General features: G+C 45.5%; 4 protein-coding genes across 10 annotated transcripts; 1 reads left to right on the top strand and 3 right to left on the bottom strand.

The window, feature by feature from the left end:
• Positions 1-7,460: 7,460 nt before the first annotated feature.
• LOC133347801 (uncharacterized) lies at positions 7,461-33,158 on the bottom strand. Its single transcript, XM_061560423.1, has 10 exons — positions 33,005-33,158; positions 28,332-28,923; positions 23,567-27,361; positions 22,643-22,924; positions 19,683-19,759; positions 17,767-18,046; positions 15,113-15,256; positions 12,849-12,938; positions 11,743-11,852; positions 7,461-11,508 (listed from the first exon to the last, which is right to left on the bottom strand). The coding sequence occupies exons 2-10, from the start codon at positions 28,771-28,773 to the stop codon at positions 11,344-11,346; spliced, it is 5,385 nt and encodes a 1,794-aa protein (XP_061416407.1). The 5' UTR covers positions 28,774-28,923; positions 33,005-33,158; the 3' UTR covers positions 7,461-11,343.
• A 13,441-nt stretch (positions 33,159-46,599) lies between these two features.
• On the top strand, positions 46,600-59,900 carry RAD1 (RAD1 checkpoint DNA exonuclease). Of its 2 annotated transcripts, none has more exons than XM_061560422.1 (8): positions 46,600-46,698; positions 48,772-48,949; positions 51,800-51,950; positions 54,696-54,807; positions 55,762-55,959; positions 57,281-57,379; positions 57,885-58,005; positions 59,076-59,900. In XM_061560422.1, the coding sequence occupies exons 2-8, from the start codon at positions 48,776-48,778 to the stop codon at positions 59,163-59,165; spliced, it is 945 nt and encodes a 314-aa protein (XP_061416406.1). In that variant the 5' UTR covers positions 46,600-46,698; positions 48,772-48,775; the 3' UTR covers positions 59,166-59,900. The 2 variants fall into 2 exon arrangements, with proteins under 2 accessions (XP_061416406.1, XP_061416405.1); XM_061560421.1 differs by lacking the exon at positions 46,600-46,698 and adding an exon at positions 46,710-46,820.
• A 1,711-nt stretch (positions 59,901-61,611) lies between these two features.
• On the bottom strand, positions 61,612-109,332 carry LOC133347799 (gamma-sarcoglycan-like). Of its 3 annotated transcripts, XM_061560419.1 has the most exons (10): positions 109,068-109,332; positions 104,943-105,138; positions 103,090-103,218; positions 76,894-77,085; positions 74,208-74,309; positions 73,517-73,604; positions 72,382-72,501; positions 67,980-68,052; positions 67,420-67,543; positions 61,612-66,313 (listed from the first exon to the last, which is right to left on the bottom strand). In XM_061560419.1, exons 4-10 carry the CDS (start codon positions 77,083-77,085, stop codon positions 66,128-66,130), a joined length of 885 nt encoding a protein of 294 aa, XP_061416403.1. In that variant the 5' UTR covers positions 103,090-103,218; positions 104,943-105,138; positions 109,068-109,332; the 3' UTR covers positions 61,612-66,127. The 3 variants fall into 3 exon arrangements, with proteins under 3 accessions (XP_061416403.1, XP_061416402.1, XP_061416404.1); XM_061560418.1 differs by lacking the exon at positions 104,943-105,138; XM_061560420.1 differs by lacking the exons at positions 103,090-103,218; positions 104,943-105,138; positions 109,068-109,332 and adding an exon at positions 84,685-84,804.
• A 10,001-nt stretch (positions 109,333-119,333) lies between these two features.
• CLN3 (CLN3 lysosomal/endosomal transmembrane protein, battenin) lies at positions 119,334-141,279 on the bottom strand. Of its 4 annotated transcripts, none has more exons than XM_061560414.1 (17): positions 141,081-141,279; positions 138,612-138,659; positions 138,465-138,512; positions 137,319-137,352; positions 136,995-137,139; positions 136,311-136,376; positions 134,242-134,321; positions 133,101-133,186; positions 131,137-131,209; positions 128,348-128,491; positions 126,450-126,598; positions 125,091-125,140; positions 124,380-124,448; positions 123,473-123,528; positions 121,764-121,857; positions 120,535-120,675; positions 119,334-120,129 (listed from the first exon to the last, which is right to left on the bottom strand). In XM_061560414.1, exons 1-17 carry the CDS (start codon positions 141,115-141,117, stop codon positions 120,013-120,015), a joined length of 1,437 nt encoding a protein of 478 aa, XP_061416398.1. In that variant the 5' UTR covers positions 141,118-141,279; the 3' UTR covers positions 119,334-120,012. The 4 variants fall into 4 exon arrangements, with proteins under 4 accessions (XP_061416398.1, XP_061416399.1, XP_061416401.1 ...); XM_061560415.1 differs by having other exon boundaries at positions 138,621-138,659; XM_061560417.1 differs by lacking the exon at positions 138,465-138,512.
• Positions 141,280-141,890: the final 611 nt, after the last annotated feature.

The following is a 141,890-nucleotide window of genomic DNA, read 5'->3' as shown; positions in this document are numbered from 1 at the left end:
TTTCGTAACTGCAGGAATTATTATTTGGTTCTTTCGGTTAAGTCACATCTAAAGATAAAATAATAAATTAAATATTAATTCCTGCAGTCACGAAAGTTCTAAAATTAAGATTGAACCACTTCTATGGGGAAGTTTTAAGCTTATCTTTTTTCTTTCTCTCTGGCTACTTGTTCTCTCTGCCTGTGTCCTCTCTTTGGAATTTTCACACTTAAATTCTAACTTAGCAATCTTTGAAATACGTAATCAACCAGGCTATGCGTTAATTGTGTGTTGACCGACCCTCTGTGTTGTATTACATTACATTTCGATATTTTACTAGGTTATTTAATTTTAGTGTGTCCTTCTGATTTTCAGGCTTGCTTGCCGTGCCATCGCACTTGCAGCATCACGTTTGTTGTCCACTCATTGATATGCTATTTTTTTCTCTAACCCCCTCCCTCTCTCTGCCTCCGCCCCCCTCTGTCTATTTAAGGCCACCCCACAGAGACGATCACCCCTCTCTGTTACCTGTGTTGCTCTCTCTATGTATCTTGGTGATATCTGTCTACTAATATGTCTTTCTATAGTTTTCTGGTTAGATTTTATGTCGCTATGTCATTATACCTGATGATGATTGCTTGTGTTGCAATCGAAACGTCGCAATATGCTATTATTTAATTTATTATTTTATCTTTAGACGTGACTTTACCGAAAGAACCAAATAATAATAACAACACTTACATGTTTGTTATAGTGACGGTGCTCGTACCGAGCCTAGAGGGAGGCCATTGTTCATGCAGCATGCTGGTAATGCGTATGCTGATAGCTATAGATGACTGGGTGGATGGTTTCATCTCAGAATCAGAGCAAGAGATGTAAATTATGCTGGGTTTAAACCGAGTGATCTCAGCAATACTGGCTCAATTTCTTTGACATGGTCATTGTGAATCACCTGAGCCACACACAGTCAGCCAAACATGGCTTTAATTCATTCGGGTTTTCAGAAAATATGGTTTCTGAAAATAGTCATTGTGAACCCGTGAGCATCTCAGCCACTCAAGGGTCTGCATGGGGCGCCGCTGGGTCGAGATATTAACCACCTCACCTGGTATACAAGAGGCCATGGGTTTGACCCTTAACCCTGACGCCTGTATGTTTGAAGTTTGCATGTTCTCCCGGAGCAGGTGGACTGGAATTTTCTCTGGGTCCTCCAGTTTTTCCCTCCACATTTAGAAACATGATATTCAGAGCATTTGACTGCTATACATTTTCACGTAAGCCACTTTGTTGAGCTATCGTTTGTGGCTAGGTCGCTTCTGTAAATGAGATAAATAGCTCGGTGGTCCTGGTAAAATAAACAATAATGTAACAGCTTAAGTCTATTTCTGTGGCCGTGATGTTGCTACCAGAGGGAGTTGCGTTTTCTGCATTCAGGTATATGCCTGAATACTCCAGACCTGTCTGACTACTTGTCAAAAAAAAGTTTCCCCAAATATCAGCCTCACCGTCGCAATGCTTATCTGCACTTCAAGGCGTTTATGTGCTAAGCACTGTGTTTTTATAAAGGTCAGTGCTTTAATCTAGAGCAGCATCTGTGATAAACATTCTTTTAGATACATGACATGTGGGTAGGGAGGAGGCGTATGATTAGCCCAAAACAAACAAACAAAGATACCCCATATAGCCTTTCACAAACTGTGAGGTCAAGTGCTGTTAGAGATCGCCTATAAAGGCCGGCACGGCACACGAGGGGGGTGGGCTGGACAGCACCGCGCCCGGCCGCCTTTGTCTCCCTAGTGACGATGTTTATGCATTGCATTATTTGCTCATTTGAGGCTGAGCCGACCTAGGGGAGGGCTCAGGAACGGTGCAGATAATCGCCACCACCGGTGTTGGTGGCCGCGAGCGGGAATCGAACTCAGGTCGCCGGGTTCGGAGCGCAGCGTAGCGCTAACCTCTGCACTACCACTCCACACAGTCACACACAGACACACCGAATGTTGACACTCTTACACACATCCAAAGCTCCCCTCGTTTAACCATACAGATGATTGAGGAACGTGCTGTTAGCGAGCACGTCTAAAGAAGATCTTCAAGGTGCACGAAGGAGTGGTGTGGTCACCGCCATACCCCTTTGTCTCCCCAGATATTATTTTGGTTTTTGCTTTTAAAATGGATATTTCTTCAGCTCTGGACAGATCATAATCATCAGCAAGGTTACCACGGCCGTCGTCATCATCACCACCATCGTCAACCAGACCGCTGCAATACGTTCATCAACAATAGGAACATTACAATCATCTAATTCTAGATTTGAAGCTTTCGTGACTGCAAGGATTCATACTCTTAGTTTTTTCGGTAAAGTCACGTGGGTAAAAAATGAAATTATAATTAATAAAAGTAATAATAGAAATAATATAAATATTAATTTTAATTTTTTACCCACGTGACTTTACCGAAAAAACTAAGAGTATGATTCCAATCATCGTTCATGAATTCATGGCCAAGTCGACCTAGGGGAGACCTAGGCGGCCTGGGTTGGGTAGCACAGTGCGTGGGAACCGCGCTGCTCTGCTGCTGCTCAACGAGCACCAACATCGTGCACGTGACACGCCGCTCAGAGGCACGTGGCACGCCGCTCAGACGCACGTGACTTCAAAGCAGAGGCACACAGATGTCCCACCTGTCACTGAACGTTCAGTTTTTTTCACTTAAAATCCAAAACATTGGCTTTTCTTACAAAAACAAAATCAATAGAATTTTTGTCATATATATATAACACTGTACTTCCCCCAGACACACCAAAAATGATTGAATGCTCAAGAAATCCGGACTGGAGACGATTTTGGGAACTGGAATAGGATGTGTTTTTAAATGAGCTTTTGCAGCAAGCAACAGTGGCAGCAGCGATGGCATTATTATTATCATCACAAGAAGCACAATCGTATTCATGGGCAGACAGAGTATGAACGTTAGTGCATGTGTCATCAAAACCAGGATGATCGTCATTAACACATCCACCATCATCAAAATCAATCATACCACAACATCATCATCCATCCGCAGCAATGATTAATACGAATAGGTTCTACACTTTCTGGCAATAAAACAGGTGTAACGATGTTCAAACACCAAATAGATTATACCTTTTGCAAGGATTTACACTATGAGACCTCCTTTACCAGTGGCAAAATATAGTAGTAGGTTTTTACCCTTTCAACTGGTACAAAACTGACACCTTTATACAAGGGATCGTGTTTGCAATAACCACAACACAAGCAGTCAAAATGCAAACAAAAAGAAACAACTCTGATAATAATAATGATATGCACTGTCCTTGAAGTTGATTTGGTCCACACCCGAGACAGCTTTTCTTAGAGCCTAGTCTCCATTGGTTTTGAACCAGATGACGGATTGGTCTACACTAGAGACAGCCTTTTGGCGTCATCTGGCCCAACACCAATGGAGACTAGGCTCTAAGAAAAGCTGTCTCGGGTGTGGACCAATCAACTTCATGGACAGTGCATATCATTATCATTATCAGAGTTGTTTATTTTTGTTTGCATTTTGACTGCTTGTGTTCTGGTTATTGCAAACATGATGCCTTGTATAAAGGTGTCAGTTTGTGTACCAGTTGAAAGGGTAAAAACCTACTACTATATTTTTGCAAGGAATCACGTCTGCATTAACCAAGCACAGTACTTGAGGTGAACATGCAAAGAAACATGTTCTGAAAATATATGCATTGTCTTTGAAACGGATTGGTATACACCAGAGACAACCTTCTTCATGGCCTAGTCTCACCAGCATCAGACCAGAGAATGCCACAAAGCGAACAGCACAAAGGCAAGAGACTATCAGATCATTTATAGCTCGGGTGAGCAAAACAAAAGCAGTGATTTAGTTGATGCTTCGGTTAAAATCAAGAGGCGGACCTGAAAACTTCCCAAGGGGTTTTCTCCCACAGATTTCAAGCTGTTTTTTTTTGCAGGCCCTACATTAATAAACAAAAAATCATTCAAAGTATAATTTACGGCCACTGGTGGACTTGTATATGAAATGACAAAACTAATCACACTCCTCGTCAACAAAACCGTGGCCTTAAAATTACAAAAAAAATACCATCGGCGATATTTTGGGCAACGACCCTTCACAGCACGTGATGTTCCCAAAACGCCACCAATCTTTTTTTCAATGTAACATTGTTGTTGTTGACGAGTGTCTCGAGTTGTTGTTGTTGTTGTTGTTAATTGTGCTTGCATACCACTAACAGCACAGCAGGATCACCACGTAATCTCCAGACATATAAAGGCAAAGTTGTGATTTTGTGTCTGTTCAAAATGTTTAGCGTACTTCCCGACATGCAACAAACTTGACATTTGCCATGTGGGTACTTTCCAGACTGTACACCATGCAACAATTCTAAAAATAGACTTTTGTATTTCTTTTGGGGGGGGGGGGCTCAATAATGCATTTCTTTGTCGCACGGCAAGTGAGCTGTGACGTCATATCTGTCACGTGACCCGTGGAAGCGTAACGCATTGTCGTGTAGCGGGTAGCGCGCTGCGCTACGAACCCGGCGACCCGAGTTCGATTCCCGCTCACGGCCACCACCGGTGACGATTCTTTTAACCGGTCCTGGGCCTCCCCTAGGTCGACTCAGCCTCAAACGAGTAACTGGTGTGGTGTGTGAACATCGCCACTGGGGGTGAATCGAAGTCCCGGGTGAAGCTGGGGTAGTAAAGTTGGTGTTACATAAAATAACTACAGTAAGTTAAATATAACAGCTGCGTCATAAAACCATCACTGAAAGGAATGCACTGATCTGCACAGAATCCTCATTGTCCGACTCTTAAGTGCTAGGCAGTGCCTATTGTGCTGGAAGAGCAGCTAAAGGGATGGTGCACACCTACAGACTCATCGTGTCCCACGCACAATACCACACACGCATATAGGTGCGTCTCACTTAACGAGTGTTCTTTCTACGAAAATTCGCTAGATTAAGCCATTTTAATTTAGACTAATTTGTTCTCAAAACGAGCAAAATGTTCGCTTAGCGAGACCGGTCGATGGAATGCGTCACGTGGCGGCCAGGAGCAGCATGGCGGCCCGCAGCTGTTTGCCAGCTGTGCCCACGTGTTTCGTTGTGTGGGGGAGGGAGGGGGGCCTCTTGGTGGCACTGTCATGGGTCGGTGGGTGGCAGTGCTAATTAATTTCAAAAGCTGAGGACAGAAAGTGTCACTCCATCGTTCATCCCCGCATCGTGGCTGTGAACCCAGCAACCCTGGTTTTTTTTTGTTATTTCATGTCACGGCTAACATCAGTGACGAGTGAAATTTGAACCAGCGATCCATGCTGCTACCTCCGCCCACTAACATTTACCCTTCAAACAATATAAATGCCAGGCACCTGCAAGCAATGTGGTTCTTCGTGTGTGTGGTGAGTGTTACATTTTATTTGTATTACTTTATTTTAAAATAAAATAATGGGTATGTATCACGTAAATACAATGTTCAAGAGTGGAACATTGTGGGGCTGAAACATAGCTCAGCTTTTAACATGGGAGTCAATGAAAACACGATAATCGTTTAACGAGTTTTCGCTGACCGAGAAATTTTCACGGAACGTATCTCGCTTGTTAAGCGAGAATCGCCTGTATTGAGAACAAAATCTTTACAGGCTTTTGGAGCAAGTGCTGTCACCAATCACATGAAGGCCTGCACAGGGTGGGTGGCCAGCATTTCGGCCGGCCACCTTTGTATTCCCATGATGTTTACACACCACACAAGTGAGTCATTTAAGGCTGAGTCAACCTAGGGGATGCCCACGACTAGATAAGATAATCGTCACTGGTGTTGCAATCTCCAGATTTGTAGCGCACCGTGCTAACCACTGCACCACATCTCCCCATGAGAACACATTCATTATGGATATTATCGGTCAACTCACCCAACATATACTGCACAGTTCTCACAAACTGAAAAAAACCCAAATCATACGTCTTACGTTGAGACGTAACCCACCAGGTAGTCATTGAAGGTGAACTGGTTCGAGATTTGGGATTCCACGTTCAAGGGGATCAAGTGTTATATTGCCTCGGTGTCCCGATACTCACAGAGTCTGACCTGGTGTGCAACAGTACCACTATTGCCCAGTTCCTCGACGAGACTGAATCCCTCACTCATCAGATTTCCACGCGAGTCTAAATCCCACTCTATCCTAGATGCACTCATTTGAATCCGACAAACACTATGACTCACACACTAGCCTGAATCGCTTCGCATAGACCCAATCTCACACCAACAAGCCTCGTCTGAAGTCCAAATTCGTTGAGATCCAACACGTCTATAATTCCGTGTGAATCCTTAACGAGTGTGAAATATAACACTCGAATCTTTCGCTAGTCTCTACAATAGTAATACGGGCAGTCCTCCGACTTATGAGTGGGTTCAGTTCCCGAGACCCGTTCGTATATAGAATAGTTCAGAGTCAGAACACAATAATGTTCTGTATTTAAATGCACATGTGTTACGGTTCTACAGAAATGGGAATCCTTGTTAAACTCATAAGAAATGTGTACATTTGCATGTAATACATCCTATACAGTATAGTAAATAAAACATTCAATAAACCGATTTTTTTTTCACTTACCATGAGTCCTGATACCGGCTTGCTTGTTGGAAGGGGTGTAATGAGTCCCCAAAATGTAACACATACTCGAAGGCAGGCGCGCACGCACATACACAATGACAACGATCCCCCGTGTAGGCTTAAGAGACTGTTGGGGCAAGTGCTGTCAATGAACAGTGCCTATGAAGGCCGGCACGGCACACGAGGGGGTGGGTGGACAGCACCACGCGCGGCCGCTTTTGAACTTCCCCATTGGCGATGTTTACACACCGCATTGGGTACTCATTCAAGGCTGAATCGACCTAGGTGAGGCCCAGGACCCAATAGGATAAGCATCACTGGTGTTGGTCGTGAGCGGAAATCAAACTCGGGTGGCCAAGTTCGTAGGCGCCCGACACACATAAAAAACAAAGACTCCCTGTATAGGCTTAACAGACTGTTGGGGCAAGTGCTGTTAGCGAGCACACACACACTCACTTTCACACACATGCGCACGCACATGCGCACACATATACACACACTCACTCTGAGCGAGATCCTGGGGCTAATTACATCTCGCGGAGGATCGCCCCGTTGAACAAAATATTGTCGCGGTTCGGTTCGCAAGCGCGAGTTCGCAACTCGGATGGTTAATAGAAAATGTATGATGGAAGCTCGTTCGTAAGTGCGGATGTTCGTAAGTGCGGATGTTCGTAAGTCGGGTGTTCATAAGTCGGGGACTGCTGTGATCTGAATCCCGCACGAGCCAACGAGTCGCACGTTTTCCTTTCAGCGCCATTTTACACACACACAAAACAAAATGGCGTTTTCACATTCATCAGGCCCACAGAACCACGACACAAATCTTTCAATATGATTACGGAAATTTATTGCATTATCCCTGCCATTCAAATATTGTAAACACGTGAAAAGTGACGCTTTACTTCCAATTTTAAACACGACTCAGCAAATACAGCCGAAATAAAATCTAAACTGCGCGTACAAAAAACATTCACTGCTTCCAAGCCACCTGTCTTGGCGTGTATACTGCTAATAAATATTGCTACTGTGCTTACACACGTTCAAACAGAGCTCGATCAGTGACACATATCTTGCACAGCATTGACGGGTGCAGTTTAGAAACGCAGGGAGTGGGATTCACACCCTGACAAAGCAGCCAGAGCATATGATATCCCTTTGGCGAGTCGCCCCAATGTTGGTGACGGAGACATTGGTGCTTTGACTCGAAAACGAAATTAACATTTGTCGCGATGTCATTTTTAGCCCATTCATCTTGACACTTCTATTCGGTTTGTTACGATTCAATTCCCACAGCGAGTCGATGCATTTTCACAATTCGGCAAGACATTTTAATTCACGAATTGATAATTTTTTCCCTCGGTTCTACCATTTTTACGTCCGTTTTGTTTGAATTATAAGCCAAAATCCAACGTGAGCATAACATCAGCCGATAGTAATACATTCTCACATGCACAATGCGATGCCTGTTTTGAGCTTAAAACATTCTTTTGATAGTTGAGTTGATGCATCTTTACGTGCAATTTTTTTACATTTCCGTTAAACTTTGTAAGAAAGTCACTTGGCAAATATATCCATTCTAAGAGCTTATGTTATTGAGATGTTGTTTTGTGTATATGGTTTCAAAGCTGCTCTAAACCAACTGAAGATAAAACAAAAACAAATTTAAGATATGGATTTTAAACGTTGTACATTCGTGACTGGATTGATATTGACAAGCCTGCTCAACAAGAATAACCTTATTAATCTCATCCCAGGACTTGAATCACAATCTCAGTGGTGTTTGGTGCAGTGCTCTGGCATGGCCCTGAGATGTGAACTCTTGGTTGTAACATGTTCACCCTCTCGCCTGTGATACAGGAGGCCGTGGTTTCGATCCCCGACCCTGACGCCTGGGTTTTTCTCTGGGTCCTCCGGTTTTTCCCCTCCCAGTTTAGAAAAATGCATTTAGAACATTTGTCTGATATAAATGTCCACATAAGCCACTTCGTTGAGCTATCATATGTGACCAGGTCAGTTCTAAACATCTGCTACTCTATGTAGCTCAGAGGGCTTTACATGGTAAAATAAAAAATAAAATTAAAAAAAATTAGAGTCACTTCAACTCTAGGTATATTCAGATGACATGCACTCATTTGAATCCAACAAACACTATGACTCACACACTAGCCTGAATCGCTTAGCATAGACCCAATCTCACACCAACAAGCCTAGTGTCTGAAGTCCAAATTCGTTGAAATCCAACACGTCTAATTCCGTGTGAACCCTTAACGAGTGTGAAATATAACACTCGAATCTTTCACTAGTCTCACTCTCACAATGTGAAACATGGTTTCACATTGTGAGAATTTAAGAGTTGGTTGCTGTATCACTGCACAATGGCCAACTGCAGACATTGGTTTCAGCATCACAGTTTTGAGATTCACCTGGAATATGGGTTTCAGGCTCAGAATCTCAATACTCAGCTCTATAAAACTGGGTTTCAGAATTCACTCGACTGAGGTTGGTCTCCAGGAGGCGAGGCTTCAGAATTGTGACACCCAATTTCAGTTTCAATATCTTGACATTTCATAGCGTTTCAAATCTATGACTGAGACTTGGTGTGTCGAAGACTAGGTTTTTTTGAGTCTCAATTCTATACTACGAATTTGAAACCGAGTCAATTTGGACTGAAATTGTATTCACAAAGTCGCCCCAAGTTTCCTCAATTTTAAAACCATCTCCCTATAGCAGTGCTGAGAGATGACAGAGAAATCATTATAACACATCATCAGCAAGCGAAATCAAATTCGTAGCTTCTCCAACATTTCCAAATTTTATCGACAGAAAAAAATAGAGAATGTGTATCATTCCTGATTTCATAATACAATGTTTTTCATTTTGTTTCTAAGGATGTTCAATGCCACTTACCCCTACCCAGATGCCTATACTTCGAAATGGAACAGTCTGATGTGACGTCACCCATGTCTGTGCAGCAAACACGAGCCCTTTTATCTCAAATGTAATCAAAATTCATTTCGTAAACGATGCAGGCATGGAAGCGCGACCGACCAGACTGTTCACACGATTTGCAATAACCATCTGGGCCTTCTATAGCCACCGTAGTGACACGGATATCACTCTGGCCATGAGTGTGGGAGATTAAATGATACACTAAGTGGCCACGAATTTTAAAAGCCCAGCGCCTACCCTGTGCATAGATGTTTTTTTAAATTAGCATATATGGTGCATAGTTCATTTATTATTTTTTTTTCTGATATCTCAACAGGAAAGACTAAGTCATCAGATTTGTTTTTCAAGAAGGGACGTGTGGCCAATTCCCTTCTGACGAGAAACTCGTCCTTGCCTCGTTCTTTACTCCAATTTGTGCCCCGATTTTCCAGGCACAACCCTTCACGGTTAGCCTGCCATTTGCAGATTTTCACAGTTTTATTGAACAGCTGTATATCGTCCTAAGATCGTGTTGTATCATTGCTGTAATAATAATGAGTTGTCGTGATAGACGCGTATCCTGCTAAATGCAGGCTTGTAAAGTAAGCTGTGATGTTACTGTTTGATGAGCTTTTTCATAACATCAATGTGTACGGGGATCCTTTTTTAAAAAGTAATTAGAATATTGCTGAGCACCCATTGTATTTGGATACAAGCATTGCTTGGGATATAATAACTTCACCGCACCCTTGCCAGCCCGTGCGTTGGGAGGATTCAGCGTTACGCGCGCTGGTATCATCACGTTGCCTCTCAGCCCGACCGGCCAACGTCAACACGGCGAAGCTGTAAGCGTGGATTAAGGGACACTGAAATTACGCCTCAACATTGGTTTTAAAGATAAATCAAAGGGGAAGCCATCTAGCAATGAAGGATTCTAGCAATTAAATGTCAGTCATTCTTCCAGAAGATGTTAGTTCCCATTGCTTTGTATTCGATGTTATTTTCTCATATTTATTAGGCAAAATGTTGTTAATCTGGAAAGATGACAAATTTCTCGTAATGTTCTCGTCCAGAGAAACAATTTTTTACATATTTTTTTTTGTCCGATGGACCGACTGGGACATACAGAACGTGACAGACAATTGCGGATTTTATATATATATTGGTACTCCTACTTTTCAAGACGTTATGTTTTTGTTTCAATTATTTTGTTTGCTTTGGCCTTTAAGACTCTCCCACACATAGTGACTGGAATTCCAGCAAGTAAACTTTGGAAATTCGCATCTGTTTTCAAGAAGGCAGACTTCTGAGATTATAGGACATTCATTGAGGACCCAGCCTCCATAAACTGAGAGTGCCGTTCCCAATTATTTTAGTATTCTGCGTTGGATTACCTGAGAATCCTGCTCAATGTTAACTGATACTTGTCATACAATTGTGAATGCTGGCCTACATGGGTGTACAGCTAAACTCCTGATTGGTAATACGTCTCACTTACAATTATCAAGAATCCTAAAGCTCTATTGAATGAAAACCCTGGCCTTGGTTGTTGTTGTCTCGACCAAGAATTAGCCAATAAACTTGAGAGGCTTCAGGAATGCTTAGACACGATAGATTTTTTTTTAAAGGAAATTGATACTAATCTTGAGATTCGGCTTTTTTTTATGTATTTCAGGATCAGTGTTTAAGACTGTTTTGACCGTCTAATGAGAAGGCTCAGGTTTCAGGATCAATATCTTCAGACTCAGGATTGGGACAGAAAGAACGAGGCTGGGATTCAAGGGGTCACTGCTCCTCCAGATGCCTGTAGGAGTCAGAGTAGGAACTTCCTAGTTGTGTCTTCACAGAATAATTGTGTGTGTTGGCTGTGAGCCGTTGGAAGGCCCCCTCCAAGGCATGTGCAACCGCCTTGCCTGCCCGCGACGCTGCATTTCCAACCTTGGAATCCTTCTAAATGCGCGAGCATTCGGTGAAGAAACACAAAAGGAACAACCACAGAACATGATCACGTTAATTCCTGAATTAATCTAAGAGCTTAATTATCAGCATCATGGCAAGAGATGAAAACAAATTCGGTGAACGACTCTTGCCGGCAACAGTGCTCCAGTCTAGATGGATAGACCAACAGACAGGCGAAAGTCAATGTATTAATGGCGATGGAGATGCCGGATTTGCTGGTCTCACCTGAACGGTGTAGGTCCCATGCCGACCGATTAGGAAGCGGGATAAAAATATGATGCCGAGCAGAGCGGCGGGAACCAGAACGCAGAGGCTGATGACCAGAGCCCGCCAGTCTGCACCAGAAAGGACACAAGAACATCAGTGAGCAATACGAAGATGGGGAGGAATGTAAGATTACCACCATTTTGTGTTAAATTTGGAGTGCACTGAGCAGCTTGTAGCGTATTCCATCATCAATAACACAGTCATCAGTGAGCGTTAAAGCAACGAAGCACAATATATCCCGTGATAGTTTATTTCTTTCTGATTGGCCAATGATGTGCATGGTAAAGCTTCCATCCCAGGTGCCCACGAGGAGCAATCAGAATTCACCAAATTTAGCCGACCAAATTTGGTTTACAATGGGCATTGCTGTCGCAATCATTGCCCAATTGCAATTTGCGTCAACAATTGCCCTGACGCTACCCTCGTGTAATTACACTGAGGGCTGCGTGCGTGCACTGTAATGACCTGTGACCACCGCTTGCTGCTGAATGGTGTTGTGTTATTTCACTATTATTTTAAGTGCTTGTAACAGAGCGTACATTTGTGTGAGTGAACAATTGTGCACGCATGCAATTGTGCCTAGACGTGGATAACCAGGTGAGCCCATTTGTGATTGTGTTTGCAAGCGCATGGTAATGTCTGTGCAAACTCGTGTTTACGTTGATGCGGCTAAACTGTGCTACAATAACAATCACCTGTGCTCAATGCCGGTGCCAAGTAGTATCTTAACTTGCACTGGGCCACCACTAGGTCAACTCAGACTTAAAGGAGTACGTACCAGAACTGGTGTGAACATTGATAGAGAGGAGACACATTTGGTTGAGCGTGGTTATGACCAACCACTTTTGTGCGACGTGCAGGCCATACTGGATGCTCACTAATAGCATTCATGCCAACAACCTAAGAGCTCAAATTTGGGATGTTTAAATAATGTCTGGAATGTTGTGTATAGATGTATGCTTCATGGTGTTTGTGACGTATTAGCTTGTGTATGTAATGGTGTGTGTCTGTGTGTATGTGTGGTGCGTGTGTGACGTGCGTATGTGGATTTCAGGATCACTTACTCCACTCTGCAGGAGGTGTTGATGGTGAGGTGGTTGAACTTGATAGAGGTATGGTGGTTGAGAGAGGTGTGCCTGTGTTTACCAATATGCCTGAAAACATGATAGATGAAAACACTTCTTAATACAAATCACATCATAATATTACTAATTCATCGATTACTCATAAGTTAAATATATATACTAAATGACCTCAACTATGGCAGCAATAGAAATGTCATACAAACGTGTGATAGAAAGAGCCCTCAATTAATCTAAAACAGAAAACGTATCACACTATCAGACTTCAAAAAAGAGCCTTCCTTTAAACGAGAATTGTCTCATCTGATACAAAAATGAAAACACCGCCACTTTATAATTGTGCACTCATTGCGCTGGTACATAGAATGCAACATTGCAAACACATAAAAACGATGTACGAAAAAACGATTTCTTGACCAATCTCATGCAGAAATGAACACTTTTAGCCCTTCGAGAACATCTATAGATTTTTTTTTTCACCAGCAGAAATTCTAAAACACACGCAACTCCACGCACCCTCTAAATAGGGCGTTTGTCATGGTTGTGTGATGCTTGCTTTTGTTCACCTCCGTAATCCTTCCCAACCATTTCGGACCCTTTCACCACAATGCTCTATTCTTGCAGGGATCAGTGACGAGAGACTCCTGCCCTCAGCACAATCTGCGGGTTGTGAGCGTGGCTGGTTTTCGTGACCTATTTGCCTGTGCTTTGCTGAAACCCAGGTGACAGCCCATGGACGTGTTTGAGCCCCTTTGGCTCACACCGTCACGATGTGAGCATATTTTATTGTTGTGGCAATAAATGTTTTATTTTAGCAGGTAAGGCCCACTGAGCTACAGCTCTTTTTCAGAAGCGGTCTGGGTCACAAAAGTCAGCTCAACGTTGCGTATTTTCATGCGGAAATTTATAGCAGCCAAATACTACGACATTAACAGAGACATACGGCATCCTCCCTCAAATGACAATGATCGAGAGAACTAAACATCCGTTTCGGACGACAGACAATGGGTTTTTAAAAATTACTCTTGCTATGTGAGTGCATGTGTCGGAATGTACCGGTGCAATTGAATTTGTGGAGTAAACTATGGGTTATATATTGTATCTTTGGGGTATGCGTGGGTGTGTTAGCATACATATTGTGTGAATTAAGTGTAAATTAGCAAACAGCTTATCCTGCTTTCAATTAGTTTGAGCATCACACTCCTTGGGAGGAAAATTACTTGATTCAATCTTGATTTGAAGCTTTCGTGACTACTTGATTCACTGATGATAGAGATATTTGTATATATTTAAGTGCAAGAATTTGAGCTGACCTTAAGCTATAAATAAAACCATTAAACCTGTAGGCCATGCGTTTAATAAGCCCACATTTAAAAACTAATTGCGGTATTGAAATTGTTCTTTTTACAACAATAATCTCAACTTGCTTTCTATTTTAGAACTTCACTAGGCTGTACCTCACTCACTAATTCCTGTTGTGTTTTGCATGACGATATTACAATTAATAAACGTATTTTTACCCTTTTACATATTGCTTGGCTTAAGAACGGAATTGCATCTGATAACTTCTGTTCCTGCCGCTTGGTTTAACCTTCACCGTGTGTCAAATTTCAATCAGAATAGGAGCCATTTGTGTGAGGTTGACGTGCTTGGCTATCGGTGCCCGTGTAGGCAAGTGCCTGCGTGTGGTGCAGCAGCCTAACAGCTGCCCCTGAAAACAATCTGCACCTGCTGCTGTGTGGAGCAGCTATGGCCGAATGCATGTTGCACTTCTTTCGCACCGTACATAGTCAACCATGCTCATCGGAGGTTGAGGAGGAGGGGCGACAAACCCAACAAGTATACACGTGACATTTCGATTTAAAGCTTTCGTGACTGCAGGGATTCATCTTCTTGGTTCTTTCGGTAAAGTCACGTAGAAGGGAAGTGATAAAATAATAAAAATAAAACATAATAAAATAATTCTCACGACGTTGCGGCCACAACGCTCCAAGCTTGGTAGTGTGTTTCATTCTTCACCTAAGTACGGCTGCTTGCGTTGTGGCCGAAACGTCGCGAGAATTATTTTATTATTTGTATTATTTTATTACTTCCCTTCTACGTGACTTTACCGAAAGAACCAAGAAGATAAAACATACATAATAAAATACTACGTGTTATTTCCACCATGTAAAGTCACTTTTAAGTCTTTCAAATTTGGGCTTCCTAGAACGCACGTGTGTTGTGCGTTATGTGCGTCTCCTTACATTCTGTGCCCTTCTTTGCGCCGTCTGTGGTGTTGTACCCGGCCCAGCAGTTGCACGTGAACAAGCCGGCGCCGATGGGAATGCAATCGGCGTGCGGGTCGCAGTCGTTGCCGTCCACGGTGTAATTTGCGCACGGGTTAAAGTCTGCGTGGACACACACACGCACACAACATTCCCCACACACGTTTTACACACGTACACACTGCACACATACACTATACACGTATTGACGATGCTGCCCATGGTGTTAGAATTGGCACATTGGGCTTGCGACCCCGGAGGTCGCTGTTGCGATCTCCAGGTGCGGCAGTTGAAGCCGGGCGAGTTTATTAAATCCCCTCCCCAGACCTCTGCGGTAGTATTAATGGGCACAGTTCACCAGTTCGCGTGTGTAGGGGGGTTCAAAATGTGGGTAATGCCACCCTGGGGCGCAACTGTGGGGGTAGGCAGCGTGATGCGACGCCTAGGGGCCCAGTCAGCCACAAGGGGGCCCCCGAAAGTGAAACGTGTTAAGAAAAAACATTAAAAAAAACATTTATTCACAACAAACAAAAAAATTACCTGCCGTTTACCATGAACCAAGCCCAATGAACGCATCTGGCGATCATGTCAATAGAACAGCATTAAGTTGCGCGACCCACCTTTGAGTTAATCCTCGACCGATGGGGCTGGCATGGAAGCAGGCGGCAGGATAGCTTAATTGTGAGCATTGTACCCTTAATAAAACATTAATTAAAACTGTCACTTTAGTTACTGTCTTCCTCTAAACCCAATACACGGTGCAACCAACATAACGTACCTAGTCATAGTCTACATTGTATTGTACACGGGTTATCTTGCACAGCGCCCCCCGTTCAAATAGGCAGCTGCGCCGCTGGATGTGATCAAGAAATTTCACGGCTGCACCTTTATCACATTCTGCCCCCCCCACCCCCCCACATAGCCTGGGTTATCCCCAGTGCTCATGTTGACACACTGCACCAGGTTCACACATTCAAGGCCAAGTCGACCCAGGAGCGGTCCAGATACTCGCCACTGACATTGGTCGCGTGAGCGGGAATCGAACTCGAGTTTGCCGGATTCGTAGCGCTGACCACGGCACCACCGCTCCCCACATATTGACGCACGCGCACCTCCGATACGCACGGTTGGCTACGTGCGGTGCAAAATAAGTTCAACATACACCTACAAAGACAAAGATCCCCCGTATAACCTCAACTAACTGTTGGGGCAAGTGCTATTAGTGACCACCAACAAAGACAAAGATCCCCCTTATAGCCTTAGCAGACTATTGGGGCAAGTGCTATTAGTGATCACCAACAAAGACAAAGATCCCCCATATAGCCTTAACTAACTGTTGAGGCAAGTGCTATTATAGTGACCACCTACAAAGACAAAGATCCCCCGTATAACTTAGCAGACTGTTGGGGCAAGTGCTATTAGTGACCACCTACAAAGACAAAGATCCCCCGTATAGCCTTAGCAGACTGTTGGGGCAAGTGCTATTAGTGACCACCAACAAAGACAAAGATCCCCCGTATAGCCTTAGCAGACTGTTGGGGCAAGTGCTATTAGTGACCACCAACAAAGACAAAGATCCCCCATATAACCTTAGCAGACTGTTGGGGCAAGTGCTATTAGTGACCACCAACAAAGACAAAGATCCCCCGTATAGCCTTAACTAACTGTTGGGGCAAGTGCTATTAGTGACCACAAACAAAGACAAAGATCCCCCGTATAGCCTCAACTAACTGTTGGGGCAAGTGCTATTAGTGACCACCAACAAAGACAAAGATCCCCCGTATAGCCTTAACTAACTGTTGGGGCAAGTGCTATTAGTGACCACAAACAAAGACAAAGATCCCCCATATAGCCTTAACTGTTGGGGCAAGTGCTATTATAGTGACCACCTACAAAGACAAAGATCCCCCGTATAGCCTTAACAGACTGTTGGGGCAAGTGCTATTATAGTGACCACCTACAAAGACAAAGATCCCCCATATAGCCTTAACTAACTGTTGAGGCAAGTGCTATTATAGTGACCACCTACAAAGACAAAGATCCCCCGTATAGCCTTAACAGACTGTTGGGGCAAGTCCTATTAGTGACCACCTACAAAGACAAAGATCCCCCGTATAGCCTTAACTAACTGTTGGGGCAAGTGCTATTAGTGACCACCAACAAAGACAAAGATCCCCCGTATAGCCTTAACAGATTGTTGGGGCGAGTGCTGTGAACGACACATTTGGCTACTTTGTCCTCCTGTGTTTGACCTCGCAAGACCTCCCCTTCCCCGCGTACCCCCCCGACCCCGTGCCCATGCCTCCTCCTTCCCTTCTTTAGCCGTGTTCCTCAACTCGTACCTAGAGCCTGTGCATGCATTTAGATGCTCTTTGTGAATTGCTGCTGCTGCTGCTGCTGTTGTTGTTGTTACCCAGGAACGCGTCCTGCATATTGTGAATGGTTTAACCAATGCCATTCATGGGCGGCATGTGAGTAACGTGTAGTACACAGATACAATCCAAGCACGTGATACCACGGCAGTCAAAGAAGCCAACCCGGGGCTCGTGTCTTGGTCAGCTCCAAAAAAAAAATCAAGTCTGATGACAAAACCGTGCGCAATTGACGGCAGTTTTGTGCCATGGGCCACTCACCTGCCACTTTCACGTCCACGAAGCTGTAGTCTGTGCTTTCGTTCGAGATGGACTGCATCACTTGGTCGAGCACGGGCGAGCTCAGGTTGAGGGCTGAGTCCGTTGCCATGCGGACGTTAAACTCGCCGACGTTCAGCAGAGTGGCGCGTGCGTCCCGGGCGCGCGGGGAGCCGACGTCGCGGGCTACGCGACGGGCCACGGCGTTGAACCTGTCCACTTGCAGCGTGAAGTTCACGTCGCCTCTCATGTTCAAGAACTTGGCGCGCATGCGTTTGTAAAGCTGTAACGTGGGGGGGTGGGGGGGGAGGCATATACAGGCGCTCGGCTCAGAATCTACGTTGTGAGCTGTGACCATTTCGACATTAGCAGCAATAAAGCCAACAGTTGTTTCCACCCGCTTAAGAATAATAATGATAACGTGTGTTTGTTATACAGCCGTGTCATGCAACTGCATCACGCGCAATGCTGCGCCATTCGCAATCTACGGAGGTGCATAAATGGAGATGTTTTCAGCCATGGAAGAAGTGTTTTACGTGTTGTCCTTCCCCCGCACCTCCGACTAGTTCAGTTGGCTACGTACGGTGCTTGTGGTTGTGGTTCCAAGAAGTTCAGCATAACATTGATTTACTTTCTACGTGACTTTAGCGAAAGAACCAAAGAGTAAGTTCAACATACATACATACAAACTGGAGAACCGAGTGAACATACAGGAGGGACAGATGGTATTGGCCCACGCTCGCTGGAGTGCCCTTTTCCTGGAGGTTTTCGAAATAATTTGCAATCCTTTTTGCGTGCGTAGCCACCACGGCCGACTTAACTCGAACTGATGGAAATGACGGGGGGATTTTTGAAGCAGCGTTTGACGAAGTCCTATTCCTCAACATCCAACGCCATTTACCCGTTTACCTTCTGTCATATTACAAATCGGTTTTTAAAAGCTACGCCCCCCTAATGCTTTCCAAACACGTCTTTTGTGACGCAGAGGGTACAAATTCAATGTAAGATACGTGCAGTGGTTGTGTGTGAGGCACGTGGAGCAATAATCGGGCGTGCGCAGTGTGCAACGACTCAATTTGAATTTGAATGGTGGTAAACAAATCAACTGGAAAAAACGCAGTACACAAGTGGAATATGGGAAAACATGACAATATGTTGTGTTGAACCGACTTCAACTTTCACGAAACAAATGGAAAATAAGCATTTGACCTTGAAATACAGATGCATGCAGAGGGTGCTAGGATTATCATGGTTGGATAGGGTAGACAACTTGAAAGTTCGAAAGAAAATGTAGCAGGACAGCATAGTAGCAGGGCAATGGCTTCAACATTCCCATCGCCCCCTTCCGTCTGTATCACCCCCCCCCCCCAACCAGCGCGGGAAAGCAATTGGTTCAACCGTCAATTCTGCAAGCTCCAACTCAATTACGAATTAGGTTTTCAAACGCATGTGCAAAGTCAAATATATAGTGGATGCAATACAGAAGAGATTTCCATATGAGGTACAGGAAGATTGCATCTGAGTGGAACTAAAGAGAAGTAGAAGCTCCTGGGTCTCCTACACATTGCTACATGGGGATGTTGGGACTTTAATTCATGGATAGGGTAACACAACTTGGAATACTGTAATTTAACATTGAATAGCAGTGCATGGGAATCGAGTGTGAACATCAGAACACAGCGTGGAAGGGAAGATGGAATCAGATGAGGCTGCGATGGGTGGTACGTGAAGGATGGAGGATGCAGGTTACTAATCAAGGCATTGGAGTGGCACCCAGAGGCCAGTAACCAATGGGAAGGCCTGAAAGCCGAATTATTGTCAATGCAAGTGCATGTGTGTGTAAAGCGATGTTGAAGTTGATAGCGTTAGTATGTTGTAGTTGGTGTTTGTGATGGCGATGTTGGCAGTGATGGTATTACCTCTGTCATGAAATCCTTCTCATTGTTATTAGCGTCCCAGTTTTTGATGGAGAATGTCATGAGAAACACCAAGCCATCTGTGAGAAACGTATTCATCAGCCGTTAAAACACCATCCCTATTGACACCATCACCACAACCATCATCATCATGAAAATGTACACCTCTATCACGATCACCACCGGCATCACCACTGTGCTTCTTTCGTATCTACCGCTATTCCAACTACTGTCACATCACCACAATCATCGCCACACTGCACTTGTATCTAATGCTCTTCCAATGCTGCCACTGCTGTCACTACTGCTGCTCCTGGTGCTCACTACCAATGATCCTTGTGGTGGTCACTACTACTGTTCCTGGTGCTCACTACCAATGACCCTTGTGGTGGTCACTACTACTGTTCCTGGTGCTCATTACCAATGATCCTTGTGGTGGTCACTACTACTGTTCCTGGTGCTCACTACCAATGATCCTTGTGGTGGTCACTACTACTGTTCGAGGTGCTCACTACCAATGACCCTTGTGGTGGTCACTACTACTGTTCGAGTTGCTCACTACCAATGATCCTTGTGGTGGTCACTACTACTGTTCCTGGTGCTCACTACCAATGACCCTTGTGGTGGTCACTACTACTGTTCCTGGTGCTCACTACCAATGATCCTTGTGGTGGTCACTACTACTGTTCCTGGTGTTCACTACCAATGATCCTTGTGGTGGTCACTACTACTGTTCGAGGTGCTCACTACCAATGACCCTTGTGGTGGTCACTACTACTGTTCCTGGTGCTCACTACCAATGACCCTTGTGGTGGTCACTACTACTGTTCGTGGTGCTCACTACCAATGATCCTTGTGGTGGTCACTACTACTGTTCGTGGTGCTCACTACCAATGACCCTTGTGGTGGTCACTACTACTGTTCCTGGTGCTCACTACCAATGACCCTTGTGGTGGTCACTACTACTGTTCGTGGTGCTCATTACCAATGATCCTTGTGGTGGTCACTACTACTGTTCCTGGTGCTCACTACCAATGACCCTTGTGGTGGTCACTACTACTGTTCGAGGTGCTCACTACCAATGACCCTTGTGGTGGTCACTACTGCTGTTCCTGGTGCTCACTACCAATGACCCTTATGGTGGTCACTACTTACCAATGACCTTGTGGTGGTCGCTACTAATGTTCCTGGTGCTCACTACCAATGACCCTTGTGGTGGTCACTACTACTGTTCCTGGTGCTCACTACCAATGACCCTTGTGGTGGTCACTACTGCTGTTCCTGGTGCTCACTACCAATGATCCTTGTGGTGGTCACTACTACTGTTCGAGGTGCTCACTACCAATGACCCTTGTGGTGGTCACTACTGCTGTTCCTGGTGCTCACTACCAATGATCCTTGTGGTGGTCACTACTACTGTTCGTGGTGCTCACTACCAATGACCCTTGTGGTGGTCACTACTACTGTTCGAGGTGCTCACTACCAATGATCCTTGTGGTGGTCACTACTACTGTTCCTGGTGCTCTCTACCAATGACCCTTGTGGTGGTCACTACTACTGTTCGTGGTGCTCCATACCAATGACCCTTGTGGTGGTCACTACTACTGTTCGTGGTGCTCACTACCAATGACCCTTGTGGTGGTCACTACTACTGTTCGAGGTGCTCACTACCAATGACCCTTGTGGTGGTCACTACTACTGTTCCTGGTGCTCACTACCAATGATCCTTGTGGTGGTCACTACTACTGTTCGAGGTGCTCACTACCAATGACCCTTGTGGTGGTCACTACTACTGTTCCTGGTGCTCACTACCAATGATCCTTGTGGTGGTCACTACTACTGTTCGTGGTGCTCACTATCAATGACCCTTGTGGTGGTCACTACTACTGTTCCTGGTGCTCACTACCAATGACCCTTGTGGTGGTCACTACTACTGTTCGTGGTGCTCACTACCAATGATCCTTGTGGTGGTCACTACTACTGTTCCTGGTGCTCCATACCAATGACCCTTGTGGTGGTCACTACTACTGTTCGTGGTGCTCACTACCAATGACCCTTGTGGTGGTCACTACTACTGTTCGAGGTGCTCACTACCAATGACCCTTGTGGTGGTCACTACTACTGTTCCTGGTGCTCACTACCAATGATCCTTGTGGTGGTCACTACTACTGTTCGAGGTGCTCACTACCAATGACCCTTGTGGTGGTCACTACTACTGTTCCTGGTGCTCACTACCAATGATCCTTGTGGTGGTCACTACTACTGTTCGAGGTGCTCACTACCAATGACCCTTGTGGTGGTCACTACTACTGTTCCTGGTGCTCACTACCAATGATCCTTGTGGTGGTCACTACTACTGTTCGAGGTGCTCACTACCAATGACCCTTGTGGTGGTCACTACTACTGTTCCTGGTGCTCACTACCAATGATCCTTGTGGTGGTCACTACTACTGTTCGTGGTGTTCACTACCAATGACCCTTGTGGTGGTCACTACTACTGTTCCTGGTGCTCACTACCAATGACCCTTGTGGTGGTCACTACTACTGTTCCTGGTGCTCACTACCAATGATCCTTGTGGTGGTCACTACTACTGTTCGAGGTGCTCACTACCAATGACCCTTGTGGTGGTCACTACTACTGTTCCTGGTGCTCACTACCAATGACCCTTGTGGTGGTCACTACTACTGTTACTGGTGCTCACTACCAATGATCCTTGTGGTGGTCACTACTACTGTTCGAGGTGCTCACTACCAATGATCCTTGTGGTGGTCGCTACTACTGTTCCTGGTGCTCACTACCAATGATCCTTGTGGTGGTCGCTACTACTGTTCGAGGTGCTCACTACTAATGACCCTTGTGGTGGTCACTACTACTGTTCCTGGTGCTCACTACCAATGCACGCGGTGGTCACTTGTGATGCTCGTGGCAGTGGTGAATGCGGCTGCCCGTGGTGGCCACATACCAGTGCTGACGGAGCGGTTGACCTCCAGGCCGCTGCAGTATTTGGCTCGGAGTGTCACTGTGTAGATGGTGCCCGGGGACAGTCCATCCATGGTGACCATGTTGTTCGATGTCTCCACGGTGGCGTTCCCGTGGCTATCGCCCACACGGATATAATTCCCGACCGGCTTGATCATCACAATCATTGGGACAGGAGCCGTACTCCGCCGGCCAGGCCAGGTCCACGTCACACTCACAGAGTACATCGTTTGGGACATCGGATAAAAGTTTGACATCTTGATGCCTGGGTGTGGAGATACACGCACACAGATATATCATCGTCGTTATCATCATATTTATATAATATTATATTTAACATATATGGGGCGTCGAAGTGACGCGATATTATCTATATCGCCTGCTATGGAGGAGGTTGTGGGTTCGATACCGGAACCCTGCAGGGCCACCGGTTTTGCCTCCTACATTTATAAACATGCGTTTACATAATTGGTTACAATAATTTCCCATATATTATATAAGCCACTTCGATGGCTGGAATGTGTTGCCAAATCGCCTTTGATGAAATGTATTATTTACCTGGTAAATACCACAGTAATATAAAATGCATTCATAAACACAAATTTCTATATTGCTGATTGTATCAAAGCCCCCTTTCGAGCGCCTGCGAACAATGGAATGGCCAAGCAATCATCTCAGACAATAGGATGGAGTCTTGCGACTCGCTTACGCTTTCCTTTATTGATACCTAAATTACATTTTTATTAAGGAGCAATATGTGTCTCGCTGACACCTGCACCAATACAATAGGCAGCTGCTCGAATCTCATTTACAACAAGCCCCGTCTTTGTGTCACTGGTAACTTCACTAGGACAGGAGACTCCATTACTGAACTATGTACATTTCTAACAAACAAGCCGGGCCTCACCGCATTGACTCTGGTTGGTGGTGGAACTGAAGGTCGGACTTGTGGTTGTGGTTCCAACATTGGCCGCCTGTCCAATCGTGGTCGTCCCAGAGCTGCTCTTCTCGGTACCATTGGCAGTCGACGTTTGAACGGTCGTTGGTATTTTGGTGGTGATCGCTCCGATGGGTGTCTGAGCAAGCGTCGTGTTCAGCACTGGAGCGGTTGATGCGGCTGTGACCATCGTTGCCTCGCTGCTGTTGTGAGTAGATGTTGCTGGATGAGCAGTCGTCGTGGTCGCCCATATCGTGGTATTTGCTTTGCTAGTCGTGTCAACTCCCACGCTTCTGGAAGCCCCCAAGGTCGTCATTGTTGTTACCATAGGTGCAGTTGGTAGTATACTGGCGAGAGACTGGTTACTTGCATTGGAAGATAAGGTAGCCATCTCAGAGTTCAACAGACTTGTGGTGGTGGAGATTGGACGTTGAGATGAGTTGGTGGTTGTCAGGTTAGCTGCCGAACTGATCGACATCTCGGATTGGAAACTGTCAGTTTTGGTAGATGGTGAGTTGACTCCAGATGTTGCTTGAGCCTCGGTTTTGTTGGTGGGAGTTGCTGTGGTCATCACAATTACCTGGGTAGTTGCTTTGCTAGTTGAAGCAAACATGTTGATGCCTGTTGCGGTAGACGATGAGTTGATTCCATGTGTTGATTGAGCCCCAGTGACGTTGCTGGTAGTTGCTGTGGTCATGACAATTGCCTGGGTAGTTGCTTCGGTAGTTGAATCAAATATTCCGATGCCTGTTGCGGTAGACGATGAGTTGATTGCAGATGTTGCTTGAGCCTCGGTTAAGTTGGTGGAAGTTGCTGTGGTCATCACAGTGACCTGGGTAGTTGCTTTGCTAGTTGAAACAAACATGTTGATGCCTGTTGCGGTAGACGATGAGTTAATTCCATGTGTTGATTGAGCCCCAGTGACGTTGCTGGTAGTTGCTGTGGTCATTACGGTTGCCTGGGTAGTTGCTTCGCGAGTTGAAGCAAACATTCCGATGCTTGCTATGGGAGACGATGAGTTGATTGCAGATGTTGATTGAGCCCCAGTGACGTTGGTGGAAGTTGCTGTGGTCATGACAATTGCCTGTGTAGTTGCTTCGGTAGTTGACTCAAACATTCCGATGCCTGTAATGGTAGACGATGAATTGATGCCAGATGTTAATTGAGTGCCGGTTACATTGATGGTAGTTGCTGTGGTTATAACGGCTGCCTGTGTAGTTGCTTCAGTAGTGGACGCAAACATTCCGCTGCCTGTTATGGTCGACGATGAGTTGATTCCAGATGTTGATTGCCCCCCAGTTACGTTGATGGTAGTTGCTGTGGTCATCACGGTTGCCTCAGTAGTTGCTTCGGTAGTTGACTCAAATATTCCGCTGCCTGTTTCGGTAAATGATGAGTTGATGCCAGATGTTGATTGAGCTCCGGTTACGTTGATGGTAGTTTCTGTGGTGATCACGGTTGCCTCAGTAGTTGCTTTGGTAGTTGACTCGAACATTCCGCTGCCTGTTTCAGTAGATGATGAGTTGATGCCAGATGTTGATTGAGCCCCGGTTACATTGATGGTAGTTGCTGTGGTCATCACGGTTGCCTGTGTAGTTGCTTCAATAGTTGATGCAAACATCTCACTGCCTGTTACAGGAGATGATGAGTTGATGCCAAATGTTGATTGAGCTCCGGTTACGTTGATGGTAGTTGCTGTGGTCATTCCAGTTGCCTCAGTAGTTGCTTTGGTAGTTGACTCGAACATTCCGCTGCCTGTTTCGGTAAATGGTGAGTTGATGCCAGATGTTGATTGAGCGCCGGTTACATTGATGGTAGTTTCTGTGGTGATCACGGTTGCCTCAGTAGTTGCTTCAGTAGTTGAGTCAAACATTCCAATGCCTGTTACAGGAGATGATGAGTTGATTGCAGATGTTGATTGAGCCCCGGTTACATTGATGGTAGTTGCTGTGGTCATGACAATTGTCTGGGTAGTTGCTTCGGTAGTTGACTCAAACATTCCGCTGCCTGTTTCGGTAAATGATGAGTTGATGCCAGATGTTGATTGAGCCCCGGTTACATTGATGGTAGTTGCTGTGGTCATCACGGTTGCCTCAGTAGTTGTTTCAGTAGTTGACTCAAACATTCCGCTGCCTGTTTCGGTAGACATGGAGTTGACTCCAAATGTTGATTGAGCTCCGGTTATGTTGCTGGTAGTTTCTGTGGTGATCACGGTTGCCTCAGTAGTTGCTTTGGTAGTTGACTCGAACATTCCGCTGCCTGTTTCGGTAGATGATGAGTTGATGCCAGATGTTGATTGAGCTCCGGTTACGTTGATGGTAGTTGCTGTGGTCAACACGGTTTCCTCAGTAGTTGCTTTGGTAGTTGACTCAAACATTCCGCTGCCTGTTACGGTAGATGATGAGTTGATGCCAGGTGTTGATTGAGCTCCGGTTACGTTGATGGTAGTTGCTGTGGTCATTCCGGTTGCCTCAGTAGTTGCTTTGGTAGTTGACTCAAACATTCCGCTGCCTGTTTCGGTAAATGGTGAGTTGATACCAGATGTTGATTGAGCGCCGGTTACATTGATGGTAGTTGCTGTGGTCAACACGGTTGCCTCAGTAGTTGCTTTGGTAGTTGACTCGAACATTCCGCTGCCTGTTTCGGTAGATGATGAGTTGATGCCAGATGTTGATTGAGCTCCGGTTACGTTGATGGTAGTTGCTGTGGTCATTCCGATTGCCTCCGTAGTTGCTTTGGTAGTTGACTCAAACATTCCGCTGCCTGTTTCGGTAAATGGTAAGTTGATGCCAGATGTTGATTGAGCCCCGGTTACATTGATGGTAGTTGCTGTGGTCATCACGGTTTCCTCAGTAGTTGCTTCAGTAGTTGACTCAAACATTCCGCTGCCTGTTTCGGTAGACGGTGAGTTGACTCCCAATGTTGATTGAGCTCCGGTTATGTTGCTGGTAGTTTCTGTGGTGATCACGGTTGCCTCAGTAGTTGCTTTGGTAGTTGACTCAAACATTCCGCTGCCTGTTTCGGTAGATGGTGAGTTGAATCCAGATGTTGATGGAGCCCCGGTTGCGTTGCTGGTAGTTGCTGTGGTCATCACGGCAGATTGGGTGGTGGTAGTTGTTCCAGGAGTTGACTCAAACATTCCGCTGCCTGTTTCGGTTGAATGGGATGTCACGAATGCTACTGCAGTTGACAGGAGAGCAGTCGAACTGGATATCACACCTGGAGACTCTGAATGAATCTCTGTTGACCCGCTTGTTGCCCCTGTCTTCACCGTCGTAGTCGTATTACTGGTGGTGGACGTGGTTAGTACCGTTTGCTCGCTGGTTCGCCCCGTTTGCAAAGTCACTGTTGTGGTAAACTCCGAGAACCCGCTGCCATCGTCAGTAGTCGTGAACATTTCTTGGTGAGTTGTGGTCGTATAGTTGGACGTGTTGGGCTGGTCACTCAGCGACAAGGTGGTAGCAGTAGTCATGGCAGTTGTGGCAGTGGTGATTGTGGTCTCGTACCAACCACTACCAGTCTCGGTCTCTTGAGTCAGATGCTGGGTGGAGGTGAAGACAGCCCCACCAGTGTGGACCGATGCTGTGGAGGCCGCCTCAGGGTGAGAGGTCGTTTCATAAAGGCCACTTCCATCTTCCATGGTTGCAGCCGTGGTTGTTGTCGTTGGTGTAGATGTGGTGGTGGTTGTGGTGGTGGTGGTGGTAGCCGCGGTCGTGGTCGTGGTTGACAGGGTTGGAGAAACTGAACTTGTGAATGTAATCGGACCTGAAAAGTTAGGAAAACAGAACGGCTTTAGCATACACAACTGTTGTCTCACCAAGTACAGCAATGAATTATTGACTGTATAAAGAGATCTGAGTGTTGTCCCATTGTTAGTAAATCATAGTTTTCTTAGGGTATTACAGTTTCCTCCCACACGCAAAATCATTAATTGGATTGAACAAATATCACGTGGCAGGAACTTCTGAAAAAGAGTCTTATTGACTAAAGTGAAGTTTCCCAGTTTAAAAACATTATTGCATCATCTGGTTCCGATGATGGATAGGTTTTCTTAATGACATATAATACATCCAAACAGAATACGGTTGTTAAATACCATCAAAACAACACACCATATTTATGAATGCTTTGATCGTTCACTGGCAATTATAGTCTCGAGCTTTTAGAGCTGAAACTTGCTAATCAAGTGAACTGGTGACCGTAATGGGCATGTTAATTCCCTTAACGTGAGAACTCACGATAACGATGCAACTGGAACATATTACTGGTAAGAACCTCCTGGTTACACCAGCCCACAGGGGATTATTGTGTCCGTCCATCCGTCGTGCAAGGAGGGGCTGGGTGGGGAGGGAGGGGTTGGGTGAGGAGGGGAGGGTGGGGAGGTGCTGGGTGGGGAGGGTGGGGCTGGGTGGAGAGGGGAGGGTGGGAGGGAGGGGAGGGTGGGTAGGGGCTGGGTGGGGCTGGGTGGGGAGGGGCTGGTCACCCCGCGGTGCCCTTATAAAACTCAACGTTTAACCTACTCACGCCGGCTTGTGCCCGCCCTCACAGTCGGCCATATTTGCGGAATACACCACGCCGCCGTTGACCCTGGCCATTGACCGAGCAACCCAACGTTCCTACCAGCTCCCTCCGCAGGAATGTGTTTAAGAAGCCAGGGCCTCAATGTGTGTTTGGTTAGTGCTTGGACACAGCCATTATGAGCCACATAAGCGACCAGGTGACCGTCTCTCCTCACCTTCACCCGAGAATTCCTCCGTCACGCCTCGAGGATGTCGCACAAGCAACGGCGCCTCCACCTTCTGTGTTGTGGAAGGATTCGCCATCTGAACGTGTAAACTCCTGATCACACGGCGTTGGACTTCAGCTTGCAGCGATGACTTCGCTAGTGGAGTCTGGTTGCTCGTCGAGACAATTGTCGCCTTCGTTGTTTTTGTAATAGACACAAGGAGCTCTTCCTCCTTGTCAAGGGTGGCGGTGGTGTTAATGACGGGAAGGTCGCCTTTTGTGACTGGGGAGGAAATTGATATGGGCTGTGGTTTCTGTTGGTCCATCATCAAGAACTCATCTTCGACAAATGTCCTCCACTCGAGCTTTGCTGAACGCGATCCACCGGCCAAAAAGAGTGCCATTATCGTCACCACGCTGAGCCACGTGCTGCTCACGTGATTGGACGCCATTTCTTATTTTTTTGCGGCTGTGGGTTCGTGTGTGGTGGTGACCTTAATTTATTTTTAATCACTCGTACGTTATTTGTCACGCTCTTCCTTGATACGTTTTTTTTTCTGTAATTATTTTTGAGCTTGGATTGGATTGTTCTACTTTCTGTGCTGTTAGAGGAAGAAAAACAAAGAAACATTTCAGAATATGATTCAATGTAACATCTATCATCATTTTTACCATGATCAGTACAGGAGTCGTGCGTTGTGTGGTTTCCTGGCGGCAGTGTAGTCCAAACCCAACTCAGGGCAAGTGGCCCATGGAGGCGTCTAAAGAGAGGGGAGAACTGAGAGGGAAATCAGTGTGCATTTCAGTCAGTGGCATGGGCCCTTGATGCAAAGGAATTAAATTTGGTTCCTGTCCTCTTCATAGCCGCCCAGCGCCTGCACCCCTCCGGCCCGTCGACTCCAGTGCAGTTGCACCACCTGCACACTCGATAGCTACGCCACTCTTTCAAGTACATGTCCCAAATGAGCCAGCGCTTTCGATACCCAATAGCAGGGCGTCCCAAACTCCAGTCGTCGCGGTCCATCACACTTTACCTTTCCGCATCAACGCTGTCTGCGTCACGTGCAACACACGCGCGCACACACACGCACCCAGATCTCGAGCACCATTTGAATTGGCTCTATTAACGCAGACAGCGTTAATGTATAAGCACGTCACGTGGCACGTATTTAAAACAATCGTTGGGCGTGTGCTGCATGTATCGAGTTGATTTGTATACGAATGGGAGTCAATTGGTAAACGAGAAAATGTGTAGCGTGGTGGGATGCAAGGACTGGAGTTTGGAGGCGACAGATTTCCCTCGCGGTATGCGGTTCGAATTAATTCATGTGCGGCTATGCGGTCAGACAACAGACAACATTGCTGTGTGTTTCGATTTAAAGCTTTCGTGACTGCAGAGATTCATCTTCTTGGTTCTTTCGGTAAAGTCACGTAGAAGGGAAATAATTAAATAAATAAAATAAAACATAGTAAAATAATTCTCACGACGTTTCGGCCACAACGCAAGCAGCCGTCCTCATGTGAAGAACAGGTCTGTCGGAAAGACAGCGTCTGAATGGGTGTCTTTCCGACAGACCTGTTCTTCACCTGAGGACGGCTGCTTGCGTTGTGGCCGAAACGTCGTGAGAATTGTATTTTATTATGTTTTATTTTTATTATTTTATTATTTTCCTTCTACGTGACTTTACCGAAAGAACCAAGAAGATTGCTGTGTGTGCTGTGCGCGCTACTCGGCAGGCAGCTGCTTCGTGCGGTTTCGCTTTGCGCGCCCTCTTTGGTAACGTATCTACCGCAAAAAGCGATGTAAACCTGTATATATTTTTTTTGGGCTTCCACCCAATACTATGATTACGGCAAACGGTCAGAAGATGCCAATACAGCAATGGGAACTCTCCTGAAAAAGAGTCTTGAGACTCATTTAGTGTTGTCTGGGCATTATAAATTGGTGCACGGTTATTGACGATATAATACCAATTTTAGGTATAACTAACAATCAACAGTCCAGTCTTTTGTAACAATACAGAATTGTGGGTGTTGTACACCGTCTAATACAAACAACAAGCAGTGCCAGATTAAGCTAGTGTGGGGCCTGTAGCACATGCTATAAAGGGGCCCTAAATAAAAATAAAAACGCATATTAAAACTTAACCTGCATAGCAACGTAATTGTATTTTTTCATTTGCTATACAGCTAGATAATACGACAAATCGCTAACCTTAAACACCCAGTCGTTCATAAAAGTTGAAGGCGGTATAGTACTATAGTAATAGAGCAAGTGCAGAATCACTTAACCGGAATTGATAGCTTCAAAGCATTTAGCGCGTGGCCCTTGAAAGTGCGGGGGCCCGTAGCTACTACACATGTAGCTACTTTTGCTACTAGGGTAATCCGGCACTGACAACAACGCGTATCTTGCATACGCGTATAGCAACGGATGAGCGCCCGCCTTTGCACATGTAGACATGTGGAAACAGTCGACGGTACATCAGTCTAATCGACCTTGCGGACGCATGTTCCCGAGAAGAATTTGTTAGAGCAGCAAACGACTGCTGGAGTTTCCCGGGCGTTAAAGGCAAACATAGATTTCATTGTGTGAAGTATAAAATGCATGTGAATAACTGGCGAAAGAAAGCCCTGTAGAGCGTTTATATTTTCCGTTGGTCAACCCCACACACAGGCATTCTCTCGTGTAGTATTATACGCTGCGACATGTTGAGATGTTTCCCGAAAATTGGATTATCAGAAACAACGGCATACACGTTAAGGGGGAAAAATATGAACCATCATGTTGATATTTAAGTTCAACACACGTACATATTTGCTGACGACCATAGTCACTATAACGTCCAATGGAAATAAACTACAAGATGTGTTTGAAATATCTATTTATGAACGATGCTATAGCTGAGTAACTGGAACCCGATTTTATAGATCGCCATTCACACACGGCCTCGCAACGCTTTACTCAAAATAACCCAAACCTTTTAACAAACCCCAAACGAATAAAACCACAATGAAAGACATGTGTTGCATAATTTAAAAAGCACAACCCCTACGCAGACTTTGCAAGACGGGACCTAACAGACTCCATCGACTGAGAATCCCTCCCAGTCTGGGGAAGAGCGCACTCCCACAGACGAGGCCATCCCCGGCGTCTGCTGCTGCCTGAAATCGTTGGCTCTCAATCAAATTAACGACAACAAAACATTGCGCTGAGGATGACTCTGAGCAACAACAAAAACACCTAAATATGAGGCGTATAGTTTTCGAAGCATTCGAGAAACAACGATCGGAGGAGACCCCCCAACTCGAAAGCATAGTGGAATGTGCGTCCCGGCGGCAGTAGGTGAAGGAAGAGCCGAGATCAAAACGATCAAGTGATTAACAGGCGGAGGCGCTCTTGGAAAGCTGAGGTTGAGAGTGAAACGCGCGTGTGTGTTTGTGTGTGAATTGGAACGTTCTTCATTAAATGCGCGATACCTGTTGTGACACACGGACACGTAAAAGTGGGCAGTGACGAAGAGGATGGAACAAAAGCTGAAAAGTGCGAATAGAGAAGCAAGCAAGGATAGATGGACAGATGCTTGGAATTACATTGAGATATGGCGAAAATGTGAATTGGACAACACACACGATGATGATGATGATGATAAAGCCAACATGTTGACTGTTAGGAAAACCTAAGTGGGCTTGAAGGATGAGGACACGTTGCATAGAAGGGATTGATGTTGGCCGAGGGGGGAGGGGGGGTGAGAATAACTCGTGAGTGGCATATTCTTAGGTTTTTTCGGTAAAGTCACGTAGGTAAGAAAAAAAATTAATTAATCATAAAAGTTAAATAATAAGCTTCAAATCTAGAATTCGTGAGTGGCAGCCCAAAGGAGCAACAGCGCGCAAGGGAACGAGCTACTGCTCTTGCTGATGATGTGTGCAATGCAACCGGTAACAAGTTAATAGACTCTTCTGCACGCGCTTACACGTATACAAAATCGCATGGTGCCAACATGCACGCGCATCGTTCCGTGCTGGGTACATTGAACACGCAGTGAATACACAGCCGTACTGTGTCGCGTTACGGGTGGTTTTTCTTTCCCAAACAGTCAATCGTGTCGCGTTATTGTGAACCAGATTAGAGTCATCTGCGTCTGCTTCTATATTTTACACGTGTGTGTATATATCTTACACGAGGAACCAGTTCGGGCTTTATCCGCGCTTTGGTGTCGCACTCGACATGAGAAAAATTACTTGGTTCGCTCATGAGCGGGATCGAACACTGGGCAATATAAATATTGCCATAGTTCGCGCGAGATTCGATACGAAGTCGGTCCTTTAGCCCGATCCTGCTCTATTCGGTGAAGCCAGTTAACCTCTGGACCGACACATTTAAGACTCAAATTAGAATCTTTCGGTTTTCAGATTTTTCCCCTTCTTGTTCGCAATACACTGGACTGTATTTGTACCAAATTTCTACTTTCTGACCCCTTTTGAACATCATTGAAGTGTATCCAGCGAGGCATAATCATCTGTATACGCATACATATCAGCACAAATATAATTATTCGTAGAACATTACATACGTGGATTTTATATAATCGTGTTAACGCTCCGACATACAATCAGCAATATTTGAAACAGTTACACGCAAAATTGAATTTCCACATTTTAAATTCCTACAACACTCACCCGTAACAAATGCACGAATATGATGATAGATGTTGTCCAAGTTTTCGTCAATTAAATCTGCGTCTGTCCCTGCCTAACTCTCAATATCAGTCAGTCGTTAAGTCTGTGTCTCGAGTGTCTCACTGCTGCTGCTGCTGCCCGTCTCTCGGTGTGTTCCAGCTTGTGTCTTGTCAATGTCTGTCACTGCGAGCCCAGTCCCTTCACTCTTTAACAGCCGCACCCACCCGCTCATTGACGACCATTGACGCACACACCACCAGCAGAATCTCTGCCCACCCACCCCCTCCTCCTCATCTCATCTCCCACCCCAAAAACAAAAATAACTTCCTACCACCTTTTGCGTCAAGCCGAGTTAAACCCCCACCAATCCCCCCCCACCTTCCCCCCACATAAGCCCGCATATTGCAGGTGTGTGACACCGCCTGCCTTTGTTGCAAACGAGGTCAAAATAGCCCCTCTCCACCGCCACGCCATCAAACAAAGAAAGCTCTTGCAAAAAAATCCTGCTCCGTCAGCCTGAAAGCGGCGAGCACCTCGTGCGTGCGGAGTCACGGACGGGTGGCTGTCTGTGGCGACTCAGCGGGCTCAAGGCGAGAGACCCCGTTGCACGTTCGTGTTTTTGGGGATGTCTGGGGCTTTGTTTAGTTCAGAACAACAACAAAAATGTGTATTTTGGTTTCAATAACAAAGGTGGGTGGGAGGAGAGGGGGTTGCCTATGAATGTGCGTAAGGCGAAATCATTGGTTTTTTTTCTTTTTGGTAGCACACGCAGTTATAATTCCTTAACATTTTTTTTGACAGAGAAACTATACTGACCAAGTGAGCAGCAATGAGAAAATACTTGCACACCACTTGAATTGTCTCCATGCACGTATACCCCCTCGTATGTGTTTACAAATGTGTTGGTATGGTAACGATGTTATACCAAGCAATAAAATGAATATCTGCGTACATTTATTTGTTAAAAGTAACAATATGATACATAAGGCAGTCGTGCAAAAAAAGTATAAATATGGCTTAGTGTGGCTCTATTGAGTTGTTTTAAATTTCCCTAAATCCCCGAAGAGCGTAACATATGCTCGCAGTGTGTTTAAGAGCAGTGGTGCATGATAGACGTGCGTTTCTCCAGCCAAGATAAAGCAAATATTCAGTGAAGATAATGCAGTGTGCCAGCAACATTTCACAATTTTTATAGAAATGCATTCATGTCGAAACGCATTTTTTTGTATGTGTTTCTACATAAATGCACAAACCTCGCTGGGCTTCCGATATCTGCTCACGAGATGCGTGGACCGCATTCTGAGTGACTTGGCCAAAGGCATCGATAACAGTCGTCTGTTGCTCAATGCCTATTCATAACGTAACTATTTAAATACCAATTTTTATTCATAATCAACGTTTTTGGGTTTAGATCGCGTTATTTATAAATGTGTCGTAACCCTCCACCACCCGACACGGCCAATCAGTAAAAAAGTGTCACGTTGACAAAAGACAAATAGTTCACTGCTTTAGCCCACCGGTGTGTTGAAGCCACAACATTTACAATTTGAGTACGACGTTTCGCTGGTAATTGCATCCAGCATCATCGGGCAATTCGCCAGAATGGTGGGCTAAAGCAGTGAACTATTTGTCTTTTGTCAACGTGACACTTTTTTACTGATTGGCCGTGTCGGGTGGTGGAGGGTTACGACACATTTATAAATAACGCGATCTAAACCCAAAAACGTTGATTATGAATAACATTGGTCGCGAAAGCCTACGTGTTCAACCAATTTTTATTTTTAAAAAACTTCGGGATTTGTTTTACATTAAACTAGCAAGCCCGCACGTCCTTTGGACCTGACCGTGGGTCTCTCCTTCCCCTCTAGGCAGTGAGAAAAAAACTTTGTTCGACTATACTATGAGAGTATTGTAGCGTGTCCCGCACATTTGCGCGGGTTGTGAGTGGGGGGGTGGGAGCGTGACGTCTGCACGCACGAACCCGGCTCAACTGTGAGATGCGGGTGACGTCATCACGCAAATGTGCGCGGTGACGTCCCCACCGCGAACACGCCGTGCGCCAGCCAGGCAGGAATCCAGGCAGCAATTTTTTATTTTTGGAATATAATATTGGTGTATAGTGCAGTTGCCAGCTCATTTTCAGTCTATCACTATGACCTCTCTATGGATGTGTTATGCAGCAGCGCCATAAGGCGGTGTTATTAACGAAGGATTTGAGTTTTATATTTGTGCCTGTGGCATTACGGCCAACGCAGTATCACCAAATAATTTGCTTTATGATATGGCGGAAACACTCACTAATCATAACCATGCGTTTTTATTTCGCAGGAAGATCATTGCCGAGCCGACAGTTATTTTCAAGGGGAGGGGGGGGGCATGCATCGGAGAGTAGGGGATAACGAGAGATTCAACAATGCATTGCTCTACTGCTTTGTTCTGGCCACATCGATTCCAAACTACAACACCTGGTATTCATAGGCAGTCTCCCGTCTCACAACGAACTATACTAACTATTGAATCTGACTTCCGAGTTCTGAATACGGTGCATTCACGTCGTCATCGTGTATAATGCTCAGCACGACAAATCATAATCAGTGTTCGTGGCCAGACACAATCGCCTGCCACTACCACTTTGAGAAGCAAAACTGAGTCATGCCATTGCATTCACGTGGTCAATGGCATGCGGTAAATTGTGTTATTTAATCCTCTTCTGTTGGCCACACAAACAAATCGGTGGCACTCAATATTTGCAACTCGTGCTCCGACACAACTGGACCATAAATATGTTTTACTGTTTACTCTGTACAGCGGCCTGAGTGAGATGCGGTCGCATTTATACATTAGCATACGAGATTATTTTTTAAGTTTGGCTGGCTGGCTGGCTGGCTGGCGCGCGGGTGGGCAAGTGAGAGATGGTGACATAACCGCACACATCTGCGTGATGACGTCAACCGCATGCCCCAGCATTCAGCCGTGTTCTTGCGTGATGACGTTTGCTCCCGTGTTAATTATCGTTACTATTTAATCATCATGTATTTAAGACTTGTTTATTTTTATATATTCATATATATATATTTTAGTACTATTATTATTGAATTTTATTCATTTTACATTATTAGAAGAAAAAAATTTAAGATGTGCATCTATTTATTCTAAATGTTTGTGTCGGCGTCGAAATGTTAAGCGTTGTGTAATGAATGGCGCTATTTTAAAAATATATGTATAAATTACGAGAAAAATCAGAACGTCAAAATATTCTCATTGGGTCTCCTAATTTGCATACGCTTTCAAACTTGTATTTATTTATAAACCTGCGAAGTTTGTTTCAGGATGTTTAAAATGGCGCTAAATCCGAGTCCATAATTATATTTTCGATAAACGCTTCAGCATTTTACGAGACCTTTTTGCGAAGAGTGTGACACTGCAGCCGATGAAAACATAACATAACCCCCCCCCTCCCCTCTACCAATAGCCACGCGTTGCAGCCCTTTGTGTCCTGTACTGGATACGGGTCACCCACGCCGGTGCCGGCCGTGACCTTTAAGTTGACCAGACTGGTCAGTGCGGGTTGGTGACGGCAGGGGGACAATACACGTGGAAACACAAGTGCAGTGAAACAATGCTCATTCACGCACGTAGCCTTGCCCCCCCCCCCCCACCTTAACTTCCGAAATCTACTCACGAGATGCGTGGGACGCATTCTGAGTGACTTGGCCAAAGGCATCGGTAACAGTAAAATTTATTGTAAGGCACGTATCGGGTCGCTTATGCGTCAGAGTAATTCCTACAACTTATCAGTCGTATCTACGAATTGAAGGTGCATGACGCCTGCGTGTTGTATGCCAATCAAATTGGTAAAAACTAGTTTTTTCAAGCGATTACAATATTTACGAAACAATGAATAACGGTGGCGAAATCTCGGGACGTGTATCTGATGACGTTGGCTGGATCACAAGCGTAAGACAGATACAAATATCCACGGCTCGTGGTTCTCCGCCGGAAGCAACACGCTCAGCCCTGGGCGTTGACGCGGACACGTGTGTCAACTCGCGCAACGCGCCACGGCGAATTCCACCAGCGGTGGTCTCCTCTCGCGTGGAATCTACGATTGACGCATTCGCTTCAACGTGTGTGTGTGTATTTAGAGCCGCTTGAAAACACCGGGCCGTGAAGGTCCACAGGTCAACAAGTGTAAATTTTTCAGTGAAATCGGCCAACAACAGCTCTCGGTCTCTCTCATCCTTGCATTTAGTCCGGATGATGGGCGTATTTCTCGACCTCTCTCTGCCCCTCTATCGGGGCTCATAAGGACTATCCATGTCAGAGCACTGAACTACGACTAATTGACACCCTGCGTTTGACTCCGGGTTAATCAGCTCTTGATTAAGGCCGGTTATTATGCAGAGCAGCAAGATGTGTCTCAGCTTGGTCACCCACGACTCAACCAAATCACTTCAAATCAATGAGGGTTTACACTTTACAAAGCCAGGCCCATCTAAGAAGAATACCTCTTCTAAATACACCTGATGACTCACAGCGAACCACTCTTCACAGAGACATCGATCAGCATGTTAACCTATGTACATTCCGTTCTCTGTAGCCTATGAGCATTGCGTTTTTTCCAATAACATGTGGACATTCCACGTTCCTCATGTTAGCTTACTAGCATTCTATTCTCTGTTCATTCGTTTTAGTATGGCTCCCCTAATCAATGTATTAATTGCCTGTTGGGTGGAATGACGGTATACGACACTCATTTTACTTTCGCGATCTGATCTAAGCATCAATTATGGGTCCTGTTTTTAAGCTGAGTACGATTTGCTCCGACCCACGTCAAGCCTGCTAAGTGACGGGCGTAAACGTTTTGTTCTTAGCTACGAGATCATTAATATCACTCAACACTGTGTGAGGGCTCTTGTACCGCACGCGTGTCTATGTGTTGCGTACGACTGCGAAAAAGAGCTTCATAACTCATCGGATTCCTCCGGTATGAATACAGATTCTGATCGTAATGTTTTTGACAGTAGAGCGTCCTTCACGCAAGGACATCTCATAAAGCTTTTACACGCAGCTAATTGATTTAATGCGGCCATTTCACAATGAGTCGGAATTAAACGGCTTGAACCACGCGAGTTACTGGGGTTTTGACTGCTACAACAAAGGGGGGTTGAGGAGTGAAGGAGCGAGAGAGGAGGAAGGAGGAGGAGGGTGGAGGGGAAATAGTGGGAGCGCTCCAGGATGCCGCGACAAAGCCAGATAGGCGTGAGACTGAGAGGGCGGTCTTTGACGGTCAGGTGTTGACTTTACAACAACTACAACTACATAATCTGGGGGAGGGAAGAAAGGAAGGAAGCGATGGGGGAGAAGCAGCAGCCTCGACCGCTTTGACGACGATACTCTCAGGCAATTGATAGTCAGCGTTGCTGAGCAATAGTCTTGCGATGTGCCGGTGAATTATATATAGGTAAACCCTCTCTATGCGCGAGGGTTACGTTCTTGAAAACACTCGCGAATGCAAAATTCACGAATATAAAAAACCTTGTTCCCGTGGGTAAATGCTGTTATGTTACTGATACGAGTAAACATGGTGGGGGGGAGGGTTTTGTAAATGTTTAATAATAATGAATACAATAATTATGAAGAACAATGTTTTTTTAAATTAACTTATGATGATGATTTGATGACAATGGAGGTGGTGGGTGAGGAATTCAGGAGTATGACTTCTCGGCAGGTGCACGTGTTTGATGACAACGCACAGCGCTAGCTGTGACACTTTCCCTGATTGCATTCGCGTTCCTTTTCATGGACCTCACAGCCGACTTGTTTTTTCCCCAAAATGTCTCAACGAGACGCAGTGGCGGCTCCTGCAAAATCTCTCAGGGGGGGCAAATGTCTGGATGATTAATACGGATAAGGTCCACCCATGCAATGGATAAATTAACAGCTTAAGCATGTAAAGGCAACTTCACTTCTTTAATATTAATGAAAAATAAAGTGACTCTTACAATACATCTTGTTTGTTTCTATACTCACTATTATTACAATCCACTCAGTATCTTTTATTAAAGATTCCACTAGGTAGCGACAAATAATATTGTTGACTGAAACGTGCTTACGTATGATGACGTAAGCACGTTAGTGCGAGCCCTCCCGGAAGCCATAGAGAATGCATTGCAGCGCCCGTCGTTCGAAAAAAAACATCTTTGAATGTAAGTCTAGGGCAGGGGTCGGTAACCTTTTTGACTGGGAGAACCATAAAATCCAAATATTTCTAAATATATTTCATTGAGAGCCATATAGTATTTTTCTGGTCACGGGACCCGTGACCCGAGAAATGTTATCTTCAAAACAAATTTCTGTTTACTTTAAAATGACACAGTATTATGAAGCAATATCACAAGTATTTTAAAATCAGTTCCAAACTGATTTAATTTTTTTATTATTATTTTTTTCAACTCAAAATTGTCTGGGAGCCATATGCCGTCACCGGAAGAGCCATATATGGCTCGCGAGCCATAGGTTCCCGACCGCTGGTCTATGGGAACACTCTGGGCGATTCTCAGCCAGAGTGAAATCGCCCAAAAAGAGGCGGTACTCCACAGAACGTGACATGACGCTGATTGGACTATATCCAGAGGCACAGTGACGGCTGAGATTGGTGGTGCGTCGCCCAATCGCCCTAATGAAGAAACCGCCCCTGACGAGTCGACTGTAAAGTATGTATAAAGTAAAAATGCACAATAGCGAGTTCAGAGCGGGATTACTGCGAGACTCGAGGACAACGCGGGCAGCCGAGGGCTCGTGCCTAATCGTCGCAGACAGTTTCAAATGTAACAACCAAGGCCGTAATTATATAAAATAGATTTCTGTTCATATGATTGTGGTTATGGTTGTACTTTATGAATCCCTAATCTCTGCCATTACATACAATGAAATAAGAAAAGGAAAAAAAGAAAAAAAACAGAGCAGTGTAATACAATACACTATTAGACATTATTGTAAAACAAAGTCCATCCTATGTGTTAGTGATTTTTTTATTTTATTTTAGGCAGGAAATTCGTTTTTAAATTTAGACTTTTTTTTCTGGTGGGGGGGAAAGACCCCCAGACCCCTGAAAGATGTGGTCTTCTCCAATGTTGACTCCATGGCTACGGCCTTGGTAACAACATTCTGCGCTCACCTGCTCGTGGGCTAGCATGTACACTCGCTAATACTTGGAGTCTGGCGGGTCGCGAATAGGGAATTAGTTTATATTTAGTTACTCGCGAAAATGCGAAACTCGCGAATCCAGAACTCGCGGATAGAAAGGGTTTACCGTAAAAACAGGGTTTTATCAGAGAGAGAGAACATGAATATCTCCTTGTATCGGTTGAATGGCCTTCAGCAAATATTGAGAGGTGTACAGAGCGAGTTTTACACACAGTGGAGAGAGAAGGTCGGGAGATATGTCAGACGATGGCACGCTTCCCTGGAGCGCATTCAACGTTTCTGAATGCATTTGAGCCGTTTACTCAGAAGCTAAGAAATCGTTTGAAATTCAAATAAGTACTTCCTTATTCGCGTCTGAATGGAATGGTTTTTTTTTTTTAAATCACGTTTACGTACAGGCATTCGTGCGTAGCATCAGTGCATATCTTAGAGAAACACTGCGTCACGTTTTCACAATTGTCGTTATTCCTTGGCGGGGTACAAGAATGCATAAGACGCACCTACGCGCAAGCGAGCAGCAGCCTCTCTCTCTCTCTGCGTTCGCAACAGAAGCCATCATCTCAGCATGCTTCGCCTTGCTGGTGAGCCTCAGGAAGGTGAAGCCGTTCCAGAGTTCGCATTCCTAAACAAATTGCTGCTGTGGAATAGTGGGTCAACAAAGGCGACCAATGGGTCTCGCATGTGATTTTTTTTCGTAGACATAGTCCGTATAATATCGGCATCGTTCACGCAATTACAAAAATAGTCCTTCACCCGCATTATTCATGACCCACAGGATGGGAGTTATAATTCGGCAAGGGCGGTAGGTGGCGCATTGGGTGTGAATTCTATAACTAAAAAAATACCCCAGGTAAACGGAACAAGGCCATATATTTGGACCTTTGTAAGTCAAATAAGGATCCTAAAGTTAATCCAGAACTACACATGTGACCAATGTTAATAGCGCTTGAATAGGAGTGATGTGTTCAGATGTATTTGTTTTTGTTAGAACTGGCAGCAGCGTTTTGTACAAACTGTAATAGACAAAACACATCTATTAGCAGTACAATACAAGAGAAAATAAAAATGCAATGGTCAATCTTTGATGTTATAGTAAAATATCCGTTTTCAGCATCTGGCAGATACAGAATAAAACTCGGTGAGGAAATATTTATTAAGTGAAAAAAATATTTTACTTAAATTCCTAATATACGGCTCTGGGTCAAACAATGTCGCCCAAAGTCCTCATCGTAACCCTGAAATCAGAAGGGAAAACACCCAAAGACAGATTTTAGGCAGATTTTATTTATTTCAGCAGGAAGGACCCGATAAGCTGTTCAGCTCAATTTCATGGGCCTTTTGCGACTGTCCAGATATTATACAGTACATATCTTTTGGTCTGAGTTTAACATTAAGACTACGTACATTTTGGGTCAACAACTCCTTGCGTGGAATTGTTTTTCTCTTACCCTACCTTGCATTTGGCGAAATTCAAACGCGTGTGAGTTTGGTTTGCTGGGTTTGGTGAGATTTGACGAGCGCAGACGCCGGTAACCTGCGGATCAGGAGCCGCATGCGGCTTTTGAGGAACTGCTTCGTGGCGTTATTTATCAAGTACCGTCTCATATTCACATGCATTGCGGCTCTTCAAATATTGCGTTTTTTTTTGGTTATACAGAATTCGATATAAATGGTCCTTCTTGTTATTTTAGTTGCTGACCCCTGGGTCTAGCGGCAGCATGACGCAGACCAACTCTGACAAGGTAGGAAGGGGTTGCGATTCACTGTCCACTCTTCACTACGTGAAAAGTATATATTATTGTCCACCATACTCTCTGCGATGTACCCACTGATCTAGAAATCAAGAACTTATATTATATTCCAAGTCAACCTCGATTCAGTGGATGATTAATCGTTTTCAACCGCTGTCTCTGATATCTAAAATTTGCTCTTTCTCATGGCTGCCTGCACTGCTCACTCGAGTCCGGGCTTAAGACTTTCCTATCTCTCATCCATCAATTTCCAGATGAAATGGCTTGATCATCAATGGAATTACATTCACAGCATTTTGATCTCCATGCATTTTCTACTACAAAATAAAATCGTATTTTCTACGACAAAATCAAATCATCTTTCTCCACGATTGTATTTACATCTTTTTTTTTTGGACATTCATGTTCCATTGTGTTGTATTGAGTGTACACACTACTGACTGCCACCGTGAGATCAAGATGTCACTTCAAAACCCAAAAGCAAACAATATGACAGTTTATTCTTAAATAATTGCGGATGTGACATACACAATCAGACCCGAGCATCTGCGCACACAAAAAAACACACACCTCGTGCATCCACTGCCTTCATTGTTGTTGCCATGCTCACACACGCGTCACTCACGCACGCGTCACTCACGCACGCGTCACTAAAACAAGCGGACAGCTTCGCAGGCTCCCAATAGGGGCTCGAGTGAATCGACCAGCTCACACATTCACATGCTCTCAACGTCACATCCATGAAAAATGTACTAATAATTTGAGATCGTATGATGTGGATACCAGCGTTGGCGGAATGATTGACAAACATGTTTAATTCTGTTCTGTTTCATTGTTTTCGTTCCATTACATTGAAGGGCCAAAAGACCATCTGACATATGATAATGACTTCGGACGAGGAAAGTATAGCTCAACTTTATGGTTTATTTGCATCTTGACTTAAAGCTTTTGTGACCGAAGGAATTCGTATTCTTTGGGTCTTTCGGTAAAGTCACGTAGATAGGTTAAAAGAAAACAACAAAAAACTACGTTTCGATCGCAGCACAAGCGTTCGTCATCAGGAAGCTAACCCTTCAGAACAGGGGTCCCCAACCCCCGGGCCGCGGACCCATTCCCGGTCCGTGGCCTGTTAGGAACCGGGCCGCACAGCAGCAGGAGGTGAGAGCGGTGAGTCCGCGCGTGGAACCCGCCCCCATTGTTTTATTATTCACCACTTCCGTCCGCGCTTCTTTCCCGCACTGCGCACTTGTCACAGTGTTGGTAAGCCCACAAGCTAACTAACCCTTGCCACAAGGAGTAAAAAACAAACGTGGCTGGAGAGCTTCTTTGAAAAGGGGGAAAGACCCAATGAAGAACCCCCCCCACCCACCCCCGGTCCGTGAAAAAATTGTCTTCCACGAAACCGGTCCCTGGTGCCAAAAAGTTTGGGGACCGCTGCTTAAGAAGCTAACCCTTTACAAGCTAACTGAGTTTACCTTTAGAAGCTAACCCTTTAGAAGCTAACCCTTTAGAAGCTAACTCTTTAGAAGCTAACCCTTTAGAAGCTAACCCTTTAGAAGCTAACCCTTTAGAAGCTAACCCCCTCTTCCTGATGACGAACGCTTGTGTTGCGATCGAAACGTCATAGTTTTTTTTTTCTTTGAACCTATCTACGTGACTTTACCGAAAGACCCAAAGAATAGGTTTATTCGCAGCCAACGTGCATACACATCGAGTCCATACTTCTAGAGGCTGCACTCCAGAATGTAGCTCTCTCTCTCTCTCGGGCCCCTTCTATATCCTCTACCCCCCTTTCTCTCTAGCAGGTTCTCCTTTTTTCTTACAATCCCCTTCTCCTTTTCCAACGGTGATCAACCGTTCCTTCTTAAACACATTCCTGCGGAGGGAGCTGGTAGGAACGTTGGGTTGCTCGGTCAATGGCCAGGGTCAACGGCGGTGTGGTGTATTCCGCAAATATGCCCGACTGTGAGGACGGGTACAAGCCGGCGTGAGTAGGTTAAACGTTGAGTTTTATAAGGGCACCACTGGGTGACCAGCCCCTCCCCACCCAGCCCCACCCCTCCCACCCCCCACCCAGCCCCTCCCTGCACGACGGGCGGACACAATAATCCCCTGTGGGCTGGTGTAACCAGGAGGTTCCAACCAGTATTATTTTAATCTTCTCGCCTCTTCCCTTTGCACCAATCTGATTTGAATGCTTCGATGCCTTCTAATCAGATGGGTGTGGTGGCGTCGCCGACCAAGTCGGTTATCAGCGGCTCTGCTACTTTTGAACTTGGCCTGTCTGTGAAGTCGTTAAGACTTCTGGCAGTCTACCCCCCCCCCCCCCACACACAGACATAGGGTTGGCCGTCAGGCCTAACCCTGACACATGTGTAGTGAGCTACTTCCCACACATGTCTAGTAGAAGGCTTCTTATTTATTAAGAGCACACAGGGGGATACACTTCATAACGCGGCTACAGCCGGGCTGTTCTAACACGCAGCCCATCTCCGCCCTGCGCTATGCTGGCTGGTCGACGAGCGTAGCGGCGGTGACGGAGTTGGTCCCGCAGAAGAACAACCACGTGGTCGGAGACGAAGGGATGATGACGACAGCGACGCAACCAGGACCCAGAGCTCACACTAACAGCCCTGAAGCTCTGGTTCGGTGCTCTTTATATCTGCCTGGCGTGGCCAAGCTCCACCTCTATGATGACGACAGCGACGCAACCAGGACCCAGAGCTCACACTAACAGCCCCGAAGCTCTGGTTCGGTGCTCTTTATATCTGCCTGGCGTGGCCAAGCTCCACCTCTGGCCATGCCCCCTTTCTAGAACCTACGGGATGGTTCCCGGAGCTTCTCGACTGACTCCGCCCTTGACCTTTACCCCAGATACGCCCCTTCATATTAAGGCGTTATGTAATGCAGCTATAACCGTAATGACCCTTACAGGCCGGCAGGTGTCACCCTGTCATTACGCATGTAATGACTCAATTCGCGATTCAGAAATACAAAGGAGGCATCATAGCGATACACACTCCATTGTTCCTGACCCAATTGTCTGGCTTAACAACCTCAATGTAACATTATAGTTGTTGCTCGACATCAACATCAGCCGTGCAAGGAAGAAAAGGGTCAGACAACGTTCCAAAACTAAGATTCCTCGATTATTATTTTATAAGATTGATACAGAACAGAACGAAATGTTCATTCACGACCTGTCTGTTAATGCAATCAATGTGATTTCATATATAATATTAGTATTGGCTTAAAACCATTAAAACGTTTGATACAAAACCCTCGAAGAAAATCTGAATTCAACTTAGTACTTCTTTACCGGATAAACAAATTACAGTTACATGTACTATTACTTAGCAAGTGATGCTTGCCTATGTGCAGTAACAACACATCTCTTACTAATGGTGGCTTTTACATGCATTGTTTACTGTGATTTAGACTTCCTGCACTACAAACCGATGTAAAAAAGAACGTGTTTACATTTTAATAAGTCGCGGTATCTCACAGAATGTTCTGTACGAAGTACATTACAAAGGTGTAAATGGGATTCCTCATTGCAGCCATACATTCTATAAATTAATATCACTGTACATTTTACACCATTAGAGATTCTAGGCATTCACAGCACTATAAATTTAATTTCTTCAAATCACAGTGGATTTTATAGATGAATACAAGCAGAGATTACTGTGTACAGATTCATAACCTCTATAAATTGTAAAGGTGCAATGGGATTGCTATTCCGTAAAATAGATTCACAGTACTATAAAATGTATATACTATATATATTCAATATATTCACATATCCGTGGAGTCTAGAGATCAATACCACGATAAATCACATGCACATCACTATATATTCAATAATTGAAATCACTTGATACTGTAAATTAAATGTTCCATACATGGAATTACATACTTTGGGTCTTTCGTTAATATATTCACACTCCAAGACGTACGGCACCAACAATGGAATCTGCGGTGCTGCCCGTCTCTGTTGTTGTCCAACACGTAGCCCTATCACAGCCCATGGCACCTGGTATGCATGGTGGTTGCCCATACGAGCACTTATCCTATCTCCAATAAATTTTGCCGGAGCCAATTTTTGTTACTGGAGGTGCGTTTTAATTAACTATTATGTTTGTGCAGCTTTCGATTTATTCTTTATTAATGTGGGGGGGGGGGGAGGTGCTGATTTCCATTTCCTTGACTTGCCCCACTTGTTGACTTTGTCTTATTGCTTTTGTAATTTTCGTAACCTAGCAGAGTCGGATCCTAAAATAAAAAAGGATCTCCCCCACCCGCTCCTATTTGAACAACAAAAAACCCCCAATTCAATGTGTTTCATCGTCATCTTCTTTTGTACGGCAAGGTTCAAATCTGCAACAGCATCCGTATACATCGAAGTTATAAATAGCCCTCGCGCTGTGGACATCCAAGTTATTAATATCCCAGCGGTGTGTAGTTTTATCGGTACATGTCAACGGCATGTCCCAATACTCTGGGTCTCAACGGGGGCACTGGGTGAGTGGCTGGGAGATAGGAAACCTCGACCCCACGGGGGGGAGGGGGGAGGGGCGGGGGGGGGGCGGGGGGAGGAGGGGGGCGGGGGGAGGTTCCAGATGCGGAGTCTCGTGACCCACGGCGTGATGACGTCACGCGGCTATGTCGTCATGTCTCTCGTGCAACTTCCCGCCAAAAAAAAAAAGTTCAACCCTCGGCCCTCCCCTGCAGGTAACCCGGCATTCATTTGCGTTACAAACACATTCCGCTGGAGCGTCTCGGCGGCTAAGTTCGCCTCGCTTGAAAGCGCCTTCCCCCATGCAGGAGATCTCCTCGGTCTGCGGCCGCCCGGGGTTAGTAACGCGCGGCGGGGCTCTTGACGCCGCGCTGCGAGGCTCGGCTAGGCCAGGCCCCCCCACCCCGTAGGCTCCAGAGTGGAGAGAAACCAAAACAACAACATTCGTGTCCATCTGTGGTGGTGGTGGGGGGGGGTGTTGGGGGGGTGGTGGTGGGGGGGGTGATGGTGGGGGTGGTGGGGGGGTGGGTGGTGGTGGTGGGGGGGTGGTGGTGGTGGGGGGGTGATGGGGGGGGTGGTGGGGGGGGGTGGTGGTGGGGGTGGGGTGGTGGGGGGGGGTGGTGGGTGGTGGTGGGGGTGGGGGGGTGGTGGTGGTGTTGGGGGGTGGTGGTGGGGGGTGGTGGAGGGGGTGGTGGTGGTGTTGGGGGGGGGTGATGGGGGGGTGGTGGTGGGGGGGGGTGGTGGTGGGGGGGGGGTGGTGGTGGGGGGGGGTGGTGGTGGGGGGTGGTGGTGGGGGGTGGTGGTGTGGGGGGGTGGTGGTGGGGGGGTGGTGGTGGGGGGGGTGGTGGTGGGGGGGGTGGTGGTGGGGGGGGTGGTGGTGGGGGGGTATAGTAGCGAAAGTGGATATCGATTTGTCTGCGTCAACCCCCTTGGCCCAGCTTCTAACTACAGTACTTGTTTTCATTTCTCTGTATTATGTACGTGCGTTTGTTTACGTTCAAGAACAATACGTTTGCTAAACTTTACAGGACTTACTATGTAATATCACGTTAAGTGTGTCGACAAAGAGGCTTGGGATATAAACATTCATTGCCGTGTACCTGGCATGCATTTCAATGCAAAACAATCACGCGGGATCTACCGCCTCCACGTATCTGTTCCCTCCACGTAAAAAAAAATATATTTAATCTTGTACATAAGCCATCAGCCGCACGGCATTCAAAGAACGCATTTTTCACTCGACCAATTTCGCCATGCAAGAGCCTCATCAGCAGTCAGGCTCTGACTATATTTGAACACAATACAGTGACGTGGCTTATACTGCAGTAATAATAGAGCACGCCTGAAAGTCATATTGAATGTCTATTTGACACACGTAGGCTTTCGCGACCAATATCCATAATATAGTTTTTTTTGGGTCAGATCGCGTAAATGTGTCACGTAAACAGAACATGACAATTCGTTACTCGTATAGCACACAAGTGTGTTGGAGAGCAAATCCATAACATTTACAATCTGAATACGGGTTTAACGACACATTTATATTTACGCGATCTAACCCAAAAATAACGTATGGATCACATTGAATGTGTTGTTGTTTCTCCTAGAAATGTAGATCACTTACTGAATCTGTCCACGCATAACCGGAATTCCTGCGGAAGTGTGGAGGTTCAGAGTATCGAATAATCTCTTTCGTTCATGATTCAATTGAGCTACTATAATTTTACACATTGCGTTAGGAGTAGTGGAGTGTGTCGCTGTGATATTGCCTCCTTCGTTTAGAGTATTTGGCTGATGTGCATTTCCACATGATAAGCCACTTCACTGAGCTCTTATTTGTGGCCAGGTCGCTTCTGAAAATGAGCTGTTTTGCTCATTGGCACTTGCCCGGTAAAATAACAACAGTTTGCTTTTCATTGTGTTTTTTTGTATTTCTGGATCAGGCGTTTGTTTGTTCTGGGTTACCAGAATAAGGCCACTTATAATTAGAGAAAAGGGCCACGGAAAAGAGCTCGACTATAACCATACCTGTTAACCGTTAATCAGTGCCTACATTATTATTACAGACCAATTCACACCTTATTGGTCTTATAAATCACCACGTTCATCCTACAAAGTCCCATCACAAGGGAGAAAGAAACACCAACAAATAGACATTTTGAAACGGCTGTACAACCGTATGGACCTGAAAGCTCTATTTCCCCGTAAAAGAACGCGGGTAAACCGTGTGGGTTGACCGGTATATGTATAACGACCATATAATTGAATGGCTTGCTTCCTATCGGCAGGGCGATGGCGTCCGGAGGGAGCGCGGTGCTGTCGGCGACGATGGACAGCGCCCGCACGCTGGTGTCGCTGCTCCGCGCCGTGCATTTCCGCGACCACGCCACCTTCCTTGCCACGCAGCACGGCCTCAAGGCCACGGTGGAGGACACGTGCACCCTGCAGGCCAACGCCTTCGTGCAGGTAAGGTGCCTCTACTTCTTCTTCTTCCCCTAGGCAGCCCAGCGGTCCTGAGCAGTCATCAATATTTCAGTCCTAAGTGGTCGCTTCTTTTTGATCACATGTTTTTTTTCTCCGATAGGATTCCTATCGGAATTAGTACTCGTGCAGAGGAGTGCATCGTCACCGAATGTTATAAAAGCAGAAATCAAAGACCTATTCGGTGGCTGAAAAATGGGTCTAATGTACAAACACTGATTTATAAAGTACACGCATCAATAAGAATCACCTTATTAAATATATTCACAATCACATTTTCATATCATTCCAAAACCTTTTTGATTCCTTCCAGAAAGCACTTATCTTTCAACTCATTCAGATACTTCATCCTAAAAGCACTTTCCAACCAAAGAGTATGCTCCTCATTGTATTGGAAAACTACTGAACTTCCCTGGGTGTCAGGTCTGGAGAATAGACAGGATGTGGCAGTTCCTCACTGGTGGCATTGCTTAACAAAGCTGCCTTTGCAACATTTGAAGTGTGTACTGGGACATTATCATGCACAAGCAAGGGTGTGGTTCACATCTTTCCATGGAACTTTAATGGCCCTCATGCATTCGATAGGACAAGTCTGTATAATATTTATCTCGCCACGGTGGTGACATGCTAATTACCTCACCTGGTATACAGGAGGTTGTGGGTTCGATCCTGACCCTAATGCCTGTATATTTCCCTGTATATTTGGAGTTTGCATGTTCTTTCCGTGGTCGTGTGGATTTTTCTCCGCGTTCCCTGGTTTTTATCACCACATTTGTAAACATGCATTAAAAGTATTTGGCTGCTATAAATTTCGACATGATAAGCGACTTCGTTGAGCTATCATTTGTGGGCAGATTACTTCTGAAAAAGAGCTGTATAGCTCAGTATAATTTAAGTGATAAAATAAAAAATACAGGCAGTCTCCGGGTTAAGGAAGGGTTAGGTTCCCGAGAACAATCCGTAACCTGAATTTTCCGTACATTTCAGAAAATGAACAATTTTCCCCCAAAATCAGGATAAATTTCCTTATTCAGAAATATTTATGCCTCCCTGACCCGATTACTAGTTCGTTTTCTCTCAGTACTGTATCGCGCTCTTGCCCGTTCTCTATTGCTCCCTGTATCCTATCGCGATACATACTCTTTTCACTTCCTATTATGCTTTCCTTTCATCAAATATCTACCCGAACACGACCCATAATGAAACTAATGGAGTTACACTGTTTCCAATTGTTCATGAATGCCACAAAACATTTGAATATTAATTGTTAACAGAAAGCAGTCACTTACAAATATTAATTTGCCGTGCATTAGACTAGGCCTAGACTTCTCTGATCGCTGTTGGTATTCCAGAACAAGGACCTTGGCCTACATCCTAAAACATCTGCTTACCAGGTAGTGGTCATCACAACACTCCTCTACAGCTGCCAGACGTGGACCTTGTACAGTTTCCACATCAGGATGCTTGAGGCCTTCCATATTAGGTCTCTTCAATGCATCCTGGGGATAACCTGGCGTGACCGAGTGCCCCATACTGAGATACTCTGCAAAACCAACTGCATGAGTATGGAGGCTACCATCATGCAGCACTAACTCCGCTGGCTCGGTCACGTCATCAGGATGCCAAAGGAGGTCCTGTATGGCCAGCTGCACCTAGGCCACCGGCCTACAGAGGGCCAGAAAAGGCGCTACAAGGACCAACTGAAGACGGCCATGAAAAAATTCAGTCTGAACCCTACCCAGCTGGAGGACACTGCCGCAGAGTGCTCCGTCTGGTGCCAGTTCTGCCAGCAGGGAGTGTCGAAGCTCGAAAAGGACCGAAGTGAACTAGGGAAAAGGCAGAGACATGATGCCAGAGCCATACCTACACCTCCACTCAGCGACTTCACCTATTCTCTCTGTCGCAGACGCTGTGGGACGAGGATTGGACTTTACAGTCACACAAAATCCCACAAATAGAGGCAGAGGAGGAAGGTCGTCATCAGATGCGATGGGCAACTTGAAGAAGAAGAAGAAGCGATCGAAGTGTAATTGTGTTAAATAAAGTATATACAGTAAATAACTCGTGAAATAAACTTAAAATAAAGAAAACTTGCAATAGAAAGTTACGAGACGATGTGGCGCGTATACGCACGGTAACAGCGTGACGGTATTCATCTGCAACCTCGCATGCTGCACTACTACTTGCGCTTAAGTAAATAACGAAAAACTTTCCGCATTTTATTTTTTTTACATTATTTATGGGAGTATTTCCATAAGGTCAGATTTCCGTAAGTCGAGTCTTCCTTAACCCGGGGACTAACTGTAGTTTATAGTTCAGTTTATAGTGTCATATGCACCACTTCCCAAAAAACCGGTGCACATGATCTTCTTGCCTGTAGAATGGTCTAACTTAAGTTGCTTGGGTGTTGGAGAAGTTGGATGTTTAGACTGTATGACCTGCCATTCAGCCTCGGGTTCATAATGGTAAATCCAGGTCTCATCACCTGTTAAGCTTGTCCCAATCTGCCTTGATTATAAGGAAAAGTTATCAGATGCTCCCTATTGATGCCATGTCATTCTGAGCACTCACTGTGCACACATCTTGTTTATTCTCACATGATCATGTAACATTTGTTTCTACTGATTCCACACTAATGCACAAGCTGTCAGCTAACTGCAACAGTAAGAGCAGTCTTCAAAAACTACGTCATGCATAGGCTTGATGTTTTCCTCATGTCCTGCAATTGCAAGCCCCGTCATGTTGGCATGCCCTAGTTTCCTGCATGTAATCCCTTTTTTTGCATTAATGTCTCCAGTACGTACCCATGTTTATCTATCCCCCCCCCCTCCGCAGACTTCACTTTTCCACACGTACTCCCTGCTTGAGAACCCAGTGTCGTTTCGCGTGAACCTCACGGCATTGCTCAGCTGCCTGACCATGTTTGGTGGCTCCTCTTCGTCCACTGCGTCGTCCTCATCTGCATCATCGTCATCAGCTGTGAGGGGTACAACATTACCCTTAGAGGCACAACTTACATTACAGCTTCACAGCGCATGGAGACTCACAGTTCTGCCATGGAGACTCAATCAGAGTCCACTAATGGACTCGTACTGTGTGCAGTCAAGTGGTTCACTGGTCACAGAACAGGTCCTGGGATTGAATCCAGGTTTCTGCCACCTGTGATTAAATTGGGTTCTCAATTATAGCTAGCTGATCTCAGTCTGGACTCAATTGACTGCACGCAAATCACATTAGTTTAACTTAATTTAGCTGAATTCCAGATCTGAGACTGAGAAAAATGCAGTTATGGCAGGTCCTGAGGGAAAGTGCAACAGTGTGTAAATATCACCACTGGGGAGACAAAGGCGGCCGGGCGTGGTGTTGGCCACCCACCCCCTCATGTGCCGTGCCGGCCTTCATAGGTGCTCGATAACAGCACTTGCCCCAACAGTCTGTTCAGGCTATACAAGGGATCTTTGTCTTGTGTGTTTGCCAAAAAAAACAACCCCTTATCTCCTCAGTGGTGCCTCACGGTAACGCTGTGGTTGATGTGAGCAATGCTATGTGGGGGGGAAGGCAAATTCCAATTTTCTGTTCCCCTCATGGTGCTCTTAGCCACCACAGGGGCCAATGAGGGCTGTGGATGGATGTGAGGGGCTGGTAACCATGTAAATGCAGTGCTTCTTTAACATGTTTAATCTCACTCCTCAGACTTTCATCATCTGAGACTTTTTTAGCCCGATCTATGAGCATCTTAATGAGAGAGGATTTCTGTGCGGGGAGATATGACTACTTTCAAATAAGCATCAATATGCGTTTTCTTTCGGTAAACACAGTGTGTTATTTAACAAACCTTATTAATTGGCTATGTCCGGTGGTAGTGGGTTAGCGATACGTTTATATTTACGATTTATAACCCATTAAACATTTATTATGAATGACATAATTAAAACTAAATATTTTATCAGGTAAGGCCCACTGAGCAAAAAAGCTATTTTTCAGAAGTGAGCTTGCCACAAATGATAGCTCAATGAAGTGGCTTATGACGTGGGAATTTCTAGCAGCTAAATACTCTAAACGAATGTTTTTAAATGTGGAGGGAAAAACTGGAGGGCCCAGAGAAAAATACACGCAAACTCCAAATATACAGGCATCAGGGTTGGGATAAAACCCACGACTTCCTGTATACCAGGCGAGGCAGTTAACAAAGGGGGGGACCGCACAGACTGTAATAACTACAGGGGCATCTCCCTCCTCAGTGTACTGGGAAAGGTCCGAGTAAGGACCTTTCCCGGCACACATGATGATGGGCAGGCCTGAGTAAAGCTACGTGGCCAGGAGTCAGAGCCATTCCTTGTTCACATTGGAGTGCGACAGGGATGTCGCCTCTGGCTCCCACATTATTTCACGTAATCTTTGACTACGTAGTTCGTGAAGCTTTCCATGGTTGTACTGGGGCAATTTCCATCTGGTACAGATACAATGGGAGGCTTATCGATGCCTGGGTGCAGTCAAGAGATGGCTCCCTATTAGTTAGCCATGTTATGTATACTGATGATCTGGTGATTGCTGCTCACTCAGAGGAGGAGTTGGAAGCGCTGATGCTGAACCTGGAGCATGCCACTAAGAGGTGGGGTCTTACTATCAGCCCTACCAAAACTTAGCACCTGCCTGGGTATTTTGTGCCATCAAACATACCATCCCTCAACTCACTATTGGTAATGGAGCGGTTGTGGAGAGATTTCCATACCTGTGCAGTGTGCTTATGACCAGCTCCGGTTTAACAGCAGAGGTCTCGCTCTGAGTCAGTCGGGCGGCATTATCTTTTCATCATGTACGTAATGCTGTGTGGAACCTACCTGATCTGTCACTCCACACAAAGCTTCGGGTCTTCTCGGCCACGGTCATGCCCTCCCTTTATGCTTGTCAGATGTGAACCCCTCGAATGAAATATCTGCGCCAGTTAGAAATATTCAGTCTGGCCTGCCTATGATTCATCCTGGGTTTAACCAGGCTGGATTGTTTGAGCAGCACACAAGTCCTTGAAAGATCTGCACACGTTCCCATCAGTGACCCCCGGCAGGGATGTCTGTGTTGGCTGGGTCATGTAGCCCACATACCCACCCACTACATGCTCAAGCAGCTTTTATTTGGCCGGATAGAGGGGGCTAAATGGGCACAAAACGGGCTGGAAAGAGATGGACTGATGCAGTAAAGGATGTGGAACTGAGTGGACTTATTGAAGACTGGTATCAACGGTGTCAAGATCGGCCTCCATGGAGGAGGCTCATGAAGGACACTCCCGAGCAGATGGAGGCAGTCGCCCTCCAACAACAACGGACGGCAGAGGAGTGACGCTTACAACAGCGTGTGATGCGCTGGGCCACTAAATTGCAGCAAGTTGGCACAGTAGGGGGCACACTGCAAGTAATTTCACCCATGGCACCTGGGTCTGTCCCGTGACCTATCAGCGAGTCTCCATCACTTCTCGTGGCCACAAAGGACACCTAGCCTGGCACAGGCGTAGTGGTGACATCATCACCACTTTGTGGTGAATGGCAGCTGTTGTTGTTGGTGACAGTGCCTGCTTGTGTACCTATACAATCTTCTTGTGTTTTTGAAGTGTCCATTTCAGTCATGTTACTGCTCAGTTATGCTCGATAGAGTGTGGCCGAGAGATGCAACTCTGTGATGGTCACCCATGAGGGAGTGTTTCCTTCCCAATGCATGTACGTGTCGCGCTGTGCAGGTGGGGCCGCACGCACAGTGGCACCTCCTGTGGCTCTGAGCCTGCGCTACGGGGGGTACGGATCTCCCCTCATCCTGTGCCTCGAGGAGGGCGGTGTTGTCACTGACTGCAGGTCATGCTCGGCACAACACGTGCTTGTGTGTGAATGAATGTGCGTGTGTGAATGCATGCGTGTAAGCGTGGGGAGCCATAGCATTGCGGTTAAAGCGATGCACTATGAATCTGGTGAATCGAGTTAAATTCCTGCTCACGGTCAACACCAGGGCCGATTATCTGAACCGGTCTTCGGCCTCCCCTAGGTCGACTCGTCCTTAAATGTGTACCCTGGTGCATTGTGTAAACATTGTCACTGGGGAGACAAAGGCGGTTGGTCGGGTCCGGTGTTGGCCTTGTGTGCTGCACCGGCCTTAATAGGTGCTCACTAACAGCAATTTCCCCAAAGGTCTGTTGAGGCTACAAGGGGGATCTTTATTGTATAGGGCTAGTGCAGTAACAGGTTCACATACAACACTGTGATCCTAGTGATGGGTTTGATTCCCAGCTTTGCACATCATAAATGGAAAGTGGTATCTGAACTGAACCCGAGTCCCCCCTGGTTTGACTCATCCTTATATGAGCACTTGGTACAATGTGTTAAATATTTGGTCTACCCATAGCTCTGACCACCCAACCCTCCAATGCACCGTGTCGCCCTTAATATCTGCTTGCCAACAGCACTTGCCACGGCAGTTATTTGGGACACTTTCTGTATGCCTGCGTATTAGCTGTGTAATTATTCACTCCCCCAACAACAAATCAATGTATTGTAATTTTTGGAAGTCACCATTTAATATATATTTTAAAATACCACATATATTATAGTGTTTTCTTCTGTCTCACGTAGTTTTCTTTTCAAATAACACAAATGCAACAGTACAGTATTTTAAATCTGACTTATTTGACCCATTGCTCGTATCATGAGCATAAGAATCACTATGAAATTATTCATCAAGACATACCTATTCCTGTATGTCTGTGATTGTCTATACATTCTTGTGTTGATACTGTACTTGCCTGCCGGTGCCAGCCTGAGGACGCAGGAGCCAGAGGACCCCCTGGATTTTGAGTTTGGGGTGTCCAACGCAGACGAGGAAAAACAGACCCCCAACAAGGTTATCTTGAAGGCAGAGGGGCTGAAGGAGGCATTCGCCGACCTAGAGCTGAGCTCGTCCGGCGCTGAGATGTCTGTCCACATCACCATGTCCCCCGCTCGGCCACACTTCCGGTGAGCTGCCTCTCCACGCTCTGCGGTTGGTTACCTCCTTGCACAAGCCAGACACTTACTGCAGGAATGTGCCTGACGTCAAAAATGAAGGATCCACTTGAAAAAGACCCTTACAATTCAGCGAGGCTTTCATGGCTTAAGGGCATTATCAGAATCTTTTTATTTATACTGGAGGAATCTGATGCCCTATGAAGTTATTTTGCCACATGTCCAGTAGGGGCGGATCAGCAAGTTTATATGGGACATGACAGAAACCGTCCTCTGCGACAACAGGACTGTTGATGTTTCTAGTACCATGGGCAATGCGGACTCCGTCAGTGCAGTACTGGACCAGGAGGCATGTAATGTCACCTGCCTTTATTCGATGATTTGGGGTCACAGTTCAATTCATTGATTATTTTGCTGTCCCTTGTGTTAAAATCTCTAGTGGCTGTAGGTTTGACATGAACCAATTACATTCTTATAAGCATAATGGAGTGTGTATTGTGAGTATAATAATCGATTTTAATTGATGAATCGATACATCAGTTCATGCTTTGTAACCAGAGGGATTCAGCACTCCACTGATGCAATGAATTGTCATTATTCCATCCCAGTTTAGTCTTGTGTTTTACAATCTGTGTATATTTTTGCTGTCTTCGCATGATGCATAAGAATTTAGTTTAATAACACTGGTCAACACACTTTTTCTGGCATAAGGTATTCCAACGGTTTTAAGGTAATTTTGGGGTGCTGATTCCAAATCTGATATCAGTTTTTGTCTATCACATCAGGGTTTTTGAGATATCAAATATTGCATTTCCAATAAAACCTGCAGAAGAAAAATATTAAATAAATGTGGATATCTACTTAAAATGATATTATAAACATACTATCCTAAACATACAGCACCATATTTTAACCCTAAAGCAGTCACTGACTCGCAACAACTTTCAATCATAAGTGACAGAGTTAATTTCGGGTAAAATCAATGAAAATGGGGTATGCCGATAGCATAAAAATGAGATGTGATAGAGCAAATCTGAGATCAGATTTGGAATCAGCACCCTGAAATTAGTCTAGAACAGCTGCAAAAGTCCAGGCCAGAAAACAATGTTTTTTTTGTTGACCGGTGTTATTAAATTCATACATCGTTACGTGCCGAGATGGCGAACACTGACCAAGAGCTGCATCAGGGCCCATATCTGTGTCCCCCGAGCTCTTGGGCGATGAAGCTCCCTTGGCTGTGCTTGTATCCGTAAATTAATATATGTCCTTGCTTGTCCCTGTGTGCATCCATGTACATCTGTGTGTCCACCCTTATTTGTTCTTTCTGTCTCAGGCTGTCCACGTTCGGACCGCTGGGGAGCACGCACTGCGACTTCCCCAGAGACTCAGACATGGTGGAGTCCTTCCACTGCAACAAGGCACAGACGAACCGGTACAGTACCATTCATGCTCATAATACTTACATACTCGTAACTAAACTTTAACACACTACCAATCCCAATTCTGTTTGTCTATCATCCTGTCTGACCTCTGCTGGCAGCTGGACAATAGGAATCTGTCGGCCAGACATTACTCTTAACTACTCTTATACGACCAACTCGTATCACACCAGAAACAAGTACCTATCCTCTTCACATTACCAAACCCCAGGCATTCACTTCAGTAGTTATATTAAATAAATTTAACAACACACAAAGGTGCCCTCACAAACAACAGGAAGGCACATCTGCCATCTGTTTCGTGCCTGCATTTCACCGTCATAATGAGTTTTTCTCATAATTTAAACAAAAGTATTCGATTTGAGTTATAGTAAATGTTTTATGGGTTATTTTTTAAGTAGCTTTTTTCAGATGTCATCGACTACATTATGGAGCGTGCAATTTTTTGTTCTCATTTGTTGTGCTTTAAAAACGAACACGGTTTCTTTGTCTTTAAAGGTACAAGGCATCGTTCTTGAAACCTAGTATGAAGGCTTTGTCCCAGGCAAGCAAGGTATCTGTGCGCATGGACTGGCGGGGTCTCCTATCGCTGCAGTTCATGATCCCAAATGACGGGGAGGTGAGAAGGGATATACAGCACTCGTGAGCGCTGTTACCATATTAATTAAGTCATATTGTGCTTAATACATACAGTAACATTTGCACGGTTGGCTATGTATGATACGAAATAAGTAAAACATACATTTCGATTTAAAGCTTTCGTGACTGCAGGGATTCATCTTCTTGGTTCTTTCGGTAAAGTCACGTAGAAGGGAAGTTATAAAATAAAAAAATAAAACATAATAAAATCAAATAATTCTCACGACGTTTCGGCTACAACGCAAGCAGCCGTCTTCAGGTGAAGAATGCTTTCCCTTCTACGTGACTTTACCGAAAGAACCAAGAAGATAAAACATACATAATAAAATACTACGTGTTATTTCCACCATGTAAAGTCACTTTTAAGTCTTTCAAATTTGGGCTTCCTAGAACGCACTCTGATCATGACACAAAGTCAAAACAGAAGCAGGCTATGTATACCAAAATAATGCTGGTGAAAACTTTAACCCAGGACCATATTGTGGTGCAATGAATTGCTGCTTAATGTTTACTTCGTGAAACAGACATTTCTGATATATATAATAAGAAAACATGGTTATCAGCTATGAAGCAAAACAAATTTGTATTTCTTAAATTGTTGCCATGTCAGCAAACGGCCATGGGAAATGAATCGACTTCAATCGGTGCTTCATGAGCCACTCTTGCATGACATGATAGGATGGTTCTGAATGCTCCAAGTTTGCTCCAAGTTCGCAGTCGGCAAATTGTAAAATGAAAATGTTTGCGGGTTCGTTTGTCATTAGTGACTGAGCTGATATGACCAAACTCATTAGACAGAGTAGCATGAATCGGTCATCTTTTTTGTGGGTGAGAGTCCGAGGCTCAAGTCAGGACTTCTCCTATGAGCCCCATTCTGCCATCTGTTAGATTCCCATAGATTCTGGACATCACAATTCTTCCATCCCTGTGTATCTACTGAATGTAATTCATGTGAGTTGACCTTAGTGGTAAAGGTACAAATCCTTCCATAACCAAGCTGTTACAAGGCAATTGTTGGCACCCTGTGAATGACAATGTATCTTTTTGCAGGTCAGCTTTGTCGAGTACTACTGCTGTCCTGATGATGTGCAGGAAGAGGATGATGATGATGATGATGTAGTCAATAGTGACGACGATTAAAGTACCTGCTTTTAGAAGAACCACGGTGTATTCATAACCCATGTTCTTTAGCAATTTCAAACAAGACTAACAGGACTGGTCTTTAAAGGGTTTTTTTTAGACAAAAGCCTGACAGAACAGTCTCTTAACGAGTCTTTAAGATGGACTGACAAGACTTGTCACTTTTGCAACCTGCAGACAACTGCCTCTGTCAGTTAAGTTGGCTAACCAGTCTGAAGATATTTTACTGTTTACTCGGTTTCCCATACAGTCTGTAATGAGCTTCATATGAGCCTGTATCAGTTTTGTTAACGTACTCTATTGACATGTTTATGGTGCGTTTTCTCGTGCAGTAATTTGGTCACCAGAATAAATAAAAAGTGTATCACCTTTCTCAGCTCGCCTCTTGCATGCGTTAAAATATTGTCCAGAAATGAATAGAATTTGCTGCAGTCATTACTGGCATGCCAGCAATGTGTTGATTTGTGGTGGGCTAACCCTCCGTAACTTAAAAAAAAATTGTCACCTGTATTATTGTTCTGTATATAAGTTGACAGAAAACCGTTACAACCCTGCTGCAGTGGTTCAAATTCCGGTTGTGACATTGGTATCGTTATATTTACCGTTCCAACTTTGTCAAACCTGAAGCTTCATGTCCCAGAAGTTCTTCTGAAGGCACTTCAATCGGCCTCTATTTACAGTAGACGGTTCATGCCTTTTAACTTAAAGTGTGTAAATATGTAATAAAACAATATAGATGCCACTTGTGAATCTTGTCATTTTCTGCGTGGGTGAAAGATGTGTATACGAGAGCGTGGGGCTCTGGGAGAGTAATCTTTGTGCTCAACAGGGTCGGTGAATTGTGGTGACCAAGGATGATGCAGTTCATAAATTTTGATTCTCATGCTCAGTCCGAGTTACATCATGTAAGGATACGTGTTTTGTTTAGTTTACACCACCCCTGAAGCCACGAGTCACTAAACACTGCACTGTAAAGAATACAGTCATTGATTCTACTTGTACAGCGGTCCCCATTTTATACGCTTTTATTTAACTCACTCCGTCTTGTTGTCCTATCAAAAAATCTTGTAACTCAAATTTTACCCACTTCCCAATGTGCGATCGACTGCAAACTTTGTATACTTATGTCATACTGATGACAAGACTATATTCTATCATAAAAAAATAAAAAAAAATTTACATTTTACACGCTTTTATTTAACTCTGTTGTCGTATCCTCAAATCTTGTAACTCAATTTCAACCGTCTTCCCAATGTGGTATCGACTGCAAACTTGGTATAGCTATGTCATACTGATGACAATACTACATTCTATCCTGTAAATCACGGCAAGCTTCGGGGCCACTTCCTGGAGTCGTGGAGTTCTGACTTTACTCACGCGGTACATTTCATTAAAGCGTGTTTTTTTAAGTTTTAAAATATTTTTCTACGATGTTTCTGGAAATCCCGTTGTAAAGCATCTAATTTTCCCATAGACCGTAGAAACAAATATATCTTGACGATGTGGTGTCTTCCTTTGATCAGCCATATTTAACAAGGTTACATAGGTACAAAAACACTTTCAGAACAAAAGCTCCACGCCAAATTACATTTCAAACCAGCCTATTCAAATGTGCTTGGGAGTCGTGTCGGAAGATGTCGTAAATCAATCCATGGCATAATATAAACATGGTAAATGTGGATCGTCGTAAACCGGACACCCGGTATATTTGAAAGATGTGCAAACTACTTGCGTTTTTAAAAACCAAAAACTTCAATTAGATAAATCAGGTGTTTCTGTACTGCATGCAGCAGTAGAGGCTGGAAGTAGTGAAAGCACTGGAACCTTTGCTCAAGGTTCAAGAGCGCTCTCGTCACCTCTGCTTCGGTGACCCCAGCTCCAGGGAATACAGAAAATTGGCAAACTGCTCTAACTGCAGGGCTTTGGAGCTTGGCCAAATTTTATATGGTGCAAAATGTTTTTTGATGTGGTATTATCCTCTTGTGTCCATTTACTCAGCCACAATGGAGCCCCTTGCCATAGCTAAATGTCTCTGGGTGAAGATGTGAATCCCGGTGGTGAGGCATTATCTACATCATCTGGTTTGCAGGTGTTGGGTTCCATCCCAGCTTCGACGCCTGTATATTTGGAGTTTGCATGTTCTTCCCCGTTTTATATTCATTTTTTCCTCCAAGTCCCCCGGTTTTCACCTCTACATTTAGAAACAGGTGTTTAAGAGTATTTGGTTGCTATAAATGGACACGAACTGCTTCATTGAGCTATATTTTTTGGCCAGGTTGCTTCCGAAAGATACTTGTAAAGCGCAGTAGGCCTTATCTGATAAAATAAAATAAAAACGTGTAGTTTAGAATTTCACCCTTGATCCAGAGATAAGATTTTTTTTTGCAGTCAAAATAGCTGAACCAGGTGACCCATCCAATACAGAAAGAACCCTTGCATCGGCCAATACAAAGACTTCATTTTATTGGAGTGCCAGTTTGATGTGCTCACCAATTTCCTCTTAGCTGTAAATGGCAGCCCTACAGGGGATGGATATTAGTTTGGGAATGACTACTAATGTGACCAGTTATAATATCATCCAACAGTATGTGGGTTCATGTGACAATACAAACTCGACACAAATGCACAACACTTTAATTCTTCAAAATATAACCGGCATTTTCATGGGGGTTCCCCCACGTTTTTAATATGCATTATTTTAGCAAAGGCTTCTATACAATATCTTTTCAAAATACATATTTACTACATCCATTGTTTTTTATCCCTTTTTAGCAGTCAAAAACATTACTATTATTATTTACATAATTTGCCCACTTTTAAACTTTAAAACCCTGTCTGGTAAAACTGAGCCCTGTGTGATGCTGTTTGTAAATTCGTACCTATATACTGCATTTAAACCACCCATACGGCAATGGTAAGAACGTTTAATTCGGAATCGTGTTCAAATCTTGCTTGGTGCCTGACTCAGCCCATATTCCTACTGGGATTGACAGTAACCGCAACTTTGCAAAGCCAGCAGTTGGCTCTCTCCTATTGTCCTGTCATAGCAATTTCTACCCCAGGCTCAGGGCTGCCAATGATGATGAGCACTACTTCAAGGTTGTTTGAGCAAAGATACACTTTGACTGGTGTAAGATTTAGGGCCCGTTTATCATCTGAATAGAAATTTGTCAGATATTTTTAGATGAAAATGTGCCAATGTTAATGATCAAAAATGGGGGAATTGGCACTACTTTTGGGCTCATTTTAATCTGCCACAACAGTATGTGCACAATAAAGTATAGCCTCGTGTATAAGGCTGCGACTCAAAGCTATGACTCCCAATTGAGCCAGTGGGTCCCAAAGGGTCCCATTTGAGCACTGTACTGCAAAAACCTTAACATTTGCAGCCTTATAACACCGACAGCTTGTAATTCTATGACTAATAATGTGATAACAGTTGAACATCAGGGCTTCAAATCCTCAATTGAGATAATGGCCAAATGTTGATTTAACCCCATCATCATTCCCCAAGGGATTGGATGAAGTGATCTGGTATCGGAGGGTCTCCACCGCGTCATGCAGTTGACGACGAGCAGTGGGGGGCTGTTGTCTTCGTGCTCCCACGCTCAGTCGTGGAATTTCCACCACCGACCGAGAATGGCAAGAAGGCCATTCTGCCCAATGAGCAATGAGACACTTTGCCCTTAAAATCATAATAAATAATGTCATATGAGTGACTAACCATAACCATTATAATAGTAACAGCAATAATAACAGGAATACTAGTATTTTAAAATACATTTGGTTTTGTATTGCGACACTCAACAGCTTGCATAGATTTTTTTTTGTTCTTGCAACAATGATGGGGTGGGGTGGGGGGTGGTGGGTGGGTGGGGGGTGGTGGGTGGGGGGGTGGTGGGTGGGTGGGTGGGGAGGCGACACACACCAAGCACTTGGACAAACTGATGCTCCAGTCAAGTGTAAAAGCTGTATGGTTCATGTCCAATTTAAAACGAATTAACAGCGAGTGGAGTCAGCAGGGTGGCTCTGCCTCTCGGGGCACTCAATGGCCATGCTCGGAACAGGGCGTCGTAAGTTTAATTCAGTCAAGACTGCCTCTCAGCTCATTTGAAACCTACATCACACTTGCCAACCCCAGAGGGTACAACATTCTGTGAGACGGAGTGAAAAAGTTTGGGGAAACGGAGGGAAACCAAGAAACTGAGACTCAGAACTGTGACTGCAAGGGCGAGTACACTTTGATACAATTGGGGGTGGGGGGGTTACTAAATGAGTTTCCATAGTATCAATAAGCTAATGTGCACCACTTCGTGAACACCCCCATAGTAAATTAAATAACCTTGAATAGTTATTACTTTCTTGACTTTTGAGCTGACCCTCACATAAGACCTGAACCATCAGCAGCTGCCCGGTGAGACACTGCAATACATTGGGCTGAGTATTCATTTCAGGTAAACAAAACATGTGAAAATCCATTGCAAAGCCGTGAGACACTCAACATTGTGAAAAACGAGTCTCCTTGAGACTTGACATGATACATGGAGAGAACCACATCTCCACATAGCTGTAGCGAGTGCAACCTAGCATTGGTAGAGACCCATGAAGGCTGTTTTTGACAGATAAGCATGAGGTGCACTGGTTGTCCACTGCAGATGCCTGTGATGTCACTACTACGGATAATTGTGAACACCTAAGACATCTAGCCATGTAGATTGAACCAAGAACCTCCAATGTGCTGCTTCAGTGCTTCCAATACAGCCATTAGGAACCGCCCGACAGAGCGGGAGATATGCAGCTTCATTCATTGAGCCTAGGAAAGCAGGTGTTGATCTTAGCGCTCCAACATGGCCATTAAGAAGCTTCTAGAGCCACCTGGTCACCTCTCCGAGCCAGTGTCACAAGGGCCTTGGGGGGATCGGGTGAAATGCGTCTGGGATCGAAGATTTGCGATGACAGAGCAGCGACGAGAGCGACAACACCATGACGACCGGGGAGACACAATGTACAAACACACGTGTTTTACAAGAATCGTGTGTGTGTGTGTGGGTACGTGTTATGAAGTACAAGTGGGTTACGTGTATACTACGTGTACGTGTCTGAATGCGAATGAACCCAATGTGTGCATGTGGTGGAAAATATTTATGCGTGTATGAATATGTACATGTGTTTGTGTGTCAATGAGATTACAGTATATACATGTATGCATGTTTGTGGTACGTGTAAATGAAATGTCATGTGTGCATCAAATGCAATGCACAACCATCCTGACATACCAGTTTGATTTCAGGAACTGTGGTATAGGAATCAAATTTGGTCTGGGCCCATCTTAACTTGACTCAGTCTACAATGACTGCATCTGGTGCGGCGTATGAGCATCATAACGAGATATAAAGGTGGCCAGGCATGTACGAGTGCTGGCTCACACACCTTTTCATGTTATGGTGACCTCAATAGGTATTCGCTAACAGTACTGGCTCCAACAGTCTATGGTTAAACAGGGATCTTTGTCATGTGCATGAGCAGAGGCATCGCGGTTTGTGCAATAGACTGCAATCCCAGATGAACCTGGGTTCAATTCTTGATCATGATGCAGATTTTGCAGTTGGTAAGTGAACTGGGCATGAGTCTCTCCCCTAGGTTATCTCAGCCTAAACTAAATACCTGGGGCCTTGAGAATATCTGCTTGGGAGATAATGGTGGTTGGTTGTGCGTGGTGCTGGCCACACCGAATCCTTCCCGTGTAATGCTGTCCCCTTTAACAGACACTTGCTAACTTGTGAATGCCACAACAGTCAATCCTGAACAAATTGGGGATTTTTGTTAATTTAGTTTTAAATATAAATGCAGAACGTGTGCTGGTCAAAGTGTCAACTTTCATTTTCCTTTCAGCAAAAAAATAGTTCCCTTTTTAAAAAATGTTTTAATAACACTATATATGTACGTATGTACACTCTTATGTATTCATGAGTGGGTATGCTATTCAACGAATGTGTTTAGTGAATGAACCAGTGTCACATTGTATGTGTATATGCCTGTATGCACGTGAGCATATATGCGTAAACAGATTTACGAGCGCAGTGCGCGAGTCTATATATATTAGTTCTTGAGTGTATGTGCATGGTAGTGTATGTGCATGGTAGTGCATGGTAGTGCATGGTGTGCTTGAGTCTATGTGCATGGTAGTGCATGGTAGTGCATGGTGTGTGCATGGTAGTGCATGGTAGTGCATGGTGTGTGCATGGTAGTGCATGGTAGTGCATGGTGTGTGCATGGTAGTGCATGGTAGTGCATGGTGTGCTTGAGTGTATGTGCATGGTAGTGCATGGTGTGCTTGAGTGTATGTGCATGGTAGTGCATGGTGTGCTTGAGTGCATGTGCATGGTAGTGCATGGTAGTGCATGGTAGTGCATGGTGTGTGCAGACTAAGCCTCACACAGGAGCTGTAGTGGTGTCACCACCTCCAAGTTTGTTGTATTTGCATGTACTTGAGCACCCAATTGTATCTGCATCTCTGTGTGTAGATGCATCTATCTTCCCACAGATCTATCTGCATGTGTGCATGCATCTCTGTGTACACATTGAGTATAAGGCTGCATGTGCATCTCTGCGGTTGTGTGTGATAAAAATGTGCTCATCTGTGTGTATCACTGTATACATCTGAATGTGTCTATGCATCTGTCTGCATATGTGTGCGCATAAGTGTATACTGTGCATGCATCTGTGTGCGTTTGTGTGTTCCGTATGTCTGTGTGCATCTGTAATTGTGCACATCTGTGAATTTCTGTGCATCCGTGTGTATGTTTCTACGTGCACCTTACATGGCACAAGCGCCGTGGTGACGTTACCGCCACTTCGCGGTGAAAGGCAGTTGTTGTTACGTGTCTATACCGTGTGCACGCGCTTGTCCATGTGTGCGCAGGTTTATGTGTGTGTGTGTGTGCACGCAAGCACATTTTGCGCTACTGACAGATGCCACTTTGCTCCAGGCAGGTGGAGCGGGGCCCAGCCTCTGCCAGGTACAGCTTTCCGTTGGGGCACGAACAAAGCTCGTACACGGGACCCCCCGCACCTCCCACTGCCCCTCCTGACCCTCTTGTGCCCTCGGGCAATTTCGGCAGAAGCACGCGTGCAGCATCGAGCACCACCTGTCACAAGCAACACGTGCCCACCACGGTCACAGCCAGCCAAATCCTTGCCCTCCAGTGTACCTCGCTTCACCCGGTGATCCCCCATTCAATTTGTGTATTACCAAGAATTTTAAATGAGTACCTGTTAATATTATACAGGTGAGGACCCAGCAAGATGCTGTGTCTGATCATGTATTTTGCAAATATGCACCTAGAATATGCCTCCAGGCCATCAGGCCTGGGTTTAAAACGTAATCCATGGGGTGGGAGGAGGGGAATGGGAAACACATTAAAATTGTTTACGGACACAATTTAGTGACATTATTTCGTATGACTGCTGCCCTCTTTCCCGTGATGTTACATCACTAACATCACTAGATTGAGCTCCTTAAAGGATATTTCAAAGCTTTGAAACCTTTGCTGGACACAGTCTGTGACACAATCTACAACTCAGCCTATTTAGTTTGCTACATAAGCTGTTCAGCTGCATTTTCCTTTAACGAGATGAGACCTCTTAACCCGATCATAACCCAATTAACATTCAATATTCATAATTATACTTTCATCTAATTAGATTCCGTATCTTCATCCACATCCACTATTAGTCTTAACCTGATCCCATGCATACAGAGGTGTGCACGTGCCTACTTGTGCACACGTGTACACATGCAATAACATTTGGATTTATATAGAATCTAAATGCAACAGCATATCAAGACACTGCATAAAACAGCGGAACTTGTGCATCACGGAGAGATTGAGGCGTATATATGTCGTGTATAATGTCTAGAAAGACAGTCAACCATAAGCAGAGCAGAAGTGCAAAAGGTCTCAAGCCTGGAACAGAGGCAGCACAGATGGCTGGGTCAAGGCAGTTGCAGACCAAACGGGCAGCTGACAGAACAAGAATGTTGACTTGGGGCTTCGAGAGAATGCCATGGGCTGCTGGAGCACAGAGCGGTGGGGCATGGTGCTGGTCACCGAACACCTCGTGTGCCGTGACGGCCTTCATAGGTATTCGCAAATAGCACTTGCCCTAGAAGTCTGTTAAGGCTATAAGAGGTTTGTCTTGTACGTATTCTTAGGTTTTCTCGCTATAAGAGGTATGTTTGTCTTGTACATACCGCGCCCTCTGTGGACTGCAGGGTGATGTCCGTTCGACACATTGCCTCGAGCCCGCCCGCCTCGGCCCGGATGCTAACTCCCTTGGGTGCGTCCATGGTCAGAGACCTCGTCGGGGCCTCCAGCCTGAGGCGAGGGGGTGACACCATTATGGCAGCATTGTGGGCAACATCAATGTCGTGACGACGTGTGTGAAGAAGCATAACATCGGCCTTGGGTATTTCTATATTTTATCAATTAATTTTTACGTTAAGATTAATTAATGTTCAACGCGTTATCACTTGGTTTATTAAACTGAGATTGGGTAATTGAAGATTACTCGAGATATAAGTTTGTTAAAAATATGTATTGAATTAGCAGGTGTTTATTAAATCGAGATGTGTTATATTGAGATGTTAATTCAAGATCCAATTAATTGAGATTAGAGTAGATTAAATGTTGAACAGATCAAGACTCGTTCAACACGTTCGTTAATTCCAGTCACTAAATGTATTATCTTTAAATGAAGGCCCATTCTTTCAAACTTTCATCGTCAACTCCTGCCACCTCATCACGCTCGTACTTGAGTTCGTTGAAGGCCTCCGCTCTGATCTGCGGCGTCTGTACCGAGTGCTCGAAGATGGCTCCCTCGGCCCCTGGGGAGCAGGGTGTGTAGGCAAAGGGCGCAGTGTGAATGATGCGACACATACGACTCGTTCACGCATGCACGTAGCGTCGGCACTCACTCAATTTACATCACAATTGCAAAAGGCCTTTATCTCGTCTGAAAGGGAGATCCCAGCATTGGCAATGGTGTTTAAACACAAGCTGTTGCCCGTTCCATGCATGGCATAATTTCCAAGGGCATATATGTACAACCATACCCAATTGTCACATGTTGAAGAGCCTTACTTTCCAAAACATAATCTCCATGGGTGCATCCTTTTATTTAAGAGTATAATGATGCGATACAACTTCTCAACGCTTCCTGGTTACAATGTTGTAAGCTGTCTTTTCAAGGATGATATATGGTTTTAACCATGATAAGGAATGAAGAGTAAAGTATTCGTCTCACATTACAGCGACATACTGCAGGTGCCCTTATCACTGCACGCATATTTTCATGCCTTCTAGTCTTGCCCAGATATCCAACATTTAGGAGCCATTCAATACAATTTTAAACCTCGTTGAAGCTGTCTAACAATTTATCTTCTCTTAAATTATGTCTGTTGGGTAAAGACCCGCAGGAACTAACTTATTTCAAGGTGTTGTTTTCCTTCATGTTTGTTTTAAAACAGATAAATTTGTAATCTTTCATCGCCGGAAGCAACGTCAGCCTCCCTCCATTGCATTCTGATGTAAACACAATGTATGCAATTGATGCATTGGAACGTTTAAGCTGTAGAGCAGTTAATGTATAAATGTATGCTGTAATCGGAGGTGCGGGAGAAGGACAACAAACTAAATACAAAAATCAGTTCCAAAGAAATAATTTTCAATCTCGATTTTAAAGTGCATAGCTCCAGTGGCTTCCTAATATCGGAAGGAAGAGCGTTCCAGATGGCTGCAGTAGCGCATCTGAAAGCACGCGATGCAGTGACCGTCTTTAATTCGATGGTGAGCCCAAAATCGCTGCGATGATGACTGGAGTTGGCGTGATGGTTCATGCTTCTTAACGAGTCAAGAAGCATGGCATTATATTACCTGCTTGCCATTCACACCTTCGCCTCCCTTTCCACATCAAATATAACTTAAATTCAGAAAGCCTTGTTTGTCTGCTTGCACATAAAATCAATCCCATTGATCCCCACTCTCTTCCACTGTCTACTTACATCAACTTTGTTGCTTTGACAATTGTTTGAACATCTGTACCATACACACATATTGACACATGCCATGTTGCTTTCGTGAAAAACTGAATCTTTACTTATACAGGAGGAATCTGATGAACTATGAAGCTCTTTTACACAGGTGTCCAAAGCTATTATTTGAATCAGCCTTCTGATGCTGATTTCATGCTCCTACTGCTTGATATGGTATCTTTAATCGTGTTTGTGTTCTGTTGTCCAATTTCTCACCCTATGTTTAATCATAATAGAGTTTGGAGTATGCTATATTTTGTTTGGCATCTGTCTCTTTTTTAGATAATTCATCTAAGCTTGTCTCTTTATGTTTTCAGATAATTTATACTTTTACACTAATTAGTGGTGAAACATTTAATTACGTTATACCTCAAAGCAATTGCATTTGCTACTGAAATCGGCTACCTCCTAGGCTAGAATAATGATGTCAGTGTTGTATTTGCCTGCAGCTTTGCCCTCTTATTAGCTACGCTTAAGTGCAACTTGCATCACACTGGTCTGACTGTGTCCTGTGTTGATTGTATTAGGGACAGACATGTTTGACAAAATATAGATTTGCCCATTGGAATAATGTTCGTCTCATTAAAAAAAATTCACCATTTAGACTACTCCTCTTCTTTTTCCTAGATTCATTTTTGAAAAAGGTGTTAATTATTAACACAGTCTTTGCTAGCTGAAAACTGTTATTGCTCACTCCCCATTGGCAATTTTACCAAATTACCATCTTCGTGTCTGCACATTTGCATCATCGTCACCCGTTAGAATACTCATACTCTTTGGGTCTTTCGGTAAAGTCACGTAGGTAGAAAAATAATAGATCACGACGTTATAGCAACACAAGCCATCGTCCTCAGGTGAAACAATACAGCAGGCGGACTGCTGAGGCAAGAGGAAATGTAGCGAGAGAGCTACATACATTTGTGGTGGGTACACCCAAGGGTAAGTGGACGGGGCCAGGGATGGAATGTGTCAGTAAAGGTAAGGCGAGCAAACAGAAGGCTAGCAAGCGTCAGCTAATCCGAGGGGGGGAGGGAGGAGAGGGGCGGCCATAACGAGCGAGCGAGTGGGGATGCAATTTACAGAGGAATCGGCGGCAGGAGGAGAGAGAGGGGGGGGGCAAAGCTAAGAAAGGGGGCTGCGCGTGAGGCAAGGGGGAGAGAGAGGGGGGGGCAGAGATAGGGAAGGGAGCTGTGCAAGTGCCAGGGGGAGAGAAAGGGGGGGGGGGCAGCAGGAGGAGAGAGGGGGGGTGGGGCATAGATAATCGGTGGCAGGAGGAGAGAAAAGCTGTGTTAGTGAATGTGACTCAGAGAGTCGAGAGAAGGTGCTAACAGAGGTGGGCAGGAAGGGGACATCACAGCCAGTTATGACCTAAACCAGTTAATAACGTCCTTCCAATGAGTGCTCAGTTTGTGCCCATCTTCTCGGTTGAAATTGTGTCTGTGTTTATATATCTGGATGGCTACATGGACAAATCTTTGATGGTAGCCCAAAGGTTTGTAGAGTACCTTGGTCTCGGAAAAAAACAATATCATGTGAGCCCACCGCGTTAAAACAGTGATCAGCCACGGCAGAGGTGTTGGTTCTGCCGTGTTTCAAATCAGCCTTGTGTTCGCGAACACAGTCCGCGACATGTCACTTAGTTTCCCCAATGTAACTGCTGCCGCAGACACAACTTAGTTTGTAGACATCAGGGTATTGCATGTCAGGAATCACATCCTTCACAGATGGAATCAAATCACGGATTTTGTGTACTGTGTTGAATCGAACCTGGATCTTGTGTTTGTTCAAAATTTTGGAAATCTTTTTGGTAACACCTGCTATGTATGGCAAGGTGATGGTTTTGATTGGGTCCTCAGATGGTTGTCTCCCCATGGTTGGGGATAGAGCTTTGCGGATTGTGCGGTCTGAATATCCATTCATCTTGAGGGCCTGGTGCACGTGCTCAAGCTCACTGGCTAGGTGGTGCTGGTCAGAGATGCAACGTTACAATGTTTATTATATACATGTTAACCTCATTTAATAGTTTGTTAATTTTGGTATAAATATGGTGTACTTCATCATGAAAGTTTGTTGTTGGGGAATGTATTTTAATTATCTTTAACTTTAAGTCAATCTAGAGCCTAATTGCTCTTTCCAATGTACTCTTGAAATAAAAATAAATCCATATTTGATGACCGAAGAGACTAAGATTCCCAATAATTATCGTCACTCTTCCTCTACAATAGGAAAGGTTGCTAATGTTCAAAAGTAGTATGAAGTTTTTTTTCGTTGGGTTAGATCGCGTAAATATAAATGAAATGTGTCGTTAAGCCACCACCACTCAACACAGCCAATTATTAAGGTTTTTCACGAAAACAAAACGTGCCAATTAGTTACTACCTCAGCACACCGATGCATTGGGGAGTAAACCCACAACATTTACTATTGGAGCACGACGTTTTGCTGGTGATTACGGCCAGCTTCATCAGGCGATTTGCCAGAATTGTGGAAGTATCTCCTTGTATGCAAATATTAGATATACACCCAAGCACGGCGATCCATTTTAGTGGATCTCAACAGGCTCCACTATGTTGACATAAAGTACAAGTCCCATCTACTGGGAGAAGTTGTTTTTTTATGAATTCATTTTTAGTTGGGGATGTTTGTCATCAGCCAGAATGATAATTATTGTCTGCTGATGTCCCGAATTCCACAAAACATCTTTTGCGATCCATCCGTGAATCACGATCCACAAGTTGGCCACCAGTGCACCATTAGATGTGTGTATAATGAGCAAAATGAAAAAAAAAATCCATGCTGAATCAACACCTACACGGTGACATGTCTGGTCTCCATACCCTACACTATTGACCCCTTGTACCGGTCTCCCCGCATTGTCCTGTGCTTTACATGTCTCCATGTCTCTCCATGACCCCTTGTCTCCCTGTGCCCCCTTGTATGCCCTTGTCATTCCTGACTCCCCTGTCTCATGTCCCTCATATCCATGTAATCCATGTCCCCCATCCTGACACTATCTCCTTCGACTCCTGCATCTCTCCATACCCCCCCTCTGTATCCATTTGTCCCACTGTCTTTGCATGTCTCATCTTCCTCCCCTGTGTCTCCCCATGTCCTTGTCCTCACCGGTAACCCGTAGGCGGTCGGCCCCGACCACCACCTCGTCATCAGAGGCCACAAACAGCGATCGGCCCTGGGGCGAGGTGATCTCGAGACGCGAGCCCTCGTAGTGAAGCGCATCCGCTCCTAAACAACCACGCCAAACAACCACACCGTCGTCGCACGGCATAGCCGAACATCGTCATCAATGTACAGCCTGGCCAACTTCAAACACATCATCATCATCATGACATGGCAGAACCAATAGCATCAACATCATCACATGACAGACATCATCATCGGGTGGCATCTATAAAGACACAACGCACATGAATCGTCATCATTGCAAGAAACGGCCAGCATCACTCTCGTCACGATTTGTTTCAGCACAGCTCTTTGTCAATCCACTGCTGATGATGGCCACCCAGCATCGTGCAAATCGTGGGGGATATTTAACCACACTGCACCATGCCAGTTGGCAACAGTGGAGACTATGGATGTGGCAGCATAGCAGTAAAGCACAGCAACGGATTTCTCTGCACTGCTCTCTGCTACCCACAATATAACCCCACAGCCTATAACAACCAGCTGCGCATAGTCGACACCGTATCCAGGCAATATCCAGGCTCAAAACTGCTTAGCTTTGGAGATCTGATGAGATAGGGCACTCATTCCGGGTGATTTGATTACCAACTACAACTGTAATTACAAATACAAACTCGATCAATGTCATAAAAATCAGTAACCACCACAATCAAAGACAAAGATCCCCCGTATAGCCTTAACAGACTCGAGGGGGCAAGTGCTGCTAGCGAGCACCTATAAAGGCCGGCACGGCACATGAGGTAGTAGTGGGTGGCCAGCACCACGCCCGGCCGCCTTAATCTCCCCAGTGGCGATGTTTACACATCGCACCAGATACTAATGTGAGGCTGAGTCGACCTAGGGGAGGCCCAGGGCCGGTTCAAATAATCATCGCTGGTATTGGCCGTGAGCGGGAATCGAACCCGGGTCTCCAGGTTAGTAGCGCAGAGCGTTAATCGCTACACTACCGCTCCCCACAGGCCAGCACGACCACCACCACCATCACAATTGCATAACATTGTAAAGCAGTAGGTGTCTCTTTCTCTCTGCCGCTTTGTGTCTCTGGGGATTGTCTCACCCACTGTGAGTCGCCCTGTCACGTGCCCATCCGAGTTGCGTGCGTTCACCGTCACGTTCCGAGCTGAATGCATGAGCAGTGGGCTCTCCTGTACATTTGCACACACACACACACACAGAATCAGACACGTACAAGCAGACGCAATGACAAAGATCCCCTGTGAAGCCTTTCATAGGCTGCTGTTGTTGTGGCAAGTGCTCTTAGCCAGCAGACATGAAGGCCAGCATGGCGCATGAGGGGATGGATGGCCAACGCCACACCCGACCATCTGCCTCCCCAGCGCTGATGTTTACACACCTCACCATATACGCGTTTAAGGTTGAGTCGATATAGGGGAGGCCCAGAACCAGTTCAAATATTCGCCACTGTTCTTAGTCGTGAGCAGGAATCGAACTCGGGTCACCGGGTTCATGGCACAGTGCATTAACCACTGCGCCACCACTCCCCACAAGCAGACACACATACATATACAAGTACACACACACGTGCCCAAGCACAGGTACACACCTGCACATATATACACAAGCAGGCGCACACACATGGAAGTGACGGAGAGATGTATGCACACACAAGCGCATGCAAACCCACACATGAACGCACACACACATGGAAGTGACGGAGAGATGTATGCACACACAAGCGCATGCATACCCACACATGAACGCACACACACATGCACACACGTGCACACCTTGCGTGAGTGTATCTCCTTGGCATACAGGGGGAGCAGGAACTCGGATTCTCCCTCGAGACGGAGGCCTTCCTCGGACATTCTGAGATGGCCCATCCCATCCTGCATGTGAGACACAGAAACAGCATGGATATCTAATGTACAAACACTAGTGCTTGCTTGTTGAGCTAGCATGTGGCCAGGTCGCTTCTCAAAAACAATTAATAGCTCAGTGGACTTTACCTGGTAAAATAAAAAATTGATTCGTTTTCATATATTTATTTTTAGTAATTAGTTTACTTTTCCGATACTTTGCACTGCTATTTTTTAGCATCGTGTGTTGATGTAACTTTCTGACCTGCCCCTCCTGGACATGTGTGAAAAAAAGCTTCATAGCTCATCGGATTTCTCCAGGATAAATTTGTGATGCCAGTGTTCATCGTGTCAGTGGTAATAATGGTTATTACCACTGACACGATGAACAGGAAGATGACGATTGCGGTGAAAATCAAGGTGAGGATGCTGTTGACGGAACAAAGCGATTCAACTCGATTCTTACACTCACAATACGTGCATCAAATTTTGCTCGTGAGAAATTCTAATTTTGAGTTCATGTATGTTGTACATAATAGGGTTGTATGATCCTTGCAACCAATAGAGGCACTACATTCACCACAATGTAAAACATTTCATTCTTGAATCAAACTGCGACAATGAATCGTGATAATTTAACCGTAAGGGGGGAGGAATCGTTAAATGCCGAGTTTTGATGTGAAGTGTGTTCATGACAATGGTGGTGATGTCAATGCTGACTGGTATTGATTTGCGGTTTGTTGGGAACATTATTCAGTGTTAATTATGATGGTTTTATAATGTGTTAATGACTATAATACTCTTTGGTTCTTTCGGTGAAGTCACGTAGAAAAAAATAAATGTAATTAAATAACAGAGTACGACGTTTCGATTGCTACACAAGCAGCCGTCATCGGGTAGAACTAAATCTGAGAGACAAAACACAGACATGGAGACACACAGACAGACAGACAGACAGTCTCTCTCTGCTTGTGTGTCTGTCTGTGTGTCTCCATGTCTGTGTTTTGTCTCTCTCTCAAATTTAGTTCTGCCTGATGACGGTTGCTTGTGTTGCAATCGAAACGTCGTACTCGATTATTTAATTAATTTTCTTTCTACGTGACTTTACCGAAAGAACCAAAGAGTAATTCCTGCAGTCACGAAAGCTTCAACTCAAGACTATGACACTAAGGGTGTTGACAATAATGCTAATCTTAATTTGGAGCTTTCGTGACTGCAGGGATTACTCTTTAGTTCTTTCGGTAAAGTCACGTATAAAGATAAAATAATAAATTAAATAATAGCATACTACGACGTTTCGATTGCAACACAAGCAATCATCATCATGTATAAAAGAAAGAAATAGCAATAAAAATCTAACCAGAAAACTATAGACAGACATATAAGCAGACAGACATCACAGAGAGAGAACACACATCGGCACAAAGAGAGAGGTCGTCTCTGTGACGAGGCCTTAAATAGAGAGAGGGGGCGGGGGCGGAGAGAGGGAGGGGGCAAAGAAAAAATTAGCATGTCAATGAGTGGGACGACGCGTGGTACGGTACGCAAGCTTGAAAATTAGGAGAACGTCGGAGTATGCTATTATTTAATTTATTATTTTATCTTTATACGTGACTTTACCGAAAGAACCAAAGAATAATGCTAATGGTGTTGATAATGCTAATGTAGTTGGTTATGCTAATGTAGTTGATAGAACTGATAATGTTGTCAAGGCGAGTTTCTAAATACAACTTGAACCCTTAATTATCCTACCACCACTTGACAGTCCAAACAAAATGGTCACTTCTCAAAACGAATTGACCCTTTTGCTTTATTTGTGAATTGTTGACCCTGCTGAGACCATTGACTTGCTACACTTGAGACTGCAGTTTAATCATCTACTCAGCGGTGCTGGCTAAGTATTCTGGCACGAGCTACCCCAACACCACCTCCCTTTATTGATGGTGCTGTTTGGTAGCTATTAGTCTTCAGGATTGGTGATGATGATGGTGGTAACATTAATGCTGCCAATGGTGGTGATTTTGTTGATAATGTTGATATTTAATGCTGGTAATAATTGGAATGCTTAATGAAGGGGTGGTGCCATTCACTCCATGATCCAGGGCTGAAAATGTATTTAATAATTAATTAATTAACTTTGTGTTTAAAGGTATCACGTCTGGTTGCTGCAGGGTGACCTGAACCCATTACGTTCAACATCTAGCATCCAAAACACATTTTTATTTACACATGCTACTTGACGTATCTATCATGAATGTATCATAATAACGTGCGATCCCGAGCGATAGCTGTGTTATCGCGCCTTTGTCAAGGCGCCCTTCCCCCTCCAACCCAGCTTAAATATACGCTGCCAAGCTCGGTGGTGCTCATTCAAACGCTGTCTTTCCGACAGACCTGTTCTTCACCTGAGGACGGCTGCTTGCGTTGTGGCCGAAACGTCGTGAGAATTGTATTTTATTATGTTTTATTATTTTATTATTTCCCTTCTACGTGACTTTACCGAAAGAACCAATAAGATGAATCCCTGCAGTCACAAAAGCTTTAAATCGAAAGATAACTGTGTTGTTGATGCCGATGGAGATGATGCTAATGGGACTGTTGTGGCTCTTCTCACCAGGTTGAAGTGCATGACGCGGAGGATCCACATGGTGAGCGCGAGGTTGACAATCAGGATAACTGTGAGCAGCAGCACCAACAGGTAGAGGCAGCGCTTGCGCCACCCGTAAACTCCCACTTGATATTCGGTTCCCCCGGATCCATCGACCCCCCGCTGACTTCCCGCTCCGGGGAACTCATCTCCCGCCATCTGGCGCACGCACACACAAAACATCACAGATTCAGCTTCAAAGACCATAAGAACAAGAGCTTTTTAGTGAACACTCGTCAAGGCAGGAATGGTACAGGTGGTCGTGGTGGTGGTGGTCGTGGCGAACACCACACCCAGTTGCTTTTTCTCCCCAGTGCCGATGTTCACACACAGAATGCACCAGGTACTCATTTACAGCTGGGGTCAACCTCAGGAAAGCCCAGAACAGGTTCAGATACTCATTCACTGACCACAGGTTGGGAATCGTAACCATAGCATAGTGCATGAAACCCCTACTCAACACTTAAGGCAAAGACCTCCCCTATAACCTTAATAGACTGCTGGGGCAAGTGCTGTTAGTGAGCACCTATAAAGGCCGGCATAGCACGAGGGGGTGGGTGGCCAGCACGACGCCTGACCACCTTTGTCTCCCTAGTGGTGATGTTTACACACCACAGCAGGTACTCCATTGAGACTAAGTCGACCTCGGGGAGGCCCAGGACCGATTCAGATAATCGTCACGGGTGTTGACCATGAACGGGAATCAAACCCGGCTTGCCAGGCGCAACACGCTAACCGCTGCACGACCGCAGTCGTATATATATAAAACGTAACCTAACAACCGTTCTTCACCACTAAATGGCAGTGACGTCACCGCGGCACTTGTGCCATGCAAGATGTACTTTCAAGCTGTGTGGTGTGGTGAAGTTTCTGTTATAGCAAATTAAAGGACAGGCCCAGGTGTTATGGGTTCAATTACTCCGGTGAATGACAAGACACACCAATTTCACTTCTCACTCTGCCCACTGCCTATGGTTTAGGTGTTCGATACACTGAATCTTGTTACAATCATGGGCAAACTTCTGCACCTACTCAAAGAGACAACGATTCCCTACATAGCCAGAGACAACTGAGATAAGCAATATTGGCGAATATCTATTACAGGCAGTGCTCATCTCATGCACATCCACACTTAGGAAAAGCTTCCATGAGAAATTACATTTTTTAACATCGACTTGCAAACACGATCTCGCACTTGCAAATTGAACTGCAGAACTTTTTTGTTCAGCGGAGCAATCCTCTGCAAGATATGACTACAGCACACCGCTGGGAATGAGTGTATGTATATGTGTTCATGCATGTGTATGTCAAAATGAGTATGTGTGTGCATATGCACGCATGCCCCGTGTGTGTGGAGTAGTAGTGCAATGGTTAGCGCACTGCGCTACCAACCTCGCAAACCAAGTTCGATTCCCGCTCACGACCAACACCATTGACGATTATTTGAATTGGTTCTGGGCCTACCTCGGTCGACTCGGCTTCAAATGAGTACCTGCTGTGGTGTGTAAACATCGCCACTGGGGAGCCAAAGGCGGCCGGGCATGGCGCTGGCCACCCACCCCCTCGTGTGCCGTGCCGGCATTCATAGGCGCCGCTCCTCAACAGCAATTGCCCGAACAGTCTGCTAAGGCTACACGGGGGATCGTTGTCGTTGCTGTATGTGTGTGTGCGAGTGACTCCGTGTGCCAGCATCAGGACTCAAGGTATGTGAAAATAAAACTGATATTTTTTTATTTGTTACTTTATTTTATGTTTTATTTACTATACAGTATTTATTACAGTATTATATGCAAATGTACAATATTTATTCTTATTTGTGAGTTTAACAATGCTTCCCTTTTTTGTTGAACCGTAACATATTTCATAACACCAACCATGTGCATTTAAATACAGTGTATTACTAGCTTATATACCCGGCGTTGCCCGGGTAAAAACAATATTTCAAAACTACTCTTAAAAATCTAACAGTAGTGCGTACTGACTCTGGTGGTACCTGCTATCACTACAGGAGTACATGGTGACTCTATAGCAGTGTTTATGGACTCTATAGCACAAGGTACTCACCGGACAGAGTTGTGTGGTGAGGCCTAGTCCCGTGCAGAGCCTCCGGCCTCGCCTAGATTGTCCAGCCGGCCGAGGTGGCACCTTGGCAAGCTGGGGCTGGGCTGCTACCCCTGACCCCGCCCCCCCAGTCACGATCTCCCCGGCCGCTCTGCAGTAATATCTACAGCAGCGGTCGGGAACCTATGGCTCGCAAGCCATATATGGCTCTTCCAGTGACGGCACATGGCTCCCAGACAATTTTGAGTTGGAAAAAAAAAATCAGTTTGGAACTGATTTTAAAATACTTGTGATATTGCTTAATAATACCGTGTCATTTTAAAGTAAACAGAAATTAGTTTTGAAGATAAATTTCACGGGTCACGCCTGCACGAAGCTCAACCTCACCAAGTCGTATGAACCAGACTACAAGGCCATCAGCAAAACCATGCAGCACCAGAAGTCGCATTAAAAGTAAGACATATTTAATTTATTATACGTTGAAAATACTATATGGCTCTCAATGAAATATATTTAGAAATATTTGGCTTTTATGGCTCTCCCAGGCAAAAAGGTTCCCGACCCCTGATCTACGGCCTATAGTGGTAGCATCTACCGACACTCATTTACCAGCTTGATATTCCCTATTGCCGTACATATACTGGAGGAAGGGCCTTTGCTATTGATGCCCCCAGGGTCTGGAATGCTGTTGCAAATAAATTGAAACTTGAGTCACTACCTATGAGATCTTCACTCAAAACTGCTTTAGAGGAGTTGTACACCCCTAGCTGCCAGTGCTATTCAGTGACCTAAAATAAAATGTTTCGCTCCGGATGATCGCTACAAAGTATGACCTGTGTTTTGATTTAGTGTGCTGATCTTAAAGGTGCATTGAAAAATTACAATACTCCGATTGATGCTCCTGCTGTTGTGGAGTGACTCATGCAGCCAGCTATGGCTGCAGGGTTTTGGTAGTACATGTTGTTTATGCCATTTATTGTGAAAATTCCGTCAGTTCCTATGATTGCTTTTTCATTGCCTTCATGGCTTTATTTTGGTGATTTCGAAAAGTGTATTGGTTTAGCCATGTTTGTGTTGTTGTAGTACAGAGTTAGACTGATGGCCTTAATCTAAGTTGTCTTGTGGTTGTTGTTGTTGTTTGACTTGCATCCCACTGGGATTTTTGCACACAGCGTTGGTGTACGGTGTTTTTTCTGCAATATTTTTGCTGTCTTTTCTTGGATTTTCTGTTTGCACTTAGTCACATATTTACTTTAAGATGTTTTTTTGTTCATGTTTTTGTTTTTTGTTTGTTGCGGTTGCACCCGATTCAAGAGCTGAATGGCTCACAGGGCTGTACCTAATAAATGAACTTGAACTTGACTGTATAGTAGTAGTAACTGCATGCATCGGGGTGGGCGGGACATCACACAGTGAAGAATTTACCTGAGCGTTTAGTGTATTTGTACATCATTTCTTACGCGAAAGAAAATGTCCCCCTCACTCCCACCGAATGCGTGCGACTTGGCATGGGCCGTCCCCCCCCCACCAAAGGTGCGTGAGTTGGTATGGTCGTGCACGCATCATAAATCATTCAATAAAAATCTCACAAAATCGCTAATTAAACTAATTAAAAGTTGAGGGATGTAAAAAAGGAATAGCACTTGCTCACGGTGGGGCTTACGGCATGGTATCTGACTATTTTTATTTTATGTAAACCCCACCGTTAGAGAGCCAAATCCTTCGCAAGCGTGCGAACACAAAAACCCCGCCACAAACCCACAAACAATTTTGGACTTTTATATATATATAGATAGAAGATAGATAGAAGATTGTGTTCCGACTTACGAACCGTTCGACGTACTAACGGTCTCAGGAATGAAACCCGTACGAAGTCGAGGGCTGCCCGTACACACAGATATCACAATGTACACTAGGCAAGTATTACTTGCAAAACATTGCTCATATAAGGGCGAGATGACCTCGGAGATGCACAAGCCTATTCTGCAACCATCGCCTACTGATGAGCATGAACAGGCATTGAACCCGAGTCAAAAGGAATCGTAGTCCAGTGCAATAACTGCAATATCATTGCCAATTTCTACATACACACTGTATGTGCTGTGGGGACAGTGGGAGTGAGTCTAGTGTATTTGTGTCTCCATGTGTCACTTCATGAGAGGATCAATGTCGCTCTTTAAATAGAGCTCCCCCCGTTAGCCCAACAGGCACTCGCACATTCTCACACCAACAGACTCAGACGAATCCAAAGGTCCGTCATTTATCTTTACACACAAGAACAAGAGCTATTCGTGGGCACCGACTAATGCCGGCACAGTGCACGAGCGGGCGGCGTTGTCAGAACCATTCCAGACTGTCGTTTATCTGCCCAGTGCCATGTTCACACATCACACCAAGTACAGCAAACCCTCGCTCTGCGCGAGTTCTGCATCTGCGAATTTCGCATATTACGCGAGTTTCAGTATACACGAGTGTACGTGCCAGACCAGGGTTGCGCGCAGAGTTTTACAGCCGCGAAGATTAGGCACGCACCCTCGGCTAACCCGCTTTGTCCTCAGTCTCGCAGTAACCCTGGTCTGAACTCGCTATTGTGCATTTTTACTTTATACATACTTACAGTCAATTCGTTGATACGTTTTGGTATAAACGAGTCGACTGCGAGGTCCACTAAAAAGGGACGCGAATTCAATCGGGGAAAGTGTTAAAATGATAACTGCTGTGCGTTATCAAACACCTGCATCTCTCCAGAGAAGTCATCCTCCTGAATTCCTCACCATCACCACCACCTCCATTGTCAAATCATCATCAAAAGTGACAAAAAACAACACATCGCTCTTTATAATGAATTTATTTAATTATTATCGCAATTGTTATTAAATATTTACCATTTCCCCCATATATTCACTCGTAAAGGAACTTAACCCCATTTTTCCCAGCCAAACAAGGTTTCTGCATTCGCGAGCTTTTTCAAGAACGTAACCCTCGCGAATGGAGAGTGTTTACTGTACTCGTCAAATGGCTTGTCAACCTCAGAGAAGCGCCCCAGCTGATGTTCATATATACCACTTGTCTCTTGTGTTACAACTCACGACCAAGATTCAAACCCAGGTCATCACACGCACATGTAGTAGGCACATGTACAAGGGGATGTAGACGTGAAACCATGACAAAAATAACCTTAATAAGTACATCCTGGGAAAAGTATTTCATTGAACTCGCAGAGCAAATAGCTTCAATGTACAAAGGTCTTCATCTTCTTGGTTCTTTCGGTAAAGTCACGTAGAAGGGAAGTAGTAAAATAATAAAAATAAAACATAATAAAATAAAATAATTCTCACGACGTTTTGGCTACAACGCAAGCAGCCGTCTTCAGGTGAAGAATGAGACACTACCAAGAAGACGGCTGCTTGCGTTGTAGCCGAAACGTCGTGAGAATTATTTTATTTTATTATGTTTTATTTTTATTATTTTATTACTTCCCTTCTACGTGACTTTACCGAAAGAACCAAGAAGATGAATCCCTGCAGTCACGAAAGCTTTAAATCGAAATGTACAAAGGTCATTACGGCCAACACCTCATCATCATCACCTTCAAAAACATCTCAATTGCAGTCGACACCAAACCTCTGAGATCTGCTCTTACGGTATAGCTAAAATGCCTGATTTAGGTCTCATCTTTGGTTGCCAATCCACTCCGATGCCTCTTTTGGTATAACCCGCTCTCTTCCATCCTGTATATGTATCCCAGCCATCATAACCTCTTCTTCCTGGTTTCATTATAATACTTTCTTGGTTGTTCCAATTAAAACATTTCAAGCTGCTTACCCCATCTTTCCGTATCTTTCTGTGAGATTCCAATCGTGTGCACGAGCATTCAAACTAAGCTATGCATATTGTGCGAGAATCGTAAGCGTGCACGCGAGTTGCGTGTACGCACGAAAGCATTTTCCATGTGTCAAGTGTCTATGCGAGTCATTGTTAAGTCTGTGGACGAAATTACATGATACGTGAGTTGAGTGTTTATATGTAACGCGAGTTACGCGTGCATTGGTGAGCGTGTACGAGTTGTACGTGAGCTACATGCGCACGAGGTTGTACTCTGTGTGATTTACATGCATCTCCCCCCGGCTTGTGTAATGCGAGCTGTGCGTGCAAGGGTGTGCATGCGAGAGTTAAGGGTTGCGTATGTGCGGGTGTCTCTAAGCCGCAAGTTCTATTTTGGGCGGTCGAGCTTTACGTTTTATAATTGGGTTCCTTATCCCTCGACAAAAAGGCATCTGATTATTTATTTAAATTCATGATACAGTTTAAATTCATATTCTTTAAATCTTTAATGCCATCTGTCACCAGCGGGACGTACTTTCAAGTCCACGCCTGAACGTGACGTTTATCCGAGCTGTGATGAGTGCTCGAGTGTATTACCATGTGTTTTGTGTGTGTGTGTCTGTCTATTACAATGCGTTGTGTGACTGGCAGAATGTGTGTCGGTGCGTGTCATTGTGGGTCTGTGTGCGTTAAAATGTGTGTACACGAGCATGCGTGTAAATGCGTGTTTGTCTACAGAAAATCGGAGTATATGTTATTGTGTTCTTGTATATACATTTATGTTTACAAAACGTTGCGTTGGCGTACAAGTCGCGGTGTGTGTGCACGTGTGTGCATATGGCATTGGGTTCAAGGGTAGATAAGTACTGTATACGAGTGTGTGTGCATAAACGTGGTCATGTTTGAACAAGTGTAAATGCCCAGTATTATGAGTTTCAATGTATCTATATGAAACAGCAATCTGCATTTCAGTCTGAACATAGATATGCATGTGTACCATCAGTGTGCACTTGATGAGTTAGTTGTTCATAGGCATGCATGCGTGTGAACCATTGTGCACGTATCACTAGTGTTCTATTTCCACGAGTCAACGTGTGTATGCAAGTCTGCAATTGTGTATGAATAATCACTGTAGACTTGCTGCCATATGGCGATAAAATCAGGTTCATGGCAATTGTATCATCTGATTTGCTAAATTGTTGTTCATGTCATTGTTTAAATACCTTATTTCGTGACATGTCAACTAACTAAAACTATTCTAAATAGCCAAATGAGCATTTCAACAATCTTGTTTGCCTGCATAAGAGTCGAAAAATAAGCCCGGGCTACAGCAGAGATGTCCCTAATTATTGATTTAATTATTACACGCCTGCCGGCAAGTATATGCTATATAAGCATTGTAGATAAGAAGGCATATAGCAGCTGATGTTCAGAAAACTGTATTTGAACTGGAAGTACAGCAAAGGGTAAATACGATATAATAGAAATGTGACGTACAGTCACAGAGTATGAAACATTGATAATTCGATAATTGTCATGTCGTGAAAATATATATCGTGTCATGAAAAATATATACCGGCAACTCTCGTGATCGGTAGTTTGTTTATGTATGCGATACTGTATGCATATATGTGTGTGCATGTTTAATGCGTGTGGAAATGCCAGAGTGTAGTAATGACAGATCCCCCAAGATGCAATGAAGGTCGGTATGGGACCAAACAGCCTAAAGGCATCAGCACGGCAGTGCTATAACTTACATACATAAGCTTCAAATCTAGAACCTTACATACACTTTGCCTGCATGTGTGTGTCTGCACGTGTGTGTGTGTCTGTGTCTTTGTATGGGTGCAGTAACACACATCACTTTCCTACCTTGTGTCTAACGGTGCTCTGTGCTTCTCTGCTCACCAAATGCTGTGGAGTGGACAAGTATTTTCAGGTTGCGGGGGGTACAGGGCTCTAATGACAGGAGTTATTAATATCACGGCAGGAGGAGTGAGCAAGCGACAAGTGAACACAGCCAATGCGAGCTGTAAGTGTAGGGGGCAGCGTCTCTCGATTAATCGTCAAATCGATTAAATCTCGGCAGCGCTCCGAACGATTCACCGAATGGTCGCAAAAAGTGCCGTGTCTAATTTAGGGGCATTTCATTAACAACACACGTTGTTTTGGGATTTGTAGAATAATTATATACGATTGCGTGGATTTGGCTTACATATGGAGAGCCAGGCTAAGGCACCCTACGTTGATGAGGGTTTTGTATGACATGAGAAGAGCGTTATGTACCATACAAAGACCCACCGTTTCGACTATTGGAGCCAGTTCAGTCAGCGATCGCCTATCAGGGCAGCCAGCGCACAAGAGATTGGTGTGGCCAGAAGGACACCCAAATGCCTTTCGTCTCTGCAGTTGCTGATATTTATACATGGCACCAGATACACATTTAAGGCCAAGTCGATGGAAGAGGAGTCCAAGGCAGGGCTGACAGATTGTTTTGGTAAAGAGCAATTATGCCCTCTGAACAAAAAAGTCCAAAAGCACCCAATTTGCCAAAGTCGAGCTGAAAAAAAAAAATCACACGGTTTTTTTTCAAGCTTTTTTTTTTTTCTGAACATTTCACAGCAGCTTATACAACCCCTCATCCTCCAAATTGTGCACAGAACCTTACCATTTGACAGCCCAGGGCCCAGGACAGGATCAGACACCGATTTCCACTGATGTTAGCAGGAGCCAAAAATCACTCCGATCACCAGTTTCACAGTGCAATACACCCACCAATGTTCCAAAGAACACACACACACATACAGTGCATATGCATAAAGATCCCCTGTATAGCATTACAGACTATTATTTGGGTCTTTTGGTAAAGTCACGGAGATAGGTTCAAAGAACATAACAAAAAAATAACAAAAAACTACTACGTTTCGATCACAACCCAAACGATCGTCAGGATTTAGCCTTGCAGACTGTTGGAGGAAGTAGCAGTTACCAAGCACTTAAGGCTGGAAAGGCGCACAAATGAGTGACGTGATGGGCAATACGCCGGACCTCCTTTATCCCCTTGGTGCTGAAGCATACCCACACCACATCACGTACTCATTTAAGGCCGAATCAACACAGGAGAAAAGCCAGGGTTGGTTCAGGTATTCATCACCGATGTTTGCTGTGGTCAGAAATCGAACTCACGTCCCCAGGTTCAAAATGTAATGTGATAAGCACAACACCACTGCTTCCTACACGTAAAAAGACAAACAATCCCCCGTATAATAGCCTACACAGGCTCCTAGATAATTGCTGTTAGCAAGCATTTATGAATGTCAACATGGCACACACATTAGTGGTATGACAGCACCTCATCCATCTCCCTTGAGTTAATGCTGACATACAACACCAGGTCCTAATTTAAGGCTGAGTCGCCCTAGGAGAGGCCCAGGTAATGCATAGGAACACATTCCTGCAGAGGGAGCTGGTAGGAACGTTGGATTGCTCGGTCAATGGCCAGGGTCAACGGCAGCGTGGTGTATTCCGCAAATATGGCCGACTGCGAGGGCGGGCACAAGCCGGCGTGAGTAGGTTAAACGTTGAGTTTTATAAGGGCACCACGGGGTGACCAGCCCCTCCCCACCCAGCCCCACCCAGCCCCACCCTCCCCACCCAGCCCCTCCCCACCCTCCCCACCCAGCCCCTCCCCTCCCCACCCAGCTCCACCCTCCCCACCCAGCCCCACCCCTCCCATTTTTAGATGCACGACGGACGGACACAATAATCCCCTGTGGGCTGATGTAACCAGGAGGTTCCTACCAGTATAAGGGTTCCATATCAGATGAGACAAGGGTCATATATCCCAAATCAACTTGAAAATGCAACTAAAATAACAGTTTGAATGTGTATGTTCATCTCTAGATGTGATCCTGCATTAGTGGTGGAAAACACACATGCCACTTTTTGCAGAAAGCACACAGTTGTGTATTTATAGATGTTCTAGTCCCTGTTATATGAATGAAGTTTCCATCAATGCATCAGGCCTGCCAACATAGATGGGCACCTCCCAAAATCCACATGAGTATTGGAGGCAAACGGTGACGTTGACTAAGCATTTTAAACAGTGCATCCATTTGTTACACTGAAGCAGCAATTGGTGTTCAATATATACACACTAATGCTGCAATTCGTTCGTGTTAAAAACGTTTAAAAATGGGGCTTGGGTTATCGCCGCGGTTCAAGCTCGGGATGAGGTGGGGGGGATATAGTAGAAGTGCTCGAGTTCGAGGTGTGACAATTGTGTCAATTCATTTCCTCATCTTCACGCAAGTTCACGTGCGTTGCATATTCTTCAATATGTAATAAAGGACTCGACCACGAAGTCTGGCCTGGTGTCCTTTATTCGGTCCTTCCTCGTAACCCACACGGCTGTCCTTTTATTAGACTTCTATACCGACACTGATACTGCTGTTAACTCCGTCACGCCAACAGTTCCTCTGTTGGTCTCCCGTCGTCGTTGTAGCCTTGCTGGCTGTTATCCTCACGCAGCCCCCACTGGCTGTTCTCTCTGCAGTTTCTCCTCTCGTCGCTCTCGTAGCCTCTCTCTCTCCTCTCGTTGCTCTTGTAGCCTTTCCCTCACACACAGCCTCGCCGGCTGTGTTCACTGCGGCTCCCCGACCGCCTTCTCTCCAGCAGCCCCACTGCTGTCTCTCCCTCTCAGGTCCGCTGGCTGTTCCTTTAGCTGGCCACCGCTGGCCGCCGTGCCACCCCTTCTGGCTTTGCCCACGTGGCCTTACTCTGGTCCAGTCTCACTCGTTCTGCCCTCCTCTTCCGGTCTCATCTCTTAAGAACCTTAACCTTGCTCCCACGTCACCTAACTCCACCTCTCCGTGACGTCACATCCGGGAGGTCGCCCGCGCCCGCATTACACCACCCTCCCCCGTGGAGAAAAACCCAGCCGACCTCGGCTGAACAACACCAACAGTAATGCGGGCGAACCCGAGCGTAACACACCAAAGGACACCAAGCATGCAATATAACAGTAAGAACAATCAACACAACTCAACAATCAAATAACGTAGCAGAAGCAGGCAATAAATACACAGTAAGAACAACGCAACATAACAATCAACGAAACACAAGGGATTTAGAGCGTGTGCGGGTCGCCGGCCCGTCCCGGACGGTCGGCGGCCCATCCGCGGAACGGGAACGTGATTGAGTTTGAGGAGCGACAGGGTGAAATCCCCCTGTCGCTGTTGGAAGTCCACCAACGTCCCGTGTCCCTGAAGGATCAGTCTTAAGCGTGTCCCGCGGATGTGTCTGCAGCGGGGTCGGAAGGGCTGCAGGGCTCGAAGGACCCGCAGATCTGGCAGGCACCCTCCGAGCAGGGCACCTCGTCCCCTCCGGTGTCAAGGCCGGCCTGCCTGGAACAGGTACGACAGGCGCTCTAGCAAGATCAATGGACGCAGGCGGGGGAGAGTCGGCAGCAACAGACCCCGGCAAGGCAACATTGGGAGATGAAGCATCATGTAGGGGAGCAACATACGGTTTCAAGCGCGACGTGTGAACAAACCAGCGGCGAGAACCAATCTGAACACGCGCCGACTGAGGGTTAGGAACCTCAATGAGGCGGACGGGCCCTTGCCAAGGTTTGTGAAATTTGGGAGAGGTACCCGGCCGCACCTGCGGGCAATGGAGCCAGGCCAGGTCCCCAACCTTCCAGGGGCACTCCCCCTTAGAACCCCGTGCATACCTCTCATTCCGGGCCTGAGCTTTGGCCGTAGCCACACGGGCACTCTCCCGCGCCTCCGAGACCCGGCGAACAGTGTCCCGAATGTAGTCAGGAAGCGGTTTACAAGGTCCCCTTACACCGGTTCCCATCTGCACATCCATTGGCGGCACGTTTTCCCGACCATACATAAGGTAAAACGGCGAATAACCCGTAGCCGCATGAGGAGTCATCCTGTACGCCGAAAGCACCCCCGGGATGTGCAGGTCCCAATCCGATTGTTGCTCACTCACCGTGTGGCACAGCATGGCAGACAATGTCCGGTTTAGCCGCTCAACCATACCATCCGTTTGCGGATGGTATGGGGATGTCCGGACCTTCTTAGTCCCTAGGCCCGCGCATACTTCCGCCAATAACTTAGAAGAAAAATTTCGGCCCTGATCCGTAAAGAGTCTCTCCGGCGCACCCTTGTCCATAACATATCCGAACAAAAAGGCGTCGGTAATGGCCGCGGCCGATTGGTCGGGCAACGGCCAGGCCATCGGCCAACGGGAGAGGTACTCAACCCCGACCAGCAAATATTTATTACCCCTCGCCGAAGGTGGGAAAGGTCCCAAAATGTCCAGTGCCACCAATTCATTGACCCGAGACACCTGAATTGACTGTAAGGGTGGCACATAAGGATGTTTAGGTGGCTTACGCCGGGCACAGTCAGGGCACGCGCGGACGTGCCCCACGACATCCGTCGCCATGCCGTGCCAAAAATAATGACGTTGCAACGTCAACAAGGTCTTCTGCACACCCAGATGTAATAGCGTGTCACAATGGAGAGTTCTAATCAACTCGTATCGTAGGGACGCAGGCACTACTAGACACCAGTGTTCCTGGAGACTTTCCCTCCACATAAGCAGACCATCTCGGACCGCGGTTTCCGGCGCACCCTCCGTAACCGGACCCCCAATCTCCACTTTGGATCGCTTCCACAAGGACACTAACGACTCATCCATCATTTGCTCCCTTATCCAAACAGACCGTGGCAGATTCAAAACCCCATCAGTCGGCCCCGGTTCCACAGGAGCATCCGACTTCTCCACAGCCAATACCACCGGCTGAGGGGGGGGTAGGCTGGGCGCACATCTCTGCGCCCCCGACGCACATTTGCAAGGGGAGCGCTGCGGTAATCTAGAAAGTGCGTCTGCGTTCGCATGGCGCACCCCTTTACGATGGTGAATTTGAAATGAAAATTCTTGTAGCGTGTCCAACCAACGCGACAGCTGGCCGGAAGGTTGATCCATTTTAAGGGCATATTGCAAGGCCGCATGATCCGTACGTACGATAAAGGAACGGCCGTACAGGTACGGTCGAAACTGACGTAGGAAAAAAACAACGGCTAGGAGTTCCCTGCGAGTGACACAGTAGCGGGTTTCCGCGGGCGACAAGACCCGGCTACCATACGCAACGACGCGCTCTACGCCCCCTTTAGACTGAGACAACACCGCGCCAATACCTGTGTCGCTCGCATCCGTATCAAGAATGAACGGTTGATTGAAATCCGGATAATCCAATGTTGGGGCGGTAGCCAACAGATTACGCAGACTCTGAAAGGCCGCCTCTTCTGGCGGTCCCCACGCAAACTTACGTCCCTTACCCGTAAGGAGGTGCAAGGGCCTCGCGATGGTCGCAAAATTCGGTACAAATCTTCGATAATACGAGGCAAATCCCAGAAAGCGACGTACATCCCCCACGGTGGCCGGAGTTGGCCAATCTCGGACGCACGCCGTTTTTTCCGGGTCCGTAGACACCCCCTCAGCACTCACGATGTGCCCCAAATAACGGACAGACCGTTGCAGTAGGTGACATTTCTTTGGTTTAAATTTCAAGTTCGCGGAGCGCATCCTCGCGAACACCGTCTCCAGCCGCCTTAAATGTTCATCAAATGTGCGGCTGAAGACGATAATATCGTCCAAATATATGAGACATGTCTCCCACTGCAACCCCGTCAAAACGAGCTCCATGAGCCTTTGAAATGTGGCAGGGGCCACATTCAGCCCCATCGGAAGGCAGTTAAATTGAAACAACCCCTGCGGCGTACGGAATGCGGTCTTCTCCCGTAAGGGCTCGTCAAGGGGAAGCTGCCAAAATCCCGAAGAGAGGTCCAGTGTAGAGAAAAACTTAGCCCCCGACAATGCGTCGAGGGAGTCGTCCATACGTGGCAGGGGATACGCATCTGCCACCGATATCTTATTCAATTTTCGAAAGTCAACACAGAATCGCAATTTGCCATCCTTTTTCTTAACCAAAACCACAGGCGCGCCCCATGGGCTGTTTGACGGCGATATAATATCCGCAGCCAACATATCTTCCACTGCCCCCCGAACGTGTTCTCGCTCGGCGGGACTCATTCGGTGCGAATTCAACCGAATAGGGGCAGCGTCGCCTGTATCAATGTGATGGTGAAGCAACGAGGTGCGTCCCAAATCCAAATCATTGGAGCTGAACACATCGGAATACGTCAATAACAATTTGTGAAGCGCACCCCGTTGATCCACAGACAGGGAAGAATTTCCGTCACATAAGCTAGCAATCCAGCGGTCATCCGAAGCCACAGGCTCGGAAACACCAGCAACCACTCCCTGGCTATGCGAACAATCGTGAGCCGTAAATGCCGTGGTGGCATGTGCCACAACCGTGCCGGCCGGGACGCAAACATTTTCAGTACCCGCATTGAGCACCTGCAAAAACGGTAATTGATCTGGCCGGACGATGGTCTGCGCTCCAACCAGCGCCAACCCGGCCGTTATCGAGGCTGAAGGTGACAACAAGATCCCAACCGCTCCCAGCCGACCTGGCAGGGGCTTCCGATACCGCAGGGGAATAAGCATCTGTGAACCAGGTGGAATGTCAACAGATGCCACGGATAGCGCCTGCACTTGTACGGCCGAAGCAGGTCGCCCCCAGGGCGACGGCAGAAACAAAATTTGACGGCCACCCGGCAGTTCAATACAATTCTCATTAATTTTGATCAAAATAGGCATCTTAGCCAGAAAATCAGTGCCCAATAAACAAGGAACTGCCAAGGATCTTGAAATCAACACAACGCCCGAGGCCGACACATCCCCAATAGATATTTTAGCGTCCACCTGGCCCACGATGCCCATACTACCCCCGTTCGCAGCGACGCACGACCCGTAAACCGGACGCACGGCCCCGGGTGGAATGCCTAACAGATGAAAAATGACATCCGAAATAATAGTCGCGGACGCCCCGGAATCGACCAAAATGCGCACGTCCACCCCTTGTATAGACCCCGGCACGGTGGACGAACCCGTAGCGGCCGCGACAACCCTCCGTGCCAATTTGCGCCACTGCGTCACAGAGCGACAAGGCCCCGTCGAAGGTCTCTCTTTAACAACAACACTATGACCGCACAACGAAGGTGATGGGTGAGGTGTAAAGCCTTGCCGGGTGTCTGGTGCGTGCCGACTTGCCTGTTTCGGTGGATCCTTGGGCGGCTTGGCCGGTAATGAGGCCTCCTGTTGCGGCGGACCCGGGATGCGGGCCCAGCAGTCCTTTGCGTAGTGGCCCCTCCGTCCGCAGCGGAAACAATCGGCGTCGTTGCGCCGAAGCGCAGGCCTTGCATCGCGCCGGCCTCGTATCGGTGGTGCAGCACGAGAGGCCGGTCCACCGCGGCTTGACCATGGCCCCGAGGCGGCCGTCAGCTCCTGAGGGCCCCCCCCATCCGGCACGTATACCGACTTCGTAGGGTCCCATCCCAGAGCGACACCCTCTGCAACGGGCCCCCCTGTCCACGCCGCAACTTGTTTCCACCGTCGTAGGTTGAATTGCGCATCGAGACATTTCGCCGCCGCCCGGGAGGTGAGCTTCTCATGCCCGCACACCGGCATGGGAATCCCAAGATCCCGCGACAGCTCGAGCATCTTGCCCAAGATGAGAGGCTCGAGCAGGTCAGGTGTTGTATCTGGATACGCGGCCATAGCCAAATCAAGCACCGCACCCCTGTACGCCACAGGCGACTCCTCGGGCGCTCGTTGTCGTTGAGCGAATCGCCGATGCGCGTCGTCAGGTGGCTCGTAGGCGTCGGCCATTTCTTGAAAAACTCCGTATAAAGTCCTCTTCTTCTCGGCCTTAATGGAGCGAAAAAAACGAACAGATTCGTCGTCCAGAAGAGTCGGTAACACTTCTAAGGCCTCAGCATCGGCCCATCTCGCAGAACGGACCGCCGCCAAAAATCTGCAGGCGAAAGCGCTCCAGTCGCCCCCAATGGCGAATTCTTTGACCGTGGTGAGATGGCGACTCCGACTCCGCTTTACTCCGCCCTCCGCCGATGGTTCCTCCGGAGGCAAATTCAAAATGGCGTCGAACCGCGGCGTGGTCAAGATGGCGGTTTCCCGCCGCGGAACGCGCAAGATGGCGGCCTCCTGCCGCGTGGCCAATGGCGCCGGGAGTGAAGATACTGTGGCGGCCTGTGGAGCACTCTCCGCTCTCTCCGTCGCCGTCCTTGGGGTGACGAGATGACACAATTGGCCCAGGACATCCTTGAGAGTCTCCAGTTGCTCCGCCACCTGCAGCCATCGCAGATCAGCGTCTGATGTTGTCGGCGGCCCTGACACTGCGGCTACATCTTCAACTCCCGTCCCCGCACTCGTTTCAGCAGGGCACTCCTCCACCACCCCGGCAGGATCCATGTTTGGAGGGAAGTCTTCGTCTTCGGACGAAGAAGCCGATGCTGGCGCTGGAACATTTTTCTTTCTCACGTGTTTCGACATGCCGTTGCACTTCCGACACCAATGTAATAAAGGACTCGACCACGAAGTCTGGCTTGGTGTCCTTTATTCGGTCCTTCCTCGTAACCCACACGGCTGTCCTTTTATTAGACTTCTATACCGACACTGATACTGCTGTTAACTCCGTCACGCCAACAGTTCCTCTGTTGGTCTCCCGTCGTCGTTGTAGCCTTGCTGGCTGTTATCCTCACGCAGCCCCCACTGGCTGTTCTCTCTGCAGTTTCTCCTCTCGTCGCTCTCGTAGCCTCTCTCTCTCCTCTCGTTGCTCTTGTAGCCTTTCCCTCACACACAGCCTCGCCGGCTGTGTTCACTGCGGCTCCCCGACCGCCTTCTCTCCAGCAGCCCCACTGCTGTCTCTCCCTCTCAGGTCCGCTGGCTGTTCCTTTAGCTGGCCACCGCTGGCCGCCGTGCCACCCCTTCTGGCTTTGCCCACGTGGCCTTACTCTGGTCCAGTCTCACTCGTTCTGCCCTCCTCTTCCGGTCTCATCTCTTAAGAACCTTAACCTTGCTCCCACGTCACCTAACTCCACCTCTCCGTGACGTCACATCCAGGAGGTCGCCCGTGCCCGCATTACAAATACGCAAATGTTTAAATAGGCATAAGTTGCAATTGGTTCGCTAGTGGCTGCTAAATGAACCACAAACTGATCCTTAAATGGAATCGCAACTCTGAATTATGACAACTCATTGAATCGCCACCTCTATTTTTTAACACTTTAGTTTTTAAAATGAATTTTAGAGCTGGAGCTTGTGCTTGTGATAAGGTTAGGGAAAGCGTTCATATCCAGGCTACAGCTAATGGGTACGTTGGAGATTGGATTAATGCTCGTGCCAGGACAATGGTTAAAGATCTTATCCTTACACATTGAGGCTGTGTCCCTGGCACATGACATGATTTTGAAGCTCTTTTAACATGGGAAGAAAAAAAAGACTTGTAAATCAGAGCGAGGCACTTCATCATAGCGCTCTGGTGACAGCATCACATTGATATTGTATTAAAAAGTATGGGAGTGATGTAACGGTGACATCGTTAAAGTGCAATAATGGAACATCCGACTGTGCCAATTAAGTATATATTTTTTATGATTAATGAACCTTCAAACTCATTGTCCAACAGCCTGGGCCACACAGTTCAGGTTCATATTGGTCCTAGTATACGTGTTAAAGTCAAGCCTGGCTTTAAACTAGAGTTAAGGCTACAGTTCAGGACTGGGTTTGAGCAAAGGTGAAGGCTAGGGTTAAGAGCCTGGGTTAATTCTAGATTTGAAGCTTTCGTGACTGCAAGGATTCATATTCTTAGGTTTTTTCGGTAAAGTCACATAGGTAAAAATTAAAATTAATAAAGATAAAATAAAATAAAAATCACGACGTTGCATATACATAATTTCAACCGTGATGATGGTTACATCATCTGAGTAATCATTGGAAAGATGTGATTAACCATGCAAAAAAGATTTAACTACACTTATTTGGACCATCTTATTTGACAGAAAACTATTACAAGTTACTGATAGACAGCCAGTTTTGTTTTACCATGTTTAGCTTTCTACCAGGTTTAGCTTTCTTTTTTCACACTTTTGTTATGTAGGCTAGGCGTAGTCACAAACCGAACCTCTCCATAATAAAGGCTCAGTCTTTTGTTATGCAGTCTATTCATAGTCTCAAGCCGCACCTTTAATCATTGGAAAGATGTGATTAACCATGCAAAAAAATATTTAACTACACTTATTTGGACCATCTTATTTGACAGAAAACTATTGCAGGTTACTGATGGACAGCCAGTTTTGTTTTACCAGGTTTAGCTTTCTTTTTTCACACTTTTGTTATGTAGGCTAGGCGTAGTCACAAACCGAACCTCTCCATAATAAAGGCTCAGTCTTTTGTTATGCAGTCTATTCATAGTCTCAAGCCGCACCTTACCATAATAATAAAAAGTGAGCCATTCCTGGCCCTTACCCCCTCAACCATTATATATACGGAGTGGTACCTCCTGTAATCTCTCATTTACTTGATACAGCTGTCGGGCTGTGATGGTTCCACCTGAAGACGGAAGCTTGTGTTGCCTCCGAAACGTCGTGATTTTTCTTTTATTTTACTTTTATAAATTTTAATTTTTTACCTACGTGACTTTACCGAAAAAACCTAAGAATATGAAGCCTGGGTTAAGTATAGATTTTTCCTCGGGTTTGTGCGAGGGTTAAGGCGAGGGTTGGGGTCTGCACTTCAAAGTAACGCCATTGTAGCATTATCGCTCGTTTCCGACTCCTCGTAATTCAGCAACGGAGTGCAGTCGTTTAAGTGTTGTGCTGTCCACGGCTCAGTCAAAGTGTGTTTGAGTGACTAACGCTCACGCGATCAATGACTTCTTGCTTGTTACCAGTCGGGGAAGAGACATTGGCCAGGCTCTTAAAGGCTCCCATTCTCACCCCACAATCCTTAAAGTATAAGTTTGAGTCCCTGCTTAGGCTGTTGATCTCATACATACATGCAAATGAGTGGTAATTTGAATGAAGGCTTTTAGCATTGCACCTGGGTGAGAAGTGTGAGAGAATAAATATACTTTACTAGCTGTACTACCCGGCTTCGCCCGGGACTTGTATCCACCACGGCCGGCCGCCTTTGTCTCCCCAGTGGCGATGTTAATACGCCACACCAGTTACTCGTTTGAGGCTGAGTCGACCTAGGGGAGGTTCAAATAATCTTGACCGGTGGTGGCCATGAGCGGGAATCGAACTGGGTTCGCCGGGTTGGTAGCGCAGCGTAGCGTTAACCACTACACCCACCGCTCCTCACACACACAGACGCACAGACACACACACAGACACACACAGACAGACACAGACAGACACACAGACACACAGACAGCACGCTAACCACTACACTACCGCTCCCCACACACCACACACGCACACACGCAGACACAAAGATCCCCCGTATAGCCTGAACAGACTGTAGGGGCAAGTGCTGTTAGCGAGCACCTATGAAGGCCGGAACGGTACACGAGGGGGTGGGTGGCCAGCACCACGCCCGACCGCCTTTGTCTCCCTAGTGGCGATGTTTACACACCGCACCAGGTACTCATTTAAGGCTGAGTCGACCTAGGGGAGGCCCAGGACCGGTTCAGATAATCGTCACTGGTGTTAGCCGTGAGCGGGAATCGAACCCGGGTCGCCAGGTTCATAGCGCAGCGCGCTAACCGCTACACTACCGCTCCCCACACGCAGACACACACACACAGACACACACACACAGGCAGCACGCTAAGCACTACACTACCGTTCCCCCTACACACCACACACGCACACACACAGACACACACACAGACACACACACACAGACACACAGACAGCACGCTAACCACTACACTACCGCTCCCCACACACCACACACGCACACACACAGACACACACACAGACACAGACAGCACGCTAACCACTACACTACCGCTCCCCACACACCACACACACACACACAGACACACACACACAGACACACACACACAGACACACACACAGGCAGCACGCTAAGCACTACACTACCGTTCCCCCTACACAACACACGCGCACACACACAGACACACACACACAGACACACAGACAGACACACACACACAGACACACAGACAGACACACACACACAGACACACAGACAGCACGCTAACCACTACACTACCGCTCCCCACACACCACACACGCACACACACAGACACACACACAGACACACACACACACAGGCAGCACGCTAAGCACTACACTACCGTTCCCCCTACACAACACACGCGCACACACACAGACACACACACAATACACACACACATACACACAGACATACACATACATACAAACACACACATACATACACACAAACACATACACAATACACACACACATACATACAGACACACACATACATACACACAAACACATACAGACACATACATACACACATACATACAGACACACAGACATACACATAAACACATACACACATAGTCATGACCTGGCTTTGCCCGGGACTTGTATCCACCACGCCCGGCCGCCTTTGTCTCCCCAGTGGCGATGTTAATACGCCACACCAGTTACTCGTTTTGAGGCTGAGTCCCTCCCTCGCCACTCTGCCTCCCTCGCCACTCTGTAGAGGACGTGAAATTTGTATGAATTTACCTCAGAGTGGCGTGTTGGGTGTCGAGGCCTAGCACCGTGCAGAGCCTCCCGCCTTGCCTGATTTTCCCACCCGGCGAACGCTGGGTACGGGTGCCGGTCCCCCCCCCCCCCCCCCGCGCTATTAAAAATGGCGTCCACCCCGCGGCGAAAAGTTGCTACTCGTTGCCAGGGGCAACCGCCGTCCAATGAAAGCGGCGAAGGCGTCGTTAGCTGTTGCCAGGGGCAACCGCCGTCCAATGAAAGTACTACCCGGCTTCGCCCGGGACTTGTATCTACCACGGCCGGCCGCCTTTGTCTCCCCAGTGGCGATGTTAATACGCTACAGTAGTTAAGTTACTCGTTTGAGGCAGAGTCGACCTAGGGGAGGTTCAAATAATCGTCACCGGTGGTGGCCGTGAGCGGGAATCGAACTGGGTTTGCCGGGTTGGTAGCGCAGCGTAGCGTTAAGCACTACACCCACCGCTCCTCACACACCACACACGCACAGACACACACACAGACACACACACAGACACACGCAGACACACACAGACAGAAACACACACACAGACAGCACGCTAACCACTACACTACTGCTCCCCACACACCACACACGCACACACACAGACACACACACAGACACACACACACAGACACACACACACAGGCAGCACGCTAAGCACTACACTACCGTTCCCCCTACACAACACACGCGCGCGCGCGTCCATAGGTACACATACACGCGCTTGCTGCAGACACACACGACTTTCAGGGTGCATACGGCAGTAAACGACTGAAATAATAAAGCGGCAATGCTGTGTAAGGAACGCCTTAGACCCGCATTATACATTTGTGTAATGCGAGCGTAAACACACAAACACACACAAACACATACACAATACACACACACATACATGCAGACACACAGACAGACACATAACACACATACATACACACACATACAAACACAGAAACACATACACACACATACATAGACACACACATACATACACACGAACACATCCACAGACGTACATACACACATACATACAGGCACGCAGACATACACATAAACACATACAAAAAAACCCACATACATACACACACACATACATACACACAAACACATGCACACACATACATACACACATGCATACAGACACACAGACATACACATAAACACATACACACATACACATGACCCGGCTTCGCCCGGGACTTGGATCCACCACGGCGGCAAAACCGACATACATACACACACAGACATACACACAAACACATACACACACATACATACACACATGCATACAGACACACAGACATACACATAAACACATACACATGACCCGGCTTCGCCCGGGACTTGGATCTACCACGCCCAGCCGCCTTTGTCTCCCAAGTGCCGATGTTAATACGCCACACCAGTTACTCGTTTGAGGCTGAGTGGACCTAGGGGAGGTTCAAATAATCGTCACCGGTGGTGGCCGTGAGCGGGAATGGAACTGGGTTCGCCGGGTTGGTAGCGCAGCGTAGCGTTAAGCACTACACCCAGCGCTCCTCACACACCACACACGCACAGACACACACACAGACACACGCAGACACACACAGACAGACACAGACAGACACACACACACACAGACACAGACAGCACGCTAAGCACTACACTACCGTTCCCCCTACACAACACACGCGCGCGCGTCCATAGGTACACATACACGCGCTTGCTGCAGACACACACGACTTTCAGGGTGCGTAAGGCAGTAAACGACTGAAATAATAAAGCGGCAATGCTGTGCGAGGAACGCCTTAGACCAGCAACACATTTGTGTAATGCGAGCGTAAACACACAAACACATACAAACACATACACACACATACATACACACACATACACACAAACACATACACACAGACATACACATACACACAAACACACACATACATGCACACAAACACATACACAAAACACACACACATACATGCAGACACAGACAGACACATAACACACATACATACACACACATACACACACATACATAGACACACACATACATAGACACACACATACATACACACAAACACATGCATACACGTACATACACACATACATAGAGACACGCAGACATACACATAAAGACATAAAAAAAAACCCACATACATACACACACACATACACACAAACACATACATACACATACATACACACATACATAGAGACACACAGACATACACATAAACACAAACACACATACACATGACCCGGCTTCGCCCGGGACTTGGATCCACGATGCCCCGCCGCCTTTGTCTCCCCAGTGACGATGTTCACACACGACAGCAGTTACGCTTTTGAGGCTGAGTGGACCTAGAGGAGGGCCAGGTCCGTTTCAAATAATCGTCAGCGGTGGTGGGCGTGAGTTGGAATCGAACTGGGGTCGCTCAAGCAGCTTAATGACTGTTTGTACAAAGAACATATAAAGAATCGATTATAATAACCAGGCAAGAGTCCACATTATAGACTGCCAGTACACGCACTCAGCTTCATAAGCAGGCTAGAGTGTACATGATAGAGTGGCAGTACGCTCACCGAGCTTAATAAGCAGGCTACAGTGTACATGATAGACTGGCAGTACGCTCACCCAGCTTAATGAGTATTTGTACAGTGAACATTAAAGTAATCGATTGTTGGCGCGTTGGGTTTAAAAGTAATATTAATAGCACACATTGTGGTGGGGGTGTAGTGAAGAGTAGGAAAAACTTTGATGAATTTACCTCAGAGTGGCGTGGTGGGTGTCGAGGCCTAGTAGCGTGCAAAGCCTGCGGCCTCGCCTAAAATTGTCGGCTTGGAAGAGGCAGGGTACGGGTGGCGTTCCTTCCCCCCCCCCTAGCGCTCCAACAATACTGTGTAATGGCTATTATTTAATTAAATACGGAGCTTATGAAAGTGGCGAAGGCGTGGCTAGCCGTTGGCAGGGGCAACCGCCGTCCAATGAAACTGCAGCCCTTGGCGAAGGCGTGGCTAGCCGTTGCCAGGTCCAATGAAAGCGGCGAAGGCGTGGCTAGCCGTTGCCAGGGGCAACCGCCGTCCAATGAAAGTGCGTATGGGCCAAAGTCCACACACACACACACAGACAGACATGCACGATTTTATATATATAGATGTATGTGTTTATGTGTTTGAATGTGTAGCGGTTAGCGCACTGCACTATGAACCTGGCGCCCAGAGTTCGATTCCCACTCACGGCCAACACCAGTGGCGATTATCAGAAACAATTCTGGGCCTCCCCTAGGTCGACTCAGACTTAAATGAGTACTTACTACGGTGTGTAACCATCGTTACGAGGAGACAAAGGCGGCCAGGCGTGGTGCTGGAAACCCAACCCCCCCCCCCCCCCGTGCCAGCCTCCTCTAACAGCACTTGCCCTTACAGTCTGCTAAAGCTACACGTGGCATCTTTGTCTTTGAATGTGAAGTTAGATTAGTTTGCGGACACATTCACACTCGTAAGCTCCTCTAACAGGCAAGGCTGCCTTGGCTGGGTCATGTAGCCCGCATACCCAGCCACCGCATGCTCAAGCAGCTTCTGTTTGGCCAAATAGAGGGGGCTAAACGGGCATGGCGCAGGCTGCAGAAGAGATGGACTGATGCGATACAGGAGGATGTGGAGCTGAGCGGACTTGCTGAAGACTAGTACCAGAGGTGTCAAGGTCGGCCTCTATGGAGGAGGCTCGTGAAGGAGGCTACTGGGCAGTTGGCAGCAGTCGCCCACCAACAAAAGCAGAGGGCAGAGCAGCAACGCTCACAACAAAGAGCGGAGCACAGGGCAGCTAAAGTATAGCAGGGGGCACAGGTGGTGCGCATCTGTCAGTCATCTCAGTCAGTCAGTCAACTCATGGCACCTGGGTCTGTTCCGTAACCTCCTGTCAACGAGCCTTTGACTCTTCACGTGGCCTCAAAGTGCACCTGGCCTGACACAAGTGCCATGGTGACGTCATCATCACTTAGTGTGGAATGGCGGTTGTTGTTGAATGTGTCTGCAAGTGTGTGCATTTGTCTCTCAAGAGAGTTGTGTGGGTGTCCATGTACACGTCTGCGAGCGTGTGCCTGGCACCCGGGTCTGATCTGTGACCTCCTGTCAGCGAGCCATCAACACTTCAGGTGGCCTCAAGGTGCACCTAGCTTGGCACAAGCGCCGTGGTGACGACACCACCACTTCATGGTGAACAGCGATTTAAGTTGTGTATGCAAGAGAGTGTGTGTTCTTGCGTCTTAAGTGTGGTGGAGGTCAGTGAGGTGTGGAGTGTCAGCATGGAGTTGGGATTTCAGCGCATTCTCATGTAAGGGCTGTGCCCATGTAATGTATCTATACATCTCTCTTCTGTCTTCTCATTACTTCTCTCTCTTCTGAATACATCTCCAATGTCGCATATAGATCTTATGAATACATCTGTAATCTCCAAGGCTATGTGTATGTATGTTGAACGTCTTTCCCACGGTACGTAGCCGACCATGCTAATCAGAGGTACGAGGGAAGGACAACAAACGCCGCTGTTCCATGCATATGCTAGGTTTTACACTTAGTTGCTCTGTGCATTGCCAGGGCCTAGCTGCTTCATGCATCCAGGCTGCACATTGGCACAAGTGAGGATCATCCCTGGGCTAACCTCTAACAGATCAGCGACGTCTCACACGGTCTTCTGTCTAGTCTGAATTGCCATGTGGGAATCGGGCAGGAACTATCAGGCCAATCCCTTGCGATCGACATTTTCCATACGCACGGTGTCAGCAAGGCCACATAGCCCCGCTCTTTACCCCATAACGGTACACCGAGCTCCGTGTGACCAACCCCTCCACAGGGTTACACTGAGATGTTAACTACCTCGCCTAGTATACAGGTCGTGGGATCGATCGAGACCCTGACGCTTGTATATTTGGAGTTTGCATGCTCTCCCCGTGGTCGCGTGGACTTTTCTCCGGTTCCTCCGGGTTTTCCCTCCAAATTTAGAAACGTGCATTTAAAGTATTTTGCTGCTATAAATTTCCACATGATAAGCCGCTTCGTTGAGCTATCATTTGTGGCTAGGTCGCTTCTGAAAAAGAGCTATGTAGCTCAATGGGTGCCAATCTCAGGAATCCATTCGAAACCACATTCAATCCCAAGATTGAATTGCAATTCCAGGTTATGATTTGTGCAAATCGCCCAGCTCATGATGTCTGCAAGATTCACCAAAACCACCTTTTAAAGGATAAGGGTTTGCATTTATTGAGCTCTTTCAATGCATTGTATTGCATCTCAAAGCACTTTAAAAGACAAATGCTTCACAAATGCCAAGGGAAAAAGAAAACGTGCAACAAATTTCAAACATCGGACAAGTAAACCACTACAAATCTGTGTGTACACGAATGGCACGCAATATCCATCAAAGCAAAGAAACCGATAAAATCCAACGTGATAGTCAATTGTCAAAATATGGGATGAACGCCAGTCAAGTCCACCAACCATTCTCCCAATCACACCCACCACACCACTGTCCCAACACGCTTCCTACAATCTCAACAGAACCACCACCACGCAGACCAGGCAGGCCCCAGGAAAACCCCCGCTGTGCAAGTGATGTACCTCAAGCAGGGCGCCGGAGAAACCACGCACCGCACGATGTGTCCCCAGAGCCCCTGCGCAGTCGATGAAACTCTGGCTGGCCCAGAAAGGCCTCCCACAACGCCACGATGCAGCTCCAGCAGCTCAGCACTTGGGTTAAACGGAGACATGTAAGAATACATCGATTCATGGATTACAATCCATTCTTACAGTCGGCAACAATATTTACCTTATTATCAGGTGAGACCCCGTTGAGCCTACGTTTATTTTGCAAGGGTACGCTAGACTACAGTGTGGAAACATCATGTGATAACATTTAGACTAAAAAAAACAAAACTATACAAAAGATGAAAAAAAATCCAACGATACAAATTAGATGGTCAAATCTTTCCCAATGTGGTTGTTGAATTTAATCATGGGGAGGGGGTTGTATCATTACATAGCCTCGATGCAGGCTCACCACTGCATTAGTTTGCATGGAAGGGGTGCAGCAGGTGGACTTGAACAATGTTATAACGAACCTAAGCGACTCGTGCATCTGCTATTGGAGCCAACACTGAATATTCCTTTTCAGAGATGGAAGATTCAAGGAGCAAAACGGAATGCAGAAACCGGGACATCTATCGAGCCCAGGGGCAAATGAGGTCAGAAAGGACGACAATAATTGCTTCGATAATTGAATAATGAGGGGGGTCGAGGGTCAGGATGGATGGGTATGCAGGGGTAAAGAGCTCAATCAATCAATTAGTCAGCACTGGTCAATTAAATAGAGGTTGAGTAACGAGTTGAAGGGGTAGAACTCGCTCAGATGTCTTCTGCCCAGGAAACAGATGCGTGAGTGAGCAAAAACACACGCGCAAATATTTGGCATGAAATAATAATACGAATGCCAAACATTTTCCAATGTGGATGTTCAATAGCATTCAATAGTACATTCACTGGTACAATGCAGCAGCTCACTGTTACATAGTGACCAAACATCCCCAAATGGAAGACTCTTCAGCAGAAAGTCTCGACAATCATCAATACTTTATGGGGCAAAATAAAATGAATAAATAATAACCACCTTAACCAGCTTGTCCCTTCAAATATGAGGTCCTCTTTAATGTTAATTAATGGAGTATGACCATAATGCACATGCATAATGTACGTTGATTCAATAATCCCCCTCCTCCCCCCACTTTGCACAAGAGCGCAGAAGCGTGGTCACATCTACGCCTCTATATAAGGAACGAAACATACTTCTCTACAAATCTGGCTGTCGCCTGATGAAGCTAGTTGTAATTACTGGCGAAACGTCGTACTCGGATTGTAAATATTGTGGCTTGGCTCTCCAACACACCGGTGTGCTGTACTAGTGACAAATTGGCCACATTCTGTTCCCGTGACAAAGCTATCTCGTTGGCTGTGTCGGGTGGTGGCGGGTGTTAACGACACATTTATATATTTACGCGATCCAACCCAAAAAACCTCTAATATGAATGATATTGGTCGCGAAAGCCTACATGTTAAACTTGAGTGTGACCAGTTGCATAAAAATGACCACAACCAAATCGCTCTCAATGTGCCCCATTTCATAATGCTGCCGAAAGCCAAGAGGATCTAAGCTTGGTTAGTACAATACTTAAATGTGAATCTGGGAATACCAGGTGTTTTATAGGCTTAGGTTACAAGATGTCCAGATGGCAGTACAACAAATACAACTTTAAGTGTCCTGGCTTCCTCCCACAAGCCAAACACTCATAAAATGGAATTGGCTAAATAGCACAATGAAGGACCCTCCCCAAGAAAAAAAACTATCTTGAGACTTAGTGAGGCTTTCACTGGGTAAATAAAGAGGCATAGTTATTGTTCATGCAGGTAATCGTGATTACCAGACGAGCACCCAACGACATGAGACGAGTCTCTTCAGAGGCAAAGGGCTGTGTTCATTTGCTTAGGGCGACTTAAGCGAAAGCGTTTCGCTTCACAGCTTTAAGCAGCAGCAGCAGCAGCAGGGTAAACTAATGCACATTTTGTCTCCGCGTGTTTGTGCAACCGGCCAAGAACTCCAGTTGTGCCAAAGAAAAGCTGCAAAACAAAATAAGTAAAGCCAAATAAGTTTGCAGATTGTACTCAAGTCCAGGTAGTACGTAACCACGTACCGGCCTAATGATACAACCACACGTTCACATGTGTAGTCACACAAACATTATACATTCGCAACCACGATTGCATTTACTGTGAAAACATTGAACAAACACACGCACTTTGCGATAACAACGATCACAACACGCATGGCACATTGATTCAATGCAGACACACAGGCATGCAAACAAACTGATAACTACACACACGTTTACTCTACTGACACAATCACGGGCATTCAAAAGCTGTAGCCACAACCACGCAACCGTTAACATGACAAAACACCGATAACCAAGATCACACATTGTGGTAATTACAATCATAACCACCACACACAATCACAGCCATTATCACACACATAACCACAATCACCAAGGTGTGCACATTAAATATCACACAGCCACAAATTAAACCCATGGCAACACATCAAGATGCCGTACCTAGAATAACCAGCATCACACCAACCACAACCATCACTCCACAATCAAAATTACCACCACACACAATAATCAATCACAAAAAATCACCAGCTTACAATCATCACAGCCATCAAAACACGGTCACAAATACCGTAACGTACTATCCAACACACGCATGAACCCAAAACCGCCACCACCACTATCGTTAAAACAATCATATCCACATATAATCCAGACGAAAAAAGTCAACACCAACACGACAGTGACATACCTATCAGCCCATACGGTTTGTCTGCATTCTTGTACAGGGAAATTGAGCTTTCAGGTCCATACGGCGTACAGCCGTTTCGATACGGGCAATCAATTGTTTGTGTCTATCTGTTTGTGTTTCTCCCTTCTTATGGGACTTTGTAGAATGAACGTTGAGATTTATAAGCGGCACGGGGTGACCAATAAGGTCTGAATTGGTCTGTAATAAGGTAGGGGCACTGATAAGTGGTTGACAGGCTTGCAGTAGCCAATATCACATGCAATCCACACACAACCACAAAATCAACATCACAGATTGTCATACGCAGTCACCATCACACCACACAAGTGAAGCAGCACATCAACGGCTAGAGCCAGCAATGTAAACGTGACCACCCACACTGCCATGACCAAAACCATTGAAATGTTTGAATCGAAGGCAACAATCAACCGAATCACAATGATTAGCGGCATCACAAACAAGCGCAAACTGGCACGCGAACGTAGCCCATCACAACCGCACGCGATAAAACGCCGTCTCCACACTCATTAACATCACGAACCACGGCACACTCACAACCACCATTACACACAACCAACATGAACAAAATCACAGCCACTATTATCACAAATACGTGCACTCACATTGTCGGCAAATTACGTACTCGCACAATCACCGACCTTACACGCAACACGGTTACCACAACCACATCACAAAATCAACACCGTGCACACACACACATTCATCATTATCACAATCACCACCAACAAAACCACAACCACTATCAAGACATCAGCACCGCACACACACACACATTCATCACCACTATCACTACCAACAAAGCCACAACCACCATCACAAAATCAACGCCGCACACACACACACATTCATCATTATCACAATCACCACCACCAAAGCCACAACCACCATCACAAAATCAACGCCGCACACACACACATTCATCATTATCACAATCACCACCAACAAAGCCACAACCACCATCACAAAATCAACGCCGCACACACACACACATTCATCATTATCACAATCACCACCACCAAAGCCACAACCACCATCACAAAATCAACGCCGCACACACACACATTCATCATTATCACAATCACCACCACCAAAGCCACAACCACCATCACAAAATCAACGCCGCACACACACACACATTCATCATTATCACAATCACCACCACCAAAGCCACAACCACCATCACAAAATCAACGCCGCACACACACACACATTCATCATTATCACAATCACCACCAACAAAGCCACAACCACCATCACAAAATCAACGCCGCACACACACACACATTCATCATTATCACAATCACCACCACCAAAGCCACAACCACCATCACAAAATCAACGCCGCACACACACACACATTCATCATTATCACAATCACCACCAACAAAGCCACAATCACTATCAAGACATCAACACCACAATCACCACCAACAAAGTCACACCACAATCACATCAAGATCTTCCGTATTATGGCCTTAAGACTTTTGGAGTAAGCGTCGTGAACAAACACCTATTGAGGGCTGGCACAACACACGTGGGGCGAGGGGGGGGTGACCAGCAGCCACACCCGGCCGCCTTTGTCTCCCCAGTGGCGATGTTTACTACACACCACACCAGGTACTCATTTGAAGCAGAGTCGACCTAGGAGAGGCCCAGGACCTGTTCAGATAATCGTTACCTGGTGTTGGCCGTGATCAGGAATCGAACTCGGGTGGCCGGGTTCGTAGCGCAGCGCGCTAACCTCCACAAACTCAACACCACCATCACAGAATCAACACCACAATCACAGCCATCAGCACAGAATCAACACCACAACCACAACACCAGCACAGAAATAACACCACAACCACAACACCAGCACAGAATCAACACCACAACCACAACACCAGCACAGAATCAACACCACAACCACAACACCATCACAGAATCAACACCACAATCACAACCATCATCACAAGATCACCACACACACACATTCACAACACCATTACCACCACACACATTCACAACCACCATCGCAGAATCACCACACCCACATTCACAACCACCATTACAAAATAAACAACCACAATCACCAGCACACAATCACAACCACCATCGCAGAATTACCACCCCACCCACATTAGCAACCACAAAATCAACACCACACGCATTCACAACCACGATCACAAAATCAACACCACAATCACAACCACCATCGCATATAATTACCACCACACATACATTCGTAACCACAAAATCAACACCACACTCATTCAACACCATCACAAAATGAAAACCCACAATCACAACCATCATCACAAAATTAACACCCACAAACACAACCACCATTACATAATCAACACCACAATCACAACCACCATCACAAATCAACACCACAACCACCATCACAAAACCAACATCCACAATCACCACATCACAAAACCAACATCCACAATCACCACATCACAAAATCAACATCCACAATCACATTACAAAATCAACACCACAATCACAACCACCATCACAAATCAACACCACAACCACCATCACAAAACCAACATCCACAATCACCACATCACAAAACCAACATCCACAATCACATTACAAAATCAACACCACAATCACAACCACCATCACAAATCAACACCACAACCACCATCACAAAACCAACATCCACAATCACCACATCACAAAACCAACATCCACGATCACCACATCACAAAATCAACATCCACAATCACCACATCACAAAACCAACATCCACAATCACCACATCACAAAACCAACATCCACAATCACCACATCACAAAACCAACATCCACGATCACCACATCACAAAATCAACATCCACAATCACCACATCACAAAATCAACATCCACAATCACCACATCACAAAACCAACATCCACAATCACCACATCACAAAACCAACATCCACAATCACAACCACCATCACAAAACCAACATCCACAATCACCACATCACAAAATCAACATCCACAATCACCACATCACAAAACCAACACCCACGATCACCACATCACAAAATCAAAACCCCACGATCACAACCACCGTCGCAAACCAACAAACTACCATCACTCATGTTCACAATTCACGAATTTGCCAGCACATCCCACAAAAAGCCACGACCACAGTGGACATTCAAGGCCCCACACCCACCGCGTGGCAGCCCCCGGGGTCTTCACGGTCACACGAGATCGCCTTTAACCCTCGATGTCAACATCTCCCCGCGTCTCTTCCTCCTCCTCCCTCCAGGTCCCCTCGATCTTTCTCCCCTCTCTTCAGACACCCACCACCACCACCACCGCCGCCGCCGCCTGTCACTGAAGCCCTCTTCACTGACTGTGCGTGCCAATTTACCTCGATTTCACGCTTTGGCTCCGTTCTTCTGTTCCTCCTATCCCTCCATCTACCTTCCCCTCCCACGATATTGCTCCCCTCCTCCCCTTCCTCCCTCCCTCCCACGTATCTCTCTCTCACTCTCTCCCCTGCGCGTCTCTCTATCTATCCCCTTATTCCCGTCTCAATGTCCCCTCTCTTGTCGCTCCCCTCCTCTCCCGGGTCATGCCCCCAGAGGCCCTCTCCCGTTCTGCCCCCGTCCACACCTCGCTCGCTCTCTCCCTGCCTCTATCCCACTCTCTCTCTCTCCTCTATATACCCCACACACACACTCTCTATCTCTCCTCTATATACCACAAACACACTCTATCTCTCTCCTCTATATACCACACACTCTATCTCTCTCCTCTATATACCACACACTCTATCTCTCTCTCACGGTCTCGTATCCAATGCCCGTGTCTCCCCCTAGCTCCCCCGTGTCTCCACCCCCTCTGTCTCTCCCCGTGTCCGCACCCCCTCTATCTCCCCGTGTATCTCTCCCGGTGTCTGCCTCTCCACTCTGTCACCACCACCACCCCGGTGTGTCCACCCCGGTGTGTCCACCCCGGGCTCTCTCTCTCTCTCTCTGCGTTGACGCCGTCACTCGAGCCAACAGCGGCGGCGAAGCTCTCGCAGCCTCCCCCCCCCTGTCCCCACCGGCCCCCACCGGCACCACGACCACGACAGCCGTGGGGACAGCAACCGACGACCACGACGACCACGACAGCCGCCCGTGTCGCTTCGCCCGCGGCTCGTTGCACTGCCGCCACTGCCGCCGCTGCTGCTGCCCCCCCTCTCTCCCCCCCTCCCCCCCCCGCTCGCCCCTCCCCCCGTGGCCGCCAGCACCGCGAGCGCCAATTGGACGCCGAGAGGCACCCCAGCCACGCCCAGCCATTGGTGGTCCCAGCGGCCGCAAGACAATGCCGCGCTCCCATTGGATGAAATAAAGAGAATAAGTTTAGACAATGCATTTAACTTTTTGTTGTTATTGTTGTTACGAATGTGTGTTGCTGTCGTTTTGGGTGGGTGTTTTTTTTTCGTTGAACGTGTAACGGTGGCTTAACGTTGGGCGTTATCGCTGCACGTGCACGTGATGACTGACATGCTTGATTTGTATAATGTTGGTGATGTCACGTGGCCCCACACACACGTGGCAATGCCGTGCGTATTTCAGAAGGGGCATTTACCACTGGCAAATTTCATCAAATATTCTGGAAGAAATACAAATACACAAGCACGTGCATGTATCGGAGCTCGTTTGCGTATATCCGAAGTGTGTCCTCGTGCCAAACGCGTGCGTGTAACGTCAGTGTGCTTATATCCGAATTGTAGCTTATATTCGAAGCGTGATGATTTCTAAGCGTGATATCTGAAAGTGTGCACCGTGCCGATATAAAGGTACGATGAGAAACCATAGCAACGAAATATCTTCCTGAAACTGACGATTACGATTATCGAGGACGTCATCGTATAGAGGAATAGAAAACTACACAAAATCTGAATCTTTATTTATCTTGGATAAATCCGATGAGCTCTGAAGCTATTTTCCCACACACGGTCCAGTAGGGTCGGGTCAGAGAGTTCCAACAATACAAAAACACAATAGGAGTGCAAAGTATAGGAAAGGAAAGCTTAACCGTTACAAAAAATACATAAAATAGATCAAGTAGAGAAGTAAAAATTGGAAGAGTACAACAATTCCCAACCTTGGGCAATTCAGCAAAACAACAGCAAAAACAGTCCCAGACCACACCAACACAGCTCACGGTCCCTCAATGAAATCGCACGTTCAAGATAGAATTGCAGCACACTGACTCTCTCCTGAAGTCCTCTGGTCTTGGCCAGCAGACCACGTTGGTTGGCATCTATCTCGTGAACACATTGCCGCTATTCACAATAATGGGCTAGAATGGGAACAGCGTCTCCCTGTATCCCTCTCCCCGGCAAGAGTTGGAAATGTACACCTGTGACCGAAGGGGATATTCGTTCAAAAGCAGGTTTATGACCTTGCCTGGCCAGGTTGTTTAGTGCAGAGGTAAGAAGATACAATTAGCCGAAAGCACTATACACAAAGCAGACTGTACACTTTACCACGGAATTTATATGTATGTGTCATATACTTTGATTGTTTTTAAGGTTGCTTGTGGCACAGACTTAACGTAATTATTTTGTGTAGTTACTTCCCCCCACCCCCGCTGATACGGGTTGAGCTTCATGCCACTCATTGGCACTTGCGTCGAAACACAAAGGAATGTATATACACATCGTATAATTTTATTGTTTGGCGTTGCTTGTTGCACAGACTTAACGTGATTATTTTGTGGAGTGACTTCTCCCCCACCTCCCCGGCATATACGGGTTGAGCTTCATGCCACTCATTGCCACTTGAGTTGAAACTCAAAGGGACGCTACTTCTCCGCGTCCTCCTGCATCCAGATTAGACGCGTTGTATCATTATTCACAATTGTCACATTTTATTCCATTTTCTGCCTAAAATGTGTTGTGCGAGGTCATGAATCAATTTCAAACATCAACGTGGTCACCCACTCAACAGTCCATTATTATTAGACACGGGGAATAAACGATGATCACATTTAACCCTGCGCGATGCTATGTCACACGATTTTTGGTCCTGGGTAGTAAGTGTTATTTTGGAATTGCTTATGCCTCAACAGTATAGAAGATGGCTATTATTCCCCACAAACTTTGCTTTTGTGACCAAGGAAATACACAAATACACACGCTTTCTCATTGAAAATAGGTACATTTCAAAATAGCACTGTCCTGGTCACGAAAGCAAAGTTTGTGGGGAATAATAGCCACTTTCTGTACTTTTGAGGCATAAGCAATCAGAAAATAGCGGACAGGAGACTCCGTACTTGTTCTGCAAGCAGGCATGTCTGTCAGTGGGGGGAGATTCTTGGTTTGTAAAGTAAAATCCAAATTGAGTGATTTGCCGATAATTATTCTAATTTACCAAATTTGGACAAGTTTGAATATTCAAGGGCCACTGTCAAGCAGAAGGCGCATAGTATTTTGTGGTTAATACAGGACACACTGCAGTATTAACCAGGGAGGCCTGCTGTAAGTGAACTGCCAACATCTGTGACAAGAAGCGAACGCGCTTTCGCTGGGTAATATTCTGCCTATGATTATATTTGCCATATTTTTTAACTAAGGAGACTTGGAGTCCTATCACTGATCATAATTTCCTACACTTATACGTAAAAAAACCGCACCTGGCTCTCCGTACCAATTACAGAAATACGTAGCAGTGTGCACAAATCTACGTGAAATTCATCACATGTAAGCTCACACCGGCTACACTCACCAGTGATAAGGAACCCATTGCTGTCAGAAACGTGGAGTTTGAAGTGGGATTATCAAAGGAAAAAAGCTGTTCCCTGTGTTGCGAGTTCTGACGAGATTCAATGCTGTTCTTTGGATGCTGAGCATGCAAAGTAATGCAAATGTCACACGCGTTTTTACTCAGGGTTTGAAACGTCACCAACTCTGAGGAATTCGATTATTTATCGCGATTCTTTCATTGGGGGTCGTCATTCTAGAAAAAAATATAGTTTACATTGTGATGAGTGCAGCGGCCTCTAAGAGTAGCAGCCTCTAGTGGTTGCCGGATATCACGAGAATTCGAACAAATGCTATAGGAAAACCTTGCCCAACCCGGCTTATCGAACGCATTGTTTCGGCTATACATTATTCACCTAACGAGGTATTGTTTACCGGAATACGGGGGTGCTGTTTTTGGCTGTACGGTGGTTTTGACGCTGCTACAAAATTCTCATCTCCGCGTCAAAAACGAGTGCCCTGAGACTTGCCCCATCAGTTGTGGCGCTGCAGGGATGAGTGGTGGCCGTCGGCTTGCTGGGGAGATGGAGTCTGCCCCAGTAGCCAGCGATCAGAAATTACATCAACAAAAGTGATTCGCAGCACTACAACTATCACATACCTCTCAGCCCATACGGGTTGCCCCTTATTCTTGTACTACAGGGAAATTGAGTTTTCAGGTCCACCCGGTGTACAGCCGTTTTAATACGAGCAAAAAATGTTGTCTATCTGTTTGTGATGTTCCCTTGTGATGGATGGGATTTTGTAGGATGAACGTTGGGGTTTCTAAGGGCACGGGGTGACCAATATGGTCTGAATTGGTCTGTAATAAGTGAAGCACTGATACGGGGTTGACAGGTATGCTGTCATCATCTTTAAGGGAAAGAAAAGTGATCCGACCCCCAGAAACAGGTCTGCAGGTTTGCAGAGCATTTCTATGAGGTCTTGGAGGAGGGGAATTCCCTCAGCCGAGACAACCCTGCTGGAGCAGCCGTGCCTTAAATATTGGCAGAAGTAGCCGCCCCTTGTGAGTGCATGGTTGTCTGAGGTGCCATCTGCGGAGGAAGTAGTATTAGGGGCAACCGGAGTGTCAGACCAGGAAAAGCGCCGGGCAGATATGATCTCCCAAGTTAAATGGTGAGGGTGGCGACCGTGTGCAGACTGCCCTATATGACATCATCACAACTGGTTGGACCACACTTTTTAAGAAGGGGGACCGCACAGATTGTAACAACTACAAGGGCTTCTCAGTCATCAATGTGCTGGGAAAGATCCTGGAAAATATTATATATTCAACATCGCCTTATCAGGTGAAGAGAATTCCACAAGACCTACATATCACCCAACCCATGCAACCTGGGTCTGTCCCGTGACCTCTTGTCAGCGAGCCTTTGATACTTCACGTGGCCTCAAAGTGCACCTGACCTGGCACAGACGCCGTGATGTAACCACCACTTAGTGGCGAATGGCAAGTGTTCTTTTGTTTAGCACGTGTTTGGGTGTAAAAACGGCTTCCTATCCACTGGTTTATGTCTTGTTTGCCCTCTCGTATCGAGCCTGCTTTGCTGAGTTAGAATCCCACTCACGATCAATACAGTGGCGTTTATTCCAACTGGTCCTGGTTCCCTCCCTAGGTCTACTCAGCCTTAAAATGAATACCTAGTACGGCAAGTAATGATCGCTACTGGTGAGACAAAGGCGGTCCGGCATGGCCCTGGTTATACAACCTTGTGTATAACCAGGGAAAATTGTAATAATTCAGATATACATTAAAATAGATATTGTTGTTCTGAATGAACCTTATGTTCAACATGATCTGCCATAATACCATTATCAAATTTCGCATGCTTAACCCAGATCTTGTGGCATATATATTTTAATAACAGTGATTGTTGTTAAAACCATGAAAAATAGTCATCTTAAAAAAAAAAACGTTTGACCCTGGGCTGCATGGTCATGTAGTGTTACATCCTATCATCAAATGTACAATGTAGTACCATGATTATGGGACATCCTTTGCCAGTATCAAAATATGATAATAGGTTTTCCCCTTTTTTCTGGCAACTAAACAGGTGTTAAGATGTTAAAACACCTAACTGAACCTTTTACAAGGAATCATGTCTGCATTAACGACGGTGTTCGACAAGTACTCCATTTGGCTTCCTCTGGTCTAACCGTTTGAGACTGGGCTTGAAAGAAAGCTGTCTCTGGTGTGGACCAATCAGTTTCAAAGACAATGCATATATTATCAGAGTATGTTTTTTATTTGCATTCTGACCAAAAGTATTGTGGTTAATGCAGACATTATTCCTTGTAAAAGGTTTCAGCTTGGTGTTTTAACATCTTAACACCTGTTTTGTTGCCAGAAAAAAGGGGAAAACCTATTCTCATAGTACCATGATGTTAAAGAATTTTCATATGCGGCCATCACTGTTTCAACTATCCAATTAAAACAGCTCTGATGCTGAGTGTGGCAGGTTTGCTGCCATGGGTAGTGTCGGATTAAGCTAGTGCAGGGCCTGTAGCATATGTCATAAGGGTCCCTAAATAAAATAAAAACACAAATATTAAAAGATTAATTTTTACTTTCATAGTAAATTAATTGTATTTTTTCATTTGTTATACAGCCAGATAATACGACAAATCGCTAACCTTAAACACACAGTCGTTCATAAAAGTTGAAGGCGGTATAGTACTATAGTAATCGAGCAAGTGCAGAATCACTGAACCGGAATTGATAGCTTGAAAGCATTTAGCGCGGGGCCCTTGAAAGTGCGGGGCCCGTAGCTACATATGTAACTACTTTTGCTACTCGGAGAATCCGGTACTAGCCATGGGTACTTTTAAAACAGCAGGGTGTCTGTTCATGGCCTTTCTGGTCGTCTCTGTGCTCGCTAAAGAAAAGAGTTTCACATGGTTGTGCCACTTACAATCATCCCAAGCCATCAAGCCTGTTTTGTTTTCCAAATTCTTATTCTGCTGCTAATTGGCCTTTGCCCAATCTGTTTTTTTCAACTCTCGCAACGTAATGAACACACAAGATAAATGTTTACAGGGAATTGTGACATTCAAAATAGACAATTTCACATAGAGAAAACACATTGGAAAAGGCAAATATGCAACGAAGAAACATTGTTCTGGACAAGCGTCGAACTGGGAATTCAACGTCAGCGGCGAGCGCTGGGCCTGAGTGCCGCAGTGGAGTAATCGAGACTGGGGATTTGGTTCGAGATGACATTTTAAAATAAAGAGTAACACAAGAAATTGAGAGCGACTTGTATACAATAACAAGGACGGAAATCTTGTAGAATTACTTAAAACAATTTAAGAGGGAAATAACCCCATTTTCCCCATTAAGTCTATTATTTGTTGAACGCGGTTTTCCCCAACATTGCATTTTCCAGGAATGTAACCCTCGCGTTTCGCGACGTCTGTCTGTATACAAATGAGACGTGATTCGATGCATGCGTGAACTTAAGAATTTGGTTTAATCAATGCATTCACACCACAATTTTAAGAGTGTAACCTACCATTTAGAAATGTCTGTCTATAAACGTCACTGAAAAAGCGAAATCAGTCGGATCAGTTTCTGTAGCTTTCAACACCTGTGGCTAAGTCGTGTTCACACCGACATTGGGCATCTGTGGCAGTGTGTATGGTGGCACACAGTAGGGATGGGGCAAATTGCATCAGCTCGTGTACAGGAACTAGATGGATTTTTGCATTGCAGGACCATTAGAAGTGATGGCTTGGGGATGACTTCATCCCGCAGTGGATAAAAGCTGAATGTAAAAAATCATGACATTTTCAGTTTGCCAGCAAGTTCCCATTACTGCAAAGCATCTTCCCCCAAATTAATCCAATGTTAATAGGTTTACAGTTTTAATTATAGGCAAAAACAAAGAAACTATTTCCCAGTAGAATTAAGAATATAAACATGAACGCTTTCTCTTCATAAAATCGTAACTTTATTTTCAATGCATTTTTATTATCATCGACCCGGAACCCATTACAGTGCATTAAAAAGTGAAAGCACTGAAAACCCAAAATTATTGGAGTGGGGGGAAAAAAATTCACACCAAAAATATAATTGACACCAAAAATCAAGAACCCCATATATAATGTACATAATGTATGTTTCCAAGAGCAGACAATATAAACGATATAAACACAAGTATATTTCTATGAATGAACCTGAAATGTAAACTGCCAAATATTACACGTTTTGCTTACATTTTAATTTGCACGAACCAGAAGTCATGATTTCATTGTTTATCGCCTCGTCTCAAGCCTCCCATTTCAGGAAGAACCTCAGATCCAATCCGAGGCCACTCTAAAGTGGAACAATCACCAGCTATCAGCCGTCTCGCCATCAGCATTCATGTGTTCATCAAGATTAAATTACATCACTTCTTACATTTTACACAAATCATTCAATATTATTAACAAAGCGGCCGCATACGATGGCACAGGATATTCCTTATATCAGAGCAGGGTTTTAAATGTAATCTTTTGTTGTTGTAATCTCTGACACTTCAAAATAAACCTAAGAATTGTAAATGTTTTCGTATGGCTATTTAAATCTTGGGTGCGGTAAATTAAGCCAAATACTACCTATGGCTTATGTTTTTTTTTAATCTTGAGTGTCTATTAAACCGTAAGAACCTTGAATCACCATTATATTGGCTCCAAGTCTCAAGCACCTATAGAGCACAGTGATCTTTGGATATCAGGTGATTTATTAATATTCACGACATGCACCTTTGTGAATACAATGAGAGCATTAACCATTGTCACGATACAACGTCATGAATATTAATGAGCTCCCTTGGCTGAAAACAGCGGCCAAGACTGCAATGTATCCTTGGTCCCTGGAACTTGAATTCCACGAGATGCTGCAGATTGCCAAAGGTGGAAATCATCTGTCATTGGCAGTCACTCATAGTTGAGGATGATACTCGATATAATAAAAAAAACATTTAAAATACTCAGAAAACTTTTAAAAATGTAGTTCCCAGATGAAATGCATGTGACCAGAATTGCCATGGCACAATTCCACGGAAAAAAATATGTACACCCCATAACTAATAACGTACGTTTATCCTACGAGGAAGTGCTGCCATTAGCATCTCACGAGTTTGTTTAAAAAAACACAACTTGGTGGCATGTTTTGCCACTTCAATTACACGCCCCTACATCCAGCATGGCATCCCATGTGAACAAGGTCCGCTTGACAGTGTTCATGGTCGGTTTACATGTAATCGTTAGTGATGGCGACAGGCAAATAAAAAATATGTCTCTTCAGTTATCATTTAGTCATCACAGCAATATTCCAAGCAATCGCGTGTGCGATTGATCGTCAGAAGAGAGTAGCACCCTGTTCGTGAATAACAATTGCACTGCGACACATCAGCCAACTAAAACAGCGACGATTACTCCTCATTCTATATTTACATTGTATTTAAAATATTTTCTCTCTTGGGTCGAATACAGCAATGGCTTTGTTTAACGAAGTAAAATTATAAAAAGGAAATTCCAAAATGCATTTGTGGTCATCGTTAATGACAGTAGTAGCACTGGGACACAGAGACTAAAACAGCGACGATTAATAGTTTTATATGTACATTGTACTTGAAATATTTTATCTCGGAATCGAATACAGCAATGGCTTTATTCAACTAATCAAGTCAAATTATGAAAAGCAAGGGAATTCCAAAAAGGCATGTGTGGTGTTGACAGTTCAGTTAAAGGTGTCAGTTGGCAGTGAATGTGATCATGGTTGTTGATGTTGAAGGTGTTGGCATATATGCTGTTTGTGGTGCAGTTGCGTTGTTTACATGTTTAGTACAACCTCTGGACAGAGCAAAGACGTAGAGGCTCCCTGGAAAAGAAAAAAGAATCTCTACAAGGAACACTGCTCCAATGGTAAGCTGTGCTCAGCATACAGCGTTCCGCATAAACTAAGGCATAAGTTAAGTTGGCAACTGATTGAATAAATGTATTTCATTTGCTTTGAGATTTCCAAAAGTGGCTGAGCCAAGATCACAGGCTGCAGATCACGTGACAGACCCGCAAGTTAACACGTGCTCTGATAGTGATAACCTTGCACGCTCATTTATACATTTTCTAAATTTCTGTACATGTTTTTTCTTTTACAATTAAATATTGTTTTACAGTATATTCAGTATATATGTTTTTGGAAAATAGATTTAAGAACATTAATATTTTTGTTCAAGTAAATATTCCTATCCAGTGCATTTATTAGTAAACACAATGGAAAGTGCCTTTCGAAAGTTCCACATCAATTAAAGGAAGCGTACCAATGTGTCCGAGGAAGAGAGATTTCAATCGGTGCATACTGCCAGCTGCGACATACGCATCAGAAGCAAGGAGACTGATAAAGAAACTGAAACAAAATGTGAACATTGAACAGAGGCATGGAGAGATGCATGATTGGAACTACACCGAGACAGAAACAAAAACACGTGGATTAGGGAACAAACACAAATCCTAAATTTCGATTTAAAGCTTTCGTGACTGCAGGGATTCATCTTCTTGGTTCTTTCGGTAAAGTCACGTAGAAGGGAAATAATAAAATAATAAAAATAACACATAATAAAATAATAAAAAATAATAAAATAATATAAAACATTATTTCTTTTATTTTTATTTTTTATTTTTATTTTTTTTATTTCCCTTCTACGTGACTTTACCGAAAGAACCAAGAAGAAGAAACACAAATCCTACTTAACGGACACGGGGCGAGACGGAATGATGGCTGATGGACGAGACTGCTGACGGAATGGCAGCCACGACTAAGAGGATGAGCACCGCATGGTAATAGCACTGTGGAACGGGAGGAATGCCGATGGTATGGGGAGGTCTTCATCTAGCTGTGGATAGATCATGGCTGATGACGACTGCATAGTACTTACTGTAAGAAGATTGCTGATTTCGTGAAGCCCATAATACACACTACTAAGCCATCTGTCTCTCTGTATGGTGGCAAGCAACACAGATTCAACTGCAGTAATATTTGCAGCATAACTAGAAATGAAAATTTAGTAACCGTTGTTTGCGATCATACAATAGTTAAACGTAAAGTACATTTAAGTGTTACACATCAATTACAGGATGCTTGACATCAATCACCAGAAAGGATCTCCCCCTAATTGAGCTTTCAGAGTTTTTACTCTGTGTCGCAATGATGTTATGATGAGGCGGTGGTGGCCATGTCGTATATCGTGAGGGTTCTGAGACCAGTAGAGGTGGTGGACATAGTGGATGTTGTGGTTGTGCAATGTTGATGCTGGTATATTGCAAGGTGATGTGTAATGGTCCCTGAAGATTACACTTTTAGAGCCAATGAAGTGAGGGGTCAGAGGGCACACAGGTAGTCGTGGAGAGGAATGGCAGTGGCGCCCGACAAGGCGATGCCCAGCGTGTCCGCCACGCTCGCCACGCCCAGCGAGAACTCACGGCGACGCTTATCCCTCTGGCACGAGACACGGAAACACGCACACACACAAGATACATGAGCAGCAAGTGATGAGAATATGAAAAAGTGAATTGAAAAATAACAACAGTTTAGCCAGGGTCCCCACTACCCTGTTGTGGGTGCAAATGGCCTCTGACAGGCTCAAGCATGGTGGCGTATGTTCAGATATCCCCCAAATACAAACGTCTCATTGAACAAACAAAATAGCAGACTAGTAAAGCAAGCATGTGGAAAAAATGAATGTAAGAATGCACCAGTAAACGACTAAATGAATAGATGCCTTCATAAACAAGTGAATGCCTCAGTAAATTACACACGTTATTGAGTGAATGAGTAAACAGTATAGAACACGAGCAAGACTGTTCACGAGTGAACACGTGAAAAGCAGCGGCGTTTTAGCACCTCTGCACTGATGTTGAGGAACGTGTTGACATAGGCCGCCCCTCCGAGCAGCCCCTCCCACAGGATTATGGGTAGCGCCAGCCAAAACGTGGGCAGCAGCGTGAAGAAGACGAGGAAGAAAAACGCGATGAGGTTGATGACCTGCAGGGGTGGAGGACGGTGCACGCACGACCGTGTGTCGTCGAACGCCAAGTCACCATCAACGCATTCACGCGTTTGTGCTTGTGCTTGGCTTTAGTCACGGCGCGAGCCCATATCGAGCTCGCACTCGCAAATGAAGTTTATACTTTAGTTTGTTATGCAGTTTATACTTTAGTTTTTTACGTGGTTGTTTAGTAACTGCAGCTACATACTATTAACATTCCTTTCCTTTGTTAATGCTACCCCCCTCCCCCCCCCCTTTGATGCTGCTAATCCTGCATAATGCACGGGCATAGTATTGATTTGGAACCCCCCCCGCCCACCTCCTACGCATTTTCCATATCCTGAATTCCTCTTGATATGCAAATTATTTTGTTTAGGCGCTCTTCTTCCCACCTCCCCCCCTCTAACCCAGCTTAAATATACGCTCCAAGCTTGGTGGTGTTTCATTCTTCGCCTGAGGACGGCTGCTTGCGTTGTGGCCGCAACGTCGTGAGAATTGTTTTATTATGTTTTATTTTTATTATTTTATTACTTCCCTTCTACGTGACTTTACCGAAAGAACCAAGAAGATGAATCCCTGCAGTCACGAAAGCTTTAAATCGAAACTCGCAAATGAGTTTGTCACCATGGAGTAGTTGATGGTTTGATTCCATATACGGCCTCACCCTAATGATCCTAGCCCTAATGTTAGCAGATGTAGCCGGAGGCTAAGTCCTCCTAAGTCCAACCTTGACTGCTATAACCTAAGACAAACATGCGTAGCCCTGAAACAAATAAGCTTTGCCAATCCTCTCACAGGCCCAGCACTCACCCTGCCCCTAACAAGTTTAGCAAATCCCTGACCGGCAGAGCACTCACAGTAATAATAATAATAGATGTAACCCAGGAACACACAAGAAACAGGTAACAAGTCTGGAAATTGTACTTCTGCACTAAATTAAAGGCCATTTCTTCCTGAAATTACAGATTTTAATGATGAACGGTGTAAGTTCTTGTAAATAGACTTCAACAATGCAGTCCCTTAGCTCTTTTGTTACAGGTGAATGACACAAAAGAGAAAAGTGACGATGAGTTAGGCGAGTTACCTGCAGCAGAGCGAGAATCCAGGTGCGTGAGATGCGGATCCACTGAGCTGACGAGCGAGACACGAATACCCCCAACTGGTAGGTCGCCTGGTACCTAACACACACACAGACACACACAAAATAAACACCAACATCCCACACGAACGCTTATAGATGTTTAGGGTAAGTGCTGTCAGTGAGCACCTATTAAGGCCGACGAGGTGCATGATGAGGGGGTGTGGCCAGCCCCACGCTCGATTGCCCTCGTCTCCCCAGTGTCCGTGCTTACACATTGCATCAGGTGCTCATTAAAAGCCGGGTTGTCCTCGGAGCTGTACAGAACGAGTTATGACACTGCTCGCCAAATGGTATTTTCCATGGCTGGGAATCGAACTGAAGTCACGGGGTTCGTATCACAGTACACATAACCACCGTGACGCCGCTCCACATATATACAATAACAACTACTGTTCGCCGCTAAGTGGAGTGGCGGTGACGTTACCACGGCACTTGTGCCATGCTAAGTGCACTTTGACGCCACGTGAAGTGTCGAAGACTCGCTGGCAGGAGGTCACGGAACAGACCCAAGTGCCGTAGGTTGGCTTGAGATGACTGGCAGATGCACCATGTTCCCCTCTGTGCCACTTCTCTGAATTTGAGCCACTCAGCACTTTGGTCATTGCTGCGAGCATCGCGTTTCCACCCACCGTTGTTACTGGAGGGTGGACTGGCTTCCCAAACCTCCTACAAAGAGGCTGATCTTGACACCACTGGTACGAGCCATCGGCAAGTCCAATCACCTCCACATCTTTCTGTATCACATCAGTCCATCTCTCTTCTCTAGTCTGTGCTTCGCCCATTTAGCCCCCTCTATCCGACCAAACATAAGCTGCTTGGGCATGCAGTGGCTAGGTATGCAGGCTACATGACCCAGCCAATGTAGCCTCGTTTGCCGGAGGAGCTCACTGATGGAACTTTGTCCAGATCTTTCAAAGATCTGGGAGCTCCTCACACAATCCAGTGTGGTTAAACCAGAATGGATCATAAGCAGGCTAGCCTGCATGTATACACATACTACATTGAGACATGTAAACAAACTTTTTTTTTAGATTTCCAACATTCAAAATGTATCCTTGCTTAAACAAACATAAGTTGGTGCTAATCATCACCAGGGGTGAAAATTCCACAATCCCATGCTTGTTGATTTTCTACACTATATATGATCTCCCATCCAAGAATTGAAGTCATGGCCTCATGAATATGACTCGAGCATTGTAACCACAACATGACAGCCATATTCGCATACACATTCATACATCGACTAAGCTAGGAGCAATTATTCAATGGACCGTCACGAATTAGGGTTGCTATTCTATTAAAACATCTATTATTGTTGACTTAAAGCTTTCGTGACTGCAGGAATTCACATTCTTTGAAAGATCCAAAGAATATATATTATTGTGTTAATGTGGTGTAAGTAGCATCTTTAACTGCTGCAATTACAAACACATACATATTGAAAATAATCAGTCTTTACATGCGTAATATTATGCATGCAGCGTGAGTTTGAGCATAAACTGTAACTAATGAATGTGGATTGACAAACAGCTTTAAATTATTATCATTATCATTTGACATGCACTTACATATACACATCCACACATGCCCAAAACATGAAAACACATTAATATTCACACACAGTAATGGGTGGAGTGTGAATGAGATCTCACCAGCGGTACTGATCCCCATGACTCAGGTAATAGTTTGGGAAATAGAGCAACTCAAACTGTAATGAAAGAAGACACAACCACATGCACATCAGCCATGGGAGCAGCCCCAGGCAGCTCATAATCAATCGAGCCATTGATCGTTGGAATTAAACCTGACGGAATAAAATAATCAGCGAGGTGGCTACATAGCCCAGGCATCCAAGCATTTAGCACCATACTCTTTGGGTCTTTCGATAAAGTCATGTATATAGGTTCAAATAAATTAACAAACAAAAAAACTACGACGTTTCCCCCTCTTCCTGATGACGACCGCTTATGTTACGATCGAAACGTCGTCGTTTTTTGTTAATTTCTTTGAACCTTTAAGTCAAGATTCATTCAGCACAACGAAGATCCTGGACTCCTATCTGGGTTTCAGCCACTCGCGATAAAAACGCATTCTCAATTGTGGTACATTGATGGTTTCAGCCCCGACACACAAATGACTGCGCAATAAAACATTGCTTAATTTCCTGTGAAATCTCCTTATGTGGAGTGTTCTCTATTGATGGGTGAGGCAAAAAACATTTGAAAGTAAAATTTGTCAGTAAAATCGTAGTCAACAGCGAATCATGTCGTAGTCACTAGCAGCAGTGTGTACATATTGATGGTGTTTTGCAAAGGGGGATATTTTAGCATTTGAATGGTTATTATTACATTAAAATGGGACAAAAAAATAGCTGACATTTAAATGGAGACAAGGGACAAGAGCTCTAGACAATAAAAACGTAAGGGTTCTGTATATTATCAATGATCATGTCCCGCTCTGATGGCCAACTACACGTGTATTTCTAGTATTCTTGTTGACAAATGAAGAAGGAATGCGTTTGTGTTACGAGGACCAACGGTCCCTAACCGGCAGACTCACCAAGCCCTGGTTGATGAAGTACTCCGCAAAGTACACAAGAGCAAGGGGGACGGTGAACCTCAGCAAACTCTGGAGACACCACCAAAAGCAGCATTACCTTCATTGCAATTACAGCACGATTGTCACTAACGTCATCATGCAGCTAGATGGCGCTGTGCTTACAGTGTTTAATTAGCCTTTAAAATGCAACAATACGTCAACATTCATCATTAAAATACAATTTACGATATATACAAATGGTACACTGTATTTAACATTCTTATAAACATCAACACGATATGATTAACAGTATCAATGTCATATTATTGGTTATTTCAGTAAGGTCACGAAGAAGGGAAATAATAAAGTAATAATAAAACAATTTCATTCTCACGACGTTTCGATTACAACACAAGCAATCAACATCAGGTGTGAAACCCACAGCAAGAACATTTGAAATGTCATTACAATGAAAATCATAACTAGTTCAAAATTACTGTCACCATTGTCGATATTATAATGACCATCAACAATTTCACAATCACATCATCACCAATATAATTATTATCAACATGATTAATATCACCGTAAAGATCACCTAATTGAAATTGATTTCTTCACCACAAACAATGAAAACTAAATTCACAATAACATCATCATTGACATCTGCTACAACAGCATAATCAACATCATCTCTATCAGCACCACGTTGTCACTTTCATATTCTCTCACCTTCACAATAAGCCACTTATCCTTAAAGGAAAGAATGTCATTTTCCAAACCTGTGAACAAAAATATGACGAGTGACTCCCCACTTATTGTTTCAAGTTATGGCGATTCGACTCAAGAGAGGGTTGTTAGACAAAATCATAAAAACATCGAGAAGTGACCCAATGCAATGCTTCACCAACAACTGATAAGCAAGGTGGCCCGAATCATGGACTGGGCAAGAGGGGACAGCCTTGCTGAGGTAGGCCCCAACCGGGCCATGTAGGCTACTAATAGAGGGCCGCATCGCCCACTTAACCTCTGAACCAGTTATGGCATCACGGGTCATTGCAAATCAGGTGGACGGTTATTGGTATCTCTCAATTAGTTTATTACACGAAAGGCCCATTGACCAAAAAGAAGCACTTTTTCAATGGTGACATGGTCAAAACAGTAAGCAGGTTACATGGGAAGGAATGGTTTACAGGCAATGCATAACACAGAAGCAGGGACATGTTATAAACATAGCAAATAAACAATAATTAGAAACAACCACAACTATGTGCAATGTTCAGAATCAGAAACGGTTTTAATCGCCATGAAAGTTTACACATACACGGAATTTACTATGGCCGGAAGGTGCATACATTCAACATTGAGTGTATGCACCTTCCGGTCATAGTAAATTCCGTGTATGTGTAACGTCAGGTTTGTGTATTTACGAGAGAAAAAACACGATCCCGAAGTGAATACAAATAATAAAGAAACTTTACCTTGGAATAGTAAAACCTAAGCCTGCATTGAACCTATTTTTTTTTAACTATTGCTTCCCTCCAGCTGTGGAGGGAAAATATGGGGTGGGTGGGGGGTATGGAGTGGGACACGCCGGACTCGGTGCCGCGTGGTTCTCACAGCATTGTGACAAGGAACGAGCTGTGCCGGTTCCATACCAAAAACAGCTCAGCACGGCTCGGCAAACATTTCTAATGGCCATGAAAACATAGCAAGTCGACTTGGTGTTCATTTATTGAAGTGGCTGAATTATTTAGAGGGCTCATAATGTTGGAGAACGAAATTGCCACCATTGAGATCCTAGATTCATATCCAGGTTTCAGCCACATGTAAATTAAACTGGGTTCTCAAATATAATGAGTTGATCACAAAGGACTGCACAACAAAGCAATTCAGTTTTTAAGTGAATTCAGTCCGGCTCAGCTTTGAGGGCTGACATTTGTAAACATATTGAATGACCGACACACAAGGTGGATCAGAATTTACACGGCCTGATTTAGTGTCCTCGAGTGTTGAAGAAAAAGGCCAATGAAAGAAACTTGCGATTGAATTGCTCTGCTTTCAACTTGTGTTTTCCCGTCGTAGTTTTACCATAGTGCTCGTTGTTGGGGTCAGGGGCCAGATCATCGGAATCTGTGCCCAAGAGTGGCCGTTGTGACTCCTCTGCGGGCCGCAATGAGCAAGTGTTGCCACATTCTCTTTGGCTCCATCCCGGTGGGAAAACCAGCAGCAACCAGTAGCTGCACACACACACACACATGGACAAAGATCCACTGAAAAGTCTTAACAGACTGTTGGGGCAAGTGCTGTTGGTGAGCACCTATGAAGGCCGGCACGGCACACGAGGGGGTGGGTGGCCAACATAACGCCCTCCGTCTCCCGCGTCGCGATGTTTACACACCGCACCAGGTACTCATTTGAGGCCGAGTTGATACACACACAGACACTTACACAAAAACAAAGAATCCCCAGTACAGCCTTCACAGACTATTGGGACAAGCTCTGCTCACAAGCACACACCAGCAAACAAATGCAAAATCATGTATGTATGTTGAAGTTCGTTTGAACCGTGCATAGCCAACCGTGCTAATAGGTTGTAAAGAAATTAGTTATCAATCTAAATTTAAAAGTGCATAACTCCAGTGGCTTCCTAATATTGGAAGAGTGTTCCAGATGGCTGTAAAAGCACATGTGAAATAGTGCGATGCAGTGACTGCCTTTGTGCGATGACTAGTTAAAAGTCTCTGCGAGGATGACCGGAGTTTCCGTGATAGTTTATGTTCCCTGATGAGATCAGCAAGGTATTGTGGTTCTTTTCTGGCAAGCACTTTGTGTGTAACGAGTGCGATCATATAATGTGTTCATTTAGCAACCAGAAGCCAATATAACTCAGCGAGCACTGGATGGGCATGGTCGGATCTTGCAGTACCCGTCACGACACGTGACAAACAGTTTTGTAAATGCTGCAGCTTGTTAATGTTTTGGCAGACGTCCCATAGAGTAGTGAGTTGCAATAATCGAGCTTTGTCGATGCTATGCTGCATGCCACCATGTTGGCTATGTCACAACTCAATAGCGGTCGAATGTGTCGAAGAGCCCCGATATGAAAACTGCAGGACCCGACTATATTTTGCACGTGGTGATCAAACGACATATTCTGGTCGAGTATGGTGCCGAGGCTCATTAAATGAGTAGAAACAATTATCCTGGAGTAAGCGACCACCGCACCCGATCCTCCCACAATTATTTTCGCCTGAGTGCCAACCAGAAGAACCTCTGATTTTTATGGATTAAAACCATCCACATCCTGTACATGTGAGCACAAAGATAAAGACAAAGATCCCCCGTATAGCCTTAACAGACTGTAGGGGCAAGTGCTGTTAGCGAGCACCTATGAAGGCCGGCATAGCACACGAGGGGGTGGGTGGCCAGCACCACGCCCGGCCGCCTTTGTCTCCCCAGTGGCGATGTTTACACACCGCACCAGGTACTAATTTCAGGCTGAGTCGATCTAGGGGAGACCCAGGACCGCTTCAGATAATCGTCACTGGTGTTGACTGTAGCGCAGCGCGCTAACCGCTACACTACCGCTCCCCACATGTGAACACGCACACAGACACACACACATTCACAACTTCACAGAGGCACATGCACACACAGACATATACACGTGCTTGTGCACATATGCACACATGCTCACACATGCGATTTAGTGATTTCCATGAAACGGAAACACAAAAATTTTATACAAGAATCGATACTCTTTACAAGAACATTGTGGTGAATGTCGAAAATCGAAAAAAATTTGTTTGCACACGCACAATTGTATGCGCGTTATCATGCGTATAATCAATAATAATCAATTAATTGATGCATGATTACAGGCCCACTGCAAATGATAACGTTACAGGAGATGTCATTGGTGACTGCTGATAATGCAATTGACGATGGCAATGAAGAGGCTGCTGCTGTAGGTGCCACACTCTCACCTGGCAGCCATGAGAGGGGGCACGAACAGCATGATGAACAGCGTGGAGCTAGGGCTGAGTCCGGCCTGGGTGAAGCCCAAGTACGAAAGGGATCCAGCCAAGCCGGCCGCCCCCGTGCCCGAGGACCAGAACCGCAGGACAGAGCTGGGAACACACAAGAGATGCATACGGAGATACGTGCACAGGCACGGAAACGTGTGGTGGAGACAACGGAACACCCAGGAAGACGCAGCACTCGCATCCCAAATCACCAGTCATGGGATAAAGCGTGGGCAAGCAGGAGAGACAGTGACGAGATGACACGGACAATCACAAGTGAATCAGCGGGAGACACGGCGGTACAGGGTACACTGGCATATGTGGAGACAAAGCAGAATAGGGGACACACACACATGAAGATGTGGATATGCAAGGCCAAAGTGACAGAGGGAAACATGAGGACAAGCAGGGATATCAGCGGAATAAAGATGGATACAGGGACACTCGAGGAGGAATGGAGATGCGGGAACATGACCGGATGTGGGGACATGTAGGCACAGACAAACAGAGACACATAGGTCGACACAGGGAGGACCCAAGTAGGTATAAGCATACATGGGGGTATGAGGGATGCAGAGACACTAAGCCACAAGGAGACAAATCGATTTTAAGAGATGTGTAGTGGGTCCAACTGAGTCGCAGACGTTGTCTTGGGAGCAACACTAATTATTACATCAACTCAACACACAACATCACACAACCTACACTTGGGTGTTGAACGCTCATCAAACCACGCTACGGCAGAACCACACACGGTCCCGCTATCCCGATCCGGATCACGAGCTGGGTCCCGGATCACGTGGCTAGAGGCTTCTTCAACCCGACGTGGACCTTCATCACCAGCCACAATGAAGAACCCCGAGCCCCTCACGGGGCCCCCGTTATATCCCCCTGGGCTGGGGCTGGCTCCGCCCCTCGCCCCGCTCACCTTCTAGAACTCTCGAGCTTTTCCCCGAAGGATCCCGAGAGCTCTTTTATACCACGTGACCACCCAGCGGCCCCCGTCCACCGGTGGCCCCCCTCCAATATCATCCGGTCACGTGTCGACAGGTCAACCAGCGTATCGTGCCCCAATGTAACCCTGGCTGGCTGACACTTTCTCTCGCTCCCTCACTGGGAACCCGCACCGCAGACTGTACGTGGTGCCTCCGCGCAGACCAGCGCTCACCCAAGCCCCGCTAGGGCTGGTACTATGCCCAGTAACCGAGCTGCACATGACAACACAACATCTGCCATGGCCTCGCAAGCCCGGCACCACACACAGTGACATTCACAGTCACTACAGATGCACAGAAATACATGGAGAGCCAAGCGGACAAATTGAGACACACGGGGACACAAATACAAGGGGACATGCACAGAAACACATCGGGACACATGGAGTCACAAGAGCCGTGTTCACACTTCTGCCTCACAGCTGGAAGGGCCAGGGAGGCTCACAAGGGTAGTATGACCAAATTATATGTCTCTCTCGGAGAGTAGGTCTTCCTTCATGAACTAGTATAGCCAGTGACGTCATGTTAGCATGTGCCGAACACCTCTAGAGGAAGAACAACATGACAGCTGGAGAGAACGCCAGGGACGCTGTTGGTGTTATTGTTTGTGCAGGAGTCATCGCACACGTAATAAACACAACAAGCGATTGTACAACACAAAACAAATGACAAGTAAAACATCACTTCATAAAATAAGACCAACAAATACAATAGATATGACACAATAAGAAAAATCCCAGAAATTATTAAACAAATAAGGCAATAATCTAAATTTTGATTTAAAGCTTTCGTGACTGCAGGGATTCATCTTCTTGGTTCTTTCGGTAAAGTCACGTAGAAGGGAAATAATAAAATAATAAAAATAAAACATAATAAAATAATTCTCACGACGTTTCGGCCACAACGCAAGCAGCCGTCCTCAGGTGAAAACCAGGTCCGTCGAGGCGACAGAGTCGTGTGCTGTTTCATTCAGACTCTGTCGCCTCGACGGACCTGGTTTTCACCTGAGGACGGCTGCTTGCGTTGTGGCCGAAACGTCGTGAGAATTATTTTATTATGTTTTATTTTTATTATTTTATTACTTCCCTTCTACGTGACTTTACCGAAAGAACCAAGAAGGGCAATAATCTAATTAGATTATCTAATTAGATGATTACACCGATATTGCACATCCCTTCCTGTGGAGTCTCGTTTGGACGAGTGCACACCTGTCAACTCCTCATCAGTGCCTACCTCATTACAGACCAATTCAGACCTTATCGGTCACCCCGTGCCCTTATAAATATCAACGTTCATCCTACAAAGTCCCATTACAAGGGAGAAACAGGTCCGTATGCCGTATGGAACTGAAAACTCAAATTCCGTGTACAATAATACGGGTAAACCGTGTGGGTTCACAGGTATGCGATTGTCGGAGGAGATGGGAAGTTTGCCGCCCCCTGGTTTTGTCGGTCTGCATGCTAGGGGATAGTGTTAACATTGCTCAGGAGGGATCACAAAGAGGCACATGGAGGCACAGAGGAAATCGTGGCTATATGGAGACACAGCAATAGGTGGAGACAAATGGAAACGTGGAGAGACAAAGGGACAGGTGGAGACAAAACGGGACACATGGGGACACATGGGAACATGCGGAAACACAAGAAAACATGTTGGGATAGAGAGACACATGGGGACACAATGCATGTCCTGCCAACGCTGCACCAGGGATAGATGTTCAAGCCATGGGGGGAAGGAGTTTGTGAGAGTGTTCACCTCTTGAAGTGAGCAGTGAGACTCAAGAATGTGAGTTCGCCCAACCCCGAAGAGATGCTCGCAAACGTCACACCTGCACATGCCCATCACACGGGAACAGATACGCAGGCAGTAATCATACCCGCCAGCACAGTCTGCTTTGTTAAATCAGCGAGTTAATGCACTTTAAACAAACGTGAGTGGGTAAGTGCCCGCATCTCCCACAGATGAAAGGGCTTGGTTGAATTTCGAAAAAAACTTATCACTAACCCCTAGTATGGCAAACTGCCAAAAGTGAGTTTTGGCACTCTTAGTAGGAAGTTTTTGAAATGTTTATTATGAGACGTATGAGGTGCTGCACATGATGGAAGCATCTAAATTGGCGATGTATCTAGTCAAGGTCACTTTTTTCACTTCAGGTTGATATATGCAAGGTTACAGCTTGAAGGGAATTTTTTTTTTTTTTAAGAAGAGCATCATCTGTGAACTCAGCGGGCACCAAAACCCCCCAGGGGAAAATTTCCCAGCAATATCCGAGATAGTTGGGCAACGGCTCTGATCGAATTGGCATGGAATGGAGCTGGTAATTTACAGCATGGCACTTACAATGTAAATTTTCGTAGTTTGTTGAGCTGTTTCGTTGTTTCGTGAAACAGACAGCATGTGCGTGATAAGCGTCATGAATTGCAAAATTGCTGCGATTCGAAGATTTATGAAAGGCTTATATTGAGTAAACTCCAGATCAAGAACTTCTAAGAAATCTTTATTCTTACTTTAAATACAATAGCAGTTATGGGACAGTGATATTCCTCTATTGCAATATAAGGGATGGATCCCTTGAGACCCCAAACATTGTTATTTTATTGATATTTACCAGAGCAAATGCATTGATTTATATTTTTGTTATAAATGTAGGGCCCTGTTTAAAAAGCTTGTGATCCCAGGATTACCACCCACTCTGAAAACCCGACAAGCCAGTTATGGAGATTGTTTCGCCATTCTTCTCACGCTGGTCATGGTCAGTCTGTGAAGCCAGTCAAGGACCTGGATATCACTCACCACTGATGTTTGAAATGGCAGTGCTAACCACTGTTCCACCACTCCCTAGGTCGTTTACAATGAATACTGTAGCCCATAAGTATAATTCTTGTGAATGCATTAACATAAATGATTACGTAATCAACGTTTTTGGGTTTAGATCGCGTTTATTTATAAATGTGTCGTAACCCTCCACCACCCGACACGGCCAATCAGTAAAAATGTGTCACGTTGACAAAGACAAATAGTTCACTGCTTTAGCCCACCGGTGTGTTGAAGCCACAACATTTACAATTTGAGTACAACGTTTCGCTGGTAATTGCAACCAGCATCATCGGGCAATTCGCCAGAATGGTGAGGCTCTGCTGTCTCCCGTTCTTATATAGAGCAGCAGCAGGGTGACGTCATCATTAACTCATCAACTCATCAGGTGCAAAGATTCAAGGGGGGAGTGATTGTAATTATATACTAGATTAGTAATCAGGCTATTGTTACGATGCGAGTTGTAGATTAGTAATCATTTGGAATGTTTTTTTTTTAAACGCGATCTAAACCCAAAAACGTTGATTATAAATAACATTGGTCGCGAAAGCCTACGTGTTAAAATAAATGATTACGCCCAAGATGCACAGATCACATTTTTTTCACGTGATGATTACATATTTGTACACGTTACTGCAATTGCTGTACAATTGCGAACATTTTAATTCCTGAATTGGAATTGTGATTCTGAAACACAAATATTATTCACTGCAGGGTTAAATATTATGAGCCTACCAAATTTGTATTAGACATTATTTTAGAGTTGTAAGAGTTCTCTGAAGGCTAAAGACTATCAACAATGCCTTTGTTTAGATCTTTGAGAATTATGTAAACCATCCCACTCTGGCCTCCTGTGTCCACCTTTTGTCACCAAGTCTCCCTCTGTCCACTGACATGTCTCTCACCGATGATGCTCATGATGACGCCTTTGGATAGCGCGACGATTAGAAAGCTGGCAGCAGCTGTAAGCACGCAAATAACTACTCGAAACCTGTAACACATGCATGCACATATACAACAATACGTGAAACAAAGTCAGCCACAAAGATCCCCCCCCAGATTGTTGAGGCAAGTGCTGTTAGCGAGCACTTTGTAAAGGCTGGCATGATACACGAGGGGGTGGTTTGGCCAGCACCATGCTCAGGGTATTTGATGGGTTTTTATTTATGCAAATTACACGCAATTATCACGTTAACGTTGCATTTTGATGAAACACGCAATAAAAATGCATAAAGGAGATACCAACAAGGATTATTTCTTACATTTAATCGGTGTGCTTGTCAATTTGACACCACAAGAAATAGTGAAGGGCCAGCCACACAGGGTCACACGGTGTAAAGATCCATCAATTAAACTTGGTTTCCTCACGATATGTACTTCAAGTCGTGCATTTATTATTTTATTCTTCATTAGGATTCACCAAAAATAGCCTCAGTGGGTGTCATGGCTCTTTTTCAGAAGGGTCCTGCCAAGTCTTTGCAGTTTGAGATGATGATTGCTACGTGTAATCTCAAATGAGCAATTTGCAGGTATTTCTTCAAATTTTTGGTCAATTTGGACTATGATGCTGGCACGCAATAGCCCACTTGTGAAGGACATCACATGATCTTTAACGTCCACTGTGAAGCGGAGGTGTATTTTCATAAATAAAAGTAATCAGGGTAGCTGCTGGATTCGAACCGTGAACCCAAGCAAAAAGTGGCAAAAGTGCAAAAAACTAGGCCATGTCACCACCAAAGAATCAATCGATTATTTATGCAAAGAACATTATGTTACATTTGGTTCATGGACAAAATGAGAGAGAACAAATTAAAAACAATAAAATGCAAATATTGATTCTTGATTCAATTTGTAAGTCCAAATTGTGACAATTCATTCAATCGAGGAGAGGGCAATCATTATATACCTAATCAAGGAACACACGCAGGCGTTATGGATTAAATTAACTGGGTCACTGACAGATGGATCACCTGCACTCCCCACTGTGCCAATGCAGCACACACACACACACACACGTGCTCGCACACGATGTCTGAACACAATCACCTGTAGGCAATACGGTGAATGAATAACGGAGCCGTGCTCTTGATGAGCAGTGTTGGTAAAATGTCCGCCAGGAGTATCACCTATAAAACAAAGACATAAAACAGTATTAAAGAAAAATTGCATTAACCAGCTCTTTGCATGCAGATAGGTATGCAGGCTGCACGTTCCATCACTGGATTGATGTGGTAGTAAAACATGTGGGAGTGAGGTAGCAACCACCACACTATAATGGACCACCTAAATGGAACTTCAAAATGTGTATTATCATTAACAAATTTTCACACTCATATGGGACAGCCCAGGACACACAGTCTAGGTGTAGGCTCTACAGGAGCTGTTTGCTTCATCATTGGTCACTGCCATCAACATTCCACAATCAGTATTCACACGCTCAACAAAATGTCTACCACCCCAAAGATGTGACGATGCCAACACCAAGCTAGATGCATACGGAAACCATGAAATTCATAAAAGACTCGGGGGTAGGAGGTCATGGGACAGGACCAAAGTGTTATGGGTTAACAGAGAGAGATGACTGGCAAACGATACCAACTACGCTCACCACCATGCCTAATTGATGTATTGTATGCATCTGATGCTCTGCTCATTGTTGTGACTATCACCCCTACCCCCACCTTCCATTGTTGCTGAAGGGCAACTGCTTTAAAATTCCCAGCAGTGCCTTTCATGACACCCCTGCCTACCCAGGGCACCACTTTAGGAGCAAGTGTAAAGTCCACTTAGCTCCAAGTCTTCTTTGATCATTTCAGCTCGTCCTCTAAGCACAACCCATGCCCATTACCTAACCTTGGTAGTACCTTTGCTACAGAGCTTTCTTTTCAGACTATCCGCATATCAGAAATGTCAACCCTTTTAGCTGCTGAAAACCAAATTCATGATTTAGCTTCCTTATATCTCTTTCTACAGAATTTCAGATGGTCATGAATGCTACCACCAGGCTTCTGACTCAAACCCAGATCTAAGAGCACATACCACATTGTATTTTATTCCTTCACCAAACCCCAATTCAAACTAGAATCGGTTACAAAATCACCTTCACTGCTACTAAGATTTCGATTTAAAGCTTTCGTGACTGCAGGGATTCATCTTCTTGGTTCTTTCGATGATACTATGTAGTTTATACTTTAGTTTTTTACGTGGTGGTTTAGTAACTGCAGCTACATACTATTAACATTCCTTCCCTTTGTTAATGCTGCTAATCCTGCATAATGCACGGGCATAATATGACTTTGAAACCCCCCGCCCACCTCCTACGCATTTCCCATAAATATGCTAAATTCCTCTTGATATGCAGATTATTTTGTCAAGGCGCTCTTCTTCCCCCTCCAACCCAGCTTAAATATACGCTCCAAGCTTGGTGGTGTTTCATTCTTCACCTGAGGACGGCTACTTGCGTTGTGGCCGAAACGTCGTGATAATTATTTTTATTACGTTTTATTTTTTATTATTTTATTATTTCCCTTATACGTGACTTTACAGAAAGAACCAAGAAGATGCTACTAAGATCCGTAATGGTCTTGCTCCGTCGGTCTCTTTCCTCTCATTCTACTCTCATATTTGTACACTTTACTCCAGCAGCTCAGGCCTCTTGGTGAAGACCAAAATCAACCTCAAAATTGTGGGAGGTCTCTTTTCCTCCCCTGCCAGCCCTGGTGTTTGGAATTCTCTCCTCGGGTTGTCGGCGTTGCCGGTCGCCTCTGTAAGTCCCGGCTTAAGGCTTAAGCGTTTCTCCCCGGGCGTAATACTTAAGCTTTCCTTCCCTGGCTGCAAGAATTAGATATGTTATTGCCTCAATCATCACACATCACAAAACAATTCACCATCTACATGGGGTTACAGTGCACATAATGGCTTCTGCGTGGTTTGCCTATCTCAGGGCTTTGTTTATTTTGTCATTTTTATTTTCTGACTCTGCGCAGTTTATGTTAATATGATTGTCCTGAAAAGTGTATTGAGATGTTTAGCTATTTAAATACGATATACATGACGAATATACAACCCAGCCTGAACAGATAGTGACACTTATACATACACACGTGCTCTCTCACCGCAGTTGAGTGTGGGTTGCAGTCAAAGCGGTTGGATGAAATCGGCTCCCAACTCTCAGTATGTGTCTGCAGGAGAAGAATTGACTCATGAGCTCATTAAAATGGAAAAAAAACTCAATACATCTGTAGTGCCTGCCTTGGAGACATAACTTCTTGGAGGCAATTCTTTAATGAAACACCGAGCACACTTTGCACGCTTTATACAATACACACCCTACACTGTTACACACTCTCTGTCTCTCACTTAAATGCAACTCTACACTGGTTACTAGCCTACACACAATGCTAGCCGTCAGACACTACACATCCGTCAATGTGTTTTTCATTTGTGCTTATGTACCCCTGACAGCGCAGTATGACCAAATAATTTATTTCATTAAAATGAGAGGAACTATGGGAAGAGTCCCATGAAACGTGTTGCTTGGAACTGGTTGTTATGCTACAGGGGTGCATCGCACACCGTCGCTGCAGCAATACGGTAGTGTACGGCGGCGATATTGCGTGTGGCAAAGTGAAGGCTTAAGGTGCAGTGTATGGTACTTATTGATGTAAATGAAATAAGGCATATAATAGTGTGCAATTTCATGAATGGTGATAGGTGTAATTTACGGTACTTGTTGTACACAGTATAGCTTGTATGGTATTCCGGCACATGGTAAAATGCATATGGTAGTGTGCTGTTACCGCAGGTGATGTATCGTGCATGAAGCTGCTGCTGCTGCTGCTGTTGTTGGGGTGCGTGCTGTTCCCTGCTTCCTGCTGTTTTAGGATGTCATGGGCAGCGCTCAACATCACCACGTATGCAAAGTTGTTGGTGAGACCCAAGATCCTGTAGAATAGGCATTGAATGTACTTACTTTTCATCGATATAACACCCATTCATTCAACAATTCAGTAATTCACGTACACATTCATTAACAAGGTAAATGGAACAACTCTTCTAAAAGTTCCATATGGGTACAAATGGGAATGGAATGCAAATACTCTGGAGTTGTTCAATTGACTCACCAAAATCCAGCAAAATTCCTCCAGTCTCGCTTTCCTACACACAAACACGACATTCACAATTTGCCAGGTGGCTCATAATGGCTCTGTGATGCCACTAAGCAAGTTTGAGGGCCTGTGCTACACCCCAGATCTGCACATTTCCTTTAGGATGATGGTCAACACCATACTGATACCGCATCTTTAATGTTCCAAAATCCATTTCTTCTGCCTTGCCCATCCTATTGATACTCCCTGCCCCCGCCCCCTAGCTCGGACCAGGCCTACCCTAAACTCTCTTTCACCACTCCCACCTGTCCTCCTGTCACCATAACCACACCAACACTTTTAGCAAACCCACTCCTTATTTTAACCACTACAACCTTACGTATAATTATTGTAAAGCGCCTTGCACTAAGGCGTATTATACAGCTATATAAGATATCTCTAATGTGTTCATAATAGCCACTAAGCCCGTTCATCTTGCAGCCAGCGTTTAAGCCCTGGGAATGAATGCCTTTCTGTTTCAAGGGAATCAAAGCACTAAGGCAAAACCACCGCGTTCACCAACTTGAATCCACATTTTAGTCACTTGTAGAATAAACAAGGTCCTTAATGGGCTCAGCCAGGAACCTAATTCGCAGAAAAACCTACCCCATGTAAAGCTGGTGTTGCATTTTATTCAAGTTGAGCCCAACTCTTGGGGCTCATCAGGCAGATACAACGATTCAACCAATTCACTCACCAATACGGCTGTAGGAAGTGCAGCCTAGTGGCTGTATCGGGTAGAGGACTTAATGGGGTTCTCTGTGTGTCAGATGGAACGGTGTGAAATATTGGCTCATCTTTCCAACAGATGTCAGGTGAGTGGCCAGGAGATCGCAATTTAGAAATTGATTCTTCAGCCTATCTGTGCAGATCTTTCAGCATTGTTGTTTTTCTAGGTACTCCTAATTCCTACCAAAAATAAATGAATCGGTCACATCTCATTGCAGGACCCTCATAAAAACTTGTCTTGTGGGAGGATTTTGTTCTGGGTGAAGGGCATTGTAGTTTTACTATAACAGAATGTTAGTTCTCTGTTCAAACTCGCAAAGTAATAATGAGATTGCGCGTTGGTCAAAATAACCTATGAGCATGAAAGCACAATGTATAAATATTGTAACTCACTTTCGGCTACATTTTCAGCATCGGACACACCAGGAAGGGTTTCAGTTCCTAAAACATTCAACAACAATTAAACAACGGCATGGGTGAGATTGAATAGGTAAAAATAAATCGAAAATGTTCAATACAAAATGTATGAATATGACTCACTGTCAGTACCATTTGCTGCATCAGACACAGCAGGAAGGGTTTCAGTTCCTAAGACATTCAACAAAAAATAAAAAATAAACACTTAGACAATACCTTAAAAAGACAAAGTGTCCCAAAGATAAAATGGGTGCTGGGCAGTGTTAATCTTGATTTGAAGCTTTCGTGACTGCAGGAATCTATACTCTTTGGTTCTTTCGGTAAAGTCACGTAGGTAGAAAAAATTCTTAAAATAAAAATAATCACAACGTTTCGATCGCAACACAAGCGGTCGTCCTCAGGCGGAAAAAATAACCCAGCAGTGGAACTGCTGAACCAGCGAGAGAGCTGTTACAACAAGAGGCTATAAATGTGGCGATGGGCAAGTAAGTGGGGTCTGAGCTGGAAAGGAATTCCATCCCCGGACGCAAGCACTGCAGTTGTGTTGTTACAGCTCGCTCGCTGGTTCAGCAGTTCCACTGCTGGATTATTTTTCCACCTGAGAACGACCGCTTGTGTTGCAATAGAAACGTCGTGATTTTTTTTTCTACATACGTGACTTTACCGAAAGAATCAAAGAATATAGTTTTATCTTCTTTCACAGCCGATCCAGTGGTGGGAATTCCACATTTTTATGGCATAGGCAATTATACCCATAATAAAACTCCTACAGTATATACAAAAGTATCTATGGTACGTACCATCCAATACTCTGTGATAACACTAATTGAAACTTGTAAAATGCAAAGTATGTGGTCACTCTCGAAGAGAGAGAAATTACTCAGAAATGCGAAAGGAGGAACCTCTGAAAAGCGTGATGGCAGCCGCTAGGCGGTGGGCTGGCGCCAACAATTACCCAAGATCTGCAGTCCTCTACATATGAAAGTATTGTTGGACAATTAATGCGTGTTTCACATGTGGGTCGAAACCCGAGAACCAGGAGAAAGGGGGCTCGTCCTCGCCAAAGGATCGTGGAATGTCCATCACTGGTTCTGCAGGGAAGTTACTAGATGAGCATCAACATATCATTGCTAATTTGGGCAGCTCTGTGATTTTTTTTTTTAAATGAGGAAGTATAAATAATAACAAACATCTCTCGTACAGACTTAACAGACTGTTAGCGCAAGAGATATTCGCGAGCACCTATCAAGGCCAGCACGGCACACGAGGGGGTTGGTTGGCTAGCATCACGCCCGGCCACCTTTGTATCCCTAGTGGCACAGGAGTTGACGAGCGTGCATTGATTGATTCAGAATACAGCCTCCATCCAGCAGCGGAGTTGTGCACTGTGACGACGACGACGCATGACGACAGCTCGGTGGTGGTGGTGGTGGACACAGAACGTGTCGGGGAGGGGGCAAGGACCGAGGCCACCATCACCACCACGCGAACTGATGCGCAAACCCGACACGAAGACGACGTCAGCGGAGACGCGAAGTGACATTCACGGCCATGAGCAGCATCAGCAGCAGTAGTAGTAGTAGCAGCAGTAGCAGCAGTAGTAGTAGCAGCAGTAGCAGCAGCATCAGCAGCAGCAGTAGCAGCAGCAGGAGCAGCAGCATCAGCAGCAGCAGTAGTAGTAGCAGCAGCAGCAGTAGCAGCAGCAGTAGTAGTAGCAGCAGCAGCAGTAGTAGCAGCAGCAGTAACAGCAGTAGTAGCAGCAGCATCAGCAGCAGTAGTAGCAGCAGCAGCAGTAGTAGCAGCAGTAGCAGCAGCAGTAGCAGTAGTAGCAGTAGCAGCAGCAGTAGTAGCAGCAGCAGCAGTAGCAGCAGCAGTAGCAGCAGCAGTAGCAGCAGTAGCAGCAGCAGTAGCAGCAGCAGTAGCAGCAGTAGCAGTAGCAGCAGCAGTAGCATCAGTTCCAGCAGCAGCAGTAGCATCAGTCGCAGCAGCAGTAGCAGCAGTAGCAGCAGCGGCAGTAGCAGTAGCAGCAGTAGCAGCAGCAGTAGCAGCAGCAGTAGCAGCAGTAGCAGTAGCAGCAGCAGTAGCAGCAGTAGCAGCAGTAGCAGCAGCAGTAGCAGCAGCAGTAGCAGTAGCAGCAGCAGTAGCAGCAGTAGCAGCAGCAGCAGTAGTAGTAGCAGCAGCAGTAGCAGCAGTAGCAGCAGCAGCAGTAGCAGTAGCAGCAGTAGCAGCAGCAGTAGCAGCAGCAGTAGCAGCAGTAGCAGTAGCAGCAGCAGTAGCAGCAGTAGCAGCAGCAGCAGTAGTAGTAGCAGCAGCAGCAGTAGCAGCAGCAGTAGCAGCAGTAGTAGTAGCAGCAGTAGCAGCAACAGCAGTAGTAGCAGTAGTAGCAGCAGTAGCAGCAACAGCAGTAGTAGCAGTAGTAGCAGCAACAGCAGTAGCAGTAGTAGCAGTAGCAGCAGCAGCAGCAGTAGTAGCAGTAGCAGCAGCAGTAGCAACAACAGCAGTAACAACAGTAGTAGCAGCAGTAACAACAACAGCAGCAGTAACAACAGCAGCAGTAGCATCATCAGCAGCAGCATCATCAGCCGTCGTTACCGTCGGCGTCGAGGCGATGGGGTTGGATCGTGTCCATTGCCGCGTCTCTCTCTGCGGCTGTGCGTCACGCCACCACGGGAGACTGCCTTGAGATCTCCACCACCACCAAGACGACCACCACCACCACCACCACGACCACCACCACCACCACGACGACCACCACGACCACCACCACGACCACCACCACCACCACCAAGCGAGCTCAGCCCACACAGGAACCACGACGACCCTAAACACTGCGCATCGATTCCCCGGAGCCCCTCGATCCGAGGCGAACAAATCGTCGCGTTCCTGGATCGAGAAATGTTGAATTTCGATTTAAAGCTTTCGTGACTGCAGGGATTAATCTTCTTGGTTCTTTCGGTAAAGTCACGTAGAAGGGAAGTAATACAATAATAACAAGTAAACCCGTAAAAACAAAGTTTTTCACTCGAAATCCTTTATATGCGTGGCGGCTAGAGTTCTCTCGTCCTCTGACTTGAGATGGCTGCAATCTATGGGTCAGATGATTGCAGTATTAAGCAATTGGTAATTAAATATGTAATTTGTTTTCCCTAAACAGTGTAACATTTTAGAGAAAAAAAATTCACGAAAATTAATTGTCACACACAACGAGTCTGTGTGGAAAATGTCAGCTCGATTGGATCACGGGAAGTGGGCTAAAAAACGAGCGAAAGATTTGCACGGTCCTAAGCAAGCAAGCGAACTTAATATAAAGGATTTAAAAATATATTCGCCTGTGGAGGACGCGGGGATCGATCCCGCGACCTTTGGCATGGGAAGCGAGGGCACTACCAACTGCGCTACTCC

The sequence above is a fragment of the Lethenteron reissneri genome, chromosome 26, assembly GCF_015708825.2.
Source record: "Lethenteron reissneri isolate LAM-NWPU_2019-01 chromosome 26, ASM1570882v1, whole genome shotgun sequence".
Taxonomy (NCBI): domain Eukaryota; kingdom Metazoa; phylum Chordata; class Hyperoartia; order Petromyzontiformes; family Petromyzontidae; genus Lethenteron; species Lethenteron reissneri.
Note: the sequence above shows the minus strand (reverse complement) of the source record. Positions and strands in the feature narration are given on the sequence as shown.

Excerpts from the sequence above, each read along its gene's own strand:
- LOC133347801 (XM_061560423.1), bottom strand. The coding sequence starts at position 28,773 with ATGGCGTCCAATCACGTGAGCAGCACGTGGCTCAGCGTGGTGACGATA. Across the intron at positions 19,760-22,642 it reads CAACCGCTCCGTCAGCACTG|ATGGCTTGGTGTTTCTCATG; the intron begins GTATGTGGCCAC and ends CGTTTCTCACAG. Across the intron at positions 11,509-11,742 it reads ATGGGACCTACACCGTTCAG|AAGGATTCCAAGGTTGGAAA; the intron begins GTGAGACCAGCA and ends TCGCGCATTTAG.
- RAD1 (XM_061560421.1), top strand. The coding sequence starts at position 46,786 with ATGCAGGAGATCTCCTCGGTCTGCGGCCGCCCGGG. Across the intron at positions 46,821-48,771 it reads TCGGTCTGCGGCCGCCCGGG|GGCGATGGCGTCCGGAGGGA; the intron begins GTTAGTAACGCG and ends TCCTATCGGCAG. Across the intron at positions 57,380-57,884 it reads AACAAGGCACAGACGAACCG|GTACAAGGCATCGTTCTTGA; the intron begins GTACAGTACCAT and ends TTGTCTTTAAAG.
- LOC133347799 (XM_061560419.1), bottom strand. The coding sequence starts at position 77,085 with ATGGCGGGAGATGAGTTCCCCGGAGCGGGAAGTCAGCGGGGGGTCGAT. Across the intron at positions 74,310-76,893 it reads GCGTCATGCACTTCAACCTG|GATGGGATGGGCCATCTCAG; the intron begins GTGAGAAGAGCC and ends TCTCACATGCAG. Across the intron at positions 73,605-74,207 it reads AGGAGATACACTCACGCAAG|GAGAGCCCACTGCTCATGCA; the intron begins GTGTGCACGTGT and ends GCAAATGTACAG.
- CLN3 (XM_061560414.1), bottom strand. The coding sequence starts at position 141,117 with ATGGACACGATCCAACCCCATCGCCTCGACGCCGACG. Across the intron at positions 134,322-136,310 it reads GCAACCCACACTCAACTGCG|GTGATACTCCTGGCGGACAT; the intron begins GTGAGAGAGCAC and ends TTTGTTTTATAG. Across the intron at positions 128,492-131,136 it reads CTCACTGCTCACTTCAAGAG|CTCTGTCCTGCGGTTCTGGT; the intron begins GTGAACACTCTC and ends GTGTGTTCCCAG.